This window comes from Podarcis bocagei (genome assembly GCF_964188305.1).
Source record: "Podarcis bocagei genome assembly, chromosome: 1".
NCBI lineage: Eukaryota > Metazoa > Chordata > Lepidosauria > Squamata > Lacertidae > Podarcis > Podarcis bocagei.
This window is the reverse complement of record NC_138125.1, coordinates 123,552,488-123,674,383: the sequence shown is the minus strand read 5'-3', so window position 1 is coordinate 123,674,383 and position 121,896 is coordinate 123,552,488. Positions and strand designations below refer to the sequence as shown.

Here is a 121,896-nt window from a genome sequence, read left to right as displayed (position 1 = left end):
TACGCCACTGGGCGCCCCTGAGAGCCTGGCGCCCGGGTGCCCTGCACCCCTAGCGCCTATGGGTAAGACAGCCCTGCTAAATACATGAAGCGGCATTTGCTCCCTTTCTGCCCCCACTATTCTCCCTCTGCTCCATCCCGCTCCTCAGTTGAAATGTAGATTGTAAAATTCCTTCTTGCCTAATTTGCCGTGCTCCTCTGTAAAATGCCATTGACCTGGATGGCACTGAAGAAATCAATGATCACTATGCTAAATTCGTCGTTGATGAAACCTCCGGAAAGAGATTTATCTAGCAAAACACATAAACGGCAACGCTAGAGTTTTATTACAATATTTTATTATGTGTCTCTGTAAGGAAAAGACCAACAACCATATAAAAGCTTACAAAGATGGTTAACCTCCAACACTATAAATGTGTTAATGTGACAAAAGAAGCTCACGATTTTGCATCTTTATTGACTTTTACAGAGGGAAGGAAGAAAAGCCCTCAGCAATGGCCTACCAATGATACGACTTTTGATGAGAGACATTTACAATTGTTGTCAAGCCTTGATGTTTTAATGCAAGCCAATAAACCTGGCTTGCAGATTTAGGAGTGGAAAAAAAATCACACAACTAGCACCATCACATTAATCTTTTTACACTTCCCTAATTTTAGTGGTCTTGACCAGCAATGACAGGAAAGTATAGGAGCACCCGGTAAAAAAAAAATAAAAAAAAAAAAATCACACAATGCAGTCCAGCAATAAAATTATATTAGTCTGTTGACACTAGGGGCATTCACTTCTTCAGATGGACTGTACTCTGTTCATCAATAATCAGTACAGAAACAAAACCACCTGACCAGATGTATTCATTGGTTCCAACATCTTTTGAGTTGGTTTTCTTGGTGTGAATCATCAAACTCATCCCAGTTTCTGTCCATGTTGAGGTAGTTGAAACGGGGAATTCTCTCTAGCTTTATGAACTGCATCTTATATTGGAGGGCAAACTTGGATGCTGGAATCCGTCAGTGCTTGATTGGTGGGCAAGCATTCAATTATAATTACAGTTTTGCTGTACTGAGTGTTGAGGTTGTAATGTAGCACCATGGAGATACTGTTGGAAGGTTTTTTTCCCCAATTTTGGTGAAAGAAACAGCAGAAGGGATTTTGTTGCATGTCGTGTAAAGAGCAAAATAAGAAAATGGTATTTTTTATCTCAATTTATCTCTTTCCTCCCTCTCTCCAGAATTTTTTTGCAAATAAATAACTGGGATACAGTTGATTTGACTCTTAATAGCTGACAAGGTTAAGACAAGAAGAGCAAAGATGGGAGTGTGAATTTGTTTGTTGGGGTTCGGAACGAGCATGATTCTCGGGTTTATAAGAAGCAAACCGGGCCAATGTCCACACCAAATTCTTGATTGGGAGCGCCGATGTCGAAGGGTGCAATATCTATCACCGGCAACCGCATTGTCTTGCGTGTTCTGTACTCAAAGACGGTTCGACCCCATTCATCAGTGTGTTTCTGTGAAATACAAAGCAGAAAGTGCTTTTAAAAAGGTTTGATTAGCGACACTTTGGATTAATATCTATCAGGCTCTTCCATGGTGAAGGAGGAAGTATGAATGACCCATCGTGATTCTCCTCCCCAGACTTCTGAGTCATATGTGAGGGAGAAAATGCATATTATTATTATTATTAGCAGTAGTATTAATCAGCAGCAAGTAGAATTCAGAGCATACTGCCTTTGATAAAGGAAGTAGCACGCAACCATCCTGACTTGCAGCCATTGATAGCCTTGCTATTCCCATTGATAGCCTTATTCATCAGTCCAATCTGAGCTGGGAGTAGCTCACTGGTCACTGGTCATCCAGTGAAGAGGATGAGATGTCTGTACGTAACTATATGTGTGGAAGCTTGAATCAAAGTTTCCACCACCCTGCTAGCAAGCATTGCCCCAAAGTTTTACTTTCCTGTTCCACTTCTCACTCTTGTGATCGGCCCCTCTATAGTCAGCTAGGGAAAATGCTAAAGTTCTTCTGCACTATAAAATCCAATCGAAAGATATAACTACAAACTTAAGGCTCTTTAAAATGCACAAGATTAGGAGTGAGAATAGGAGGTTTGCAAAACTGAAATTTCATAATGGAACAATGAACCGAATCTCAATTTTGTTTTGCAATGTTTACTTACAGTACAGCCATCTTCCAGGACAGTGTATGTGAACTTGCTGTTTCCTTCTGCCTTGATTTCGCTGTCGGTAGAACTCATCATCTTCAGGGCTCTCTTCACATTGCCGCTGGCCTCGTCCATGTAAGCTATACTGTTTTTGCAGTGATAGGTGATATTCTGAGACGCTCGGCTAGAAAGAATTCTGAGGAAGGCCAGCTGAACATCTGCAACTTCTTCTGGAAGATCTGGGTCTCCGTAGCTGAACTGTGGGGTAAACACAAAAGGCTTGTTTGTTGTAGACGGTTGTAGACGGCGTAGGCAGTCCGTGCACCAAAACCAAAGCCATGCTGGGCTCTTGCCGTGAAGTTGGAAGAGCTTTCCCCAGTTTTTAAAGACCACCACCCCATCACCACCATTGGAAACAATGGAGAGGAAATAAAAATGAAGAAAAGATACCAGCTCCAGAGCTGGCAAAGGTTGTTTCCTGATTATTATTTTTTTTTGGGGGGGGTCTTTCCAATCAATGCCTTCCCCCAGTACATCCCCCTTTTAAATTCAAGCGTATAAATTTGGAAATATATATAGATATCCATGCATGTAACATTATATTTTTAAATATTTTTAAAAATCAGCATTAGCAATGCAAGAAACATCTGATAAAAATGGCAAGAGCCATGAAAGTTGCTATGGTAGTTGGGAGAGAAGACAATTATGTTTTTCATTCAATTAGAAATGGATCCAGAGTTGCTTCTTTCTTGAGAAGCAATTTAATTACACTCTCAAGTCAAGGTTTGCTTGACCAAATATTAATAATATTAATAATATTAATAATATTAATAATATTAATAATATTAATAATATTAATGATAACAACAACAAAAATTTATACCCTGTCCATCTGGCTGGGTTTCCCCAGCCACTCTGGGTGGCTCCCAACAGAATATTAAAAACACGATAAAGCATCAAACATTAAAAACTTCCCTAAACAGGGTTGCCTTCAGAAGCCTTCTAAAAGTCAGATAGTTGTTTATCTCCTTGATATCTGATGGGAGGGTGTTCCACAGGGCAGAAGGCCCTCGGAGCTGGACATCAGTGTCCGGGCTGAACGATAGGGCTGGAGACGCATCGTTCTTCTTACCTGGAAGCCTCCATTCATAGACTCTCCAAACCAAATATGTTTCTTTTCGGGTCCTGGGCTTGTCCACCAGTTCTTCTTTGGAACACTCATAGGATTAGCACTGATGCACGTCTCTCCAGTTTCCATATTGCAGTATACTTTAATGGCGTCCAATTTGCAACCTTGGTTGGGATCGATCCAGTACTCCCCTAAAGTGACAAAGCAAAAGGCCATTCTTTAACCTGGGATTAGATTCTTCCTCACACTGGATGCCAAAGGCTTCTGCTGCCTTGTGGGGTTACTTTGGGAAGAATACAAACCTAAACGATAATATCACTCTACACTTGTATGCTCTTAACGTTTGCTGGGTCATATTTAGTACTGTTAATCTTTACACTTCCTTCAAAGTCTAATTCAACTGAATAACAGCTACACATTCCCCCGACACATTTCTTCATTATCAGGAACATCAAGCACTTTGGTAATAATAATAATAATAATAATAATAATAATAATAATAATAATAATACCCTGCCAATCTGACTGGGTTGCCCCAGCCACTCTGGGCAGCTTCCAGCATATACAGAAACAGAATAAAACATCAAACATTAAAGTTATAGGTTATAGTTATATAGTATAGTTATAGGATCCCAAGCCCTATTATTTCCACAATTTGCCTGCAATCCAGCCCTGAAACTATTCCAGACTTGGAGCTAATGTAGTTCATTGCCTCCTGTTGTGGCTAAGTGCAGGAATCAGCCACTAGTCGATCCCTCCTTCTCCCCTCTTCATGGAAATATATAATATGATTACATTGAGCATTACATGGTGCAGCATCATTTGCTGTCATTGATTAAGAAATGCATAGTGTACCAACGGAGCACCACATTTTATATTACCAGTCTTTACCAGAAAGAGAGGGAAACGAGATCTATGGGGCAGTTCTGTGTCCCTCGCGATGCCCGGTTCTTTTCTTGAGACTGCATATTTCTCACTGACTTCTCTATGACCTGGATCAGAACAGAAATGAACATACCACTCTTAAGTTCAGGATGGCAGAACTTCAGATCTCTGCAATTCCGAGCTGGGTTCTTCCGTGAGCCATCGGGGCTAACGATGTTTTCGATTTGGTTGTTGATTGACTTCAGCGAAGTTAAAATATCGCTCATGGCTATTTTGTCCTCATCTGGCTGGTCTCTGTAGTAGGATGGCCCTTTTTCAAGGTTCTCTGGGCCACCACCTCCGCAGCATGGACCAGGAGCTCCAGGTTGACCAGGAGGCCCTGGAGGACCACCATGACCCGCAGGACCCTAGAAAATAAAACAAGCCCCGCCCATAACTCAAAAATGCACATGTACATTAGTTCATCTGTACACTCAAAGAAAAGGACCAGTCAGTGTTACTGGCACTTTTAGTCTTATGCTGCAAGACACCAGGCTCAAAATCTCCACATAGGGTTGGACTAAATATTTATCCTTTGGTCAAGCTTATCTTTGATCTGGTCTTGTATGTGGCTATTTCAGTGGCGTGTGGTGAAATTTTAATAGTTGAACAGTTAGGGCCAGCTTGTGAAGGCGATTGGGGGGGGGGAGAGTGTTATACCTCCCTCCCTAAACCAGGCAGAAGCTTCCCAGGCTTTGGAAAGAAGGCACTAGGCTTTAATGCTTTAATACTCTTATTTACTGGGAACATTTAGGGGACTAGCTTAGTTCCCCTAGTCCACTAACCACATGACACTGGACTATTTAGATAGGAAAGGTTTCAGACTAGTCCTCTCCCCAGTGATATTTCAGTCCATAACTGTGCCTTGTTATATAATAATAATAATAATAATAATAATAATAATAATAATAATAATAATAATTTATACCCCGCCCATCTGGCTGGGTTTCTCCAGCCACTCTAGGCAGCTTCCAACAGAATATTAAAATACAATAACCTATTAAAAGCTTCCCTAAACAGGGCTGCCTTCAGATGTCTTCTAAAAGTCTGGTAGTTGGTTTTCTCTTTGACATCTGGTGAGAGGGCGTTCCACAGGGCGGGTGCCACCACCGAGAAGGCCCTCTGCATGGTTCCCTGTAACCTGGCTTCTCGCAGTGAGGGAACCGCCAGAAGGCCCTCAGCACTGGACCTAAGAGTCCGGGCAGAACGATGGAGGTGGAGATGCTCCTTCAGGTATACAGGACCGAGGCCGTTTAGGGCTTTAAAGGTCAGCACCAACACTTTGACTTGTGTTCGGAAATGTACTGTCACCCAATAGAAACAGCAGATATAATAATCATTATCTGTTTATTTTATTTTATTCTATTAATCCTTCTATTTTATCATCATACCTATGAAATACGCAAGAACCTTCTATCACTCAGCTTGAGCTTTGTGAGCAACAAATCTGAATAAATCTGAATAGTGAGGCCAGCTGGATAGACACCTTCACTTTCATTGTAACTGGCTGTGCATGTGGCCAGTTGTAGTGCGGAAGCTGTCTGTTTAGTGCCACCTACTTCCCACACTCAGGATTGGGTACCATAACTCTGGCTCAGGTACAGCTCTCATAAGGAAAAGCCATTTGCCTGAAATTCAGCATGGTCAGGCTAAACTCTGCAGCTTTTATTTTTGCCACTCTTTATTGAGAAGCTCTGTTCAGATCCCTTTGGGCACAAACTTGATCTCCCTTCTTGTCAAGTCTTGTGCTGGGCTCCCAGACGGTATGGAGACTAGCTTTCAAGACGATGCTTCTCACTTTTCATCATCTTAAAGAGTGCTGATTCCCTTACCGGAGCGCCAGATTCACCTCTGCTTCCACGAGGACCTGGAGGGCCAATGGGACCTGGGTAGCCACTTGTACCATCTTTTCCAGGTGGGCCATTTGGACCAGGGGGACCCTAAACAGAAGAGGAAGGAGGAGGAGGAGAAGGAGGAGGAGGAGGAGGAGGAGGAGGAGGAGGAGAAAGTTAGTTCTCTCTCAGCTGTCTAGCCATAATTTGAGAATGCATTCAGGTTGGACAGAATCAACAGGTTACTTACTCTTGCACCAGCAGGTCCTGGGCTTCCACTTGGACCTTGAGGACCCAATGCACCCTGTCAAAAAAATAATAATGATGTAGATCTAGTAAAATCCAGTTTTTACATTCTTTTCTTTACATTGGAACACCTGTATTGTTGCACTCACTACAAGATCTGGCAATCCATAGAAGATGAATATATATATATCTACAGCTATTCGGCATGCAAGTTAACTGGAACATCAAACTCCAAAGGTAGAACCTCTCTAGATATCAGATGCATGACATCAGGTATGGGACAAGTAAGGGTACAAACTGGGAGCTTAAATTGAAATCCCGATTGTTCATTTGCTGCAGCAAGGCATGCTTCCCCTGCTCATCCAGCTGAGATGGGTGGATTTATGCCTTGCTCCAGGAGGGGAAAGTAGTTTCCATGGGATAGAGCTTCTCCCTCACAGCACTTCTCTTCCAATCTCTGAAACCTAGGGATTCAAATAGCAGTGAAGGGTTGTTTGCAAAAGGGCTTTCCGGCAGCTCTGTGCTGCACTTTGACGTCCCGAAAATCAGGGCTTCAAAGTGCAGCATCACCTGACACCATCATGACCTCATGTGACTGACAGGTGGGTGGCCCTGCATAGCTGTCAAATGTGACCCACTGAGGTGGGGAGACAATAATCTAGCTTGACAGCCAGAAAAAAGATCCCCACCTCTGAGCTATTACACTGGCCGGGTCAAATATAAATAAAATGGTTCTCTATTTTCATTATTACAGTTTTGTATGGGACCATAAGCTATGTTAATGTGCATGGTTTAGAAGCTAAGTGTTCTCGGAATTAAATACAACTTGAATGCTTCCATTCTAGAATATAGGTGGTACCAGTCGCTTTAAAGGTAGGTAACTCAGGGATTATCTATTGATTTCAGCATTGGCTCCACTGATCAAATAATGTTAGCTGGACTTAAGTCCTATTGAAATCAATGACACAATTCCATGTTTTACGTGGATTTCAAGGAGGCTTAAGTACAACAAACTTCCTCTGGCTTAGAGCCATTGTGCATATGGGCTATCAGAAAACTGAAATGCCATTTTTTAATTTCTTTGCTGTTTTGAATGTGACCTACCCATAAATGAGTGGTCTATTAATGCCAGTAACAAAACAGTAAGGAGTTTCTCTCATGCATTGCTGCCAAGGATACTGGGATATCCCAAAAGGTTCAACTTTACTCCTACAAAAATGAAATAATTATATTCCCAAGTGATATTGCTAGGCATGTTTCCTCCACAAAACGCCTGCAAAATCACTCCTGGTTTCCTCTGCCAAAACATTAAATTGTACATCATTTGGTGGATAATCCAGGCACTGTAGGGATCACTTGTGATACTTTTCGTTCTTGTCAAAGTTACATATTGTGCTAAACACTGGGGTCGTGAAACAAATCCAGCATTTTCCCCCTCTTACGCAAGAAAGGCAGGAGAGTTCTGCAAACTTACACTTGGACCAGGGGGTCCGGGGTTACCAGGGAATCCTCGGTGGCCCTTCATCCCATTGCTGCCACGTTCACCGGCTTCACCTTTGTCACCACGTGCACCCGCAGGGCCCTTGTAGAAGCATATTGACAAAGAGTTTTCATAAGAGTATACTTGGGTTTAATGAGAACTAGTAATATAATAATAATAATTTATTATTTATACCCCGCCCATCTGGCTGGGTTTCCCCAGCCACTCTGGGCGGCTTCCAACAAAACACTAAAATACAATAACCTATTAAACATTAAAAGCCTCCCTAAACAGGGCTGCCTTCAGATGTCTTCTAAAAGTTTGGTAGTTATTTTTCTCTTTGACATCTGGTGGGTGGGCGTTCCACAGGGCGGGTGCCACTACCGAGAAGGCCCTCTGCCTGGTTCCCTGTAACTTGGCTTCTCGCAGTGAGGGAACCACCAGAAGGCCCTCAGCGCTGGACCTCAGTGTCCAGGCTGAATGATGGGGGTGGAAACACTCCTTCAGGTATACTGGACCAAGGCCGTTTGGGGCTTTAAAGGTCAGCAGCAACACTTTGAAATGTGCTCAGAAACGTATTGGGAGCCAGTGTAGGTTTTTCAAGACCGGTGTTATATGGTCTCAGCGGCCGCTCCCAGTCTCCAGTCTAGCTGCCTCATTCTGGATTAGTTGTAGTTTCCGGGTCACCTTCAAAGGTAGCCCCACATAGAGCGCATTGCAGTAGTCCAAGCGAGAGATAACTAGAGCATGCACCACTCTGGCGAGACAGTCTGCAGGCAGGTAGGGTCTCAGCCTGCGTACCAGGTGGAGCTGGTAGACAGCTGCCCTGGACACATACATGAAAAGTTCTGAAGCAGAGACTTACGGGAGCACCACGGGCACCAGCAGGGCCAGCAGGGCCGACTGGACCAGCAGGTCCCTGTAACAAACAACAACACAGGATTATGTCTATGCCGAGAATCGATTTTCTGGCTATAAACTGGATGTGTCACAAAACAGAGAAAACATTCACATCCCAAGCTCCCAAATATATTAGCAAACATAATGAACAAACATCACTTCCATTTTTAAAAAACAACACATGTATGCTCAGGGCTTTTTTCAGCCAGAACTAATTGGAACTCAGTGCTGGCACCTCTCAGGTGGGTGCCGTTGCCATTACAGTGGTACCTCGGGTTACAGACGCTTCAGGTTACAGACTCCGCTAACCCATAAATAGTACCTCGGGTTAAGAACTTTGCTTCAGGATGAGACCAGACATTGTGCAGTGGCGGCACAGCGGCAGCAGGAGACCCCATAAAGTAAAGTGGTGCTTTAGGTTAAGAACAGTTTCAGGTTAGGAACGGACCTCTGTACTTAACCCATACTTAACCTGAGGTACCACTGTATAAGAGAAAAAGGAGGGATTCATGGTGCATTCCGGCACCTCTTGTTCTAGAAAAATAACACTTTGTAGGCAGCACAGTTTTTCACAGTGCCCTCAGGTCATGTTGGTGTATGCCCCTGGATTTAACTTGGAGTGGCTTTTCATCGGAAAAAATGGCAGTAGGTCGTTGAAAAATCCAAATTCAAGTTGTTTCAGTGGAGGAAATTCTGTTCTAGAGCACTAGAGTATGACACATGGTCACATCCCACTGTTTTCAGCATTTCAAAGGAAATGACATTACAAATAACTAAATCATTTTGAAAATTCCTGTTTCGATAAGGCTTTTTTTTTTTGCAATTGCTAGTTAGTGGGATCGACTCGAAGCAATTCACCCAAAGAAAATCCACTAAACGGGCAAGGTGCCGTATTTTTCACTCTATAGGACGCACTTTTCCCCCTCCAAAAATGAAGGGGAAATGTGTGTGCATCCTATGGAACGAATGCAGGCTCCTTGGCTTCAGCGATAGCAACACGAAGCCTCCGAAACGCAGAGGGAGCGCTCCCTCCACGCTCCGGAGGCTTTGCGTTGCTTTCGCTGAAGCCTGGAGACCGAGAGGGGTCGGTGCACACCGACCCCTCTTGCTCTCCAGGCTTCAGGGATAGCTGCCTGAAGCCTTCCGAGCACAGCGGGAACTCGCGCTGCACTCCGAAGGCTTCAGGTTCCTTTCGCTGAAGCCGGGAGAGCAAGACTCTTCTGGCTTCAGCAGAGAGGGAGAGCTGCGCAGCGCCCCTTCAGTGAAGCAGGAGGAGAAATGGAAGGGGCTCCGTTTCTCCTGCTGCTTCGCTGAAGGGGCGCTGAGCAGAGAGGGGGGGAATTTTTTTCCTTGTTCTCCCCCTCTAAAACAAGGTGCGTCCTATGGTCGGGTGTGTCCTATAGAGCGAAAAATACGGTAAATCTCTTGGGAAAGTGCCTTCCTCGCTGTGGTATTGCTGATGGGTTCCCCGCTTCCTTGTGGTGTCAGACGGAGGTGGAAAAAGCCTAGCGTACTGTTAATACCCTGCTAGTTTACTATCACATAGATGCTAGTAAGGAAACATAGGAAGGCAGCACTTACTGGATGTCCTCTCTCGCCTGATTTCCCAGCTGGACCAGTATTACCTGGGGGACCCACATGACCTGGAGCCCCTGGCAAACCAGGAGATCCATTTTCACCACGATCACCCTGAGGAGACAACAAATGGCCAACGTGAGGAATTCATTTAATTTTCTAAATGACCATAAACACAGTCAAATGCTAGTACGGCGGTACCTTGGTTCCCGAATGGCTTAGTTGACAAACAAATCGGCTCCCGAACGCCGCAAACCTGGAAGTAAGTTTTCTGGTTTGCGAACGTTTTTCAGAAGCTGAACATCCGTTTTGGCTGTTGGCATTGTTCACACGCCTTGGTTTGTCAACATTTTGGAAGTCGAATGGATTGAGTTCAAGAACCAAGGTCCACTGTATTGATTAGGACTAGCAAGAGCACACATGACCACCTTGGTTAAGTTGCTTCTCACCTTTGGTCCTGAAGACCCATCACGACCTGGTAAACCATCTGATCCAGGGTTACCCTGAGAAATATGGGAGAAAGAAGGCTTTAAATATAAGTATAAACAGATTGAAGCAAAGGGAAAGACTGGATTTCTTAAGAGAAATCCTTTAACATTTCGGAAAGATTTAGCTCTGGAGTGATATTTCCACCAAGAGTTTAACTTTGAAATTATCGTGGTCATAATGGCATGTCAAAAGAGGCTGCTGCTGCTTTTCTGAGATTGCTCACTCATTAAGGGATTTCCCACACATCGCACATGAAGAGGAACGCAGTACCACATGCTGATATGCGTGCCCGAATAGGGAATCACACATTAAACTTCCATGCTACCTCTGACACAATGCTTTTCATTGAAACTGGTCTTATGTTCAGCTGTGAGTCTGAATTAAACCATAATCATGTGAAGAGAAACCAAGCACAAAGATGTGCAAATAAGCCTTTAATGTCTAGGCATAGACCAGTTTGGACAGGTTCCTTCTCTGGTCTGCTTGGAGTCTCTGCCCCCAGAAGGCTGGCTGTTGCAGCTGACTGGCCACAGGGGTGCAAAATAAGCAGTGCTACAGTCAAGCAACAGTCACTCAGGCACACCAGAGGAAGCTTGTCCAGCTCTCCCTCCAACCCATGTGACAGCAACAAATGGGTCTCCCAGGAAGTAAGGGCCTTTGTCTTGTACAGTACAGTGGTGCCTCGCAAGACGAAAAGAATCCGTTTTGTGATTCTCTTCGTCTAGCGGTTTTTTCGTCTTGCGAAGCAAGCCCATTGAAGGATTAGCGGATTAGCGCTATTAGCGCTATTAGCGCTATTAGTGGCTTTTAGCGGCTTATCTGCTGATCGGATCAGCTGATAAGCGGTTTAGCAGCTTAGAAAAAGGGGGGGAGGGAAAAAAACCAGCAGGAACTCGCAAGACATTGTCGTCTTGCGAAGCAAGCCCATAGGAAATTTGTTTTGCGAAGCACCTCCAAAATGGAAAACTCTTTCGTCTAGCGAGTTTTCCGTCTTGCGAGGCATTCGTTTTGCGGGGCACCACTGTAATCAAATTCAAAGAAATCAAGCAATGTGCATGCATGGGTGCAAACCGGTATCCAGCTTCCCACAGAAGGAAGACCAAGTCTTTCCTAGTCTCTGTACTAGGATGTACAACAGGATGTTTGAATGAGGCTAATTTGTCTCATTTTAGGTGGGCAAAATTTCTACATGCAGTGTGTGTTTATCCCTAGGATAGAACTAAGATGAAATTATTTCCATACGTCTCTGCCTGGTTCTCCGGGTGCTCCATTGAGGCCCATTGGACCTGGTGGACCTTGAGGTCCTCGTTCTCCTGGGCTACCATTGGATCCTGGTTTGCCATCTTCACCCTGCAATGGAAAAACAGATGGATTAATGACATACGGACATTTTTTAAAAACCCTGCTAAATGTGAGCTGTTGTAGGCATGAAGAAGTTAAGGCCATAGAGAGCTGTTCCTAGACTCAGCTGGGTCAAACCTCTTCTCGAGGGAGAAAGTGAAGCTGCTTCTTTTCCTATTCCTCACTCTCTCTTCTCACTATGTAATCCACCAAGACAGACGGGTCTGAACTTGCATGTTTGGAACTATATGCTGTATTAGACACCCAAGAGTAATCTACCTGTGGTTCTCCTTGCTGCTGCGAGGAACAATGCATGAATCAGACTTTAGGAGTTAGTAAGTAAAGCTTTTAAATTTACTTGAGTGTGTGGTCCGTTCATTGCTAGAGGGGTAGAGAGGTGGCAAGAGCTTTAAAGCAATGGGGTATGCAAAAGGGCTCAATAACATTTCTGCCCATCATAAGCAAACTCCAAAACTACTGGGGGAGGGGGGGAACCTCTCATTTCCTTGATACCGGCTAATTATACCAGCTTGCACCCATATTGAAAGCTGCTGGCTAGTCAAAAGCTGCCCCCATGGGGCTGACCCAGCCACTTCCTGCCTCCAGCAGTATTGCATTGCATCTGTCAGTAAATAATTAAGCTTGTTCTTCCTTGGACTCTATTCAGTGAAGGCAAGTGATTACTACCATCTCTCCCACCACACTGACCATCATTGACATAATGTCACCATATAGTACCACAAAACTGCAGATACTGACACAAAAATGGAATTCTATGTTTTATAACTCTGGAGGAAATCACCAATCACTGGGGACTTGTCCACAAAACAGCTTCCTCACACATTTCTTTATGAAGCTCACACACACACACACACACACATCACTTCAAGACCTAATTTCTAAAAACACAAAACGTTTGTTCTGTTAAATAATTTGGAGAATTAAAAGTAGTGGAATAATGCCTTACCTTTCCGCCAGGTGCGCCATTGGCACCAGATGGACCTCTCGGGCCGGGCAACCCTACAGAACCACGTTGCCCAGGTATGCCACCCAATCCTGAAGGACCTGGAAAACCCTATGAAGAGAAATACAGAAACAAATTTGTTTATGGGATTTATTTACTGATTGTATTTATCGCCTTGGACAATAAACATTTTCCCCAGACCAACAAATACAGATGCAGAAAATGGCTTTTGAAGCTTACTGAGATATGTGTAGCTGGGGGGATGGGGGAGAAGGTTTCTATTGCAGAACATGCTCAGCTGAGCAGAGATGGTACAGATGAAAATGCACTCCATGCCTTGCAGAGCATAATGGAGACCATCTTCCCTGACACTCACGAGGTCTCCCTCTCCTCATTAAGATTAGGCTTGAAAGAAGCGGTATGTTGTAGCCAACAGAACAGTGTGGTGTGTGCTTGGTTGCAGTGTTTGTGTGGTGCCATAACAGCTTCTCCAGTGAGCAAATGGACCCATGGGCCCCTGTCACGATTATGGGCCTCCATATTTCTTAGAAATAGTGTTCTGATAAAACTTTCGCTAAGGCTTTTAGAGCCAGATAATGAATAATCCAATCTTAGGTCCCCAGATGTTGTTGGACTGCAAGCCCCACAATCCTGTGCCATTTATCCAGATGGCTGGGCCTGATCAACAACATTGAGGAACCCAAAAATTGAGGAAGGCTGACTTAAAGTCTTGCCTCCCACCAATTATGTTTAAAGGGGGGGGGGGATACTTTTTACATTCTGAGTTGCTCCATTTCTAAGAAACAGAGGAATGGTTGAGGCATAATGCAGAACCATAGTTTGGCGCTATGTGAATGACCCTGGCAGAAACATCGAGCTTGAAGTATTCTCCTGTCCATGAGCCTGGGAAATCCTTCCCCCATTTCCTGGTTTGAGGCCAACCATAGTTTACCATTTAATGTGAACTGGCAAACTATGATTTGAGCTTGCCCTGAAAACTAGGATCAAAAACCATTATCCAATCCTGTGATATAGATAAAACAATGTGTATGTTTAGCTAAAGGGACCCCGGACCATTAGGTCCAGTCGTGACCGACTCTGGGGTTGCGGCGCTCATCTCGCTTTATTGGCCGAGGGAGTTGGCGTACAGCTTCTGGGTCATGTGGCCAGCATGACTAAGCCGCTTCTGGCAAACCAGAGCAGCGCACGGAAACGTTGTTTACCTTCCCGCCGGAGCGGTACCTATTTATCTACTTGCACTTTGATGTGCTTTCGAACTGCTACGTTGGCAGGAATGTGTATGTTTACTCCTTACCATTTGAAGAGTGTTAACAAAAACTTAAGTAAATGAAATTTTTTTGTAGCGATGTTAAATCTCCATGCAGCTAGCCTTTTAAGCCTTGCTTCCAGACTGGAGGAGACAGCAGCCAATAGCCAGCCAGACAGCAAGGCACTGCCCTCCAGGTGGGGCCACTGATTGGCCTGTTTGAAGACGGTGTCATGGGCAGGAAGACCGCCCCTGAACTCCTGCTGGCCATGGGGAATTCCCCTTCAATGGCCTGTGCCTAAGCCATCAGAGGAAGGAGGCCAAGAGTAAGGGGATGCAACTGTCCCCCACCCCCGGGAGAGTGATGAGCACCCATTTTGACATGCAGGCAAGGTAATGCATTGATTAAGAAGAAGAGCTGCTATGACTAGCTGTAAAGATTGGTCCTAATTTATTACACACCCACAACAGATCAGTGTAATCACTGCATTTGTAATTTTTGCGTATCAGAAGTAAGACGTCACAGGAAAACAGTAATCTTTCACCGAATATTTTTAACTCTATTTTATAAACGCCCAAATAATGTACTTACTGGTTCTCCTTTTACACCTGCCGGACCTTTTTCACCTGGTGGGCCAGGCTCACCTTTGGGACCAGCAGCTCCTGGGCCACCAGCAGGACCAGTAGAACCAGCTGGGCCCGGAGGCCCATCCTTGCCTGGGGGACCCGCATTGCCAGGAAGTCCTGGGTTACCCTAGGAGTCAATATTTGAAAGTGATGCTTGACATACAGTATTTGAGTCAACACTCGTAGAATACCAAAATAATGGAGAATTTATGTTATGTGTCCAAAGAGATAGACCTCCTTGATTTAGACTTGCCACCCTTCAATATGGATTGAATTGAGCTCTAAGAACACTTTCAAAAAAAATGTCTTTATTCCTTGTCCTAAGTCTTGCTTGGATCCAGTTGCAGGAATTGTTCTTCGCAGCTAGGCTTTAGTTCAAGCCAAGTTGCAAAAGGACATTTTGCTATATAGAAGAAGAAGAAGAAGAAGAGGAGGAGGAGTTTGGATTTGATATCCCGCTTTATCACTACCCGAAGGAGTCTCAAAGAGGCTAATATTCTCCTTTCCCTTCCTCCCCCACAGCAAACACTCTGTGAGGTAAGTGGGGCTGAGAGACTTCAAAGAAATGTAACTAGCCCAAGGTCACCCAGCCGCTTCATGTGGAGGAGCAGAGACGCGAACCCGGTTCCCCAGATTACGAGTCTACCGCTCTTAACCACTACACCACATTGGCGACAGCATGATCTCAAACCAGGTGGCATAGGAGCAATGGCCTGGAGAAAGATTGCAGGGTGGCACAGATGCCGCCATGGCCTCCCAATTCCATCGCTGAGATTTTTGACCTCTCATAGAGGCCAACAGGTTCTTGTGAAGGGGGTGGAGTGGCAGGCCGTTTAACAGGGCAGGGCAGCCCACCATTCACCTCTTTCACACATCGTGGGCCAGTTTTGCAGCCCTCCATCCCTTGGTTTAGAGTCTTCCACTGAGGCATTGAGTGGCTGCTGGTTTTCAGAGCCAGAAGGAATTTGACTCATAACCACAACTGGCCTTTGGTTGAGAAGATTCGCTTTTCACTTAGTGGATTACATGGGGTTGTTGGGCCTGATACATAGACATATGTCACAATTAGTGTGGAAATGGCATTGGGTAGGATTTAAGTACAAGGAGTCACAAAGAGGCACATCAGCTGCTGGCCTGAGTGTGACCCTGGATTCCACCCAGAGGTTTCTTCCTTACAGCTCTGATGTAGGTGAATCTGGAAGAACCTAAGCAGGCAATATTGGAGGTTCTGTAGTTTGGGGCAGGTTGGTGTTTCTCCATCAGGAAGATAGTTTTATAATTTATTAAAACAAAAACCAGTAGATTAAGACTTCACAAGCAATATGTGCTCAACCTATGGGCAAGTAAATTCATGTCCATGGAGCTGGGCACTCATCCCTGGCCACTTGAGAACTCAAAGGCAACTGGAGACATTAGTAGCATGGAAAGGATTAGGAAATGGTAGGTATTCTTACACTGTTGCCTGGAGGGCCAGGTAAGCCACGAGTACCAGGAAAGCCAGCCTGACCCTGAAAAATATAAGTGATGCTCAAGTTAACAGGTCATAAAACACTAGTATCTTCAAATACCGAAAAGCAGAATTCAAGGGACTGAAATATCCTTAAGTACATAATTAAATCGCCTACTTTGATGACTATGTTGGAAGTTACTACATGAGAGTGAAAAATAACCGCATTTTTTACATGGCAACTGAGATTTATATGGCGAATGTGCCTGTCAGAAACAGGTCTGGAATACAAGATTATTGTGGCAAGCTAAAGACTCCTAGAGGTATTGCAGCAGAACCTTTCTGGACTTCATCAGATGCAGGAAGCATTGTCCTCTGTTGGCAGATATATATTAAGAGACCAATGCTAGAGAATCTTTGTGCAATATGTAGCCATGTTGTGAAAAGATATGAATGCATTTCCATTTTATCTCCACGTAAGAACAGGAGGTCAACATTTTACAATGGATGGGCTGGTCTAACTAAATAATAATCATTTTTATTATTTGTACCCCGTCCATCTGACTGGTTACCTCAGCCACTCTGGGTAGCTTCCATCATATAACAAAACATAATACAACATTACATATTAAAAAGCTTTCCTATGTAGGGCTGCCTTCAGATGTCTTCTAAAGCTTATATAGTTACTCATCTCCTTGACATCTGATGGGAAGGTGTGCCACTACCAAAAAGGCCCTCTGCCTGGTTTCCTGTAGCTTCACTTTTCACAGCAAGGGAACTGCCAGAAGGCCCTCGGAGTATGTCAAAGCATGCATCAAAATATGGTACTTTTGTCAATTAGAGCTTTCAGGCCAGGTGAACCAAAGCATGTCGCACCTAAACTACTTTCTTATTTATCTATGTCAGGGGAATCCAGCATGCTTCTCTTAGATCACAGCATACTTGAGCAAGTGCCACTACTTGCATCTGACTGGGACTGGAACATGCATCAGCATTGCTTACTGACAGAGGAGAGACTGAAAAAACAATACTCACTACTGGCCCTGGCGACCCTCGCTCTCCTTTTCCTCCTGGGGGACCAGCTGGACCCTAGACAGGATATGAGAACGATACATCATAATGCCAGAAGGAAAATGCAGACCAGCAATACATTGACTTCAGAAACATTAGATTAGGATATCTATGCTTACGGGTGCTCCAGGGCCTCCGGACGGACCTGCAGCGCCTGGGGCTCCGGGTTCACCACGCTCACCAGAAGGGCCTTTCTCTCCTTTTCCACCAGGTTCTCCATTTTGTCCCTATAGAAAAGTAAGACATGCATGTTAAACATCAACATTATTATCAGTAGGAGACACAGGATTTCTTTTTCCCCAGCCAGAACTGGCCGGAACTCAGTTACAGCACTTCTCAGGTGGGCACCATTGCCATTAAAAGAGAACAAGGGAGTTCCAGCACCTCTTTTTCTAGAAAAATAGCACCAATGAGATATAATAATGACTGATTACGAGGTGAATAATGAGACCTAACAGGAGCTATTGAGTCCTGCTCCCCTGCTTTTTTGCGGGGGCTGCAAATCCTGTCATGGATGATTCTGGTAGAAAGCCTCTCTGAGCTTGGCTTTGGCTGGGGAGGGAGGGCTATAAATACAATTTTATTATTATTATTATTAAAGAGTGCTTTGGGAAAGCTGGAATCCAAATTTAATCACCTGTCAAGCTCAATGTTTGTTTCACTGTAGATGCAATTAAAGATGCTTATCGCAAAGTAGTGTGCACAGAGCTAATGTCTTATTCATTTCCCTGACAACTTCCCTCAAAGACTGGGCTTTTCAAAAGACCACGATTCCTCCTTGGTTCTGCTCTCCAGCTCCAGCATTTATTGCTTATAAAAGATGTTACAGGCAATCTCAGTGCAGGGCGAAGGGTAGAATCGCCTCAAGAAGCAACTGGTTGCAGCAGGGCCTTCTGCTGTGAGCAGAGGAGCACTCAAATTCTGTTTGGCACAAGCACCTTACTATGGGGGTTATTGCTGTTTACATGTCATTGAGGTTTTTTCATTGCTAAATCGCTATATTGTAAAAAGCAGCCGCCAGGTGTACTTGATGCAGAAGGAGAAGCAAGCACATCTGGATTACTATTAGACAAGTGGATGTGCACCAAAAGCTTGCTGTGCTTCCTTCCTCCTAATAGTAGAGCTCCTGTTCAGGGTCCTAGGCAGCTATTTTCTCAGTTGTTCAGAGTTTTAGCCAGTCTTTTCTGGTTGGTCTTTTCCAACAATTATCCTAGATTCTGTGGTTGCTGGGCATGCTCAGGCCTTATGGCTAGGCGTTTCTGTTTTTGGTTTCTAAAACATTTATTGTACTTCTACAAATATCAAAGTTTCACAGAGAACCCTGAAACCTCTCTCTTCTTTCTGTGGCTTGGTTTTCAAAGAGCCTAGTTCTCGAATGTTTTGGCTCCCAAACATTCAAAAACCGGAAGTGACTGTTCGGGTTTTCGAATGTTCTTCTGGAAGCTGAACATCCAATGGGGCTTCCACAGCTTCTGATTGGCTGCAGGAGCTTCCTGCAGCCAATCAGAAACTGCGATTTGGAAGTTGAACGCTTTGGAAATTGAACGGACTTCCGGTACCGATTCCGTTCGAATTCCAAGGTACAACTGTAGTTCTATTCGCACTCACTGCCTGAATTTACTAGAAGGTTCAATATTTCTAGGAAGCTGTTGCCTTCCTCTTGCTATGCACAGGTGAGAGTGAAAAAGGGGTAATAATTATCTTCTGATGTACTTAAAATCTATGGAAAAAGACTAGGAAAATACAAAAAGTATCTATCTATCTATCTATCTATCTATCTATCTATCTATCTATCTATCTATCTATGCATCTTTGTACTTACAGGAGCTCCAGGGAAGCCAGCGGGGCCTGGGGGTCCTTGCTCTCCTCGATCACCCTGAAAATGCCAACGAGTAATACAATTAAATCACCTCAGAAGTTTGCAAAGTACCACCTCTAATGTTGTTCCTATTTCAGCTGCTCTGGTTTGCGGATATTCTGCATTTGCAAGATCCCCCTATTCTCCCCTCTCAAGACGTCAAACTATTTACAACATCGAATAAAGTGTGCAAAAGTTTTGAACCCTTTCACAGCTGGTTATGTTTTGTTAGCTTGGCAACTTCTTATGGGAATGACTTGATCAAGGATAGGTAAAAGTAAAGGGACCTCTGACAGTTAAGTCCATTCGTGAATGACTCTGGGGTTGCGGCGCTCATCTCGCTTTACAGGCCGACGGAGCCGGCGTTTGTCCGTTTCTGCAGACAGTTTTTCAGAGTTGTGCAGCCAGCATGACTAAGCCGCTTCTGGTGAAGCCAGAGCAGCGCACAGAAATGCCGTTTACCTTCCCGCCAGAGCGGTACCTTTTTATCTACTTGCACTGTGTGCTTTTGAACTGCTAGGGTGGCAGGAGCTGGGACAGAGCAACGGGCGCTCATCCTGTCATAGGGTCTCGAACCGCCAACCTTCCGATCGGCAAGTCCAAGTGGCACAGTGGCATTTAAACCACAACGCCACCCGTGTGGCTATAAAGGATAGCAAGCGTCTAAACCCAGACTTTGCTTGAATGCCCTATACATTGACTCATTCCCCACCTGCTGTGTTCAGTTCCTTTCTTATTTCTTTATCTGTTTTGTATACCAATGCAAGAAAGCCATGCATTCCTCCCCTCCCCTTGTGAGATTTTCATGTTTCTCAAGAGTCCAAATGTGCTCTGTGTGGCAGGAAAGTTAAATAAACCCACAAATGGACATTCTAATAATGAACTATTATTTATCAAGCAGCTAGGAAATGATCAATAATATTTTAAATAGGACAATAAGGTTAATTTCCCTCATAGGAAAGAATCAATAATATGCATGTATGTCACCTTGGGTTCCATGATGGAAGAAAGGTGGGATATGAATGCAAGAAAAAAAAATAAAAAAAATAAACGTTGATTATATTCTTGTACGTATCTACATGGCCAGACTGCTTTGCTAAAGATGCTTATTTTGTCGATAATCAGTGCTGTGTGCTAGGCATCAATTTTAGTTACACGATTTTATGCCACCAGCAGAGTTAAATGTTTAAAATGGATCACTAGAGATCTTATAATAGATTATTATAAGAAAAATGAATAGGGTAATGTTGAAATCATGGCTCCTTAAATTTGCGTAAATGTAAAATGTCAGCGGGGGAAGGGAAAGGAGAGGGAAATATGTGTACAGGTTCCTATTGGTTGGTAGTGAAATTTGTGAGATTATGCATATAATTTAGTACAGAAGAGGGATTGATTTACTTTCATGTATAGTTTTAAAATACATGCCAAAAAGAAATGATATTCTGGCACCTTCTATTATATATTGATCCCTAAGCAAGCAAACCAACACTGAGAAATACTATATGTGAAGTCAATGGGTTGTACAGAGCTACATTTCTTCCTTGGAAAATACTTTAGGAGCAGTAGGAAACAAAAATTGGCTTAAATTATGATTGAAAATAAAGGATCTCTTACGGGACCACCACGGGGACCTGTTGGACCATGAGGCCCAGCTGTTCCAGGCTCTCCCTGAAAGAAAAGAATATATATTTTTTTTCAGAATTGGATTCTTCAAAATGTGCACAGTTGACATTTACATATGAATAATAATCGCCATTTTGGAATGAGACCTATACCTTGTCTCCTGGTTGGCCTGCTGGACCGGGGGGTCCAATGGAACCGACAGGACCCTGAAGGATGAAATATATATATATATATTCAGCAGTGTAATATTAATAAAAAACTGTGAACACAACTTTCAACAAAGTCTGGAAAGCAAAAGTGTTCTGAATATTCTTTCCCCAGACTTCTGGTTTCCTGCGGAGGTAATGGCGGTGTGGAATTGATCGCTCCGCAAAAAAGCGGTCAACTCGGAGGCTTGCAGGGGTTATAGGTGATCTATAGGGTAAATCTGGGTTGTTGTTGTTTTATACTTTCATGCTATAAGAATTAGTGATGGTGCTGAAATTCCAAACTGAGTAAGGGATTGGAACTGAATCTTCCACTTTGGAAATACCAAGCTGAAGTTAAACCTCTGCGTCTCAAAATAGGCTCAACCACTACCAGTAGTCAAAGCTGATCCCCACCACTAAAACACACACACACACACACACACACACACACACACACACACACGTGTTAAGTTGGGGAGAAATGGCTAGGAGGGTTCGAAACAGTCAAACATCTATCAACGCTGAGGAACATGGGCTATATAGAAGTTTGCATTGCCTCCCAGCTCAGGAGCATCCACTGTTACATGGGAGCATAGAATGTGTGGGTTTACAATCCCTCCCAGCTTTATCCACTGAGCAGAGAAATATTGGAAAACTGCACTCCCTGTGCAGTAAACGCTCCTGAGCATACACATGACTGTCTATTTCCAATGTGACCTGTGCCATTGCTACCAACCCTCCCTGCTGGCCTCTGCTGCTGGTTCTTGCCCTCTGGACTTACCTGACAAGGGGAAGTTTGGGAAACTGGTAGGGAAGGTTAGCAAGGAGCTCCCCAGACTCATATAATGAGCTGGAAGAGAACTATTGGAAATCCACCCTCCCGCCCATAAAGGGATGTTGTAGCCAAGTTATCTAAAAATGAACCCATGGGAGGTTTTACTCACTCGGACACCATCTTTTCCAGGTAAGCCATCTCCACCTCTGCTACCAGGCTCTCCCTGTCAAATAAAGCTTATATGGTTACCAGAACAGGAAAAGGGGAGAAAGAGGCATCACTGCTATTTCTTAACATTGCTAAATCACCAGGAGTCTGTTTGCTGCGATCAGTGTTGTAGATATAATGACTCTCCCAACAGAGTCAATCTACTTAGTGTCTGGAAAAGGGTCATTCCCTCCTCGCCAATCTGTAATTTATGTTCATATGCCTATTGTTACCAGTGGCACAGAACTGGTACACAGCGTGCTGTGAGAAAATACTGGTTTTCACAAAGTATATAAAGTATACAAGCAAGGATTAGGAAGTATTAGAAAGTTATGAATTAGGACGCTGAGTCAATCATGGAACTCAAGTGCAAATCTGATCAATAAGTTCAGGGTTAAAGAGTCAAACTGAACCAATCCCACTAATATAAACATATTATGGTGATTAATAGCCCATTCTTAATCCTTTTTGTTTCAATTAGAGTCCTACTGGCTCCAATGGAAGCTAACTCCATGTAAGTATACTTAGGGTAGGGGTGAGAGAGGTATGCTACCTGAAGATTTGACCCCAATATTTTTATATATCATTTTGTGTCCAAAAAGTGGGGATCTCAGGAAAGATAAGTACCTGCAGCTTTTAGTGGCCTCATCTGGCAAGGCAGTTTTTCAAGGAACCTATGATCAGGTCAGTAGTAAAGCTAGCCAGATGATCATTATGATGATCATCATGCGTTGTTGTTGTAAGTACAGAAGTGCATACCTTGTCCCCTTTAGGTCCAGGGCTTCCATTGGGTCCTCTATCTCCAGGCATTCCTTGTAAACCTTGTAGTCCGGGACCTCCAGGAGGACCTGGAGGACCACCTGGGCCCTAGTGGAATGTTTTAAGAAGCTATTACATGACAACAAAAGAGGAAGACCGGAAATATTTTGTAAGGTGTGCACAAAACTAAATAAACTTGTACATACCTTTGCACCTTCTGGTCCAGGAGGGCCAGCTCCACCTCTACTTCCTGGTGGACCCTGAGGTCCTTGTGCACCTCGTTCTCCTGGGATGCCATTTTCACCCTAATATGAATTAAAACATTTTGCTTTGCATGATCTCCAAGGGCCACAGCATGTATTTGTTTGGTTCCCAGCCCCCCTGTTCCATACTTAAACACAAACACACACAAAAAACATGGAGCAGTTGTTACAAAATGTACCTTGGTTCCTGGGAGTCCTGGAACTCCATTTTCACCTCTTGGACCCTGTTATGAACCAAATGCAGATAGATTACTTACATGTTTCATGAAATACATATTCATTAATGCTTAACATTTATAGGTCATGTCATGGCCATAGTTCTCAGACAATGGATTGCTCACACTTCAGTTGCTAAAGGTACTGTGAACAGTACAAGTAATAAACTAGACATCATTCGAAAGCTTACAATGCATCTAATTATCTCTTATTTTGGTTTGAAGTAAACTATACATTATTTGCATCCAGAAACTGAACCAGTACTAACTTTCTTTAAGGTTTTAAAAAGATAATTCAATTCTAATTTATCAAAACCCTTTTTGACCTGTAGGAAAATGCTAACAACTCACACTCTTTTCTGTCCTCGTGTTTAGTCCTTATATAATAGTTTTTTATGCCCTACAGTTTGTATGAAATCCTAGCATATCAGGAGAATATAGATTTTTATTTAAGTAAGAAGCAAATATTGATGGAAACATTTTGTAGACATTGCTTTAAAAATATAGCTTTAAAAAAATCATATTCATACTAAATATGAATTTATTTGACAACAGTCATGATTATGTGATATGTTTTCTATAAATATGAACCTTGTATTCCACTATGGAATATATTTTATGCTACTCATTCTTTTTAAAGTTTTTTATTATTATTATGGTTTATTTTTCTATGTTGTAGGGTTTTTTTTAAAAAAAAACATTTGGCTCATGAGTCACATCACTTCATGGCAGTAATTACTTGGTATGTATTACCTCATTAATTGTTCAATTAAATTAAAGCTATACTAGAAACTAATCCCCACCCCGCCACTGCCCCTGGAAAATGGCTCTATGTCAACATACAGTTAGGACTCGGATTCATTATAGCAACCTTGGAATTTTCCTTGTGTCCCAGGTTTGCTAGGGCTGATATTTCAGCAGTGATATATGCCACCATTTCCAGATATCATTTAGATGCTGCTGTGATAGTATGTGGGAAAGCCTGCATGTTTTTCGCCACACCACCCAGCACTGTGTATCTGTGCATCCATTTCTCCCCCATTTTATTTCTGGAGGTGAAGATTGAGGGGAAAGAGGAGGGAAAAGAGAAGACGAAAGGACAACTTACAGCTTCTCCAGGCTTTCCATTCTCTCCGGGTCCGCCGGGAGGACCAGGTAGTCCCTAGGAGAGGCAAAAGAACTCGTTACACATATATAGGTCTGCTTTTCCAGCACATAAACAGCCCAATGGTGTTGCATGACTTTATAAATAAAAATTCAGAAAGAGTAGAAAGTAGCTTCCTCCACTTAGTGATTTCCATCTGAATATAGGCATGATATTGTGTCAAACTACTGACCCATCTTTTCAGTTATTGTCTACTTTGATTGGCACCGGCCTATTTTCCCCACCTGCCTGGCATTCTTTAACTAGAGATGTCAGGGAATAAGCCTAGATCCTTAAGCATGCCAAATGGCTCCTCCATCTCTGAGTCAATACTATCTCTCTTCCATGATAGAGCACAAACGTGCAGTTCAAGAGTAACCCTAACAAAGGGTATGTTTGCAGCCTGTCACCAATAATTGTTCATATAGCCAAATGTGAGGCTAACCTGGAGGGTCTATGTCAAGGAAAACATCTGTAGGAATATTGAAGGAAACCTACAAATAGGGTTAGATAAATTCCTTGGGAGGTATTCATGGATCTTTTACAACTCCTTTTAGATGACCAGTAGCTAAATTTGATAACCTGATGGTGTCTTTGCAGTTGGGAAAGGCATAAAAATAAAGAGTAGGGAAATCTATGGTACCTTGCTTTTTTCTGGCTGAAATTAGCTCAGAGTTACATTGCTCAAATCCCACTGATTCTGATGGGATGGGATAAGCAAGCTGAGTTCAGGACTGCAGACTTGAACATCAAAACATAATTAAATGATTCGTGTCATAAATGCATTTCCACATTTTCGCCCTAACTTGCTTTTTAAAGAATCTGGTTTGGGGGAAAATATATACTCAAGAATGAATAACAGCCGAATATCAAAATACCTGGAATCCAGGTGGTCCTGTTGCTCCTGGCTCCCCTCTTTCCCCAGAAGGACCCTGGAAAAAACAGAGGGGGGAAGTAGTCATAATAGTTTGCCAACACACTCTACTCATCATTGGCACATCTGTACTGTTTTGTTCCTGGATATGTTGAGATAAAGAAACAATAAGAGGGCAACACTAATCAAGAAGAAGAAGAGGAGGAGGAGGAGGAGGAGGAGTTTGGGTTTGGTATCCTGCTTTATCACTATCCTAAGGAGTCTCAAAGTGGCTAACATTCTCCTTTCCCTTCTCCCCCCACAACAAACACTCTGTGAGGTGAGTGAGGCTGAGAGACTTCAGAGAACTGTGACTGGCCCAAGGTCACCCAGCGGCTGCATGTGGAGGAGCGGGGAAGCAAACCCGGTTCCCCAGATTACGAATCTACCGCTCTTAACCACTACACCACGCTGGCGTAGTAGTAGTAGTAGTAGTAGTAGAAGAAGAAGAAGAAGAAGGCGGCAAAAGTACTGAATTCCTGAATTCCTGATGAATGATTCCCTGTTCTGCTCCCCTCAATCTCATTTCCAATGCTATCGGAACAAACATACTCATTTCCCCTAAATATCGAAAAATAATTTGCATGTTTATCAGATGAAATTTGTGCCCCACTGCCCGATGTCAAGTGAAGTCCCGGACAGAATTGCAGATAGGATGGGTGATAAATTTACTTTGTCTTTTTATAACCAATAGTTACAATTTTAGCAGATATGATATAATTGGGATGCTGCAACAGTAATAGCAGGTTAGAGTAGACGACCTTTGAGGTCCCTTCCAACTCTGAGTCTATGAAATTGTTGTCATGTTTCTCACTGAAGCTTACTTACAGAAGGTCCTGGAGGGCCTTGCGCTCCTGCTTCACCATCCTTTCCCGGTTGTCCCTGTTAAATAATAAGAAGTGGTGTTAGTTATGGTCAGCATAATGCCATAAAGATATAATGTGGAATTACTAGCAGATTGATTAATTCTACTCACCAGTCCGCCTGGAGGTCCAGGTGAACCTCTCTCTCCATTTTTACCTGGTGAACCCTAAGAAATACAAAACATATGGCAGAGTTGAAATGTATCTCTGAAATCTTTTTTTGTTTTTAATAGTGGAAAGTTTCAATGGCTGTGCACTGAAAGCAATAAAAGTTCAGTATACTACATTCTATTTATTATCAAAGTAATGTGATAGAACCATAATTAATGGCCAGTCACAGACATTCAGGGGTGCCATACTCAAAGTAGAAACAGACTGGACTTTTTTCCAGCTGGAACTCACTGGAACTCAGTTCCAGCACCTCTCAGGTGGGTGCCATTGCCATTCTAAGAGAACAACAGAGACATTCATGGTGAGTTCCGGCACCTCTTTTTTTGTAGGAGAAAAAGCACTGGAAACAGATATTCTGTTGTCTGAGTCACAGCACCATGAGTTTATAGAAGCTGTAAGTATAAGTAAGTGTGGCCTCTTAAGTATATATTCTTCAGATTATACTAACCTCGCTACCTTTGGGACCAGGAAAACCCATCACACCAGGTTGACCTCGTGGACCTGCTGGTCCTGGGGGACCACTTCGCCCTGATTCTCCCGGGGACCCCTGATGAAAACAAATGCAAATTAAATGTATAGGGACATGTAAAGAAACAACAGAGAAATATGAAAACCCCAAGGGATCATCTTGCTGTTGTGAATTAAACAAAGACAGTTCTAGCTTATCCTGTCATTTTAAACATTCTTGAACGATTTAAAACACACACACAAACAAAAACAAGAGAACCCTAAGACACTGAAAGTATACGTTCATCTAATAATATTTGGTGTCCCCATGAATGTTAGCAAAGTAGGGTTGACAGTGCCATTTAGTAAAACCCAGAGTAAAAGCTTTGCTAATATAACTTCAGAGCAAACCAATGTACTCAGTAAATTTAAATAAGCTGCTATGTTTATTTTATTACAGGTGTGAAAGTCAAGGATGGTAACAGGAGTGGCATAAAGTTATTTACTTACAGAAGGACCTGGTTTTCCATCCTGTCCTGGGCTTCCTGGGCTTCCTGTTAAACCCTGCGCAAGGAAATGAAAATAGTATTTGTGTAAAAGAGACCTTTCGTAAGAGGACATTTTAGGGTTCCATTTTATTTTTCCCACTGTTACAGCATTAGCCTTGAAGACAAGCTTTATTAAGTGGTAGGGCATGTCATTTTAGGGCATGAAACTTAATTTTTGCTAATCTCTCCAGTGAAGGGTCTTAAAAATTGTTTTTGGGTGTGAAAAATTCAAATCTGCTATTATTTTGTGGCTGGACAACTATTAGCTTGGTAAGTCTACTTTTGGTGCAATAGCACACAAAATGCTTTCAGAAAACAAATAATAATTTAAATTTTCCCTTCTGCAAATGTCAGGTGATGCTAAATAAATTAATTAAAAATATAACTGCAAGTGCTTGGCAAATATTTTCAATGATTTACACACATTTTGCTTGCTTAGCAAAACTAAATTACATTACTTTAACCAAACTTCCTTTTGAATTCCCAAGTCATGTTACAACTTTTTTATCACCTCTCATTTTTGGAATTCGAAAGTTGACAAATTCAAGATGTCCTAGTGGTGCAGTCAAGAAACAAGTCCACCATTTCTTCTCTATAATGAAGCACAGCTCTTTACAAGCATTGACCACTAAGTGCATAGGTGTAAATGGATTCTCAAGGACTTGGACACTGGTAGGGAATTATCTAGAAATCTAGAAAGTTGGTATCTGGATATTAGCAGAATAAAGTATTGGCATATGAGCTCTTTGTTACTATAGCTAGTCATCTCAGCCATCACTAATATGGAATATATATAATATTGTGTGTGTTTGTGTATGTAAAGAACCCCTAGACAGATAAGTCCAGTCAAAGGTGACTATGGGGTTGCGGCGCTCATTTCGCTGTCAGGCTGAGGGAGCTGGCGTTTGTCCACAGACAGCTTTCCGGGTCATGTGGCCAGGATGACTAAACCACTTCCGGAGCAACGGGACATTGTGATGGAAATCAGAGCGCATGGAAACGCCATTTACCTTCCTGCTGCAGCGGTACCTATTTATCTACTTGAGCTGGTACGCTTTCGAACTGTTAGGTTGGCAGAAGCTGGAAGAGAGCAACGGGAGCTCACCCTGTCACAGAGATTCGAACCACCAACCTTCTGATCGGCAAGCCCAAAAGGCTCGGTTATTTATAGCGCAGCGCCACCCGCATCCATATCTATATCTATATCATCTATCATCTGTCTATCATCTATCTATCTATCTATCTATCTATCTATCTATCTATCTATCTTTCTATCTATCTATCCCACCCAGAAGGTATTTTAACTTACTCTCATTCCTGGAAGACCTGGGCTACCATCACGTCCTGGTTCACCCTGAACGCCTCTTTGTCCTGCAGGACCAGGAGAACCTCGTTCACCGGGGCCGCCCTTAAATGGCATTGAAACAAATTCCAATATAGGATTAGTAACAGATTGTGGAAATATAAAGTTGTATTGTAATTTGAGGAAAAACAATAAGCAAAGTAGAAAGTGAACAGTTTAGCAGGAAGAGAAGAGTATACCTTTTCACCTGGAAGTCCATTACTGCCAGGAGGGCCGCGAAAACCTGGGGCACCCTGAAGGAAAAACCAACAGAAATGTTCATGTTGTGGGTCACTTAATAGCAGAGGAAAAGGATGCGCTGAAGTATGCTACATCCCAACCAAGCAGAGAGTCAAATGCATTTTCAGTCTTTTATTTGTACTGAGATGTCCACATAACAATATATATATATATATATATATATGAGATGATATATGAGATTTAGTCAAAAGAATAACTGTAGGCGACATTTCACATTGGATGAAAAGTTTATCTGTTGCTGCTCTAGAATTCATGTACACTGGACCTGATCCAGCTAATGAAAGGACAAGGTCATTGTACCGAGGAGCTTACAATTTAATGCTACCGATGAGGGAAAGTGCTATAGTTGGGGACCACGCTGCAAATCCACACTGTTTCTCAATATATATATATATATATTCAAGAATATGTATATTCAACAATCTCGTTGGCTTTTTTCTAGTGAAAAAAGCTCTTACTCCATTTCATTCTCTTGAATTTACCGTCTTCTGAATAGTCCCTTAAGTTGGGCCAGGCTAATGTTTTGCTGCTTCAGTAGGATTTAGGTTGCAATCCTATCCATACTTAGCTGGAAGTAAGTCCACTGAACTCAGCTGAACTGAATTCTGAGCAGACATGAGTCTGGTTGCACTGTTGGTCACACGAGTTATTTCAAAGGTGTGTTTCCCTTTGTCTAAAACCTGATCTGCTAAGTACTTACGCGTTCTCCTGGACTTCCAGGTATGCCATTTGTGCCAGGTTGACCAGGACCCCCTGCCTTGCCTTCTTCTCCTGGAGGACCAGCAGCGCCGGGAGTACCATTTTCACCCTTATAATGGAATACAATAAAATATTATTAACTGGTAAAGCTGGAGGAGTCCCAAAGATAAAATCTCACTACAGCAATGTACCGATATCTTTTGAAACCAATTTTCCATAAGCAGGAATTACATTCCCCCCCCCCCATCCAAACCTACTAGGTACTGGGTCGACAAATACTCACTCGTTCACCTCTTGGTCCCGGTTCTCCTTTTCCGCCATTCTTACCAGGTTCACCCTAAAGAGAACACACAACCCTTAAAATTTAACCGAAAGACTTATTAAACAGCAATTGTTCCAGCAGGTGAAGCACCTCACATTATAAAAAGGTAAAGGTAAAGGACCCCTGGATGGATACGCCCAGTCAAAGGAGACTATGCGGTGCGACGCTCATCTCGCTTTCAGGCCAAGGGAGCCGGAGTTTGTCTGCAGACAGCTTTCCGGGTCATGTGGCCAGCATGACTAAACAGCTTCTGGCACAACGGAACACTGTGACGGAAACCAGAGTGCATGCAAACACCATTTACCTTCCTGCCACAGTGGTACCTATTTGCAGTATCTACTTGCACCGGTGTGCTTTCAAACTGCTAGGTTGGCAGGAGCTGGGACAGAGCAACGGGAGCTCACCCTGTCATGGGGATTTAAACCGACAACCACAGTGCCACCCACATCCCTATACCTCACATTATACTTCCGATAGAATGTGAGGTTTCACTGACTGAGACCAAATGAACCACACACGCTAGGAGAAAAATTGTGCTGTTCTGAGATTTAGGATCACGTTGTATGCATTCGGCAAAGTGGATTCTGCAGCACTAAAGCTTTTGCCATGACACTCTTTGTCATTTTGCTGCAACAGGGTAGCTGCCCCTGTGGTAAAGATTAACGGTTGTTTCAGACATGCGCATTCACCGCTTGACTTGCTTGTTTGAATGAGCCATCAAAGATCAAACACTACAATGACAGCTTTCATAAAATCTCACAGTGGCTTAGACTTAATCATACATAGAGTAGACCCATTGAAATCAATGGGGCAAGTTAGTCACAGCTAACTTAAGTCTCATTAATTTCAATGAAGCTTCTCTAAGCATGATTATGCCTTGATCAAACATGGCTTTTCAATGCACTTGGGTTACACCCTTAGCGTTAAGTAGGCAAGCGAAAAGCAATCAAGTAAAATCTGCTGCTGAATATTCATCTTGAGCACAAAGTATTGTCAGCAAATATGACCCATTGTCTGCCATGATCTCTCAAGAATTCTTGCTGTTTAGGATGCAAGGCACATGGAATTATTCCTAAGCATGACTGAACCCATCCTAAAGTTACACCTTTTTATTTGTCATGGCACTATATCTAGTAAAATATTTTCTTATCATTAATATTTTTGGCTTCTAGTGCCATCCCCATTTGTATTATATTGCCAAGGCGTGGAGAGTCCTCCCCTCCTGTTGGTAACTTCACAGATAAGAATTAATGAGCAGTTGATAATTTATAGTCTTTTTTTATTCAGTCATCTGGTTGCAAGCAAAAATCCACATCTCTCCACTAGGAGAGCAGCTGGCTACTCTAAATCCTTCCCCTTCCATCCCCCCAAGATCCTGAGAACCAGCAGTAAGTTCCTCCTCTCTGCATTCTTTGTTCTCTAATACAGACAGACCTCCTAGTTCTTGGGGAGGGGGGGTCTCTCACACTCGAATGACGTCTCTGCTGGCTATTCCATCCCTTCTGTTTCTCTTTCCATTATCTCATAGCTAGGTAACTCCTGCCAAAGCTGCTCAGTGTCTGTGTCTCTCCCTGCTTCTGAAACCACTGGAGACAAGTGGGGACAAATCTTCCCCCTCCAGGTCCTCTTCAGGGAAGAGCTGCTCTGCCTGAGAATGCCTTCCCTAACCCTCTGATTCAGGTTATTCCCAGGCATATATCAATAATAACAGCAAGTTAAAGTTAGATTAGCGTAAACCAGAGCCAGGGCCTTTTCACCACTGGCTCCGGCCTGGTGGAACGCTCTGTCTCATGAGACCAGGGCCCTGTGGGATCTGATTTCTTTCTGCAGGGCCTGTAAGACAGAGTTGTTCCACCTGGCCTTTGGCTTAGAATCAATTTGATTCCCTTCCCCCCTTTCTTTTTCCCTTTCTCTTTCTGTGATGAGGCTGCATTTTAATGTCTTAATTCTTTTAATGTATTTTAATCTTGTTTTTAAGTTGTATTTCAATCAACTTGTTTTTATTATTGGTTGTTAGCCGCCCTGAGCCCAGTCTTGGCTGGGGAGGGTGGGATATAAATAAAAATTATTATTATTATTATTATTATTATTATTATTATTATTATTATTATTATATTAAGATGTAATAGTTTTCAGGAGGAAACATGGAAAGTTGGAAGCTCAAAAGATAATCCTCCCCAATTAGGTTCAAGTCATATCCTTGTGCCTATAAGTACTGTATAGATTGCAGGTGTTGTTCTCCAACATCTGTAGGGTTGCAGATGTTGTTTTCCTGAATCCAGTTTTCATGTAAACTTGACAAAGATGAGCTGGCGACTTACAGCTGGACCTCTTTGTCCAGGGATTCCATTGGTACCCGGGGGGCCAGGAGGACCACGGCCTCCGCTCAGTCCAGGAGCACCAGCCATGCCAGCAGGACCCTGTGTGGAAAGAAAATGTGCTCAAATTCACAAATTCCCATGTGATATTGAATAAAATGGCAGCTTAGACCATAGGCACAGCCAATGTGGTATGACAGCAGGATTACTTACTGGGGGACCTTTTGCACCAGGACTTCCATCTCTACCTCCAGGACCCTAGAGAGAATAGGTAATAATGTTTAGAAATGAGTGCATGGGAAAAGCTGCAGAAAGTAGATATAAAATTTACTGCTTGCTATGCTCTAAAAGAAAATTATATGAAAATGTCGTATAGCTGGTACTTAGCAACTAACAGATTATCTAAAATGTATAAGAAGGTTCCTAATAATAACTGAAAGTGTAAACAGGTAGATGGTTTTTTTTACATATATTTGCAGTGGATTTGCAAGAAAGCGAGGGCATTTTGGGAAATGATGCATGTTGAGATAAAAAGATGCTTAAAATGAGTCTATTGAAAAAGCCCGAAGTGTTTCTGTTAGGGATTATAGGGGCAGAAATCCCACCGAAAATGTGAAAATTTGTTCATGTATGTAACAACAGCAGCTAGGATTCTATATCTGCAGAAATGGAAGGAAGAAGAAGTTCCAACTGAAGAAGAATGGATAAGTAAGATAATGGACTATGCAGAACTGGCAAAATTAACAGCAAAATCAAGAGATTCTAACGATGAGTGTTTTATGGAAGAATGGACGCCTTTTTTGGACTATTTAAAGAAATTTTATAGTATGACGAACTCGTGAGTAGGATTTCAGCTATGAGTAACAGAAGTAATTAGATTATAATATTGTGGTTATAACTTGATAGACAGCAGTCACGAAATTAAAAGACGCCTGCTTCTTGGGAGAAAAGCAATGACAAACCTAGACAGCATCTTAAAAAGTAGAGACATCACCTTGCCAACAAAGGTCCGTATAGTAAAAGCTATGGTTTTCCCAGTAGTGATGTATGGAAGTGAGAGCTGGACCATAAAGAAGGCTGATCACCGAAGAATTGATGCTTTTGAATTATGGCGCTGGAGGAGACTCTTGAGAGTCCCATGGACTGCAAGAAGATCAAACCTATCCATTCTGAAGGAAATCAGCCCTGAGTGCTCACTGGAAGGACAGATCGTGAAGCTGAGGCTCCAATACTTTGGCCACCTCATGAGAAGAGAAGACTCCCTGGAAAAGACCCTGATGTTGGGAAAGATGGAGGGCACAAGGAGAAGGGGACGACAGAGGATGAGATGGTTGGATGGTGTTCTTGAAGCTACCAGCATGAGTTTGATCAAACTGCGGGAGGCAGTGGAGGACAGAAGTGCCTGGCGTGCTCTGGTCCATGGGGTCACGAAGAGTCGGACATGACTAAACAACAACAACTTGATAGATAGAAGATAGGGTGAAGCAGACAACAACTCCATGGAAAAGGAGGTTGGAAGCTGACAAAAATAAGAGAAAAGACAAAACTGTGTTTTTATTGTATAAGTTAAAAATGTTGAAATTTAATAAAATAGAATTGAAAAAATAGAATAAGTAATAATGTTGACATTCGTGGAAGCTGTGGAACAGATTTTACTAGGTGAGTAAAACAATGTATGGGTTTATAAAGGACATATGATACTTACAGCAGGACCAGGACCACCAGGCTGACCTTGAGGACCAGGTTCTCCTCTTGCTCCAGGAGACCCACTAGAGCCAGGGGGGCCAACAGGGCCAGTTTCACCCTGAATTGAAGAGAGCGAGCAATCGGTTTTAACAAACAAAACTCAGTAGCCTGATAATTTCATTCTACTTTGCCAAACCCTTTTTAGGCATTACAAATATAGGCCACCACAAAACGTCCATATATAAAATTTTAAAATAGATACAGTTATAAACAGCCATGTAAAATATGTAATAATGAGGATTTTCATTGGAGTTTCTTCTGATGCTTTCATTGAGTGGAAGATCACATCACACGAGGGATACAATTTTACATGTCACCTGGGAAGACAGGCAAACTAATGCCAGTGTACTGGAAGATGCAAAGATCACCAGTGTGGAAGAAATGATTCTTCAACATCAACTTCGTTGGACTGGTCATGTTGTGTGGATGCCTGATGATCGTCTTCCAAAGCAACTACCGTGGTACCTCGGGTTAAGAACTTAATTCGTTCTGGAGGTCTGTTCTTAACCTTAAACTGTTCTTAACCTAAAGCACCACTTTAGCTAATGGGGCCTCCTGCTGCCGCCGCGCCACCACTGCATGATTTCTGTTCTCATCCTGAAGCAAAGTTCTTAACCCGAGGTACTATTTCTGGGTTAGTGGAGTCTGTAACCTGAAGCGTATGTAACCTGAGGTACCACTGTAGTCTATTCTGAACTTAAAAATGGAAAGTACAATGCTGCTGGTCAACAAAAGAGGTTTAAAGACTGTCTCAAGGCTAATCTAAAAAAAAGTAATATAAACATTGACAACTGGGAAACACTGGCCTGCGAGCACTCCAGTTGGAGAACAGCCTTTACCAAAGGTGTCATGGGCTTTTGAAGACACTCGAACTCAGGACGCAAGGGATAAACGTGCTAAGAGGAAGACATGCTTGGAAAATCCACACCGTGATCAACTCCCGCCCGGAAACCAATGTCCCCACTGTGGAAGGACGTGTGCACCCAGAATTGGCCTCCACTGTCACTTACGGTCTCACTGTTAAAACTGTGTTTATGGAAGACAATCTTACTCAGCTACGAGTGATAGCCAAAGAAGAAGAAGAATTCTTCTTCAGCACAAAGTAATGTCAGCAAATATGTTTGCCATGATCTCTCAATAATTGTTGCTATTTAGAATGTGAAGGAAAGGGCGCATGGAATTGTTTTTTTGAAAAAGTTAGTGGAAACATCAACACCAAACACATTCATTTTTTTGCCATTCTGACTCTCCCCACAAAGGGATACTGAAAACCATAATTGATGAGGCACTGAAAATCCTCTTGCAGATATCTACACAGTGCCTTGTTACGTTTGCATCGATAGAGAAGATTTTAAATCTGGAACTTGGACATTCAAATCCACAAGTGTTTCAATTAAAATCACACTGCATTATTTTTTTGGGGGGGGGGGATAACCACTTCACATGCTATTGGTAAAGGGTAAAGGGACCACTGACCATTAGGTCCAGTCATGGATGACTCTGGGGTTGTGGCGCTCATCTCACTTTATTGGCCGAGGCAGCCGGCGTACAGCTTCCGGGTCATGTGGCCAGCATGACTAAGCCGCTTCTGGCGAACCAGAGCAGCGCATGGAAACACTGTTTACCTTCCCACCAGAGCAGTACCTTTTTATGCTAGGTTGGCAGGAGCAGGGACCGATAACGGGAGCATCGTGGGGATTTGAACCGCTGACCTTCTAATCGGCAAGCCCTAGGCTCTGTGGTTTAACCCACAGCGCCACCCGTACCCCACATGTTATTAATAGATAAGAAACACTTCGTTAGTGAAAAACCCAGACCCAAGAGCTACTTTTGATAAAACTTCCTAACTTCATCTATTTGTGGATTTCAGCAAAATGTCCTTAGGATCGCAGATGAGACATATATGAGACATTTATTTAAAGGCAAACATATAGGATAGAAAGGGATAGGATAGGATAGATACCTTAAAACCTGGAGAACCTGGAAATCCTGAAGGTCCAGGGGGGCCTGGGGGACCCTTAAGAAAACAGCAACAACAACATTATTATTGGAAGAAAACATGATATAGGTCATTATTTTTTAAAAGTATTAGTTGTGTTACATCATATTCTTATGAGAATAGATGAAAACAATCAAGAAGAAGAGGAAGAAGAGTCTGGACTTGATATCCCGCTTTATCACTACCCGAAGGAGTCTCAAAGGGGCTAACATTCTCCTTTCCCTTCCTCCCCCACAACAAACACTCTGTGAGGTGAGTGGGGCTGAGAGACTTCAGAGAAGTGTGACTGGCCCAAGGTCACCCAACAGCTGCATGTGGAGGAGCGGGGAATCAAACCTGGTTCACCAGATTACGAGTCTACCGCTCTTAACCACTACACCATGCTGGCTCAAGAGACTACGTGGCCCACATATGAACAAAATCTTTCCCTTTCTGAATGTGTGACTTTGGAAGGTTACCTTCACCATCATGAGCTGCTACCCTGTGCTTGAAGTGACACATCAAGCACAGAGCTTGAGCTCAGGTATCCAGCCTAGGGTCTCTCACAAAACCATAAGCTGCATTTGATTACCGCAAACCACAGAGGGCCTTCTCTGTGGTCACACCTAGGTTGTGGGACTCCCCACCAAGAGAGGTTCATTTTGTTCATCTCTGATGGACTTCCATCATCTTGTTCACACAAATTTTTGGCTTCTTAAACTGGTCTTTTTTAACAACAACAACAAATCCCTAGATTTTATATCTATCTCCTATGGCTTGTTCCTTACACATTTTTAAAAAATGTGGTCGACATGTTGATGTTGTGTGATTTTAAAGTAAACTTGACTATTATTTTTTTTACTGAAAAAGCAGGATATGGATATCACAACAATAGGTCTCAGGAAGCTTGTGTTATGATCATGTAAATGGTTATACACTGGTCTTTGCAGTATGCCAGATATACCGTATTTTTTGCTCTATAAGACTCACTTTTTTCCCTCCTAAAAAGTAAGGGGAAATGTGTGTGCGTCTTATGGAGCGAATGCAGGCTGCACAGTTATCCCAGAAGCCAGAACAGCAAGAGGGATTGCTGCTTTCACTGCGTAGCGATCCCTCTTGCTATACTGGCTTCTGAGATTCAAAATATTTTTTTTCTTGTTTTCCTCCTCCAAAAACTAGGTGCATCTTGTGGTCTGGTGCGTCTTATAGAGCAAAAAATGCGGTAAGTTACTTGGATTTCATAATGCTGAATATGGACAGATTTTAGCACACATTAGTCTCTTGGCTAAGTCCTGCTGCATTTTGATGGAATGGAGACTTAGAGCTCATCCAAACTTGCACCTGTCCCATGCCTAGAAAGCATGAGTCTGAGCAGTTTTCCACTTGCCCCACTGCTTTCCCCTGGGAAACCAGCTCTTTAGGAATAAATCAGAGCAAAGTTAGTCTGGAGAAAATGTGATTGATGTTTGCTCTGATTCAGCAGTAAACATTGGGCTTCCCCGGGGAAAGTGGTGCGGCAAGGGCAAATTGGATGAGTCTTTAGCGCAGCTGCTCTCATGTGGTGAGACTTTCACTTCAGCCACAGACTTTGATTCCCAATCACAGGGAAGACTCTTGTTAAAAGCAAGATGGCGTAAACCCATTTAAATTTCACTCTGTTCAGTGGACTGAGACACGCCTAACATTGTCTGGGTTTCCTCAGCACTTATGGAAACTGTGGTTTTAGATTTTGTTCGATAATCAATAACCTGAGAAGAATTTCAATCTAAATGCTATTCACAGAGACGCGACTAGATAGATTTATTTATTTTTGTTGGATCTCTATCCGACCCTTCTGTCACTACTTCTGGAGAGTGCACAGGGGGTGAGCTCTTCCTCTTTTTTAGATTTTGAGATGGAACTTAGCAAGTGTTTGAATAAAACAAGAGACTACCAGGGTGTGGGATGAACGTATAGAAGCAGAAGATACCAGTGTGGATAACAAAATGGCCAGGCATTGTTTTACTGATGCAGGTTGCCTGGCACTACTGGTTCTCTGCAACAAATGTAATATCTGAAGTACAATTCATCTGAAGTTTTACTTTGGCCGTTGCCTTCATTGAGGGAAGCCAGAAGTGCTTTATGTCACGCTTGCAATTCAGCAGCACTTAATATAATATATGGGCTAGATGTAAAGGTAAAGGGACCCCTGACCATTAGGTCCAGTCATGGCCGACTCTGGGGTTGCGGCTCTCATCTCGCTTTATTGGCTGAGGGAGCCAACGTACAGCTTCCGGGACATGTGGCCAGCATGACTAAGCCGCTTCTGGCGAACCAGAGCAGCGCACGGAAATGCCGTTTACCTTCCCACCAGAGTGGTACCTATTTATCTACTTGCACTGGCGTGCTTTCGAACTGCTAGGTTGGCAGGAGCAGGACCCGAGCAACGGGAGCTCACCCCGTCTGTAGTTTAACCCACAGCGCCAACTGCGTCCCGGGCTGTACTCTGAGTTATAAACAGGTCAGCTTTTGAATACATGCAGAGTGGCTGATAGCTACACAATGCACAGTTACTTACGGGTTGACCAGCTGCTCCAGGGGAGCCATCATTACCACGACCGCCCTGCAAATGGAATTAAATACATTAGGAACAAACAAAATCTGACACGGAACAATATCAATATGTTTCCCTCTTTTAAACAAACATTTGTTTCTAAGGAAAGAAAGAAAACTCCATGTGTAAATTCCTCTCATTGCAAACACTGAACTTGCTCCTCACCAGAAACTTTGGAGCTTCAGGAATTTTATGTGCACATTGGAGCTCTGGGTGATGAATCTGGAACTGATGGGTTTGGGAAACAAGGGGACCAAATCTTCAAGAAAGGCAGTTTTAAAAATGCCTTTTAAATAATGGCTGCCAAGCCCACAAAGTAAACAAACTATAGCATGTGTTAATCCTGGTATAAAGTAATGTGACCCCTGACCATTAGGTCCAGTTGTGGACAACTCTGGGGTTGTGGTGCTCGTCTCGCTTTATTGGCCGAGGGAGCCGGCGTACAGCATGGCCAGCATGACTAAGCCGCTTCTGGCGAACCAGAGCAGCACATGGAAATGCCGTTTACCTTCCTGCCGGAGCGGTACCTATTTATCTATTTGCACTTTGATGTGCTTTCGAACTGCTAAGTGGGCAGGAGCAGGGACCGAGCAACAGGAGTCACCCCATTGCGGGGATTCGAACCGCCAACCTTCTGATCGGCAAGCCCTAGGCTCAGTGGTTTAACCCACAGCGCCACCCGCGTCCCTCAATCCTGGTATAGGGGGAGAATAATTTGATTCTTACTACGGGCACTTGGGATATACTTAGAAAATAAAAACACAGAATTTGGGGGCATCAGTGCCAAAGGAGCGGAGGATATATAAATAGTTCACCATTCTTGACAGTCAGTAGCCAGGCCTCCAACAAGGCATGGAGGATGCAATCCTATCTAGGATTGCTGCTATAATGATAATGATAATGATAATGATAATGATAATGATGATGATAATTATAATAATAATAATACTACTACTACTACTACTACTACTACTAATAATAATAATAATAATACATGTTGTTTTTCATACACCTATTGATTTTAAAATGTCACCAATAAGCATATTAACAACAACAACAATCACTGACAAATCTCTGCACAGAACATGTAGAGATTCACTGTATATTCAGAGGCTTGTCTGCACACCCTCCCCAGTTTAGCCCCCAATCCCAATATTTTTCTTGAGCTTCTGCAATCCTTGGGGTTTCTTCTCAGCCTGCTGAAACCTCCCTGTTCTGCGTGGATGGTACTTTTGTAACATACGGACCCTTTCTCCAAACACACTCATGCTATACTTTGTCGTCTCCTTTTGTACACAAGAAAACCAGAGGCAACATGAGAAAATTCTGGGTCTGCATGCTATCTTCCAGGATTCTTGAGACCTACTGTAGATGCCTTGCCTGAAGGACTAAAAATAGCAATCAATGTGAAGTTTTGGTTCAGTAACTTACAGCACTTCCTGGAGCTCCCGGTCTTCCTCTCTCACCAGGCTGACCTCTTGGACCCTAATGAATATATATGAAATTCAGTGAAGGAATGGAAATCAAACACAGTTTGTTTAAAATTATTCATCACTGACTGGATAGCTGGAAAACCTTTATGAGAGAAACACCACCAATGACTCTTTAAGATTTTGGCCTCATAGTAAGACTATTTTGATCATGTATATTGGGATTCACTGCCTATAGGAGCTGGGGTGGCTTGGAGGAGGCAGTGTCTATTTAGGAGGACACCATCTCCACACTCCAATACTTCCACCATTTTATAAAATAAATAAAAGATAAGGGACCCCTGGACGGTTAAGTCTAGTCAAAGGCAACTATGGGGTTGCGGCACTCATCTTGCTTTGAGGCCAATGGAGACGGTGCTTGTCCACAGACAGCTTTCCGGGTCATGTGGCCCGCATGACTAAACTGCTTCTGGCACAATGGGACACCGTGATGGAAACCAGAGCGCACGGAAACGCCGTTTAGCTTCCTGCCGCAGTGGTACCTATTTATCTATTTATTCTGGTGTGCTTTCAAACTGATAGGTTGGCAGAAGCTGGGACAGAGCAAAGGGAGCTCACCCTGTCATACGGATTCAAACCGCCGACCTTCTGATCATCAGGCCCAAGAGGCTCAGGGGTTTAGACCACAGTGCCACCCGCATCATTTTATAGACAGTACCTACCAACTCTATGTATACTTAGCTGCTAAGGGATAGTTGAGTTTGTGTAGTAGGAAGCCCTTTTTTGGACAACAGAAATGGATAACAGCATGGAATTTCTTCTCAAAAGGGAACAGATGCACAATCGACTAGCTGGTGGCAACATATATTAAAGGTAAAGGGACCCCTGACCATTAGGTCCAGGCGTGACCGACTCTGGGGTTGCGGCGCTCATCTCGCTTTATTGGCCGAGGGAGCCAGCGTACAGCTTCCGGGCCATGTAGCCAGCATGACTAAGCTGCTTCTGGTGAATCAGAGCAGCGCGCGGAAACGCTGTTTACCTTCCCGCTGGAGCGGTACCTATTTATCTACTTGCACTTTGATGTGCTTTCGAACTGCTAGGTTGGCAGGAGCAGGGACCAAGCAACAGGAGCTCACCCCATTGCGGGGGTTCGAACTGTGACCTTCTGATCAGCAAGTCCTAGGCTCTGTGGTTTAACCCACAGTGCCACCCTCGTCCCGGTAACATATATTACTGGTTGTTAAACAGCTCCACAGCTCATTTCTGCAGGCTATTCAAAAGGTAAGTGCTTACCTTTGAAACCCTATATAGCTTGAGATGGGAATGATACTTGAAGGAACACCCTGTGTCCATTATAGCCTGTCATAAACTGATATCACAATCACCAGAGGTGCTCTATTTGATACCCCCACCTTTTGAAGTGAGGCAGGTGACTTTCTCAGCTGTGGAATTCCATTTACAGAATCTTTCCCCATTTACGGCATCTACTATGCTATCTTTTTGAGCCAGAGGAAAACAAAACTGTTTTAATTTTCCAGGTTTTTAACTGTTCCTATGTGATTATTTTATATCTATTACACTTGTTTTATTTACATTTTTAATAATAATAAAGGTCATCTTAATGTTTTGCCTTGGTTTTCCTGTGTGTGCTGCCCTGGAAGTATTTATAGCAAAGGGAACAAGGCTTATAAATTTAATCCAATAGCTGAATGTTCTATCAAGTATTCATTTTGAGACTTCCTACTCAATTGTTTTGAAATAAACAAATTACCATTGGTCCGGGGGATCCATTTTCTCCAGGAAGACCATTCTCACCCTATTTAATAAAGAAAACACTGGATAAATATACAGCATATATTGTTTCACATTTTATCTGGTGTGTTTTGAAAACTGTTTCTTCTTCTTTTGTGAATCGTTAAATATTTTTCCCTGATCCAGCAAGGTCAATAAGTTCATGGAAGCAGGCTTTTATATGAGGATCACTTTTTGGATCAGACCCTCATATGTAAAATAAAAATAAAAATGCAATACATAGGTCAAATCTGCCTGCACTATCTTGGGCAGTGATCCTGGCTGGATTGGGCCATAGGGGAGAGCGATCATTTGCTTGGAAAGTCAGATCAACATTACCAAAGACAACTGGGTGAGCATGTAAAGTCTTTGTGTGTTGTAGAGTTCCTGCTGGGTTTTGCTGAACACAGGGATCTCTGGAATTAAAACCTCATGTGAAACGGTAAATATTTTCCTATTCTTCTTAAATTAATTGTGTGAAGGGGTTGCATAATTAAGCAAATACTATGGTGCAATAATACACAGGTTTACTCAGCCTCAGAATGAAGCAAGCGCCACTGATTTTGGCATGGCTTGCTTTTAGGTAGGGATGGTAGAACCTGTCAGTCTCAAGTTTTCTCTCAGTTTCTCATTTTTCCATTCTTAAGTTCAGTTCACATATTTTTGCATTGGTTTGAGAAATATATATGTAAAAAATGTCCTCGTGAAAATTTGTAGGCACATTTCTCACAATATACACATCATTTTAACTGTAGTTTTGCCTAATATACACATTTTAGGCAAGCAATTTCCCCCTCATGTAAGGCATTTTTGTATGTGATTTTTAGTAATAGAATGCATTAATTAATAGAATGCACACTTTCCTGCAACATAGACATTTTGTATACCTTTTATGCCAGAGAAGTGCAAAATTCAGAGAGCTCCAAAGGACAGCCGTATATATTATGTCTTGTGAACCAAACTGAATTTGTCACCCATCCCTACTACCAGGTAAGAGTATATAAAATTGCCGCCCTAAACTCTATTCAGGCATTCCTAATTCTATTCATGGAACTGGTGTGGGGCTGTGCATGCCACTCTCACCCAAACTTTGCATTTGGCAGAACCCACTTAAAGTCCCCCCCTGCGTTTGGGAAACCTTATTGTTCAAGCAGAGAAGGCTAGATGAATGTTTAGCTAAATGCACTTAAAAATCCCATATTTAGGGTCATCCACTCCTTCAACCAAACCAAGCATGCAGCCTCATAATACAGCTTAATGGCCCCTTCAGGCATACATTTAAAACAATCCCTAATTTGGTAGAAGCGGTTCTGTACAGTATTTAGAATAAACATATTTTACCTTCAGACCAGGAGCACCTGCATCACCTTTGGCACCATCTCTTCCATCAAATCCCTTTGGGAAAGGAAATAAATATATTAGCACATCTCTTTGGAAAATGCCATTCTCTCTCTCCCTGTCTCCCATTTTGATAAACAACAGAGTTTGCTCTGTTCATTTCCCCCTACACCAGTGCTTTTTTCCGGGGGGGGGGGGATGCAGGGGTACGCATATCCCTAAACATTTTTTGAATCTTTGTACTTTTGTCCATTTACTATATTCATTTTCCCCGATTTGAACTATAAAATGGTGAGTTTCTTGAGTCAAAATGAGAGTACTCCTAAACTTTTTTTGGGGGGGGGAAGAAAAGCACTGCCTACATCTGAGTAGAGACGCACAAATAGAAATCATTTACCTTAACTATGGTCAAAGAAACTTCAGGGAGGAGGGGGTTAAGAATTTCACAGAATTTATATTTATTTATTATTTATTCTACGGGGGGGGGGTGACGGACATTATTCAACAGCTTCTCAAGTGGAAGTAACAGCAGTTGTGTTGCCAGTCTGACCACCATTTTGGATTCTCCAATCATGGTAGAGAAACAGCGTTGTGGGAGGGAAATAGCAGCCGCCAAATTAAAATAATATAGAACAACAACAAAAGGAGGATCTTCAGGCGAAATTCTGAAAATCTCTTCTTAATGCCAGAGAAAAAGTAACCCCAGGAATGCAAACTCCAAGGAAATGGGCCTGCATAGCTCCAAAGCCAATTTATATAGAAAAAAAGAATTCTCCATTGAAATTGCCTGAACACAGCAGTGCTAATGAAAAATTGTACTCATCTGAGAATATTTCCTCTTTCCACTGACTCTGCCAGTGAATACTTGCTAACACAACTGGACCCCAAGCCAACAAAAGTTATTGCAGTTACCTTGTCCTAACTGGTTGAATTGGGGCCCTGATCTTTGGGGCTTCAGCTAGTTTAGCTTAGAAAAGTGTTTGAGTGAATAAACATCTCATTGGCTTGAGTAAGATTCTGCTATATACAAGAACTGGGAGAATTACCGCTTGTTGATATGCCTTCTAACATGCACTGGCTGAAGTTAAAATACTTACTCGGTGACCTTTCATTCCAGGCATGCCAGGCATGCCAGGGGGACCTTTGTGACCCTAAATGGAAATGAGAGGTAGTAGAAAAAGAATCCATGAAGGCACATGTAAAATGGAGATAATTTTATATAAATATTCACTGAAAGTTTTTATTGCATTCTCAGTTCAATGGCTCCCCGGTTGTTTCAGAACTACAATTCCCATCAGCCCCAGCAAGCAAAGGATGATGGGAGTTGTTATTTAGCAACATCCGGAGGGCCAAAATTTTCCCAAATGTGACTTAGGGTGATACAAAAATAAGTCATACTCAGAGTATATCCACCGATTTCACTGGGTTTGTTCTAAGCATGTCTTATTCTGGGCATCCCTCAGATTGAAACAAACAGACAAACGAAAGAAAGAAAGAAAGAAAGAAAGAAAGAAAGAAAGAAAGAAAGAAAGAAAGAAAGAAAGACAAAAGAACGAACAAACTAACGAATCTCTGAGCACATTATTATTTGAAGCAAGGGCTGATTGGAATATGACCTGATCCTCACCCTACTGCCATGCCACCCCTACTTACCTGCTGTATAACCATAAAGTAATGGCCTGATTTCACCCAACACATGTGGCCTCATGTGCCTCATTCCCACAGCTTCCAAGAGCCACATTTCTACAACTGCTACACATCATGATACTGTGGAAATACTCTCCAAATTGGGAAGTGGTTTTTTTCCCCTCCCCCCATTGGGACAATCCTGCAATGCATGGCTTCCAGCAGGGAGTTCAAACAACCCCACAAAGCACTGAATTAATGTGTGGGGCAGTTTCAGGGTGGTATGGACTTAGTCTTGTCACTGCTGGCAGGCATTGTGGTTACGTACCCTGCTACCTGCATATCTGGCCAGGGTTTGGATGTACCTGATGTGCCTAGTTACATGTACATGGGAAGAGCTCCTCCATGCAAGGGAGATCCTGAGCAGCTCTAGGTGTTTGGGTGACAGGATGCTGTCAGGAACTCCCAGCTGGTTTCCCGGGAAAATATAAAGACAAAGGAAGGTTCCTTACTGTCCCTTTTTAGTCAATATTTACAGAGAGAGGCTATAGAACCCAGTCTCTTAGATAATGGCGCTGTCCCGAGTGAATCTCCACCCCCCGTCTCTCCTACTTCCTCATTCGTCATCATCATCACCTCCTCTATGGGTGCCCTCTGTCTTTGAGCTCTTTGCTCTCCTACTTTTAAGGCTCACCAGGTACTGGGAGATGAGGGGTCTAGAATGCATTCTAAAGACACTGTGTCATCCAGCTGCCGTTCTGGTCCTGCCTCCTCCTCTCCCATTATTTCCCAACTTTTCCTCTCATCTGCCTCTGAGCTGTGACCTCCTGCAACCCCCTGTTGTAAATCTAAACTGTCCTCAGCCATATTCAGATTGGACCACATTTCCAGAACCACCCATATTTATACTCAAAACCAAGAAAATATTTTTTTCCCCTTCCTTACAGGAGTACCAGGTAATCCACGTTCGCCGGTTCTGCCAGGTCTTCCAGATTCTCCCTAAAGAGAGATAATAATAATAATAATAATAATAATAATAATAATAATAATGCATTGTCTTGCTATAGTGTCTCAGTAAATTCTTAAGAGTTCAAAAGAAGGCTCAGACCTACAACAGGAAAATCAGTTTTGTGAATGGCATTCCTTTATGAGAAGAACAATAATGTTTTGTTGACTTTAATTGACCTATTCTCACAATTCATTGTGCAAATAATGAGCAACCTGTGCAGGTCTTCCAGTGTATACTAAGGTGTGTATATGATGGAAGGGTGGCCCGATACAACCCTCTGGCTTTGAGCTCAACAAGCAGGCCTGGCCCACCTATGAGGCATGGTGAGGCAATTGCCTCAGGGTGGCCAGCACTAGACAGCTGGGAGGGGTGGTAGATTCGGCTTCTGTGGAGCACAAAGCCTGCCATTTGCTGCTCTTGTCAGCTGCCACTACTTCCTCTACTGCATGCCCATCTACCCCGTGTGCCCCCCACCCCCGCAACCCACATGGCAAAATGTGCTCGACTGTCCCTGTCAACAAGAGGAACCAGGAACTTAGGCTAGCGGATGGCAAATCAGCATTCATGGCGTCTGAAGTCTCTTTCATCGATCTTTGAGCAAAACAGGAAATGGGGGGACACCTTGTGTCAAGAGAAGTACTTTTCTACCTGTACAATCCACCTTTGGATTCAAACCAACGGTGTAGAAGAAAATGACTCTCCTTAGATAGCCTTATGTAATATTATAAGCTTAATGTTAACTATGAACTTAACTTACATCTTTTCCGGCAGGGCCAGGTGGACCCATATTTCCAGGTGGACCAGCAGGACCCTGAAAAACAGAAACAATATATGGTGGTCTACAGAAATGATAGCCAGTGGAAATCAGATTATGTAGGTTCTGAGAGAAAGAGAACTCAGCAGGTGATGTCGGAGTCCAAACTGATTTCCCCTACTTTTCTGCAACTGTTTACAACCTTCCATGAAGTGGAATAGTAAGATGGAGTCTGTAGTCACTATGGCTATTGAGAAACTGGTGCCCAAAATATGGCGGCTGTGAATCTATCCACAATGGATTTGTAGGGTGATGTCAATTATATGGCACTTGTTGTTTGTTAATTTCATGGCTGAATATTTCTTGTTATTGTCCCTCCCACCACATGGTGAAATCTAGGATTTCAGAAGTCTTGCAAAACATTATGCAGGACATTGTTTTATTAATCTATATTCTCAGGCTTTGGCTGGAGAAATTCACTTTCGTGAGACCAATTAGCATGAACATGATTCTCAGAGAATGTTGCCTGGTCATGGTTTTGTAGTTCAGTTTATCTGAAAAAAATTAACTCATGTGACAATTTGTCCCTTTAATGCTTTTTAAAGTAAATGCTCTAAAAAGTAAAAATAAATAAATATTGTATTGATTTTTTTGAACGACCTGATATTATCTTTAAAAATATGTTCCCCAAAAGTGTATATGTCCCTGAGCACAGCTGGAGCTTTCAAAGTAAGTTCTCCTTGTATAAGAGCAAGAACGAAGGCAGTTCCCAGCCCGCTCACAGGTGCTTGTAATATCAGCGGTATTATCAGTTGGTAACCACCTTCAATTTTAACCTGAAGATTGCTACTTGTCCAGTTTTAATTTTAATTTATTTGAATTAATTGTGGGATGTATCTTAATTTATTGATCGCTTGTTTTATGCATTATCTTACTTGTATGATGTTAGCTACTCTGAGCCCGGCTTTGGCCGGGGAGGGCAGGATATTAATAATAATAATAATAATAATAATAATAATAATAATAATAAACATTTATTTGGCACTTTTGCCTCAGCAGATTAAGGGTGCAATCCTATTACCTCTGCAAGGGCATTCCAGGGACCATAAGAATACTGAATTCATCTTTCCAGCATCTGAGACAAAATTCTTAGCATTGGAGAGTGACATCAAAGCCTCCTTTTCTGCTGCCCTGGCAGAGCTCTGATGTCCATATGGCCCCTCAAAAAGCGGGGGTCATGTCAGAGGCATTCTAGGCTTGTCCATGCGAGAGGCTTGGATCTGAAGGATCCAAAGCTGTCACGCTCCCCTGACACTTCCACAAACCAGGAACAAACTTAGTCACACTGTTGACTAAATCTCTTCCTCCATTTTCTCTCCTATGGTTTCCAATGGGTAGCGAAACATTTTTGAGAAAGAAAAATGCTCAAAGCCTCCAAAAATGGATAGAAGCTACTTTGGGGGGGGGCCCGCTTCTGGCACCCGCCGAGTCCCACGGCCGCAGGCTTCTCCCACCTGCGGTTTTTTTACGGGTCCCCGCTGCGCCGTAGCGGTAAGACCCCAGGTTCTGCGGAGCTTCTCCTCCTGCTCAGAAGGAGACCACCATTGCTGTTGGCGCCGCCTCCGGAAGTCTCCAAAAATGGATAGAAGCATTCCAGATGCTCCTCTGCCCTCACTTTCACCTTCTAATCAGAGTGTAGGATAAGGCGGTATTCTCCCCAATACTTTATGATTGCACCAGTCCAAGAGACAAGGTTCTTTTCAAATGTGCCTGCGAGCCTCAGGTAAGTGTTTCCACAATTTACCAAAATTAAATTGTGAGACCAATTAATTAACAGTGTACACTGATACTTACCGGAGCACCAGCTTGCCCAGGTTCACCAGGGGGGCCTTGGTATCCGTGGGGTCCCTATTAGGCGAGACAAATTGCACACCTCAGGAATCATGGATTGAGTCGGCTCATTAAATGTTGCAATCACAAATTCCAAATTTCTGAGACATCAGGAGGGAGTCATCGACAATGAATTCCTTCAACACCTTCAGAGAGATTCCATCAAAGAGCATGCAATAATTTGTGCTATCTGCATATTTTAAAATTTTTTAAATGGCTCCGTTTGGACACAACGCTAAAACCATAGTTTAATTCTGCAAGAGTGAGCCTCAGTTTTCTCTCCACTCTCCCCTTTTGGTATGCAACAGAAGAGATAATAACAATCCACTTTTGCTAATAGACTAACCAGAGTTCCTTGTCATGCTCAAACTTGGAGAATTCTGGTTAATTTGAAAAAATGATGGATTGATCCTAGCTTGTTTAAACGAACCAGAATCCTTGGAGATTGGATGAAATAGGGAACTCATTTGTGGAACTGGGTGCTTCCAATCTTCCTCTCTGGAGCTGGGGATGGATCAGGGAGAGGAGAGCAGGCCAACTTGAGACTCCTTTATATAGCACTGAAGTATGGTTTAGCTCAGCACCCGCACTGCAGGGCCCCCACGCAACTTCTGAGATCTTGCAAGGCCTCGGACAGCATCTCAGAAGCCTTGGAGATGCTTTCTGAGACCTCCAAACCCAACTTCCGGTACCACCAGAAGTCAGGTTCTGAGGCCAGGGGCCGTGCATGATGTCATAATGTCACATCATAATGTGACATTGTGACATCATGCATACTGGGCACCCATAACTTAGCTTCATGTCTGAAAGGGCTCCATGTGAAAACAACTAGCTGGATATCTCTTTTGGCATTTCCCTCAGAAATTTCCAGAGGTTGAAATGTCACAATTGACCCCACACCGAAATAGTGACAGTCTGGAAGCATGCTAAATCAAAATGGTAATCGTCTAGGTAATGGTTGGTTTGGCCCTTATTCATGAAACGTGATCCTATTTCTCAGTGAGAAAAGATATTAGATTAGAGAAGCATTACTTGTACTTACAGGTGGACCGGGCTGACCAACAGGACCAGGGAGGCCAGGTGAGCCAGGAGCTCCAGGTGCTCCCTGCAAACAACATTGTAAAAACAATACCATCAGACACAGTGAATTTAGAATATACCCATGAGACAGAGTGTAGAGACCAAATGCGAGCTGAAACAAAAGGGCTCGTCAGTATTATTGGAAAAGATGGAGCAAAAGGCAGAGTGTGCTTTAACTAGGCAATTTTGAACCCATCTCAATTCACATCTATTCCATTGGCAGCAGAATTGAAGCTTTGGTGAGAAACAGCTGCACTGAGAGTAAGGGAAAATGTAGCATAATCATACAGTGAGCCCTTTGCCTATGATGAAAAACAATCTCACTGCTAGTGGTTTTGAATTGCAAGCGCTAGTACTAAAATTATAGTCAAATTCTTATGTAGTATTTGATGACTTTCTTGTTGGTTTATTCTGCGCGTTCTCTATCTATCCATCTCCACACGCCAAGCATAAGAAGTTAAGTTAGCTGATACGGAGTCGCACAATCGATCCATTTCAGTCTTGTGTACAGTACATAGACCGCCAGTGTTTTCCAAGGCTTTAGACAGGGATCTCTCTCTCAGCCCTACCTAGAGATACCAGGAATTAAACGTGGGATCTTCTTCATGCAAGGCAAATGCTCTACCACTGATCTGCAACCTTTTCCCACATATCTACAACACACATACACACGTCACACACATAAAAGGCTCAAAGCTTTGATGGAAAATGAACAAATTTGTATAGTGGATGCTTGATAATTAGGCAAAAAGCCACATTTTGTCATCCATATCCAGTTATGCTTTTATTTGTCGGCTTAAAAGGTCTTCTAAGCTTTTGTAATTTCTGTGGGAAAGGACAACGCTCTCCCCACACGCTGAGTCCATAAATCAAAGCACACATAATATATTCCCGACCACTGGAAATATATCCTGTGACTTACAGCACAGATAAAATATATTTCACAAAGCAGGGAATAATTATTCTTTTTGCCACTTAATTATAGCCCGCTCTGATAGCAACACTGGAATTGTATTGCAATAACTGCAACTTAGATGACATGCTCCATGTGACAAGAAGTGAATGACATGAATGGCAAAGTAATATATTCCATAATGCAGCTAATGTATCCAAGGATTTGCACCAGTTAATATATTTGGCAGCCGAATGCTTCACTTATAAGGCATTCTTACTCAATACTGCTGATTTGTATGCTGTAAATATTAATTTACAAATAGGCATGGGATAAGTAAACAAAGTTGTGAAGGAAAGTGCAGTCTGATGCACAAGTCAATTATTCCATTGCAATCATTGCATATCAAGACCTGAATCTGTACCAAGATTGTTTTGAGGAACTTAGCCGAGATCTTTAAAGCTAAATCTAAAATTGCCTGATTTATTCAATGGTGGTTATCTAGTCTTATATATATTGTATGTGTTTGGATTATCAATGTATTTGGATGACTTTGTATGAGTTTACTGTTTTCACTTATGCCAATAAAGGCTAGTTGCAAGTTACAAGTTACAGGCTAAATCTGAAAGTATTCTCAAGCTGGCACAGATACAGATTTATGTAGATGTGCTTGCTTTGCGTCTACCAAAATAACAGGGAATTCCCCCATTGTTGATGATTTCAGTTTGGATATCTCTTTGCATAGAGCCTCATGACACTTGATCATCATATGGCCAATCACCTGTGTGCATCCTTTCTTATTGGCTGGCACTGTTTGCCCATCATGAAAAGGCTCCATTGTAGCTGGCATGTAAGATTATCTTGTGATTGCTGTGCCAGACACAGTCATACCAAGTTCTTCCAGATGTAGGTGATCCAATGGAGAAACAAGCTCTCTTTAGGTAAAGGGCCTAGGACTGGCTGTGCATCAATGTTCCAAGAGTTGCAAAAAAACAAGAACAAATAAATGCTGCACACAAAACGAAGTTTGGCACCGTCTAGTGATCTGTGTCTAATGACGCTCTAGCCATACCCACGTGATAAAAGTCAAACAGAAAGCTCACAAGCAATGTAGCAACCAAGAACATTAAATGGTCAGGTATTTCTTTCCCCCCTCTGGTTCAGCGCATCTCAGATGTGGAAGCCAAGCAGCAGAATGCAAATGGCACAAACTGTGAGAGAAATATGGTAAACAACTGGAAATGGATGAATGGGTTAGAGGATGGATGGATGGATGGATGGATGGATGGATGGATGGATTAATGAACAAACAAACTGAAAGGGAAAAAAACAACCTGTGAGGAACAGAAGGTGAATGAATATAGTGATTAATGAGCATATTAATAAATGGATAAAGTAGGAAAGATGTAGGAAATGACCAGGATTCTTATCTCCTTTGTAGACCACTTGTGCAGACAGCTTTCTTAATAATCCAGTGCATGGAATACAGCCCTTGTAACAGAATATACAGAATACGAACCTGATTGCAACAGGGCCAGTCCTGCCATGTAGTGTTGTGAAACCACATGCTTCAGGTGGCATCATGAATGGTGCTGGTGGTAGATGAAGGCAGCATGCAAGCTGGACCTGATATTTTTGTGGGGAGCACCATTTGGGATCTGGTTCATGCAGGAAAATATCTTGGGCTGGCCCTGCATTCCTAGATTTGCAATGTTCTTCTAAATGTGTGCTCCATTCAAGAAAATAAGGAACGGACAATTGTAGGTGGCTATTGCCTATTCCAGGGGAAATGAGCTGCTTGCATAATTTACATAGAAAGTGGGAGCTACAGGAATGCCTCTTTCATGGCACAGTTTTGATTTGATTACATCAAAATAATTCTTGGACACCCCCCCCCCACAAAAAAGAAAGCATATATACAATGCTGAATAAGTATTTAAAAATCCTTATGGACTGATCTGGGCAGCTATAGATAAGGGGAAAAGGCAATAAAAGTCTGCTTATGCAAAAAGAGCTATAAACAATGCTTTGATCCATTATCAGTTGAAATTTGCATTGTGGAAATAGAGAATGAGACACAATGAATGGTCTGAAATGTTGTTACTAATGGGGAAAATGACAAAAATGACTGGAAGGGAGAAATTTGTGGAGCAGGTAATGGGGAAAAACTTAAATGAAAGTAGGGAAATATAGGAATAAAAGAAAAGGGAAAAAAGGAAGAAGCTGAACATGGGAGCAAGGAATCAAAGGGGAGAGGAATGAAGAAGAAATAATGGTAAGGTAGAGATGTCAAGGAAAAGTCTGAAAAGGTTGATCAAAATATTTTAAAGAATTGCTCAAATCCAGATCCAGAGTAATGTGACCTGCTTTAAAACTTCTTATGTTCCTAAGCAGTAATAGTATATGTTCAATACAATCTGTACAAGGAGGGAAAACCAGTAATTTCAATAAAAAGATGAGAGACAGTGTTATTGTCTTACAAGTTGGCCGTATCCTCCTCCACCAGACTTGGTATAATCGCCTTCATACTGAGGAGAAAAGTTCTGTAATTAAAAAAAGAAATCGAAAAAGATGTAGCCATTACACATAAAACAGGAGGACAGCATACACAATTGCAATGACAAAACCAGCACATGTAAGCATGTAATGAGGAGCTGACAGCTGTCCACAGATCCACTGGCAATACTGTATATTTGAAACGGAGAGGTGTCCCACTCAAAGTCCATAGGACACAACTTCATGATTGGTCAGTCAAGATAGGGTTATAATTTCCTTTAGCGTGGATAATGCTATTGCTTTCAGTTACACTGGCAGGGTTGACCAAAATGTAGCTTGGGAGCAAACGAATCTGTCTAATGAACTGCTAAAGGTCAGCCTTCCAGGAGGCTGAAGATAAAGCTCTTGTCCACTTTCACAACCCTTTTCTCTGAGCAGTGTTGTCGTCGCCATCATTCTCAGTATTGCACCTTAAGCTGGGAAAGAGGCAGTTTGGGAGAACGAACGGGTAAAGAAAGAACATTGTAAGGGCCTCACATGGATCTATGAGTCCATGGAACACATGTTGCTTTATCAGAGAGAAAGGAGATGTATGCAAACCATAGCCCAAAGCTTGCGTGGGTGATACTGCGAGCTGTAGCTGTAGCAAGGAGAACTGACAGAAGGGGCAGGCAGGAAAAGGAAAAACCACTGTGATCAGCTGTAGAAGGTCAAGAAAGTGAAAAGTATCCACACCAAGAAGCCAAACCAAGGCTGCACAAACAAATACAAATTTGCATGAACAAACAAACGTACAACCGAAAAACATAACAGCACAGGGATGGACAGCTTACTCATGCAGTTCCTTCTAGGGCCAATACACAACAGCAGGCATGGGGAGGTTTTCCCGGAGCTCTGACTCCTAGTTGGAGGCACCATACAAGTTTCTGGAAGGAGGTCTACTGAACAGTTCAGCAGCGAGCATTCAATGTAGCAAGGATCAGGGCTTGCTAGAGGGGGGACTTGCATACACTTGTGGATTTGTGGACTCTGTTTTAATACTTCATAACACTTCATAATAACCATGCAAAGTTATAGGCTCATTTAATGGACTGAATAGCTCAGTTGGTAAGAGTGTGGTGTTGATAATGACCGCTCCCCGCTTAAAACGGGGGGCACCCTTTGCGTGGATGCGCGCAGCCCCTAGATCTGGAGCGGCTCCATCAGCATAGGCTTGGCTTGCCTTCCCTCAGGTGGGATACCTGGAGGTCTCCGCCTACTCCAGTCAGTTGTCCAATCCCACCTGGGGGAAGCGTTGCCAAGGAGACCAGGCCAGGTAGGGGGAGGGATTACCTGCCCACACAATAGAGGGAGGATCTTACCTGGGAATCCTCACTTGGCTCCAGAGCTTCTCCCACCCCACCCACCCTCAGTTAATGTCTTATTTTGCAGGTTAACTTTTCTTCACAGGTTTTATAGGTTAACTTTTCTTCACAGGTATGCGGGCGCTGCTACGTTAAGGTCGCTGTTAAAGGGCCGGAAAGGAATTTCCCTGCATTGGCAGGTTTCGCCTTTCCCGTAGCAAAACATCACAACTTTGGCGGTATCAGGCCTTGGGCGGAATCCTTTAGTCCATCTTCCTCTTTGCGGCGGCGATACCAGGGTTCCCCGTTAAAGGGGTTTCTGAAGGGAGGCTTTGGCTGTACACCGAAAGGTCGTCATTGCTCTCCCCTGCGGCGGTGGCATAACGGGGGCGGCTATCTCTGCTTGAACATATGTTCTCCAGAGCCGGCCCATCCCCCCCCACACTGGATAACCCTGATGCTCCCTAGGTCCCCGGCTGGGGACTGGGGAGGGAGAACGCCCAATGCCTGAGCCAAGGTCTGCCCACATTTGAAATTTAATAAAGATGTGGCCAATTTAATCCCATAGCATGTTGTCTTGAGTCGTTATTCCACATGACGGGGGGGGGGGACTGCTCGGGATCTGGGGACTCCGCCTGTCCACGCAATGCCAAGGTTGCAGGTTTGATGCCCGTATGGGACAGCTGCATATTCCTGTATTGCAGGCGGTTGGACTCGATGATCCTCTGAGTCCCTTCCAACTCTACAATTCTATGATTCTAATTATTTGTATTGGAAGATATTCAGTGCATAGAATGAATGAGGTGGCTAGAGTCTGAAGGTCTGAAATGCAGGGCAGGGGGACAGGGGGACTGCTCCTCAGTCCTCTGTAAATGGGGTGCGTTTGCAGACATGTCCTTCTTTTAACTTAAGTTTCTCACTTTCCCCAACATTCCTGGAGAACGGCAGGTTTATCTGACCAATTCTTTAATGAAAGGTTTCTTTTTGGCATTGCGAGAAGCGCACCACGTGGTAGTAAAATTAGCTACAGCTGCCATGAAAGGAGACAGGGCTGTTACCATATACAAAAGTAAAATTTGTATTTTACTGGTTGGAAAGACACACGTTTTTTGAGTGCATTTTGCACATGTTGGACAGAAGGATTCCTTGGTTCTCAGCTGCGGTGGGACACAAAAATCAAATTGAACGGGCAGTATCAGGACCAGCCTTGTCATTAAGCAAATGCTAAAGGTGGGGAATGTAGAGACCTGCGAAACTCCTCCTTCTTGGCTATTCTTCTCTGTGTGAGGACAGAGCTGTGCTTCACAGCAAATCCTGGAGCTCCTGAATGAGCCCGTTATCTCAAGTGTGGTAAAGAACACAGCCCCCTCCCCAAAGCTGAAGTAAGATTTAACTGCCAGTCCAGAGTGCCGTCTTGTCCTTTACAAAGACCAAAGAAAGCTCAACTGAAAGTGCAAGGTGAGGCCTACAAAGCCATTCAACCCCAGTGTGTAACAGTTCTTTGATGGTGAAGTTAAATGAAGGGAGCCATTGACTCTGTTGGGCTAAGGCAGGCATAGGCAAACTCTGGCCCTCCAGATGTTTGGGACTACAACTCCCATCAACCCTAGCTAACAGGACCAGTGGTCAGGGATGATGGAAATTGTGGTCCCAAACATCTGGAGGGCCGGAGTTTGCCTATGCCTGGGCTAAGGGGTTGCCCCGTGTAAAGGTCTTAGCAGAAGAAAGTTACACAGGTTGGTTTTTAAAATCAGCTAAGCTGCCCAAGCAGCTGTAAGTACAACTGGTGGAGCTTTTTGACCAGAGGCAGATTGTCCCCAGTAGCTGAACAGAGCTGTGCGTGAATTTGGCTAGGAATTTGGGAAATTGGCCCAAGGTGCTTAAAGGCTGGTGGCAGCAACAGCAACTCTTGAGTCCTTAGAAACTGTCATCAAGAAACAAAATTATTGAGATGACAACAACAACAGTAGTAATAAAACTCTTAGTTATTAGTTCATCCTGTCTCCTGTAATGGTGCCAGTCTCATGACTAAGCCTATCATACATACCAAGCCACCATGAGGCTACAAAAATGTTCTGAGGGAAAGGGTAGCAGCAGAAAATAGTCAAATGGAGGAGCTCAGTGAGTTATTGTGGCAGGGACCCTGGAATATAAAAATTAAAGAAGCACAAATATCTAGAGTGGGGTTTATAAAGAGTGGGGGGCCAGGGAACTGTGGTGGCAACCTAGGGATCCATTTTCCCATCGGCTAAAAGAACTTTTTCGACAACATTTTATGACTTTCCAGAAACTTCCCATCTTCATTCAGAACCTTTGACAAAACGCTGTTCTATGGAGGAACAGAGCAATGTATCTCTCATGACTATATGGCGTGCACATAGTACTGTTTCACCTAAAACAAATTCAGAGCCAAAACATAAACAGAAAGGAGAGAGTGACTTACCGATCCTGTACCGAGACCGGGGCAATTTGGGCAGACTCCAGGTTGGCCAGGAGTGCCAGGTGTTCCTGGTTGGCCAGGTGGACCAGGTGAACCATTTATTCCAGGAGTACCAGGTGGACCCTGAACATGAATTGAAATAATAATAATTGAGGCATGCAACAAGTGCTCAAGACCTTTGTCATTCAAATAACTAGAACGGAATACTATAAAACAAAAACAGTGTGTGTTGCCCATGTGTTTCCCCTTTTTACATCAAGTAGGCATGGTGTGTTAATGACCCACACTTGTGTTAGCTTGGGCACCCACAATCCCTCTCACTATCAAGGAAATGTAATAAGCGAATAGAATGAGAACTTACCCAGCGGACGTTGCCACAAAACCCCACACATGCACCATATAAAAGAATATAAGTTTCAGCACCCCCTCCCCACTCTTCTTCCCTAACCTTATACTGTACACAACACTCTTGTCCAGGGCCGAATTTAGGTTTGATGAGGCCGTAAGCTACTGAAGGTAATGGGGCCCTTTATATGTCCAGCTGTCCTTTGTCAACAACAAATTGTCGCTGTATTTTGTGTTGAATATATGCTATATGGTAATTTATGGACCTACACAACACAAAACACTGTTGCTGTATGTAGGTTTTATTTTATCTTATATTTTGGAAATGTACAGTGTTATTTTTTTCTTTAATTTTTTTTTGGGGCCCTCAAGAGAGTGGGGTCCTAAGCGATAGCTTGTTTAGCTCATACGTAAATCCGGCACTGCTCATGTCTCATATCAAATGCAACTGATCTGTAGAAAAGACTTTACAACTTGAAAAAGAGACGATGCACATACATTTGTAAACCAAGAAAATCTTTAATAAAAAACATTTTTTTAAAAAAATCAAACTTAGGATTGTTCACACAAAAGCCACAATGGCCAATGTGTGAAAGGGCAGTGAGGGCATGTGCAAAGGTCTTGCCCTGCCTCCAGTCCTCCACCCACCCAGTCTGCACATTATACTTTATATGCATAGGCCCTTGGTGATGTTCCATGAAACAAGGTCACTAGGAGCAAGAATGGGAGTCTATGTCAACATTAGGGGCAGATCCCCCTGGCCCCCTGCCTGTTGCATGCAATGAGCTCTTGTGAACAACCATAAGGGGATACAAGTAAAAAGATAAAGGTAAAGGATCCCTGGATGGTTAAGGTAAAGGTAAAGGGACCCCTGACCATTAGATCCAGTCTTGACCAACTCTGGGGTTGCGGCGCTCATCTCGCTTTATTGGCCGAGGGAGCCGGCGTACAGCTTCCGGGTCATGTGGCCAGCATGACTAAGCCACTTCTGGCGAACCAGAGCAGTGCACGGAAACGCCGTTAACCTTCCCGCCGGAGCGGTACCTTTTTATCTACTTGTACTTTGATGTGCTTTTGAACTGCTAGGTTGGCAGGAGCAGGGACCGAGCAACGGGAGCTCACCCCGTCGCGGGGATTCGAACCGCCGACCTTCTGACTGGCAAGTCCTAGGCTTTGTGGTTTTACCCACAGCGCCACCCACGTCTCACTCCCTGGATGGTTAAGTCCAGTCAAATTTGACTATGGAGTGTGGCGCTCATCTCGCTTCAGGCTGAGGGAGTTGGCGTTTATCTGTAGACAGTTTTTCTGAGTCATGTGGCCAGCATGACTAAACCGCTTTTGGCACAATGGGACAGCATGATGGAAGCCAGGGTCCATATACCGTCCCGCCACACGGGTTCCCTCTTTATTTACTTGCGCTGGTGTGCTTTCCAACTGCTAGGTTGGCAGGAGCTGGGACAGAGCAACGGGAGTTCACCCCGTTGTGCGTATTTGAACTGCTGACCTTATGATCAGCAAGCCCAAGAGGCTCAGTGGTTTAGACCACAGTGCTACCTGCAAGTATGGGATATGGAAGCAGGGCAAGTTTTGCAATAAGAAGCAGTCAATTATATGTGTCCCCATCAGATGTCTGAAATGTTACAGCTTTCTCTTAGTGTGAAAAACTAGGACTTTGAACCCTAAGCTTATCTGCGGAGGAGACCAACATCCTAAGCGAGTGGCCTGAGTCTTTCATTCTTCCCTTGTGTTAGCATTATTGGGAACTGAGGCTTGCTTGCAGTGGTTTGGTTTTTTTAAAAAAAATGAGAAATAAGGACATGATTTTATAGTTATTGAACTTACAGGATCTCCCCTGGGGCCTTGAGGACCACCTGGAACGTTCATATCAGGGCCCTAGAGGAAGAAAAAGAAATCAAGGTGAGCAATAAATGTCAGTACAAACATAAAGAAAATAAGTGATCAGAAATTGACCAGAGTTTCAAACATGACTGGAATATACGTCCACATTGGCACTTTTCAAAAAGATTGTATCGTTTCCCCCCACCAAAATAAGTGAAAGACTGCATTTTTGCTTCGCTGGCATATCCCCAGGTGCAACTTTCCCTAACCGAGTCCCCTCCAAATGTTGTCCGACTACAACTTTCGCCATCCCTGGCAATTAACCATATTGATTGGGGCTGATGGGAGTTGGAGTCCAGCAACATAATACTGGGGGGGGGGGTTATTGTTTGTTACTATGGTGTGTATTTTTGTGCTTTTATATTGTCAACTGCCCTGTGATCCTCGGATGAAGAGCAGTACAGTGGTACCTCAGAAGTCAAATGGAATCCGTTCTGGAAGTCCATTCGACTTCCAAAACATCTGGAAACCAAGGCACGGCTTCTGATTGGCTGCAGGAAGCTCCTGCAGCCAATCAGAAGCCGTGGAAGCCATGTCGGATGTTCAGGTTCCAAAAAATGTTCACAAACCGGAACACTCATATCACTTCGGGTTTGCGGTGTTTGGGAGCCAAAACGTTTGACTCGCAAGGTGTTCGGGATCCAAGGTATAACTGTATAGAAATTTAATAAACTAACTAACTAACTAACTAACTAACTAACTAACTAACTAACTAACATCCAGAAGGCCACCCTGTTGAAAAGAAATGCATTCTTTTTATGAATGCAAAAAATCAGAACAGGGGCTGCTGAGCTAGCTACTAGAAGGAAACGATCAACCATTGCAGGCCATGAGATTGGCAGACAAGACACTGTTGATGGTTCTGCCTCTGCTGTCTGGCTGATATCGACCCATGACAGGGCCTTCTCAGTAGTGGCTCCCCATTTGTGGAATGCCCTCCCTGGTGAGGTGCATCTGTTTCCCTCATTATTAACTTTCAAGAAGTATGTCAAAGCTTTCATGTTCACCCAGGTGCTTGATAGCTGAAATATACCGTTCGTGTCAATCTGAACACTGTTAGCTGTGATGACTTTTTAAAGATGTTCCCAATGTTTTGGGTACTCTTAACATTCTAAATATTTTATTTTATTTTTAATTACATTGTTTTGTTGACTTCTTTGAAGCCCTGGGCTCCTTTGGGAGGAAGGGCACAACAGAAATTTAACAGACATAAAGAATAATGTTCTCTTTTCCTTTTCTTCTTTTTCCTGGTATCCCTCACCTTTTCCCTTCCCTCTTCCCTCAGTGCACAATGTCTCTGTTTGAACAGCTTGGCGTTTGGTGTTTTGAGGGCAATAAAATTCAGAGAAAAGGCTATTGTTAAGCTTTCCAAGTACAACCCCAATAAAATCCATGAAAATGAGCACTTCTTTCATATGGTCTAGATGAGATAAATTCTGGTATGTATTACAAACCATGTCACCCTGTTTATCAAAGGGAGCTGCTTAGTTTTCAAGGAAAGACAATAAATTGCCCAACTGTTTTCAAGCAATAAGAGGGGACACTCCACATTTTTAGTTATAAACTCATTTAGTTTTTGATTGAGAGTGATGGGATGTCATCATACAATTTAGCCTTTAGCTAAAGAGTGCTGATTATTTAGGCCTGTGTTCAGTAGAAATGCTTCTTTCTTTTGTTCTCTGAGAATGATACGGCCCGACATGATCTACACCCCTAGAACTAACTGCAGATCGCAAGACAGTTTTCCTTTGGAATTTACACTTTTCTACACTTAGTGATGCCGTTATTGGCTCCAAAAAATGCTTATAAACCTTGCTTAAAACAATACTTTTAAAAGATAAAGCATGCTTAGAAATGCATATTTTTGAAATAAAACAAGTTCAAAAATATGTACATATTTAAATGCTATTAATTTCAGATTAATGCAGAAATTAGAAATCCACAGCACTCTAGAAATGTTTATTTTCTTCCCATGAGATTTGTGTGGTTATTGCTGCATCATGGCATTGTGGGAAATTAAAAGATCCTAGCTGTGTAGCACTCACTGAATGTGCTAAACCGCTTGCTCCCATCAGGACAATTGAAGGAATAGCTCAGTCAGTAGAGCATGAACCCTCTTAATCTCAGGGTGGTGGGTTCAAGCCCAACATCGGGCAAAAAGATTTCTGCATTGCAAGGGGTTGTACTAGACAACTTTTGTGGTCCCTTCCAACTCTATAATTCTATGAAAACTTCTATGACAGGAGTGGGCCTCAAAGTTGGTCCCTCAAACTTCGAGCCAGTTCAGTGTGCAGTCATACAAACAGCATATGGGGAAGGTAGAGCCTAGTGATGAAACTACTATGGAAAGGTTAACATTCTTGTGGGTAATTTTAGGATGAAAAATAATAATTCAGGTAAGGGAATAGTAACAGAGGACTTTAATCCAGTCACTTTCAGTTCAGTGAGAGACAGGAGTTTAAATCTATGCCATCAACTTTCATTTAAAGAATATTCTATATATCGGTACTAGAGGTGGGAAATCTGTGGCCTAAGAGGTACATGTGGCCCTCTGCCTAATTTCATTTGGGTATTGGGAGCCCATTAGGGAAAGAAGAAGACCAGGAACAGGAAAAAAATGTGGAGGGGGAGTAGAATTGGATGGAACAATGGAAGCAAGGAAGAGGAAAAGTTCTATGCAAGCAATCAGTTTGTGTGGACCTTTCTGAGTTATGGAATCATAGAATTGTACAGTTGGAAAGGACCACAAAATTCACCTAGTGGGGCTTGAACCCTGAAATTAAGAGTCTCGTGCTCTACTGAGCCATCCCAGGGATACGAGTGAGCAGTCCCTTCCATGACAGCTACTGGGCAGAAGGGAAGAGAGAGAGAGAGAGAGAGAGAGAGAGAGAGAGAGAGAGAGAGAGAGAGAGAGAGAGAGAGAGAGAGGATTGTTGGAAAGAGTGGAGAAAGAGGTGGTATTGCTCACTTTAATCTCTGGTTTTACCTATCTCTGCCCTGAGGGGCCCTGACAGATAATTCCCTGAGAGAACATAGCCTTTGGCAAAGAAACATTTCATCACCTCGGCTATATTCAGTGGGGCTTATTCCTAAAGATACACACACTCTGTAAAAGGTTGTGTCTCTAAGCATTTGATTTTTATTTCATTAGTAGCACCAAATCCCTCAAGTATTCTTACAGTATTTGAGGGATAGGGGAGGAATGACACAAAGATCCCAACGGTTTATAAACAAAACTCATAATGCAGACTACTCCATTTTATGGAAGTTTCCATCTTGATTCCAGATTTGGGTTTTGAGCATTTTAGCTAGCGGAAATCAAGCGCTGAACATGAACTTTGTTCCAAGCATCTATACACCATGAGAAATTTCCAGCTGCAAATTTATAATTGGCAATGCAAATTGTGCAGAGAGTGGATGTTCTCTTGGGACAGAATTTAGTGTTCTTTGGATGCAAAGTTTTTGGCCTAAGTAGATAGTCCTGATACTTGCCAGGCTTTATTTGTATTCAAGTGAATAACAAGCCCTGCCCAGTTTTTATATGCTCAACAGTTTATAGCATCTCTCCGTTTCTAGTGAGAACAGATTTTGTTGGGAGATTGCTGAGAGACTTCCTTGTTGGTGTTTGGACTGGAACGTGTTGCAAAAACAATATTTCTCCGTATATCCTGGCAGTTCAAATTCTAACCCTTTTATCAGCCTAGGAAGTGCAGAGGTCCTGGTTTGTTGTGAAAAGGGAAGGAATCAGCGTTCCTGCACCTCCATGAAATAGTCCTTTTGAGAATGGGGAAATAGCTGTATTAAGATGATGCTCCTAATAAGTTGGCCCTCTTTGATGCTTGATCTCACAAAGTCTAAATCAATACTTGAAGGAAGGTTTTGAATATATCACACACGGCCATTTTGAGTATGCACTGATCAACAGCCATAGCAATAGTTAAGCCTAAGAAAATAGATTTGAGCCCAATATAACCCCTTTGAAGCCAGTGGTCAATAGTCAACAAAATAATAGCACGAAAACAAGAATTACCACAGTGCAATAGAACTTGCCCTCTTCTCCTCCCACCATGACATACTTAAATCTCTTCCATAGGGTTGTGGGAGGCTGGGAGAAGAGGGGAAGAACATTCCATTCTGCAAGCAGAAATCCTGCGCTCATGGAACATTTTCCTTAGTACTGTGTGGAATCCGACTCAATAGGATTAATAGTGCAAACCTATTCATGTCTTAAGGAAGTCCTGCTGAATTCAGTGGGACTTTACTCCCATGGAAGTGTGCCTAGGTTTGTAGCCTAAACCATTTTAAATTTAGGCACATCAAGCCTTAGCCGAGGCTGGATTCAGGGTGGTAGGTTTATACAAGGTCTTACAGGTGGCATCGTTGGCGAAGGGCACTTTGCGCAGCATTCTCCAAACGGAATCTCCGGATTCTCACAGTCTAAATCCATTTCTTCGTCGCAGACGATGTCATCACACAGAACAGCTCCCGAGTCACACACGCAGATTTGGCATGGTTCTGGTTTCCAAACATCCCTGTCAGCGTACACTTGGCCAAGGTGTGTACATGCTCCTACGACTGGGGAGAAAAACGTGGAGGAGAGAAATAAGAAACATTAGGTGCTGGGTGCACATCAGTAAAACACAAATGGAAGAAATAGCAAACAGCTTTGGCAGATCATTGCTATTTGATCATTGATAGGGTTTAAAATGGCAGTTGTGATTCCATGATCTAGCATTTGAAGAGCAGAGGTGGTCACTAGAGATCAACTATTTAATAGCAGGAGAGGAAACAACGTCAGATTTTGTGTTTTGTCTAGGGTCTTTTCCCACACAGAGAGAACGGTGAACAAAGAATTCTACACGACACGCTAAGAGACAAATGTGAAAGGTTTGATGACAAGCAACTAGGAAGGGTGACAGATGGACACCTACAATTCTTTTTTAAAAACTAGATTAAAAAAAACTAGATTCCATTGTGAACACATGTACAAATTGGGGGGGGGGGAGAACATTGCTGGACATAAAGTTCTACAGTACATAAAGTGAAATGTTTTTGATAATTTCTGCTTATAATAGCGTGAAATCGTAAGCTTGATGTCAGAACCAAAAAAAAAAGCACACCAAGAACTCAGGCCAGTGTAAGTTTCAATAGTGGGAGTGGTCCCTACCCGCAAATCAATTTCTGAGTTCTTGGTGTGCTTTTTTCTTGGTATATTTAATAACAAGAACTCCAACTTATTTAACATTGATGTCAGAACCAGGCACCCTTGAGCAGTCTCTAGTGTTGCTCCAGGGCATTGTGGGAAATAAAAATGGCAGCTCATAACTGCTGCCCAGTTCAACTCATGACTGGGGTTCAGGGCCACTGATTTAGAAGGGGCCGTACTCAAAGGCTACCTCAAAACAGAAGCTGGTCATGACTGCAGACTATGTTTCACTGTATGTATGTACCATAGTAGCATGGTAGTAGTGGCATGACAAGCAATCTTTTGAAATAAAAGATTATCAGTAGAATTTGCTGACATTTTTTCTAGTTTGTTCAATGTCAACAGCAATCTCTCTTGTTAATATCTCAAAGCAATGAGTCCCATTAGTTGTTTAGAGGGGGGAGGGAATCCCACTTCTCTAAATATGAGAATAATGCATAATAATAATAATAATAATAATAATAATAATAATAATAATAATACCCCACCCATCTGGCTGGGTTTCCCCAGCCACTCTGGGTGGCTTCCAACAGAAAATTAAAAACACTTATTTATGCATATTTTAAATCTTAGCTCAATTACATGAAAATACAATGCATAAATTGTTAATGCCAGCACAAAAAGATGTTCAGTTTGGTTATCATTTGCCCTGGTGGGAAATGATGTGTATCTTCACGTTACACATTTCAGAAGATTTAACTTTACAAACAAAACAGAAGACTCTGGTGAATGATACATAGTTACATACACATACTTCCCAACAACATTTCACTCATGAACATAAACACATTATCATATATTTAATTTTGCTACTGCAATCAGTTTATAGACATTGGCCTATAAAGCTCTATATAGCCTAGGACCCAAGTACAACCACTTTCCTTACCACCAACCAGCCTGTATCTTAAGATGTGGGCCAGTTCTACTCAAGGAGGAGGGATCTGTGTTGGCACAGAATCCCTCAGCAGTCCAGACTCCAATGTTGTTATTTACTCTCACAACATAGGAGTACAGTTCATTTAAAATAGTTCTCCTCCCTCAAGCATCTATGGCCTCTGCAGCTCCATCAATCTTTTTCATGTTATGTCTGATCAAACCATGTGTGCTCACTTCGTTGGTATTTCAACTTTGGTCAGACATGACACTCTGTGTTTGCCAGGTGGCTCGATCCATTGACCAGGTTGTGCATGTACAATAGGCTACTGCTATCCAACTTTTAAGGAACTTGCTCATATAGTATAAACTTGGGAATCAGAGGAATGAGGAAATAGTAGAACTCTTTATTTGTTTCCATTCACAAAATAGAATCTAGAATCCCAGAACCGTTTTATCAGTCACAGGATATCTGGGTAGCTATGGAGCTTCAGAAGGATTCCTAAGGATACTAAAGATTTGCTTCCCTGTCACCTATATTTACTGACACATGGTAAAGATTCTGTCATAATTATCTTTTAAGTGACAGTTTCAGGATAATGTTTTCCTCCAGGTAGCTGCTGCTGGGAAAACGTAGCAAGGATTAGATGGTTACTCTGCTGAACAGATGTTCCTGTATCAAAAATACAGAAGTGAGACCTGCAACAAATGTTGTAGATGGAGTGCTGCTGTTTGGGATTCCTGCCATTCCACTCCAGAATTCCATTTTTGCCCCTCAGCAGTCAGCATTCTGGGGCCAGTGAGCATGCTCAGTCTTCACTGAGCTGTTTTGGGGAACAGCAAAAATAGAGGGATACACACACACACACACACACACACAGATTGGTACCTCTAGTTACGAACTTAATTTGTTCCGGAGGTCCGTTCTTAACCTGAAACTGTTCTTAACTAGAGGTGTGCTTTCGCTAATGGGGCGTCCTGCTGCCGGCACATAATTTCCGTTCTCATTCTGGGGCAAAGTTCTCAACTCGATCTAACTCTTCCAGGTTACTGGAGTTTGTAACCTGAAGCTTTTGTAAGGTACCGCTGTATAAGGTAAAGGGACCCCTGACCGTTAGGTCCAGTCGTGGCCGACTCTGGGGTTGCAGCGCTCATCTCGCTTTATTGGCCGAGGGAGCCGGTGTACAGCTTCTGGGTCATGTGGCCAGCATGACTAAGCCGCTTCTGGCGAACCAGAGCAGCACAAGCAAATGCTGTTTACCTTCCCGCCGGAGCGGCACCTATTTATCTACTTGCACTTTGACATGCTTTCGAACTGCTAGGTTGGCAGGAGCAGGGACCGAGCAACGGGAGCTCACCCCGTTGCGGGGATTCGAACCGCCGCTCTTCTGATCGGCAAACCCTAGGCTCTGTGGTTTAACCCACAGCGCCACCCGCGCCCCTGTATACACACACGGAAATCTGGTAAAACATGAATTCGGGCTCATATGCATGTATGGATGAAGGTTCCAACATTATCATTCTTTTATTCTTATTTGTACTGTTATGACCTCAGCAATCATCTGCAAATCTGGAAAAACTTTGGCTATAGCCCTTGAATCCAAGCATTCCCCAGCGAATTTTCCCATGCATGACAGCAGTCGTAAAAGGCAGAAATGAAACAAGCCAAATGTGAATGTTCAGAAATAAAATGCATTGATTCCTGAAATAGGAGGGGGGAAAGGACTATCAAAGCTTGCTGAAGAGTTATATTCATTAAACAAAATCATTTCTTTAAGCCTGATGAATATAAAAAGATTACAGTGGTGCCCCGCAAGACGAATGCCTCGCAAGACGGAAAACTCGCTAGACGAAAGAGTTTTCCGTTTTGGAGGTGCTTCGCAAAACGAATCTCTTATGGGCTTGCTTCGCAAGACGAAAATGTCTTGCGAGTTCCTGCGGGTTTTTCCCCCTCCCCCCTTTTCTAAGCCGCTAAGCCGCTTATCAACTGATCCGATAAGCCGATAAGCCGCTAAAAGCCGCTAATAGTGCTAATCTGCTAATCCGTCAATGGGCTTGCTTCGCAAGACGAAAAAACAGCTAGACGAAGAGAATCACAGAACGGATTCTTTTCGTCTTGCGAGGCACTGTACTTGAACTCTATGCATTGTGTTTTGTTTATAATGTTAGTAGCATTAAACAAAAGGTTGTATATGCTTCCCGTTACAATGCATCTTGTGGCCTTTCAAACTAACCACACCGTTTTATGACAATCCCTGCAGGGAACAAGAGGCTTTCCTTCCTGTCAAAGTTCCCAGTACAGTTCAAGACTCAGTGTCACTCAGTAGACAGAACAATGGACAAGTTGGAGCTGGTAGGTCTCTGGAACAAATCTCAGCCCAACGTGAATTTAAGTGGACAAGTGCATGGATTGCATTTTGGCTTCCCTCCCTCCAGCTGTTGGCATGTGGGTGTTATGTACTGAGTTGAATAGGATCCAAAATGCAGCAGTCTGATTGGTCCTAGAACAATAGGATTCAGAATGCAGCAGTCTGATTGGTCCTAGAACAATGCAGCAGTCTGATTGGTCCGCAGGAGCCACCCAATCCAGCTCCAGATGGAAGTGAATCCACAACCTGATTGGCCTACAGGAGAATTCCGGAATTAGCCAATCACATGCAGCCCATTGTGTAAATAATGTATATAAAGCAGATATTGTGGGGGAACTTCCATTCCTCCTCACCACTATGAGCTGAATAAAGAGCATGAAATCCACTCTCGACTCCGAGTATATTTCAGTGGGGGAGGCAGCTTTTGTCAACTCCTCTTCCCCCATTCAGCCCCCAGTACCACCTCTCACACTGTTCTGGAAAGTTGGAGGGTGCCCCCCAGAACAATGTGGGAGGGGTACTGGGGCACTGATGGAGGAACGGTGGTGCAGAGGGAGCGGTCTGCCTGCGGCACCACTATTTCGGTAGGGTTCCATTGCGGTACCCCCCCCCGGACACGCGCTGTGGACCCCCACGGGCACCGGGCACCACGCCCCCACAGACAGCACACCACGCCTCTAGAGCACGTGCCACACCCCTGCGGGTGGTGTGTCACACCCTCGCGGGCAGCGTACCATGCCCCTGGGATGCGCACCACGCCCCCCAGGTGCACATCATGTCCCTGGGGGGTGACAGCCACGCCCCTGCCTGCTCTCCGCCCCCGGTAGCGGAGCATGCAGCTTGGCCACTGTACTGGGGTTGTAGTGACAGGAGAGACTCAGCAAAAGTTGCCACTCCCCTTGGTCACTCCACTGTATCAAAAGCTTTCTATGGACTAAGGAAGCCATTCCATCTATGGAAAGTGAAGCAATGAAACCCAATAATTCCATTTCGTTACCTCCATTTTCCCTAAGCAAACGGGAATGAAATGATGGTGGTGGTGAGAGAAGGACTGTTAGGAGAATGCATATGAACTATTTTAAGCCCGAGGCACACATAACTGGCGAAAAAATCCTATGGAACCCCAGATTTTGGGCCCCGCCCCCAAAGTGCCCCCAAGTTACTGCCAGATTAAAACTAATAAAAATGTCATTTTACTAAGGAGATTAAAGGAAATGCATTTTAATCCTATAGGCACTGATTGGGAGTAAATGACCCTGAAGACAATGGGTCTTAGAAGTAAATGGAGATGCGGAGAATTGCATTGTAAATTATTGGAATAGTGAGAGAAGGAGCATAAAATGGCTTTGCTGTCTCATTATGTCCCAAAGAACTATTATCTTCAGCAAAAAATAATGGGGAAACTATGGAACTACCTTGCCTGCAATAAATTGCTAGAATAAGAAGGCATCAGATTTAGAAAAGTGGCTGTTTCTGCCAACGGAAGCCATTAAAAAGAACACAATTTTAAATAAAAATGCTATTATTGAACAGGAAATTGTCTCTTCGACTCTTCGATGAATGGTCTAATCTAGGAACATTGTCATTCTCTTCATATACAGTAGATGGCACAATTGCCCTGACAGAAGTCAATGTTACCCAAACATCTGGTTATAATGACTTTCAGCCTTCTCTCTAACTTTCTGGATATTGCTAGATCAGTTAAGAACTAAACTGGAAGTGCCGCACTACAAATCTCTGTGGTTTTTGGCAGGATGAACGTATTAAATACATTTTTCCAGGAGAACCTTCCATCTGGGTTGATTTGCCAGTTCACAAAACCCCTGCTAGGTTAAGATGTAGCTCTCTGTGTCAGCTCACGATGACATAATGCCCTGCACATTGGCTATGAAGATTTCCTTTTTTTAAAAAAAATTAAAAAGTGAAAAACATTCCTCAAAACTGCCAGCGCTGGCGAAGAGTATGTAGACATAACGGGAAGTTGATACTACAGGTTGAAATGTCTGTTTCCAGACTTGGGGCTAAAAGAACAAATTCACTGATTGGGCAGACTTTTGGCGCAGTTGTAGTTGAGGCTATGAGGATTTTTTTATCGCTTCCAATTTACCCCGTAGCGGGGGTACCACCTGCCTTTACATTTAGGTGACAGCAAGCCTACTGGTAGCCATTGTGATGCCCTCACTATGTTGCTGAACTCCAGCGTTCATCATCAGCACCACTCAGTGTGGCCAATGAGCAGGGTTGATGGAAACTGGAGACCAAAAACTTCAGAAGAGTATCGTGTTGGCTACTCCTGCTCTAATAAATGACTACATGCCATGATCAAGAGGGAAGAGAGATTCTGTCAGGAGACAAGGCAACCTACCACCAGCGAAATTTCACAAATGTGGGATTGGGACCCTGCAAACTTTCCTGATCGCACAAGGACTTCCTTTTGCATTGTGGCCAGATTGCTAATCCAGAAAACATGGCGTGGGGGCAGTGATTTTTAACCTTGGGGCCTCAGATGTTGTTGGAGTAGCAACTCCCACCATCCCTGATCATTGGTTAATCTGTCTGGGGATGATGGGAGTTGTAGTCCAACAACATCTGGGAACCCAAGATTGAGGAACAGTTAGCCAATTGCTTATCCCTGTGAATTTCATGTCGCTCCCATGGTTATTATGATTCAGAACATAATGAGCGGATGGGGAAGGAGGGGAGGATGAATGCTGGTTGCAATCCAATATACTGGCCACGATCCAAAACAGAGTTTGCCATATTTAAATCTATTTATTCCAGTGCACTGTACACGGGGGTTTGGCCCTTAAGACTTTATAAAACACAAAAGCTTGTTTTCAACATACAATGCATCATTCGTTAGAGTTGTATACAAGTTTACTTTTTGAGTAATTATTGAGATGGCTTGCCAGAAATTGTTTATATAAATTACAAGTTGTTAGACATCTGGAAAACATTTCAGAGAAAGAGATTTTTTTTCCTTCCAGTATTGGAAAATTTATGTAGCAGATTAAAACTGCATTTTCCTAAACGTTCACATCTTAATATTGGCTATTGCTATCAATGTGTTTGCTTTCCTTGAGTTGAAGCAAGGAGAAATCAAAACCGAGGTAAACCTTCCTGCCCAACAAGAGAGTTTTGAAACAGTGCCAACATTTCCATGTATACCACTAAAGAAACAGAACGGGCTGATATAATGAGGAAGGGGCCAAAATGGTGATTGCTTTTTTCAAAAGCCATGTTTCATTTCACCATTTAGTGCAGGAAAAAAAAAATGTATCAGGCACCACAACATTTAGCAAGTTTGAGAAGGAAAAGGTATTGCTGTAACATAGCAGTTAAGCAAGGCCAATGGGAATTGGGCTATTGTGTCATTAAGGCTGTAATCCTAAACAAGCTTATCTGGGAATAAACCTCACAAAAGGAGGTATCTATAGGACTGCACTGTAAAAAAATGGTTGCATTTTCCCTTTCCTCCAAGAACCTTTGGATGGCATACTTGGGTTTGGTCCATTTCTTCCTTCCAATTCGGTGAAGTAGATTAGGTTGAGAGATGACTGGTCTAAGGTCATCAAAGGAGCTTCATGACTGAAATTTGATTCTGGGTCTCTTCAGTCTATTTTGCTAGCTCAGGCAAAGGATGAGATGGCATTCCTGCCCATTCCACTTACATAAGCTGACTTCAGTACTGATGATGGGGTAGCAACCTCCATACTGCACCTGAGGCAGCAGGACAGTTGGCAGTCATAGTCCAAGACAACTGGAGAAGATCAGGCCGGGGAGGGCTGTGCGAGAGTCTTTAGTATCGATCAAGGAGGAGAAACCTGATTGGTTTCCTGCCAGTTGATTCTCCATTCAAAATTGGGGGGACATGGGTTGTCTAAACCACTGAGCCTCTTGGGCTTGCCAATCAGAAGGTCAGTGGTTCAAATTAACTCAGTGGGGTGAGCTCCCGTTGCTCTGTACCAGCTTCTGCCAACCTAGCAGTTTGAAAGCACACCAGCACAAATAGATAAATAGGTACCACTGTGGCAGGAAGGTAAACAGAGTTTCTGTGCGCTCTGGTTTCCATCATGGTGTCCCGCTGTGCCAGAAGTGGTTTAGTCATGCTGTCCACATGACCTGGAAAGCTGTCTGTGGACAAATGCCGGCTTCCTTGGCCTGAAAGTGAGATAAGCGATGCACCCCATAGTTACCTTTGACTGGACTTAACTGTCCAGGGGTCCTTTACCTTTACCATTCAAAATTAGGCCCCTCCCTTCTGCTTTCAACCCTGCAGTGGAAATTATGTGGGTGCTGAGAAACCATCTGGAGTGGGGTGGGGTGATTTTGAAGAAAAGAGGTCCTACAGGGAAATGAGTAAGTATCTCCTCCTCTTCCTACCCACCAGTCTTATGCTCAAGACTGCCATGTCCGGCAGCTGCTTCTAGTTTAACTAGTCAGGGTTGATGGAAAATTACACAGAACTTTTCATATGCCGTGTGCGTCAATATAATGGGTTTCACTGCACCTATGGGAGAATGGCCAAAGGAATGGTGGTTTCTTTCTCTATTTCAGAGCAAAGGATAAAACACCTGATATTGCATTAGTCAGAACAATCACTGTTCCCTAGCTTGTAGTTAATGAGTGAGAACAAGTACTGTATATCAGTTCAAAAGAAAGCAGTGGGTACTGTGGCTAATGTCTTTCAGTGAAATCCTAAGTGCGGGGGGGGGGGGGGTATGTGAAAAGGCAGTTTTCTGCTACAGCTAAAGCCCTGGCTCGTACATCCTGGCCAGGTGGCAGATGTGGCTTCTTGACTTATTTGGGAATAGGTTTCCAGATAAACATTGACTTCCTTCCTCTCCCCTCCCCTGCACATATATTCTCTTTATTTATCTTCCCTTTACCTCTCCAGGATCCTTGGCCTTCTTCCTGTCCTGTCCCAGCTTAGACTGCCCCACCTCAGGGCCAGTGGCGTAGCGTGGGGGGTGCAGGGGGGGCCGGCCGCACCGGGCGCAACATATGGGGGTTAGGGTTAGGGGGCGCAAATCCATGGGTTAGGAGGCGCAAATCCACGGGTTAGGGGGCACAAATTACTTGCCTTGCCCCGGGTGCTGACAACCCACGCTACGCCACTGCTCAGGGCCTACTTTGGGCTACTGTTGGTAAAGGAACCACCAACAGTAGCTCTACACCCAGGGAGCTATTTACAGGCATTGTGGCAGACATGCCCACTGCCGATGAAGCAGTCCTGCACCGGGGTGCCAAGCTGCTGCCAGCGACTCCCATGGCCGGTTGCCCAAGAATGTACAAAGACAAGGAAATGTTTCTTACCATCCACTTTTTATTCAGTATTTACAGAGAGAGGCTATAGAACCCAGTCTCTTAGATAATGGCGCTGTCCCGAGTGAATTTCCACCACCCCCCGTCTCTCCTACTTCCTCATTCGTCATCATCATACCTCCTCTATGGGTGCCCTCTGTCTTTGCTCTCCTACTTTTAAGGCTTGCTGGGTTCTGGGAGATGGGGGGGGGGCTTGGAATGCTTTTAAAGACACCGTGTCTGTCAGCTGTCAACCCCCCCCCCGGTGCATCCTTCTCTCCCATTATTTCCCAACTTTCCCCCTCATCAGCCTCTGAGCTGTGACCTTCCTCAACTCCCTGTTGTAATTCTAAACTCTCTTACTCTTCCTCCTCCCAGTCCCAGGCACCGTCACTCCTTCTGAACTGCCACCAGCCAGTGGATCTTCAGGTTAGGATTGTTCTGTTATGTGGGGTTGGAGGGCCAGTGATGGAGATCTCCCTGGAGGTCAGCATGGATGTTTCTTGTGCTAATTGTTGTCAGTTGAGTTTGTTTTCCTAACCTATTGGGCACAGCTTAGCTTGCTTACTTGGGTCACCTATAGACATTTGAGGCTATTTGTGTCTTCCTCTTTGTTTAGGGTGAAGGGAGGAGATAATGAAACGCTCACACCCACAGACACCATGTGTACCCTGAAAAGGATTTGTGCTGCCTCTGCCATTAATAGGCAGGTTATGTGTATAATACATACATGCATATTCTAGGATGCACATGTGGTCATGTGTGTGAGTCAATGAATGAATGGAGAAGGGTGACGTTTGCATGACGTGTGAAGAGGCAGATGGAGATTTGCATGCATGTGAAGGGGCGATGGGCACAGAAATGGGATTTACAAACAGCAACACAAAACCTGTCCATGAATTTGGGTAGATTCCCACCTGCACCTTGAAAGACATTTGATGGGGAGAATCGGAACAATATCCCTTTTCATTTACCCAGCACAAATGAAGGCGATCAAAATCTATTTTTCCTTGGAGTGGGGTGCCAAAGAATCTGGTGCCTGTTATTATGGCAATGTTTACAAGAAAAGTTAAGATGTTCATTCCATACCAAGAATCGTAATACAAGCAAAGCATAGTCTCAAAATGAACTCATTGGATCCCTGAGCCAAACTGCAGAGTGTTTTCAGTTTGGGGCAATTAGATAAGTGCTGAGTGCGGGCGAGTGGAAAAAATGTGCTCATAAGACTTATAATTAGATGTGAATATAACACAAGAGCATGCATGAAAGGAGTCTTTTTGTCCTTCTGCGGATTATTCTAGTCTGTATACTCATGTGGGGTGTTTCCCCCTTGCAAAGACATAGGCAGAAGAATATTTTAACAAAGCTAGAATGTGGAGAGAATTCTGCAGGCTTTTCTGCCTGATCCAGCCATAGCTTAGGGCGAGGTCTTGGATATGACCTCACTAAAATCACTAGAATCCCTAATTTCTTCCCCATTATAACAGCTCCCTCATTCGCCCAAGTGGAGAACAAAAAGAGACATGCCCAAGGCAGTGTCATACCCATCAAATGCCCTGGAAAAAACGGGGGGGAAACCACACAGGGCATCCTATTTTTTCTTGCAAGAGGACAGTGGCCTCTCGTGTGATCTCAGGCTGTACTTTTGGGAGGCATGGTGCCACAAAATGCACGTTTTGGAACACTGTGTCTGAAAAAAATCCTGTTTGGGGGCAGACTCGAGATCTCGCATGGGTCCTGTGCAGGGCCGGATTTAGGTTTGATGAGACCCTAAGCTACTGAAGGTAATGGGGCCCTTTATATGTCCAGCTGTCCTTTGTCAACAACAAATTGTCGCTGTTTTTGTGTGTTTTGAATACAGTGGTACCTCGGGTTAAGTACTTAATTCGTTCTGGAGGCCCGTTCTTAACCTGAAACTGTTCTTAACCGGAAACACCACTTTAGCTAATGGGGCCTCCTGCTGCTGCCACGCCACCGGAGCACGATTTCTGTTCTCATCCTGAAGCAAAGTTCTTAACCTGAAGCACTATTTTTGAGTTAGCGGAGTCTGTAACCTGAAGCATATGTAACCTGAAGCGTATGTAACCCGAGGTACCACTGGATATGCTATATGGTAATTTATGGCCCTAGTAGGTATCTAAAGCCATTTGCACATAACAAAATATGTATTTTATCAAAGTAATTGTTGAACTGAAATACAATTAAGAAGAAGTATATTAATAGTGAAATACAATTAAGAAGAAGTATATTCTGGGGCCCCCCGCAAGAGAGTGGGGCCCTAAGCTATAGCTTGTTTAGCTTATACATAAATCCAGCACTGGTCCTGTGACTTGCACAGTAGTGCAGACCTGAAAGATGGTGCCATAGATTTGGGCCGCGTTGTGTTGGAAGGTATGGAGTGTGTGCTCAGCTTTTCCCCACAGCTGAAGTGACTAGGTGAGCTAACTTGCATTAGAGCCACAAATACAACGTAGGGGTCACCTGGGGCTCTGTGTGGGGAAATGCCCTTTGCAGAACCAGTAGTACCGGGGCGCTACAGAACAGTAATAACAAGATGCACCACCCAAGCTGCTCCCATTGAACCAATGTTAACTGGGAGACTATACTACAAGCTTTTAAGTTCCTTTCCAGAGCAGCCTTGGCGAAACTGGTGCCCTCCTGATATTTTGGACTACACCACCCATCTGCCTCAGTCAACATGGCTGCACTGGTTAGGGATGATGGGCTTTGTAGCCCAAAGCATCAAAGGGCACCAGGTTGGAAACTGCTGCTGCAAAGAGTTGAAATTAGAATCATAGAATCATAGAATCATAGAGTTGGAAGAGACCACAAGGGCCATCGAGTCCAACCCCCTGCCAAGCAGGAAACACCATCAGAGCACTCCTGACATATGGTTGTCAAGCCTCTGCTTAAAGACCTCCAAAGTAGGAGACTCCACCACACTCCTTGGCAGCAAATTCCACTGTCGAACAGCTCTTACTGTCAGGAAGTTCTTCCTAATGTTTAGGTGGAATCTTCTTTCTTGTAGTTTGGATCCATTGCTCCGTGTCCGCTTCTCTGGAGCAGCAGAAAACAACCTTTCTCCCTCCTCTATGTGACATCCTTTTATATATTTGAACATGGCTATCATATCACCCCTTAACCTCCTCTTCTCCAGGCTAAACATGCCCAGCTCCCTTAGCCGTTCCTCATAAGGCATCGTTTCCAGGCCTTTGACCATTTTGGTTGCCCTCCTCTGGACACGTTCCAGTTTGTCAGTGTCCTTCTTGAACTGTGGTGCCCAGAACTGGACACAGTACTCCAGGTGAGGTCTGACCAGAGCAGAATACAGTGGCACTATTACTTCCCTTGATCTAGATGCTATACTCCTATTGATGCAGCCCAGAATTGCATTGGCTTTTTTAGCTGCCGCGTCACACTGTTGGCTCATGTCAAGTTTGTGGTCAACCAAGACTCCTAGATCCTTTTCACATGTACTGCTCTCAAGCCAGGTGTCACCCATCTTGTATTTGTGCCTCTCATTTTTTAGAGAACTATTGTTGGCCATGGTGTTGCTGCCTGTTTTTTTCCTGGTCACTATAGCATCTGAGCAAACAGGTCTCAAAGGCTTTTGCATAGCTAACCAGAATAGGGAGCTGAAAGAAACAGATCATAATTGAACTCTCTTTAAAACAACCACTTGCTTGCAGCTGAAAAATACCGTGTCTACAGTAGAGCTGGGATTCCTACTCTGATGTAAGAAATATTTTTGTTTGCAGCAAATAATTTCATCGGTGAGCCTGCTGGAGCAACTGCAGAGATTTCCCAATAATCTTGCAATGGTCATTTGTAGTGATTTCTAACTCATTTTGCCCTAGAGATAATTATGGAATCTGTTTATGTCATGCATAATTTTCTTTTCCATACCCCTTCCTCCTCTTTCAATAAATGGTGCATCAATGGGAAAAATCCATTTTATAACCTGTATTTATGATGCAGCAGGAATGCCTCACAGCCGTCAGTTGCTATGATTAGGTAATCCTTATGTAAGAAAAACAAACCCTATATACATAATTATTGACTTGCAGTGCTGTGTCTCTTAATTGTTCCATTGCACCAGAACACTATGTGTATGAATATCTATATGGAGTGGGATGGAAAAAAAAAAAAAGGATTGCAAGCAAACACATCCCAAATCCCAACACCTACACATGAGTTTTGGACTCATGCCCCAAAACATTTTCTCACTACTCCCTACACCACTCCTCCGGGGCTTATATGCCAAGAAGAGTAAAAAATACAATGTTCTCTTTTTGTACAGATGCACACAATCATGTGTAACGCCTCTGGTATCATTTGAGGGAACAGTCAGCACTTAAATTCATCCAGATGTTTTTGAGAATTCTCCCTCCCTCGCTCCCCTGATGGATTATTGCTTTAGTTTATAATAAATAGCATAATTAGTGAAGTAAAAAATCACAAATGGTGGCATGATAATGATTATTACCATATTATGCATTTAATCTACTGTATACTGAATTTTAAACTGTGTATTTGGCAGTTTAAATAGCCTGATTGAGGAGCAGATGCAACACCAAGCAAGAACTTATATCAACTAGTTTTGCTAGGGCGGGGCAGGGAGTTTAGGGTGGCAGCCAAAAGTCTTCTCCAACCCACCTTTGAGACTGTTGGTTCACTCTGGCCACATTGCACTGTTCTTATGCCCTTCTTTGGCCTCTGGATTGGCACACACCAATCTCCCTCTAGTTGCTGACTCCTGTCTTAGGATACTTCTCTGCCATCACAGCATCATGAAACACAATATTATGCCTATACTGAAGATGTAAATATGTAAATGTTTGGGACCACTTCCATTCTTTAGTGGCAAAGAAATTTCCAAAACTTCAACAAAGGTCCCTATTGGAGGATACGGGGCAAAGTGAAAGTAATGTATCATTTAATCAGATTTATCATTTGTCTCTTCAGTTGGTTCACTTGATCATCAGCTGCTTCATTTTGGATCAACACATACTAGCTGGGTTGCTTTCTTTCACTGGCTGTATTAGTAGATCCATCAACTAAAACTAGCTTTTTTAAAATAACAAAATGCTATCTGAAGAAGTGTACTTGCGCATGAAAGCTCATACCAATAACAAACTTAGTTGGTCTCTAAGGTGCTACTGGAAGGATTTTTTCCCCTTTTGTTTCAACTACTGCAGACCAACACGGTTACCTACCTGTAGCTAGCTTTTTTAAATTAATGGATATGAGCAATTTTGATTGGTGGGATTGCAAATTGAAGACATGCTATTTTTCTTTCTTTCTCACGCTCATGGTGCACCACTGCAATGAGAAATGAGAAGAAAATGTGCAAAATGACATTTCCTTGGGCAAGAAATGTTAGATTGTATTAAATTGTACATAATTTTCTCTTTGCCCAATGTCCTCAGACCTTGGTTGATGTCTTTGAAACCGGCCAATTTATTGAAACAGAACTGACTGATTCATAATAACAAGAAGTGACAACTACAAATATAATGCCCAAATACCAAGAGAATCACTGCATCCTGCTATGTTTACATGACATCAGGATATGGACTTAATCCAGGCATCCCCAACCTGTGGCCCTCCAGATGTTTTGGCCTACAACTCCCATGATCCCTAGCTAACAGGACCAGTGGTCAGGGATGATGGGAATTGTAGTCCAAAACATCTGGAGAGCTGAAGGTTGGGGATGCCTGACTTAATCCATGAGCTTGTTTCTTCACCAATGCCCATAGCTAGCTGGATGGTGATTCATGGCCACCAGAATTTATCCCATTTTGCCTGTATTGATACCCAATTAAGAAGTTTCTAAAACTTTATTTTGCTAGGAATTTGGGACATAAGCATTGTTTTTACTGCTGCCTGTTTTACCATGTTGTTATCTTGACTCTATAGTATGTTTTGTTGTTATTTTACATGAAGCTTTTCTTCCTACATGCATTGTCTCTGATCCCCAAGCTGCAAAAGTTGACATGACTGCCCATACAAGAAAAGCTCGCGTTGTACAGCGCGCAGGTTGAAATTCAGATACATGTGTTCAACAAGGCTCCTTTGCCATGCGCCTCAGCACTTGATTTATGATTTAGACTGAACATGAGTGACATCAATTTTCTACTAGGTTGCTCACAAAATTATGTTCCCCCTCTCCATCTCTCATCTCCTGAATTCCCCAGTTCCAGGCCAGTGAAGGCAAATTAAGCAATTAGCACTTACAAAAAGTTGGACAGGGATGGATTTCATGCTGCTGGTGACACTATAAGAAATGCATTGTTTCTTTTGTGTGAAAGGAAGATGAGCATAAGGAGGAGCTCCTACTCATCATCAACACCAATGAAGAGGCCCTTAGACTTCTCTCAGGTATACTTGCATCAGCAGATGGGAGTACCTTCTCTTCCATTCCATGGTGATTTGCATTCTGGCTGAAGACCAGAAATAGGTTGAGGATAGACAGAAGATACTTGGTGATTTAGTGAGGTAAGCAAGGAACAGACCAATGGCAGGCTTGCTAAGCAGGCTGTGGGAAAGGTTGTGTGTGTGTGTGTGTGTGTGTGTGTGTGTGTGTGAGAGAGAGAGAGAGATCGAGAGATCAGGCCTAACAAGCTACATGGCCTTGTAATGAGATGCCCAGCATAATGTAAGCAGCATCAATGTGATGAGGACCCATGCTGCAGAGGCATTTATGTGACTAAGACCCCATGGGCTGAGTTGATCATGTGGTACTTTGTGGGGAGTCTTAGGAAATGGGTCAACACATCAGAAGGTTCAGTGACTCTTATGGGACCACTGGCTTTCAAAAGCAGTAGCTGCCCAATATGAGGAAATTCAACAACTATAAAAAGATGAATCAGCCAACAAAAATCAATGGCTATTCCTCAGAGTGAGAAACAGCTGAGTCTACCATTCTCCCTAGCACTGCTTTAGCACCTCAAGTAAAATTCATGTACTAATGGGATGTTGCAAATGCATCAGCCCTGTTCAGGCACGGTGCCTCCAGGCAGGGCTATGTTTCCTGACTCCACCCCAACATTTGCATATTGAGTAGGAGGGGCAGAAGAGGAATGTGCTTCTCAGCTGAACACACTGAGACTCCTCCACACAATGAGGAGCATCAATCATGCAGTGTGAAGGATTGTGCATGTGTTTCAGCAGGACACAAGAAGATTAACCCTCAAGATCTTCCTGGTCAACTACAAAAGTCTGAGCCTATAGCCAGTAGGAATGGGGACCTTCAGGTTAGATTGTGTAGTTCTGCTCCCACCACCATATACTTCCAGTGAACTTCTAAACAGGGCAAGTAGGTTAGATGCTATTCATGTTGTATCCCAGGAATCTACTGAATAAAAACACAGCCTGGTTTTTTTTTTTTAATTGGCATCTTAAATGGGCTCTAATCCAGAGATGTCTTGCATTTAACAAATGCATTGCAACAAATTCAAACACCACTGATTTTGGTGGGACTGAAGAGTGATTAACTTCCTCTAAAACCAATGGCTTTGGAGAAAGCCATTGAAGAATGAAAGTACCTCTTTCAGTTCTCACAGCTCTTTGCAGGAAGTTATTGTTGGTATCATAAAGATGTATGTGGAAAGGATGGCTGTGTTGAAGCAGGTTCTACTCTGACCTACATACAACTTTTTCTGTGTTTAAACTATGGCCAAAAGTCTGGGTTGATGGGAGGTACAGCTCAGCAACATTTGGAGGAGAATTGGTTAACTATTCCACATTTTGGGGTAGTCTAGGGACCTCTCTATGTGATCAGAAGCTCGCTGGTATGTGAGTTCGCCCACTTCAAATGTTGCAACAATCATGTAGGTCAGATGCTGAGCATGCTGCCATGAAGCCATTTCCCTCCACATGCTTGTGAGATGCACAAAAGGGCAGTCTCCAATTTGGGGAGACTCGAGAATCCGAAACAGCAATCATTTTCTTTGACTGGGACCTTTCCGGAATAAATGGTTTGTACACTGCAACTGAAGACACCATTCTTAAATTAATTTACCCGTAATTAAGTCCTGATGGAATCAAGTAAACATTCTCATGCATGTATGAATTTAGAAATTACAACACGACGATCATGTTTGGCTTCTTGCATCAAGAAGATTATAACATGTGCTTCCAATCGCTGAACATCATTGTTAATTTGCCCAAAAACTGTCTCAGAGTAATTGGTCTGTTCCCACAGTGAAGTCTAGTTAAAGCAGTCACAATTTCGGTTAAGGAAACTCTCTGGGGTGGGGTCGCAGGGAGAAGCATGTGAGCTTCTCCCCCTTACAGTTTTCAGAGTTGGAGGGTAGCATTTTGAAGCAAGGAGCCTCCTTCACTTGTGAAGGGTACCAGCATGTTTTAGTATTATGGGAAAATGTGGAATCTAAAATGTGGTGGGTGGGGGAGCTGAATGAGTAAAGTAGGACCCTGATTTCGGGTCATCTGCCAAGGAAAATGTGATTGGGGTGGTGGTGGCTCATCTCCATGGCTCACCTCAGATATTTCTTTAACACAGGTAACAAATGCCTGAAGATGGCTAGAATGCTGATTTATTTCCACATTTGTACCATCTTGCCATTCTGGACCACGGTCATTATATCTTTGGGATAGCTATTTTGGAAAGGTTGCCATCAGTCTCTACATTAGATTAGAGTAACGGCTTGTCATTAGTCACCTTTGTGTGATAGAGATAAGCAACAAAGAAGTTGCCAGTAACCTATCACATAGAAGCAGCCTTGTAGACAATGAGAAAAACTACAGCACAGCCAGAGAAAAAAAAGAACCGAGGCACTTTTGATTTAAATGAGGCTTTACTGTACCCTGCCCTGAAATCATTGACAAATGTGATTTATAAATGTCTTCAGTCAGTCAATGAATTGCTGTTTGGTATAGCAATCCATTAGCCAAAAGGAATGAATAAATGCAGGCAGAGATATGCCCCCAAAGTTGAAACATACAAGTAAAAATGGGAGTGCTTAATCAAGATTTTCCCAAAGGTATGATCTCTTTATTTGTTTTTGCATTCTACAAAAGGCCTTATATGTAACCACACCAGTGTTATGGATTACCTTGAAGAAAGCCTAGTCAAATGCCTTTCTTATGGACTACTTAGGAGTGATCAGGAATAATTAAAAAGGCAACACGTATTTTGGAATTCCGCATGGCAAGGTCTTCAAAAGAATGTGCATTAGCTCAAAATGTCCTTCCACCAGTGTCCCCACCCACCGGCTGATCTCCCAAACTCTGTGTGTTCCATGCAAAGTTCTGAAGATGAAAGCCTGCGTTCAGTATAATGCAGTTAGGCTCGTCCCCCAAACCAGGAACTCTATAGAGCAGAGGTTTTCAACCTTTTTGAGTCCACGGCTCCCTTGATCAACTACATTTTTTTATGCAACAACCCTGTGGGCTCAGGAGCCCAGTTGTATCACCCCTTGCCTGTGGAGCTGCCAGCCTCTCACCCTTTTTTGAACACCCACCCTTGTGGAGTGTTCCCTCAACCTCCTCTCCTTTGGGAGTCCTCCAGGCAGCTGCAGCTGCTGCCCCTGGTCTCTGAACTGCCCCACCCCTGCCCCAAAGAGGAGCTTGTAGCCAGGGCTGCTGCAATAAACAGCTGTGCAAGCCTTTGGGAGGCAGAGATGCAAGAGGGCATCAGAGGAAGGAGGGAACGAAAGAGGGAGAGGCCAGTGTTGCCCATGGCATCCCTGACCATCATTCAAGTCACCCCAGGGTGCCATGGCACACTGGTTGAAAACCACAGCTGTAGAGGGCTGGCCCAAGGCATTCTGCTGCCTTCGGCAGTAATATGTACCACAAAGTACATGACCTCTCCCCCGCCATGCCCTGGCATTGCATGTACAAAAGTCAAGTGGACCTGGAATCTTGCTTGAACCCTGGCAACACAGGAAAGCATCCTGCCCCACATGTGAGAACAGCAGACACCTAGTTTTGATCTCCAACAGAGAGGAATGGTTAGGGAACTCAGAAAGAAACAGCTAGGGGGTGAGGACTGTCACTCCCCTCCCAACATTTGCTGCCTGAGGCAATTTCCTCATTCTGCCCAGTACAAGACTAGCCCTGGCCCTGTGCAACTAGATTTCCCGATCAAAGGGAGGATTCTGTCTATGTTCAGATGCAGGCAGTTAAAATCTCCTTGCAGACCTTCACACTCACTGTGTGAAGGTTGGGGGATAGCCTCTGGCTGGTGACAACTGGAAACAGGATGTTCTGGATTAGATGACTTTCGTCTGGTCCAGCAGACAGGCTCTGGTTTTTATGTTCTTAACCTGTGATGCATATTTCTCCTTTTTGAGGACCTGGAAACCCAACTATACTCAAGTCAAAATATGAGCTGCTTCAAGTTTGCCAAATGGGTTTCCCGTTCAGCATGAGAAAGCATGGGAAAAAATCTCAAAAGTAGGGGAAATGATCTTCTCCTGCCAAGACGAAGAGCTACATCTTCTATGCAGTGAGCTTTTAAAGGACTTCTATGGAGATACCTTACTTTCCTCCAGAGATGTCAAGGTTTTATATTTTGCAGTACATTTATATTTCAGATAGGAAAGAAATGCATTCCTGGTCAGTCTCAAACTGCAGCAATATTTCATCCATGGCAGAAGACTAATTCTGAGCTAATTTATAAGTGGCTTGGATGATTCCAAGGTTTATAAGTCAGTGGAGAATTTAGCTCAGGTAATTCATTTTGATGTACATTAAAGCGATTCAGCTCGCTATCTAAAATAAATGACTACAAAATAAAATGAAATTACATGGAAGTTTTTTGTTATCGGGCACATCAACTAAAACATAACTCTTCATGTACATTACATTATGCACTTTCTGCTGAAATATCTTTATGCATCTGTCCTGCTCTTCTAAGCTAAACATGCATGGGATTGGGAGATAGTTTTTTTTTTATCCCAGACTGATACTTTAAAAATAAATAATGTATCAAACTGCTATAGTGGTACCTTAATATTTTTAAGATTGAGATAGTCTTAAACTATGTTGCAACCTGAACCTTTATCCTGGTTTTTTTCTTTCTCTTTTGAAGAACCACCAAATGGAGGCCATTTGAAAGGCTTCTGAGACAAAACTTATTCTACATTGATGCAGCTATGTCAGGGATAGGGAACAAGTTGCTTTGGGCCAGTCTTTGCCCACCAGGGTGCCCAAATTGGCTCATGAGGTCATTTCACTCAAATCGTAGCCACCTGTTTATCAGCTGACAAAAAATGAATGACAGAATCTGATGTGTGGAGTTCAATTCTGCTGGATTTCCCAGTGGTGAGCATGCCATCTCATCTCCCTAAGCCCACAGGCCATCTTTGACAGGTGGCGAGATTGCTCAGCTATCAGACACTTAGTAAAGGTAAAGGGCAAAGGGACCCCTGACCATTAGGTCCAGTCGTAACCAACTCTGGGGTTGTGGCGCTCATCTCGCTTTATTGGCTGAGGGAGCCAGCGTACAGCTTCCGGGTCATGAGTACCCCCAAATTCTTCATCAGACTAGATCAGGGTTTCCCAAACTTGGGCCTCCAGCTGTTTTTGGAGTACAACTCCCACCATCCCTAGCTAGCAGGAGCAGTAGTCAGGGATAATGGGAACTGTAGTGCAAAAACAGCTGGAGGACCAAGTTTGGGAAACACTGGACCAGATGGTTGAAAATGCAAAGGGGGGGGGATGGGAAGAAAGAAGAAAGTCATCCATGGTAAAATGGAGCATGGGAGGATGTAGCAGATATTCAAATGAGGCCCTTTCAAGTGCTTTGAGGCCTGCTGGGAAGGAGAAAACAAATAATGACTGGTTCAGTCCCCCCAACTATCTGTAACTACAACCAACTGCTATGCAGCTCAGCTTCCATCCTTAGGAATTATGAAAAACTAGGCACTCTTTATATAAACAGGGATGCAAATTAATTTGGGATTGCTTGCTTTCTCTTGATCGCCACTTGCCATGGGAACCTGTGTGTTTCACCCAAGAATGGAGACTGGACTGATTAGCAGCTCAGAAACTCTCTTGTTCTGTGGCATAGCTGTGTCGTTCAGTGGTACAAAGATTTATACGCACAAAGGACTGCATGCATTGGAATTCCCTCATCTGTAATAGGCACCTAGTTTGGAGTGAAGACTGTATTGATGACAGAACTGGAATGCAAATGAGGCTGCCTACAACTCATTCTGTGAACTGTGAACCCATGAGAAATAGGAAAAGAAGTTCATAGGGAACGAGCGTTCTCACAACAAAGACCCATCTCCCATCTTCACCACATTTAAAAAGCAGTGAGAACCACTTTGAACAGTCATGGCTTCCCCCAATGAATTCTGGAAGGATTAAGGGTACTGGTAGCTGTTAGGAGGCCTTTATTCTCCTCACAGAGCTATAATTCCCAGACTAGTTTGACTCCTCTTCCCAAGGAACTCTGGGAATTGTAGCTCTCTACAATAAAAACAGATACATTTCTATACAGTGGTACCTCGGGTTAAGTACTTAATTCGTTCCAGAGGTCCGTTCTTAACCTGAAACTGTTCTTAACCTGAAGCACAACTTTAGCTAATGGGGCCTCCTGCTGCCGCCGTGCCGCCATAGCACAATTTCTGTTCTCATCCTGAAGCAAAGTTCTTAACCTGAGGTAATATTTCTGGGTTAGCAGAGTCTGTAACCTGAAGCATCTGTAACCTGAAGTGTATGTAACCCGAGGTACCACTGTACTAGTCTTTCCTCTTGCATGGCATTGCTTGGTAGTTCTGGTGTTTGTTCAACCTATGGTATTTTTAAGTGATCGTTCCTTTGGGTCTTGATCACTAGGAAAATCGTCATCATCATCTTGTTCTACTGACTCCCATTATTGGCAACACAGTTATGACTTGGTAAGGAAACAGGTTACATGGGTAGGGTTGCCATACATCAGGATTTCCCCGGACATATACAATATACACCAGTCAGCAGCAGTGTCCGGGCAGAAATCAGACAAATTTCTGGGAAAATCCAGACATATGGCAGCCCATGTCGGCAGCGTCGTTTTTACTGTATTTCCACAAAAATAGCTCAACACTGTTTGAAATATGGCAGCCCTATGTTTCAGTTGCATTGTGATGGGAGATAGGAGGAAGATACCGTATTTTTTGCTCTATAAGACTCACTTTTTCCCTCCTAAAAAGTAAGGGGAAATGTGTGTGTGCATCTTATGGAGTGAATGCAGGCTGCACAGCTATCCCAGAAGCCAGAACAGCAAGTGGGATTGCTGCTTTCACTGCGCAGCGATCCCTCTTGCTGTTCTGGCTTCTGAGATTCAGAATTTTTTTTTTCTTGTTTTCCTCCTCCAAAAACTAGGTGCGTCTTATGGTCTGGTGCGTCTTATAGAGCGAAAAATACGGTGATTTGTACTCAGCCTTCTGATTCGGAAACTACTCAAATGTTCAAAGGTGGGGGGGGGGTTCCAGCCCTCCAAGAACCAAGCTGCTTAAAAGGATGTGCTTGAGGCCGTGTATTTGAATTTCCATCAAAGCCTCTCTCCATTCAGAATGCTAGATTAGTTTGGTGGCTTGCAGCTTGCGCAGGCCTGTGCCGTCAACCCTCTGGGCACAAACCATTTTGTACAACGGTTGCTAGCAAAATAAACATTAAGTTGTAGTACCTGAAGAATACCTTATCAAAGGGGTGTAACAATTCAGCTGAATGATAAGAGGTAAGTTTTGGAACATGATTCCTTGCTCTGCCCACCTCCCCCAAGCTGACAGGCATTCATGTATATATTTTATGTAACTAAGCAGAGAAGAAGCAGGCATGTCTAAAGGACACTGTATTTTCTTTCTTATTCACTTACATTTTTTTAAAAAGATACTTTAAAAAATAATGCAGTGCTCATTCAACATGAAATCTTGGAAAATGGAAGTGGTTTGTTAGCTAATAGGAAAGGAATCTCTTTTGCTGTGTTTCATGAAACACAGCCAAGAAAACCCAGTGGTTGAAGCACTCCCAAACTAAATCTACAAAATGACTGTTATTTGAAGGGTTATATCATGTTTTCCATTGTCATCTTGACATGAAACAGTTTCCAAACTTTGGAAATCGGACCCAGCTGACTGGTGTTAGGAGTATAAAATAAAAAAGAGTACATGTAGCTTTTCATGCAACAGGGAGAACTATGACTGGCAAAGAATTGCCCCTGTTGTATGTCTTTGTTATCTAGGGGCTTTGATGGAGGAGGCATAACATTAAAAGATGAATGTGCACATATCTACAATGATTTGGAATTATTGTGGAACCACTATTCTTAAGAAAAAATGGATATGTTACTTTCAGCAGTAGATTTGAACCAGGAGATAGGGAAGTAGATTTCATGATGCCATGCCCTCAATCACTGAGAAGTGCAGCATATGCAAGGTCACCAAAAAGTGTAGTTTAGGGAAATTTAGTAAAAAAGAAAAGTTGATCCAGTTCATAGACTAGCTGAAATGTTGTGATTGATACTTGTGTCAATAGCTAGACTGCAATAGAAAAGACTGTTCACCTGGTACAAGAGACTACTTTGAATCAAAGCCACCACTCTGCAAGGAACCTTTGGCTGGTTGATCACAATTTGAATATAAAGCTGGAGCCCAAGGATGAAACATCACATGAGTTATGCAACAATTGGTGACACTTACTTTGCCATATTGTATAGGCAAATGTATTTAGGATCACTGTGAAATAAAACAATATGGTGGGGAGAGAGGTGTGTGTGTGTGCTGAAACTTCATTTTGCAAGAGGAGACAGAGGAGACATGATAGCCATCTTCAGATATCTTAAGGGCTGTCATAGAAGATGGAGCAAGCTTGGTTTCTCCTGCTCTGGAGGCTAGGGCCTGAATCAATGGACACAAGTTGCAAGAAAGGAGATTCCAACTAAACTTCAGGAAGAACTTTCAGACAGTAAGAGCTGATTGACAGTGAAACAGATTCCCACAAGAGGTGGTGCACTCTTCTTCCCTGGAAGTTTTAAAGTAGAGGTTGGATGACTGTCTGTCATTGCATTGCAGGGATTGGGCTAGGTAAGGGATGTAAAACTCCCAAGAGACTGCAATCTACTCCCATTATATAAACACTGGCAGTGATCTACCCATTGGATTGACCAAAGTTGTTGAGCTTTTTTGGGGGAAGGAGGAAGACCCAAAGCTGTTTTTCATTCTTCTTGCTGGATTTATGTTATTTTTAAAATTTGATTATAGTTCTTTAATTTCTATGCTGCTTAATATATTAAAATATCTCTAAGTGGTGTGCAATAAAGAAGCAACAACAGGCAACTGCATATTACAAAAATACACAGTTACATATAAAAATGTTACATTAATACAAAGTTACAATATATATATACATATAAACCAATAGAAATACATTTTCCTTCTGGTACACTCCACTCTTAGCCTCTGGGTTCTCACCCAGGGTCCAAACATGTTCTACTACTGATATTTTTGTGCCCCTAAGCATAACATAGAACTAGACATTACCATCTTGCTCCATGTCTCTTTCCTCCACTGTAACATCTAATACAACACAGTTTCTTCGCCCCACCTCATATCTTTGGTTGCTGTTAAAACTAGACATCACTAGGAAGAGAGTAAGACTGGCGCTCCATGTGGAGGTCATTCATTTCAGACCAAATAATAAACTAAACTTAACTAAATGGGGAGTTCGAGATTCATTAATTTCAAAATGAACACTATGAAATAGAAATGGCAAATGAATGGAATAGCATCAAATATTCTTCTCCACCCCTAGCAACACATTTGTGTCTGTTGTAACGTCCAGTTCTGCCCATAAAACACAACTGTAAAATCTTTATTGTATCCTTAATCCATCATCTGGGCAAAATGCACTGGCTTAAGAAAGAGGAGGATGAAAAATGGAAGAGGGTGTTCTCATTAAATTAAGGCTCAAGCTTGTTGAAGAAATGTTCTGAGCAGGCCACATAATTTATTGCTTTGGCTCTTGGATCCATAGATTCAAAGACTAATTAAAAGCTGTTAGCAACATTTTGAGGAAGAGAAGCCAAATTCATCACGTCTTTAGACCTCAGCAATGTGCAAAAATTAGAAAATCAACCACCACATGCCACTCAACAGCATATCCTTTTACAGGAATAGTTGTGAAACCAGAATGCTTGGATTTTCCCCATTGAATTTCCTTTATTTTAAAATTTGTGTGCACTCCACTACACTGATCAGATTATGGACTTAAATTCTTTCAGAATTGCTTAGGCAAAAGAGTTAGTCTAATACTTCTTGGAACTGGACCAGATCCATGGAGAAGGTTGTGTGTGAGCTCACTGGATGACCTTGGGCCAGTCACTCTCTCTCAACTTAATCCACTTCACAAGGTTGTTGCAAGGATAACACAGGGTAGGGAGAACCATGTACACCATCTTGAACTCATTGGAGGAAAACACGGTATGGAAACGTAATAAATCTATAAAAATAATGATTGGTCATATTTAGGGAGACCTACGTCCAAAGTCTTGTTCAGAGTACCCCTTCCCATCACCTACCCTGTAGGGCTTCTGTTTGATTATAATAAGATAACCTGAGGCCTTTGGAGCAGATAATTAAAAAATGTCAAAAAAATTGTGATAAATAAATGCAAACAGTGGGGCAGTTTCATGGTTTATAGACTGAGTAGACCTCTTGAATGCACTGAAGTTTCAGAGTGAATGGGCCGAGGACCACAGAGCCTTAAAAGGCCTTGTTGGAGCCATTTTGTTTGCAGCTGTCCTTGCTCTGCTCAGTGTCACTGGGTGAAAAATTGGCCACAGAATGTATGGGTTGTTCACATTGCTTTATAGCCTGAACAAACATGCCAACTTGGACACCCTGAGAAATAAACTGCTGTTAAATTAAATTTCACAGGGATAGGGAGGTTTTTAAGCATATGCTAGCAGCTTGAACAGTAATGCAAGTTTAAGCCTGGGTTGCATCTCCTTGGAGCTTAACATGTCATCTTGATTGGCGGCCCAGGACTCACTTTTAATTGTTGGCCTTACATATTATATCCCCCTTCCTAAATCTGTTCTCATTCTCTTGAACATGTCAACATAGAACTAGCTTGTGACCCAGCTGCAGGTCATGGCACAAGAAATTAAGACCAATGACTTAGATCATGGTAGAAATCAAGAATACAACAGCCTGAGATCCTCAATAAACCAAGCAACTGTATTAGCAGAGAAAGTGTCTATATTTCAGAAGACCAGGGCACAGCCAACTTTCTATTTTAACACCTTGTCACTTTGAATGAGCATTTGACTTCCCAGTGGTCACCAAAACATGGGGGGGGGGGAGAATCAGCAAAAGGCTCTCCAATATATATAACTGATAGCATGTCTAACATGAATGCCAGAATTAGACTAGACGACATCTTTTGGAAAGAAAGAAACGAGCCCTCCATCTGAATTCTTGCTCTCCACCTTCTGTTTTAACCACCAAAGTCTAAGATTAAGCTGGAAAGTTGGAAAGGGAGAGGGGTTCTGCTTATAGCATCAAGATCTATCGAGCACCTTATGGCATTGATTCAACATTGTTAAAAATAAGTAAAATAATATCTGCGCCAGTGAAAAAGAAACTTCAGCGCTACCCTGTTGCAATAAAGCAATGGATTCTTTCCCCAACTTCTTAAGGAAAATGTTTGATGAATCTTGGGCTCGAGTCAAAAAGCACATATGGAAAGTCATGCAAGGGAAGGGTAATTATCTAATTTTCATCAAACCATAGGCCTCCTCAAACTTATGAAGCTGGCCTAATTTCCAAGAACACCTACTCACCTAAAGGATGTGGATTCCCTGGAACTTAATTTAGATTTGGACTTTTCTAAATCACAGGAAGCCACAGACCATTTTCTGTACTGAAGGTTACATTGTGCAACACTCTGAATCCCCTCAAGGCCCTCGCTTTCAAGAATGCTCTCATTTCAAATGTGGCAATCAGCATTGCTCAAGCCAGCTATGTGCAGCTGTGCGCTCTTACTCAGGAGCCTTTACAGCAGGGAGTCTCAAGCATGTCTTGCTCATCCATCTCCCAGTAATTCACATCCCCACACAAAATGCAAGAAAGAAATGAGTTGTCCATGATTAGGCCTTGGGTGGAGATGAAGTGGGCTTGGTTGAGCGGAGATGGGAAAGGTTGCGCTTCCCACATTAGGGAATGAAAACAGAAGGCAAATAGCATTCTGGGCATAGAGCCGTCTACAAGCTGTGCCCTCCACACACCCCACAGTGAACTAATGACAGCTTTTCATGCTTAGCCTTGGGAAACAAAGATTCCAAATCAAGTGCAGATTGAAAGCTGGCAGCTTTCGTTCCCATCCCTGGTTTCAAGCAACACATGGAAAGGCTTGCCTTTCTGAACAACTAACTCAATAATTGAGAAAATAGGTTGCTTACGCTTAGCCCAATCCATATTCATACAAGTGTTTTAAGACTCGCACATGCCTCTCTATGCTTTACCCAGCCAAGCAAGGAAGGACACATTTCAGCCAGGCAAAAACACTCAAAGTGGGTGCGAAGTTGCATTGGTGAGGGATGTTACCTGGGGAGAGGGATGAGTGGCTGAGGAGGATGTGTAGCCTAGGGTTAGTCCCGAGGGCCAGGTAGAGTGGTCTGAATGGTCACATTTGGCCCCCATACCTAAGGTTCCCCACCCCTAATTGAAACCACACAGAAGTCTTTTACAAATGACACTACAGTGGTACCTCAGGATAAGAACTTAATTTGTTCTGTTCTTAACCTGAAACTGTTCTTAACCTGAGGTACCACTTTAGCTAAAGGGGCCTCCCGCTGCCGCCGCACCGCCACCACGTGATTTCTGTTCTCATCCTGAAGCAAAGTTCTTAACCCGAGGTACTATTTCTGGGTTAGCAGAGCCTGTAACCTGAAGCGTCTGTAACCCGAGGTACCACTGTACACACATGTATTATGAGAAGCAGAACCAGTTACTGATTACAAAAGGTAATGCATGAAGTAGTCTTAAGCCAATGGCTCTCAGATGTATCCAATGAATGTGGTCCATCCATGCTACTTGCCTGTATCATGGGGAAAGTTTTGTGTTTGGCCTATTTCTCAGTTGCACCATTTAAAGCTTAAATGCCAGCAACTGTAATCAATGTCAGGGGTTTGGGCAGGTCATCAAACACTTGTATTGTAACTGACAAACCAGAAAACCACATGGGGTTGTACCTAGCACAGTGTGAGTGGAGTTCTGCTTGTGCAATGAGATGTCTTTTTTCCTCCTCCTCCCCCCTCCACATTTCTTCTGGAGGGTCCCTCAAACCCCCAGAGCTGCTTTTGAGAGCACGTGGTAAGCTGGAAGGGATGCAGAGAGGTATAGAAAATTCCATTGTATGTACAGGTGTCTGTTGCACAAGTTGGATAGAGTCCATTATATTCTTATTTCAGATGACATAATCCTGATTGCAGGTGACATAAGACTCTATCCAAGTTTTTGCTTCAGGAATGGAAATCTAAAGCTGATTGATACATTAACTCCGTTGCATGTGGCTGGTGCTTCCCCATGGATAGATCCCAACCCAATAGGATAATCAGATGGGATGGATAGGTTGTGTGGAACGTTATCCATCCACTGCCACCAACACCCAGGAAGGTGTGGTGCTGGTGGGTTCCCACCTGACATGACAATGCTACATGATTATCCAACTTAAACATTACTGCTGTGCTGTGGGATTAAGCCATAAGGAAGGGGCAACCGCAACATAGAGGTATCACATAAATCAGATCCCAGAGGAGCCTGATGTAAGGGATGGGGGAGGGAATGATGGTCACAAAGTTTTTTGTTCTGTTTCAAAAGCAACTTTAACTGATTGCTCCCCAGTGAACATACTTGTATCATACATCTGAATGTTGGCAAAACCCCAAATGGGGTCATATCTTTTCAGAAAACGTGCCGACAAGAACCAAGCACGACTCAATTTGCCCCTAATGTCTTGAATGCCTTGAAATGGAAAGGTATCGTCAAGAAAGCAGAGCTATTAGATGTAAGCAATTCTTAATCACATAACTTGTTCTTGAAGCACCCATAAGGAGGCTTCAAACATGAAGGGGCAAGGCTGCCACTAATCCCCAAGCCTATCTAGCATGGCTGCAGTCCAGTTATTAAATGTTGCATCTTTTCATTTGCAATTTAGCTAAAGCTTTGCAGTTATTGATAGTGTTGAGATTACTCCAAGGGCAACCTCCCCTCCCCCCCCAAAGAAAACACCTTTACTTATCACTTTCTGAATGTGCTATTGGATGAAAAGTCTTTTTGGTCTATTTAACCAATATAGCAAATGTTCATCATTTATATGGAACTAGGTACGAGGCTCATGTGGTACAGTGGGCAATACTAATTGGAGCATGGGACGATTAAGTATTCTTTTGGAGGAGAATTAGCAACCACTAGATGGCCCTTCATTATAGGTGCTGATGCTTTGGTTAGTTAGAGTTGGAGCGGTGGCAGGGGTGAGGGAGAAGACTTGACTCAAACAAATGTTCATGCAAACCAGAAAACTTCATCTTGGTGGACCACAAATTAAACAAGACTTGCAAGGAAGAAAGAGCCCTGGTGAAAGAACCATCATTCAAATACTATTGTCAGATATTCCCCAATAGCCAGAACGAAGACCAAAGATGCCTTTGCAGTCTGAGTCTAAGATGACCTATATCAGCATAGAATAAAGGATAGGGTATCTCAGTGGCCCGATGTAGATGTAGCAAAGTGGGCAACTGGTGGTGATGTGACTGTCACCATAGGAAGGTAGGCTAGAATCATGGTGCAAGTCTATTTCATTTCCCCTCTTTAGTTATTATGGAAAAGAAGAAGCACATTGTGCAGGGCTACATCTGATCATTCTCAGTTCTGTATATCCTCAGCAGTTTCCTTAATGTCTTGCCAGAGCTTGTCAGTTGGCAAGATATGCTAAGAAAAGCAGTGCACTGACTTAAATTTGATATAGACCAAATGGAAATTCTTCCTGACACATCCAGAGCACTTTATAATGTGATTAGAAACTCTCTTTTTCAACCTTGTAAACACTAACACCCACCAACCATATACTGCTGCTTCATTGCCTACATTGCCTCTCTAAATAGGTTTCGAACACCCTTTGATTTGCCGTTGTCCATTATGGGGAGCAAGGAAAAAATGGGAGGAAGAGTGAGGAAAGATGAGATTGCTTCTAGAACAGAAGCCTAGAAACTTGCATTGTATGGAAAGATACATTGCTAAGAACGTACTTTACCTGATATTGCATTTGAGTTATTCCATGCCAACAAAAACCCAGTCTCATGAGGGTAATTTTATCTCTTTGTCCTTGCCTTTTAAATCTAACCTGGCACTGAAATAATGAAACACCCATGACAAGACAATCTGCAAAAATGTCATTTTGGTCTGCACCTTTGAATCCTTTGCTACATCTGCCCAGAATGTGTACTCCCAACTAGAACCAAACACCATGTCAGAATCCACAGTCATAACCATAAGGGCACAAATATCTATTTGAAATAGGCAATGGAATATGGAAAGCAACCAAAATGCAGAGAAGTTTCCTTCATGCAATTGCACTGAAAAACAACATGCTTCTTTGGTGGAAATGGTTAATTTTTCCTTCTTGCAGTTTGAAAGATGGATGATTGATGGTTAACCAAGGAAGGGATGGTGTTGGATACTCATATTTAATATTCACTAAGATGTGAGATGAACATCCGACACCATCCACACTGCAAATAGTTGCTTGAAAGACAAAGCATACAGGGGGAAACCACAAAATCAGTAGACATGTATGAATGATCAATATTGGGGAGCGTGGTGGGGATAGCTATCTGAGGGTGCAAGCCTTTGCATGTCTGCTCAGAAGTAAGTGCCATCAAGTTAAATGGGGTTTAATCCCAAGTAAGTGGGAAGAGAATTGCAGCCAGACTGTGTCCTTTAGGTGAAGATTGAAATCTGAGCATTTGTTTGCTGAATGTGTTGCTATTACATGCATCTCAGATAAATCATAAGATCTGAAGTAACGTGTTTCAGCAACGCAGTTTTTGCTAGGTAATGAAGATTATTATTGGTGGTTCCTTTTCTTATGGTCTCTAGAGTGCCTGACTTGTACAGAGCTTGCATTATGTCAGGAAACGTGATGCCTGTTTTGGACATGGATTTCAGAATGTTCCAAGAAACCTTTTCCTATAATTGCAGCTATGGATTGTGTGAGTGGGTTTGGTGGTGATGAAAAGTTTGTGACCGGTTTCATCGACCCAGTTCTGTGCACAAATAAATAAAATGTTGCTCAGTTTCTGGTACACCTCATAGCACACCTAAAAGCTCAAAATGTATCCACACTGATTAAAAAGATCTAAAAAGAAAACAGGCCACAAAGTATCTGTACTACAAAAGGTATAGGGCATCTAGTACCAATTCATTTTCAAGTGATCTTTTCTTTGCATGCACCAAGTGCAACCCAATCCTAGGTATAATTACTTAGATGTAAGTCTCCCTGTGCATAATCTTAAAGGAGTTTGCTAGCAGATCATGTAGAAGCTTGAAGCAGCCTCTGGTGAATAATGGTACAATATTAGAGCAGTATGTTCCATCTTTCTGCTTATGTCTAAGAAGTAACACACCCACACACCACACACAGCTGGAAAATCTTTCCCCAAAGCTGGAACAACCATTCTGGTTTGCAAAAGTGTTTCCTTTGACATTAAAGTCTTCTCTTAAAAGGTACATGTTCCTGTATACCAAAGCAATACTTTACTATATAAAAAAACCAGTCATGTTGCAAAGAGCTGAAGATACAGCCTCGTTAAATATGTCAAAATGACTTCCAGACTTTGCTGAACTAGTATTCACAGATCTTACTCCAACAGCTAAAAGAAAGGAAGATTAAAAAGTTTCCAGAACTTGTCAAGCAAAGCAAAGGATGCAAAGAACTTAAGCTAAGAAAACGGTGCACAAGAATGCGTAAGCTCAGATAAAGTTTGTTTTATTTAGGCTAGTACTGCATGCTACAGAATAAAGCAGAGCAGAGCAGGACCCTCTTTGATAGCTCCAACCGGCGACAGGAAAATGGGTTTGCTCAGTGCTGATTTTACGGCAAGAGGAGAAACAAAGTGTTGAAAAACAGAGCGGTTAAAATCCATGAAAAATCTTAAGTGGGAATTACTCACCATCTTGTTGTGCCAAAATAACTGAGGGTTGCAACACAGCAAGGAAAAGCAAAACGGCTCCCTGCACACAGCTCATCATGTCTAAAAAATATTAGACATGAGACTCTATGTGCAAAAGAGAGAAGGAAAAAAAGTGGGGGGAAAGAAAAAATCAAAAGAGCACCATCAATTGTTTCCTGCCCTTTCAGCCACCGGGCCCTTCACACAACTCAGCCACAGACATTCCTTTGCTCTGGCCTTAAATAGGAAAATCTTTGGCTTCCTTTACTTCCCAGCCCCTTTCTGAAATATGAGAGGAGGTCCCATCCCCTTAGCATTAAATGAAATGATTAATATTTCTTTTGGCCTTGCAGAAGGAACAGCCAACTGAAGCAGCTACATAACACATCTGGAGAGTTTGTGCTTGTCAGCGGCTGCTCTGTGTGTATGGAATACAGAACATGCACATATATGTTATATTATATGATTTTGGGCTTTGGTGTGTGAGCTGATTTTCTTTATGTGTGGCATGCAAGTGCAACAGAGAAGACTGGATTTCATTTTTTCTTAGCAGTTGATTTTTTTTTGTTCTAGATGATGATGGTGATTCTAAATCAGAAAGACCATGATGAGGATTGAGTTTACCTGAAAGGTTAGAAATTTCTCTCATGCACACACAAAAATGGAGAGAACCCAGAAAATCATGTGAGACCACGCAATTCTTTCTGTGAGAGACCAGCGTTGAAGCCACAGCTTTTAAAATGTGAACCAGACCTTCCAGAAAAGGTACAATTACTGGCTATAGGGAATGTGAGCTCAGCTTTGGGCTCCATGCATGCCATACATTTGAAGCACAATTGATGCACATGACTCCCCCCCTAAGGATCTTGGGAATTGCAGTTTGTTAAGAGTACTGGGAATTGTAGATCGAGGGGGGTAAATTGCAGTTCCCAGAATTCTTTAGGGGAAGCAATGTGCTTTAAATGTATGGTGTGTAGTCATCCTGAATCTCTCCTAGCCAGGGTAGTGACTAATCCCTTGTGATTAGTTTTTGGAATACGAGGAGAAATGTGGCAGTGAACTTTTGACCACTGCATCCTTGGCCTGCTGAAGCAGTTTATGGCTGCTGAGGAACTATTATTTCTTCCGTGTCTCCCAAGAATGGAATCCAGGGCAGCTTGTGACCTGATCTACACAAGGAGGCGGAGAAGTGCTAGAGTCTTGGTGTGGTAGCACGGATGGTAGAACCTCAGACTACAGGTGGGGGAGTAATTTGTTGTTTTTTAAGTGCTCAAAAACCCATACAAGTAGAACACTAAGATGGCATGGAGGAAGCCAGGTTAGAACTTTCCCCTCTCCCTTGCCAGGTTGTTCGACTTGAGGTAGGTTTCGTCTGTATGTTGCAACACGGGGGAGCATTTTTTAAAAATGGCGCACCTCAGCAGAACCCTCTCAAGTGGTACAGTCCAAATATCAGGACTCTACCACCCTCTTCTGCTGCATGTGACAACCATGAAGAAAGGGAGAGGTCCTGGAGAGGTTCGTTCAACAGGTGTTCTGCGATGTGATGTGTGGAGGTCAAATATGATTCAGTCCAAGCCCTCAGACACTGGTTTTCTTCAGGGAATCTGTTACTTCTATAGAGCAAGTTGCTCATCGACCACCAAACTGCCCACTGGGTAGGATTGACAGGTGCTTCAGAGAACTATCCCCCTACGCCACCCCAGTCTGGACCATCAGTCACCAGCTGCCCTCTGGGAAGGATCTAGATGACCTTCTATATATTGTTATTGCTAATTGTGTGTGTGTGTGTGTGTGTGTGTGTGTGTGTTTTACAAAGTATTTAATGTGAATTGTAGGCTGCCTTTGAAGGATTTGTACCCTGAAAGGTGGGCTATGAACAACTAAAAATAAATAAAGAAAATCCCACCCATTTAAATCAATGCGTTTTCTTCCCTTTTGTTCCACTTTTAATGATAGTTTGCTTTCCCTTTTGACTCCTTAGCATCATTTGTGTTGAAATAACAGTACAACGTTGCTCTCCGTAGGTAATCAACATACAATGAATGGTTTGTATTTAATATATGACCCCGGGGCGAGCATTTTTGTGGGGGTCATGATCATCCCACACAGTTTTGTGTTTTCACTTAATGCACGAACCCTCGACCTGCTAAGGTCAGTTGGGGTCCTGCAGATAGAGAAAATAATTAAATTCCTAAAATGTTTGGATATGACTGATGTGGAATTGTTTTCACTAATGTTCATGAGAAGCATGTAAAAGGTTGTATTGAGGCTGTTCCTGAGATTATAAAAAACTTAAGAGCAGATAGATAAAATATATTTTTTCCATGGCAATGGCAATGAGCCTCTTCTTTATATGATCACACAGTATATTGACTTTTTTTAAAAATAGAAAATATATATCCCCACTTTTCCCATTTCCTGTCATCAAGTAGCACATGCAGAAAGGATGTTTATTGAATGGTGCTATTGACTGAATTCTGTTATAATACTTGTCTGTTTCTTATCTAATGGTAAGAAATTTGCATGGCTATGAGAGTGTTATAGAATCTAATGTCAAAAATTCAGTTTATGTAGAGAAGCAAGTTGCTAGCCCTCAGAAAAATCTGAAAATGAGCAAATGTATGAAGGAAATGGGGTGATGTATAAAACTGGTCCAATGTTTTTGTCTCTTTTGCAAAGTACCCTTGGGAAAAATTACTTTGTTGTGAAGAAGGGGAAAGGGCAAATATGCCAATTATCAGTTTTCTCAGTGACTCATTTTTCCAATCTAAAATTCAATTTTCTACGTTTCTGCAGCAATTTTCTTTTCTAAAAAACTTCTTATTGAATTTCTTCAGAATTCTAGGGCAATTTTCTCCCCCAAAGCATGTTTTTATATGCTGCTTTGACAAATATACATATTTTTGCAAGCAGATTCTCATGACTTAATTAATTTTTGTATATTACTTTCACTAATATATGCAGTTATATGCACGCTTTACCCTGGTATATGCATCTTTGTTCACTTCGCTTGACTGCAGAACTACACTGCAAAATTCAGAAATGTCAATGGTTGTTTCTGTTCATATGCTGTTTTGAAAATCACAAATATTGTAAGTTCACCTTCAAATGACAACTAAATTGAATTTTTCTCCCATCCCCAGGAATGAGAGGAAATGAGTGCTTATCACTTACCCTACTAGGTAAAATCACCCCCATGAGAACTGTGTACACATTGTAAACCTGGGTTCAGATCACTGGTGGTGATTGTTGGCAGGACATTTCTGGGTAAATTTAGCTTGCACCCATCCTTTTTGTGCTATGCAAAGCATTCACCCAAAGTTAAAATGCATCTAGAGTTTGTTTATGTTGTTTATAACTCACAATTTCATAAAAGTATATCAAAGTTGGATACAACATACAAAATTGTAGTAAAATCCATAAAGACATCCATAAAATCCTCATGAGAAACATCAATGAAGCATCAGTAAATACTGGTTGGTTAAAAAGAGGCATCTGATATTGTGAAGGCCTATCTGAACCGCACAGTTTCCAGAAGATGTCTAAAAGAAGCCAAGTGTCAGGGATGGGGCAGAGGAGGAATGGTGGAGAACGCCTCCCCATCCGGACCCTTCCAGGGAGGAGGAAGGGGAAGACAGCATAGATTTACAGGAGGGAGGTCACAGCTCAGAGGCAGATGAGGAGGAAAGCTGGAAAATCATGGGAGAGCCAGAGCAACAGCTGGCTGACACAGTGTCTTTAGAAAGCCTTCCAGATCCACCATCTCCCAGAACCCAGTGAGAGCAAAGAGCTGCAAGACAGAGGGCACCCATAGAGGAGGTGATGATGATGATGATGAATGAGGAAGTGGGAGAGACGGGGGGTAGAGATTCATTTGGGACAACACCATTATCCAAGAGGCTGGGTTCTATAAGCCTATCTCTGTAAAGTTTGAAATAAAAGCAGACGGTAGGAAACTTTTCCTTGTCTTTATACTTTCCTGGACAACCAGCTGGGAGCCGCTGACAGCATCCTGACACCAAGGAAGATAGCTCAGTTGCTAAAGCATGGGACTCTTAATCTGAGGGTCGTGGGCTTGAGCCCCATGTTGAACAAATTTTTTTCCTGCTTCCCAGGAGGTAGGACCAGATGACCCTTGTGGTACCATCCAGCACTACAATGCCATGACTCTATCATTCTACTGACCCTCTGACTGATAGGGAGTTAACATAAGAATGTAGGGCTAACCTGCTGGATGAATGTCCCAGGACATTCTATACAAGATCTCAAAGTAGCTGTTTTACTACAAAGGAATTTCAGAAATAGACTGGAAAGAGAAGCTGCTGAATTGCAACTCATTACCAAACTTAAAACCATGGAGAGACCTGGTCTGAACAAAGACATTGGATTCTTATCTCATTATACATGACTTAGCCATTTTTCACCTTCTCACCCCTTGCCTTTTCCTGTAAGACCTATTACAGTCGTTAAGAGTCGTCAACAGGCTCATCTCAGCTATCTGCCAATCTCCCATTCCCACCACCCTTCTGAGTAATACCCCTCCCCACCTTCTCTCTATATAGAAGGATCTGGCAACTTCTGTTTCAGTGTATCTGAAGAAGTGTGCATGCACACGAATGCTCATACCAAGAACTAACTTAGTTGGTCTTTAAGGTGCTACTGGAAGGAATTTTTTTATTTTGACTATGGCAGACCAACACGGCTACCTATCTGTAACTGCTGGATGAAGACATTGGTCCATCAAGTACAGCATCCTGTTCTCACAGTGGTCTACCAGATGCCTGTGTGGAGCCAGCAAGCAGAAGATAAGAGCACTCTCGCTTCCCATGGTTTCCAGCAACTGGTACTGGGAAGCTTTGCTGCCTCCAACTGTGGAGGTACAGCTTAGTAGTCATTGATAGCCCTCGTCTCCATGACTTTGTCTAATCCTTTTTAAAGCCATCTAAGTTGGTGGCCATCACTCCATCTGAGGGGAGTTCCATAGTTTGATTAGGAGCTGTGTGAATAAGTATTTTCTCATATCTGTCCTAGATCTCCTATATGGTTGAGCTTTCCACACTAAAGGCTCAGTCCCCAGTGAAGGCCAACCAAACCTCAGGGGTATGGGGAACCACCAGAAGTGGCCCACCAGAAGATCTGTTATCAAGATGGAGCATAAGGGATCAGATAGTCCTTAATGTCCATATATTGTTGACACAGGGGTGGTCAAAGAGATGAGCATACCTGCTTGAATTTTTGCACGCAGATTTGAGGCTCACATTACCTGCCAACAGCAGATTTTCCCTACTGTGATTTTGCTTACATCCTTAAATTGTTATGTTCCCTGTTACTCTCTTCCCCAAGAGGGGAAAAAACCATTACCTTGTGCGGAAGGAACAACACAGCAAGTACTGTAGCAGAGAGTTCCTTTCAAGCTGAGATACAGTGGTACCTCGTGTTACATATGCTTCAGGTTATAGACTCCGCTAACCCAGAAATAGTACCTTGGGTTAAGAACTTTGCTTCAGGATGAGAACAGAAATCGTGTGGCAGCAGCAGGAGGCCCTATTAGCTAAAGTGGTGCTTCAGGTTAAGAACAGTTTCAGGTTAAGAATGGAACTCCGGAACGAATTAAGTATGTAACCAGAGGTACCACTGTATTCCCTTTGGGATTTCTCCTTCCCAGTAATGATGCTAGCACATGTTTTTCTGCCAGATGTTTGTTGGGGTTGACCGCCGACCTGTTATCCCAGTGGAAAGCAACTAGAGCAGTGGTTCTCAAGCTGTGGGTCCCCAGATGTTGTTGGACTACAGCTCCCATCATCCCTGAGCTCTGGCCTTGCTAGCTAGGGGTGATGGGAGTTGTAGTTCAACAACATCTGGGGACCCACAGGTTGAGATAGGCTGAACTAGAGTGTCCAGATGTAGTAGAGGAGAGGGTTCCTGCACCTTTAATAGTGGTGTGCATGAGGGGATTCCAGCAGGAGTGCATCACAAGCTAAAATTGCTGAAATTCTATGCAACTACTAAAGGTGCAGGAGCTCCATTGTCCAGACACCTAAAAACTGACAGTGTTGACACAATTTACAACCACAAGAACAAGTGGTGGGTGGAACTGGGCCCTTCAAAAGAAGCAGTCTAAGAACCTGTTTCTGTTGTAACCAGACCCAGGAATAAAGAGATGAGAAACACAAAATGAGGGCTTATCCACACTTACCTTTTGTCCCATTCATTCTAAGCACAGATGTGTGCTTTAAAGCACCGGGTCTGAGCACTTTTTTGTGCTGAATGGGAATCCACAGAAACCCCGAATTGCCATTTGTTCCAAATCAGCATTAAAGAGTGGGATTTCGTGGGGATAGTGCTGGGTGGAGGAGCACACAGACACGGCTGACCTGTGCCTAGAAACGTGCCCCAAAAGGAAGTCTGGATGAGCCTTGAGTTGAGCAAGGGCCACATTTTGTTGATAAAAGTTGCTGCGGAAATGGGAAGCGCAGGAAGCTTTTCTCAAATCTGCACCTTGGGTGAGCCAAATTCTGCCCACTCAAAAGGTACTGCAAGGCAAAGCTTGGGCCCCTCCTTCCAGAGTGTAAGGAGGTCTTCTTCCCACACACTCTCTTGGGGTCCCACAGGGGTGCCAACTTGAATAAAATATTTGCAGGGGACCCAGTAAGCCTTGCCCTGCACAACTGATCACAAGATGTGGCACATACACACAATTTGAATGGCAATGCAACTTTGGGAGGCCCTGGCCCCCTCAAATATTTTCTTGGGATGCCTGAAAGGACCTCGGCCCCCAGGAGTTGGCCTTATTTCAATGCTTGCCTTATGAACATTCCATAGCCAGGCTGAGGGCATCACATCCAAGCAGCTATGTATCTTGCCTTCTCCTGACTAACCACACGTATTGTTTGTCTGGTATGCTAGCCTAACAGTAGGCCAGTTACTTGTCAGCCACCAGTGGTGTAGCGGTTAGAAGGTTGGACCTTCTGGGAGACCAAAGTTCAAATCTCCACTCAGCCATGAAGCTCACTTGGTGACCTTGGTCCAGCCAGTCACTCTCAGTCTAACTTACCTCACAGCAGTGTTATTAGAGTAAAATGAGGAGGAGGAAAATCACGTATGCCACCTTGAGCTCCTTGGAGGGAAAGTGGGCTAGAAATGTAAGAACAACAACACTTTTCAAAGGAGAAGGGATCAATGAGGCTAACTTTACACATGGCCAAAGTGTAACATGTGGCTCTCCCTGAGAGGGGGCAGTTACAGAGTCCTGACAATGATTCTATGGCATCCTGGCAGCTCATAGAGACTTGTAGGCAGATTTGAACTCAGTCATTTCTATACCACGACTGGGGTTCAGGACCCATTTGCAATCTTGTTACTCCTCTTATTTTAAGGTTGACCATCAAGCACAAATGGCCAACCATAAAGGCGTGTTTCAGTTAACATGTCATCTCACCGGGCAGGTCTAGCAAATGAATGCTTTGGGGAAATGGCCAAGAATCCATCAGCTCCTCTTTCAACACTTCTCTAAATTTTTTGCTCCATTTATAAACATGTACGTGATTTTTTTTTTACAGGCAAGATATAACGTGTAAGGGCTGGATCTTCCCAACCTTCTTCTGGTCAAGAAACGAAAGCCTGTGCTGCATGGGCCAGGGGGAGGGCATGGGCCAGATGGGGTTGCAGCATGTCGGCCCACGATTCTCATCTCCCATAAAAAGCTTGGAGCGGTGCCTGTACCAATGAGGCAACAAGGGCAATGGGGATCTGCTCTGGTTTATGGGGGTCCCTCGATGCACAAGTGGAAAAGGCTTGCACCCCTTCCTTTAAGATCCCCTGCATGTAAGCTCCACGTTTCTAAATCTGAGGTGGGGGCTGGAGGGTGTGAGAGAAAGAAAGCTGTTGATGATATGGAATGCAATTATTCATCTGAATCACGTTGAGGACAGTGTGGTGTGTCCAGCACAGCTGTAATGGCTCTTAAAACACAGCCAAAATTATGACTATAAACGGATGAACCAGAGAGGACCAACGATCGGTTATCTACAAAGAGAGACAGAGAGCGAGAGAGAGAGAGACAGAGTTGGATGTGCATTTGGTTAGCATACATAGTCCTGACCCTTGAGAGTTGGATATGCCGGTAGGGCGGAGCCCTGTTTGTTTGCAGCTACGATATTAGCCAGTGATGAATCAGATAATTTGGAACACTAGTTCCAAGCTGCTGTTGTAAAGAATGCACATCTTTCAAACTGAATGTGTGGCCTTGTAATTTTTCTTCTTCTTCTGGAAGTGACCCATGTGGACATTGTAAGGAAGGGATGTGCCAATGGCTCTATAAAAACCTAAAGTCTTTCAGGACCAAAAGAAAAGTCTTGAATATTCCATCAAAGTTTGTTTGTTTGTTTGTTTGGTTGGTTTTTTAAAGAACAATTTGTGGTATTTTGACAGAGTTGCATCTAATTGCATCCCATCACTGACCGAAAACTCTTTGATCTAAGAAAAAGGCTTCCTTGAGCAGAAAGCAGGGAAGGTTAGTTCCACTGATTATCTACCTACTGGATCAGGCCAGCAGCCCATCTGGTCCAGTATCCTGTTCTCCCAGTGGCCACCCAGTTGCTTGTGGGAAATCTGTAAGCAGGGCCCTTGCACAAGAGCACTATCTCCTCCTGTGGTTTTCAGCAAAATGGGGAGAGGCAATTTGGCTCAGCACCACATGCAAAGTATTGCTCCCTTGATTCCTTGATAGGAACCTTCACTGAACATCACAGTGCTGATGAAGAGTTTGGAGTCTGGACTTGATATCCCGCTTTATCACTACCCGAAGGAGTCTCAAAGCGGCTAACAATCTCCTTCCCCTTCCTTCCCCACAACAAACACTCTGTGAGGTGAGTGAGGCTGAGAGACTTCAGAGAAGTGTGACTAGCCCAAGGTCACCCAGCAGCTGCATGTGGAGGAGCGGGGAATCAAACCTGGTTCACCAGATTACGAGTCCACTGCTCTTAACCACTACACCACGCTGGCTCTCGATGAGGCTACAATGCAGCGGATATGAGACAAGCAGGTCCCTAAGCTTGTAAGCTACCATGACGGTTTGGGGATACCACCAGGGTCTTTGGTTCAAGACCCTGGCTTTCCTACAGGACTCAAATGGTGGATGTAGGTCCAAGGTTAGAGTGTTTAGGAAAGCAGTTAGATGGTTGCATTGTGCTTTACCCAAATTTGGATTTTTTTCGGTGACATTGCTGAGAAGGCTTTGTAGTTTCACTGTAAGAATTCCACATGCTGTTGACTGATCAAAGAGATTCTGGTAGTTTTACATGAAAAACAGATGTGCTAAGACCACACATGATGAATTGGTTGTTGGGCGGTACCATTTCAGAATGTAGGTGGGTGGGAACCAAATGCCTGAGTGGTCCTCCCCATAAGATTACCCCCCTCCCCCATATAGAACAATTTGCATGTCAGGGAGAAGGTCAAGCTAGAAACCTTCTTCCTGATGTGCTCGTTTTATATGGGCTGAGCAAATTTTATGTGTGGCTCTGGGCAGCATTCAGACATTTAACGTCCTCACCTGCAGCCCCCCCAAAGTACAGTATGTCTACAGATACAACACACAGGGGGCTGTATCTGGTGGTAGTCCTGCTTAAAGTAGACCCATTGACATTAATAGGCATGGCTCACTCCATTCATTTCAGTTTGTCTACTCTGTGTAGGACTTAGTTGGCTACAACCCCATGCTTTGACTTTTGTCCTTTAGTCACCACAAGAGAGATCCCGGGCAGCAAACAAATATCCATAAGGCTGCTTCATTTCCTACACATCCCACAATCAAATTTCCATTTCAAACCACTTTAAAGCTCTTGCGAACTGTGTGAGGGAGACTTTTTTTAGACTGTGCCCTTCAGGAAATGTATCTGGGAGAAAATCCCACTGTAAATACATTTGAGACTAGCATATTATTAATTTTTGTATTATTTTTTTAAAAAAGTAATGTTACAGAATAAACTCAAATGCTGATGGATTTGCAGGCAGATCCCCCCCCCCATAAAACATGGGGAAATGGCTGCAATTCCATGTTGGTGGCTATCGGTAGGGTGATGGTGTTTGTTTGTGTGTGTACATGCACATAGCAGAGAAATTAGGTAAAAACTCATTGATTCAGCATAACGACATTTCAGATGTTGCTTGTTTCATAGATCAGAATGTTGCCCTATAGTGGGAAGGGGGAATTTCCCTGGAGGGTGGGGAAGCCTATCAGGCATAAAAGGATTCAGAGATAGAAAGACCTGCCCTCCCACTTCCTTATAGGATCATTCATTACAGGGATTTAGCCTGCTCCCTATTCCCTTAAAAATGTTCAGTTGATCTATAACTAGCTAACCCACATGGAATCTGTCCCAACCACTTTTAAATTTAGTGGGAATGATGCTGTTGACTTTATTCAACTTTTTAATGGTAGCAACAGACTAAAACAACGCAGACACCACTTGTTTATAGAAAAATAATAATGCCACAAGATTTAGCTTAGGCCGCTAGAAGCGAAACATGAGATCAGAGATGGTTTCATTCATTCAGGCTAGATAGGGCATTGCATTATGAACTGGCCACATCAAAACAACATGTGCTGAGTCATGCTAGCCACCAGGGAAAGGATAAGAGCAGTAGAGTCATCCTCCATCCCATATGAGACTAGTCTGGGCCCTGTAAAATAGGCTGCAGTGGATGCCCAGTATAGTCCATCTTCCAGCGATGAGCAGGTGATAGCCCTCTGCATGGGAAACTTTGCATGCCTATTCGAATTTGTCCCAAGAACAGTGGGAGAACAGTGTCTATTTGAATGCAAACATTTTAGGGAAAGGGGAGCCAAAAGGAGCTGGCCTCTCAGCAATGCCAATGAAGTAGGCCCTGCTTCTACTTCTTCCTCCATGGCAGCCTGATGGTGGAACTGGTCTCTCATCAGAGCCGATGGAGTGGTCCCTTTTCCCTTTCTCTTCATTAGCTGCAAGCTTATGGAAGGACCGCTGCCAGGTGATGGAGGACAGATAAGCTTTATGGAATAAATGGATTGGCTCTGAAACCAGCATCTCTCCTCTGATGCAGCCAGATGACTGTTGAGGGAGAAAAAGAGTCAAATGCAGCTGATCATTCAACTGAACCAGTAGAGCAACCCCTGTTTTCCATCTCTCCCTCTGCTGAAGCCTGATGGAATATGTGGAAATAATAAATACGAGGTTTTCCTGCTTCATTTGTCATTGCCAGTAGGAAATGCTTATCTGACTATTGCATCTCCATGCTGGGACATCCTTTCACTTTAGAGAGGTTGAAAAGTGTGCATCCCTGTGAGCGTGCTGAAAATATTCCTTGCCCTTTTGGCCTGTTAAAAGAGCCCAGTGAAGATGGGGATAATGAGGACTGGGGTGGGCTGTTGGTGGAGGAGAGAATATCTGTTCCCTTGATTCCTATGAAATGGGTAGGATTCACCTTATGTCAGGCTTCAGGAAATCTGATCCCTCCCACAGTGGCAGCCAAGAAGCAGATAACACGAAGAGCTCTTACCAAGATCCTTTATTCAATATTCAAAGAGAGAGGTTTGAAAAGTGCCTCTCCATTCCAGAAATGGCGTTGCTCTGAGTAAAGTCACACCCCCTCCGTCTCTCCTATTGTACATCATCCCTGAGCCAGCTGATCTGTGCTTTCTGCCTCTGAGCTTTCTGTTCTGCTACTCTCAATGCATGCCGGGTCCTAGGAGAAGGGGGGGGGGTCAGGTATGCTTTCTAATGATAACGTGTCAGCCAGCTGCTTGGGCTCTGCTGTTCCCCCCTTCTTTTCCATTATCTCCCAGCTTTTCCCCTCTTCTGTCTCTGAGTCATGACCTTCTGCAAACCACTGTTGTAAATCTATATTGCCCTCCTCTTCTCGGAAAGATTCAGGAGAAGGAGGAGGTTGTCAGGAATGAGCCAGCTCCCAGTGAAGGTTTGCAGCCAACTAAAGGAAGCAGCCAGGAACAGAGAGGATTAACTGACATGCAGGATGCACATTGGCTAGTGCCAATTCCCCCCCCCCCTTGGAATGCTGGTTGATAAGGGAATGACTGAGAGTGGGTGGGAACCCAGCCAAAGAAGCTCTCAGCAAATTCAGACAGGCGCGAACAGAGAAGGAAGTAGTCTCGGGAGACTACGGGAGGAGATTGGAGCTGATCCAATCCCTCATAAGAGTCGACTAAGGGGAGGGCTTTAGACCAGAAACTAAGCAAGTGACGCAAAGTGCAAAAGTTCAATATCTTCTGTAAAAACAGGAAGAGCTCTTCAGAAGGGTCATCTTGATTGATGATGGTGGCGCCTGTGTTAGAGCCATCCAGAGCTATCTATTTGTTTAGACAATAAATCACCCTTTTTAGTTAAGTACCCTTACTGTGTGATCAAGCCAGGGACTGGACACCTGACAGAGGGAGGGGTGGTCTCCACCATTCCTCCTCCGATGTCCAGTCCCTGACACCTTATGAGGCCCATAAGCAGAAGCCCTGCAGAAGGACTTCCACTTGTTCAATGACACTCGCCCTCCATCCTCTCCTGGTACACCTCCTGCATCCCTGAAATTGCATCAGAGTGATAGTGTGTCATGAGAAACTCCAGAACAGTGCATGGAGGGAGTGGGGATCATTTCGTCTGGCAAACACTTGCACAGATGAGACTTTGTCATAGGGCAATGTTGAATTCCACTCAATATAACTTGCATTTTATGGGCGCTTCCAGACAACCTATTTACTGAGCATTCATTCAGACTGGTTTGCACAAAGGTTGTGGGGACAACCTGTTTCCTGAGCCTTCATTCTGATTTGATTGTGGGAAGGTTGGATGACTTCACATCAAGCAGTTGCTATTGTATGCTTTCCCGTGCATTTCCCCTTTGTTTTCCTTACCACAAAAGTTGGATTTTAAAAATGGTGACAGGGTTTTCCCCCCTGAACATTAATTGCACAACCTGGATCTGCAGCTATGTGATTGAATGTACACCTCTCTCTAGATATAAAGCAATAGATGGGAATGTTAGTACATAATTAATTCTGATCCAACCTTTCTTTGGAGGTATACATTTATAGTAAACTGAAGATATAATCCCTAATGCATTAAGTCAGTGTTTCTTTTTTGACCGGATGAGATGCTCCAATTGCGTTAGAACCCAGGCAGTTCCCAGACCACTAAAGAAGAAAGAGGGTCTGGCAGTATTGGGGCTCCACTTCAGACTGTGCCTAGCACATCCACATTTTACATTTGTTGTTTAGTCGTTTTGTTGTGTCCGTCTCTTCGTGACCCCATGGACCAGAGCACGCCAGGCACTCCTGTCTTCCACTGCCTCCCGCAGTTTGGTCAAACTCACGTTGGTAGCTTCGAGAACACTGTCCAAACATCTCGTCCTCTGTTGTCCCCTTCTCCTTGTGCCCTCCATCTTTCCCAGCATCAGGGTCTTTTCCAGGGAGTCTTCTCTTCTCATAAGGTGGCCAAAGTACTGGAGCCTCAGCTTCACGATCTGCCCTTCCAGTGAGCACTCAGGGCTGATTTCCTTAAGAATGGATAGGTTTGATCTTCTTGCAGTCCATGGGACTCTCAAGAGCCTCCTCCAGCACCATAATTCAAAAGCATCAATTCTTCGGCGATCAGCCTTCTTTATGGTCTAGCTCTCACTTCCATACATCACTACTGGGAAGACCATAGGTTTAACTATACGGACCTTTGTTGGCAAGGTGGTGTCTCTGCTTTTTAAGATGCTGTCTAGGTTTGTCATCACTTTTCTCCCAAGAAGCAGGCATCTTTTAATTTCATGACTGCTGTCAGCATCTACAGTGATCATGGAGCCCAAGAAAGTGAAATTTCTCACTGCCTCCATTTCTTCCCCTTCTATTTGCCAGGAGGTGATGGGCCCAGTGGCCATGATCTTTGTTTTTTTTTATGTTGAGCTTCAGACCATATTTTGCGCTCTTCTCTTTCACCCTTATTAACAGGTTCTTTAATTTCTCCTCGCTTTCTACCATTTTACATGGCTAAATGCAAATCTGTAACTTGCTAATCTCAGATGTTATTTTCAAAAATAATACGCAAGGAGGATGTACAAGTCCTTGGTTGGAGTTCAACAAAGAAGAATAGCAATATTGCATAATTACCCAGTGATGGAAGCTAACCTGGGTTGAGCTGAGGTTGGATATCAGTTTTATGTAAAATATGGGAGTTCGTTAATTTTGTAAAAAATAAAAATAAAAAATTCAAGTTTTGTATACACTTTTAGTTTTTAAAAGGCAGCCATTTACCCAAAGTAAGTTCATCATTGTTTTACTGTCTTCACTTACACTGACTCTGAAAGAGATGAATTTGCCCATTTGGCTTCCCCTCTCTATTGTAATTTATCTTAAGCATACATGCTTAGACTTTGGATTTGCAGAGAGAGGTGTTGGCACAGGGAACAATGAATAAATAAATGAAAAACATAGATAAAAACCTGCTCCTTGATCTCAGGAATGCAAAATCTTCGGAGGTGTCCAAATGAATAGGGAATAAATATCTTTCCAACATATATATGGTAGATGAGATGTTAGAGTTCTGGAATGTCTATCCCCATGCAAACTCAATTGCATACAGCTTGTTATCTTTTCCTTCTGGCCTTTCCCATGGTCATAACTTCAGAAAAGCTAGGGGTTACTCATGGAAAGCATTCATCACAATAACCGTCAACTTTGCAGCTGAGCCCAAAGCCATAACAAAAAGAAAAAAGTTCAAAAAAAGCATGGAAGCGCTTCTTGCTGCAACCATGATAGCCTCGTTGTTGGGTTTCTCTTCTTTGCTATGTTCGCTTCCTACAAAAATTCTAGAAATATGCTTTTGCTAGTGTATGTTGCCATGTGAAAGAAAGACTCTGGGGGCTGGTTGACAATAAGCTGGTGACAGCTTAGAATGTAAAAAATGGTCGTGTGTCTCCCAGAGCCTTTTGGAAGTCAGGGTGATTTGTGTCCTGTTGTGAGAAAGAAGCAGGAAATTAATGATTCTTGAGTAGATGCTGAGTTTTCACATTGCTTTTTTCCTGATCCCATCCAGAGCTGAAAGTGGAAATTTGGGAACCCTAGGTAAAATAATATTGTCCATAGTGCCTGACTTTGGTTGAATTGTCCAGTTTCTCAGAAGTGTCTTCTCACTCTCTCCTGCGTCTAATGATACCAGACATGCATTATTTTGCTGCTAAGACCGATAAAACCACATTCCCCCAGGAAACCAGTAAATGTCTGAGCCAGCCCCATAAAAAACTCTTGCTTGAGATTCTACCTCTTATCCACCACAGTCTGCCAAACTCTGCCAAAGTTCTGCTCCTGACTGACTCAGCTGATCTCCTCCTGGGCGACTCTCCTTGCCCTTGGCTAGCAAGTTTGTATTAGGTAACCCTCTTACTGGTAAGACACTATGTGAAAGAAGTCCTGGTACGATTGTGTGTACAATCACATCACGTGCTTCTTTGTGGTGTTTTGCCCATTTATTAATTTTAAATATTTGTCCCAGGCCTTTTCATCGCTCATAAGGCAGCTGATGGAACTTCAAACAACAACAAAAGCCATTAGCAACGGAAATGAAATACAGCAGCGGTATCAAATTGTGTTAATTGCAGAGCAGAGTCTTCAGGTCCTTTGAAAAGGTCAATAAGGAGACAGTAGAATGCTGGGAGAAGGGAAGGGCATTCCAATGTGGTACCACCACTGAGAAGGCTCTGTTCTTCAGTGCCACCCACCTGGCTTCAGAAGATGAGGACAAACTAAGCAGGGCCTCTGAAGAAGATTTTAAAGGTTGTTGTTGTTTAGTCATGTCCGATTCTTCGTGACCCCATGGACCAGAGCACGCCAGGCACTCCCGTCTTCCACTGCCTCCCGCCAGAGTTTTGTTTAAAGTGTAATTGTAAACCTGTCACCAAAATTCTTATTTAAAGATGATCATGGAAGAATTCTCGCAATTGAAATCCAAACACAAGGGGAAAAGATTTTGATATTAGGAGTTTATGCGCCAAATGATGGAAAATCAGAATTTTATAAGAAGCTGCATGAGACAATGATGGACTATCTGGACTATTCTAATATTATCGTGATGGGAGATATGAATGGGGTGGTGTCTACAAATATGGACAAATCCCAAAATCAAAATTTAACAACAGACGGCAGACTCCCTAAAACCTTTTTTGAAATGACAGACAATATGGACTTGATTGACATTTGGAGGACAAGGAACCCCTTGGGTAAAGAAGGAACCTTCTTTTCTGAGGCCCACTTGTCATGGACACGAATCGACCAAATTTGGATATCTAGAGGACTGGCCCCGAAAACGAGAAAAGTGGAAATCTGCCCAAAAACCTGCTCCGACCATAATGCCTTAAAAATGGAATTGAGACTTTTCCCAACTGGATCCTTCAGATGGAGAATGAATGACACCTTGCTAAGAGATCAAGAGATCGTTAAGAAGGCCCAAAAAACGCTAAAGGACTACTTTGAAATAAATTTGAATACTACGGTGGAGAAAAGAATAATCTGGGATGCAAGCAAAGCTGTAATGAGAGGGTTTCTGATACAACAGAATACAATAAAGAGAAAATTTTGGAATGGAAAAAAGGAAAAAATTCTAGAGAAAATAAGTGAAGGAGAGAAAAAGCTGAGAACTAATCCGAAGTCAAAAGAGGTGCTAAGAGAGATCAAATTCCATCAAGCACAATATTCGAAATTGATTAATCAAGAGATTGAGTGGAAAATCAAACAAATGAAGCAGAGATCGTTTGAATCAGCAAATAAATGTGGAAAGTTGTTAGCTTGGCAATTGAAAAAAAGACAAAAGCTAAACACGGTTACAAACTTGGAGATTCAAGGAAAAATAGTTCAGAAACCAGAAGAGATAAGAAAATGCTTCCACAGATATTTCAAAGAACTTTATGCACAGGGGCCTCAGAAAGAATCGGAAATAGACCAATTCTTGAGGACAAATGGATTATCCAAAATAAGTCAAGATAAAAGATCAATGCTCAACAGTAAAATAACTCAACAGGAAATTGAAGGTGCCATCCAAAATATGCAACTTGGCAAATCTCCAGGCCCAGATGGTCTCACCTCCAAATATTATAAGACTCTGAAGGATTGTTTGACACAACCGTTGTTGGAGGTTTGCAACCAGATTATGGAGGGGAGAAGGGCACCGGAAACGTGGAAAGAAGCATTCATCACATTGATTCCTAAGTCAGAGAAGGAAAAGACTCAGCTTAAGAACTACCGTCCCATCTCACTCCTGAATGTGGATTACAAATTATTTGCAGACATTTTAGCAAGTAGACTTAAAAACGTATTAAATGAAGTAATTCACAAGGACCAAGCAGGCTTTCTCCCTGGTAGACACATGTCTGATAATACCAGGAACATTATTGATATATTGGAGCTGTTGCAAATTAGAAACACAAGGGCTGCTTTAATCTTTATTGATGCGGAGAAAGCATTTGACAACATTTCTTGGATGTTTATGAAGAAAAACTTGAAGGGGATGGGAGTGGGACGGGGGTTTGAAAATGGACTAGAAGCAATTTATTCAGAGCAAAAAGCCAAGTTGATAGTGAACAATGTGGTGTCGGATGAACTTCTAATTGAAAAAGGGACACGACAGGGGTGCCCTTTATCCCCTCTGCTATTTATTTCTGTTCTGGAGGTATTGCTGAATATGATTAGGGAGGACCAGCTGGTGCAAGGTATAGAGGTCGGAGCGAAACAATACAAACTGAAAGCCTTTGCAGATGACCTAGTCTTGACAGTACAGGAGCCAGTATCTAGCACAAAAAGAGTTTTGGAACTTATTTTGGAGTTTGGTCGGGTGGCGGGATTTAAGTTAAACAAACAAAAAACTAAGGTTTTGGTTAAAAATCTGACACCTACAGAGATAGAGGGGTATCAGAAAGAGACAGAGTTAAGTGTGGTTAAAAAAGTGAAATACCTGGGGGTATACTTGTCCACTAAAAATTTAAACCTTTTTAAAGATAACTATGAAAAATGTTGGTTGGAAATTAAAAAAGACTTGGATATTTGGTCAAGATTGAAACTTACCTTGTCAGGCCGAATCGCAGCTATAAAGATGTGTGTTTTGCCTAAAATGCTATTCTTATTTCAGACCCTTCAGGTCGTGGACAGAATGGAATGTTTTGGAAAATGGCAGAAGGATATTTCTAAGTTCGTCTGGCAGGGCAAAAAGCCCCGAATAAAATTTAAAATACTAACCGACTCAAAAGAAAGAGGGGGGTTTGCCCTGCCGGACCTAAGGTTGTACTATGAAGCTGCAGCCTTCTGCTGGTTGAAGGATTGGTTCCTGTTGGAAAACACCGATGTCCTAGATCTGGAAGGGTTTGATAATGTGTATGGTTGGCATGCATACTTGTGGTATGACAAGGCGAAGGTTCATAAATTGTTCAAAAACCATATTGTCAGAAAATCAATTTTTGCCGTCTGGATGAAGTATAAGGACTTATTAGAAAGCAAGACCCCGAGGTGGTTATCACCTGTGGAAGCCAAGATTTCTAAAAAAAAGCCCAATATGGAGGCCTACTGGCCAAAATATTGGGAACTGATTGAAAGAGTTGGAGATAACTGGAAGCTCCAAAGCCAGGACAAATTAAAAGGTAAGGTGCGAGATTGGTTACATTATGCTCAAATTCAAGAGGTATTCAAAATGGACAAAAAAGTGGGTTTCCAAGTGGAGAAATCGAAACTGGAGACGGAGTTACTAGAACCAAAGACTAAGGTACTTTCGAGGATGTATGACTTGCTGCTTAAATGGAACACACAGGATGAGACAGTTAAATCTGCTATGATAAAATGGGCACAGGATGTAGGACACAACATTATGTCTGAGGACTGGGAAAGGTTATGGAACACCGGTATGAAATTCACGGCATGTAGTGCCTTGAAAGAGAACATTATGAAAATGGTATACCGGTGGTACATGACCCCAGTCAAGTTGGCTAAAATATACCATCTTTCTGATAATAAGTGTTGGAAATGTAAGGAGGCAGAAGGGACATTCTTTCACCTCTGGTGGACCTGCCCGAAAGTAAAGGCCTTTTGGGAAATGATACATAATGAGCTGAAAAAGGTATTCAGATATACCTTTTCTAAGAAACCAGAGGCCTTTCTTCTGGGCATGGTGGACCGGAAGGTGCCAAAGAAGGATAGAACCTTGTTTATGTATGCAACCACAGCAGCTAGGATTCTTATCGCAAAGTTCTGGAAGACACCAGATTTACCCACACTGGAGGACTGGCAGACGCAGCTGATGGACTACATGGAGTTGGCAGAAATGACTGGCAGAATTCGAGATCTGAGCGAAGAAACAATGGAGGAGGACTGGAAAAAATTTAAGGACTATTTGCAAAAACATTATAAGTTGTTTGAATGTTAAGATTGCGCACGATTAAGATACGTTATGCTTCTGCGATTTATTTTAAGTAAATGATAAAGTAAGTATTGATGGAAAAAAAAATGAGACAAATTAGAAACAAAATATTATGTTTATTAAGAGTGTCAAAACTAAATTACAAATTTTTGAAATTGGTAACATAATAAATACAAAGGTATAATAAGTTGAGAAATAAGATAATAAATTGCTGAATTGGTTAGAATGATGAATGCAATGCTGAGAGGATGTGAGGAGGTCCAAAAAGATGTCGAAAAATTTTATAATGATTTTTTCTTTTTTCTCTGTTTTTCTTCATATATATAGAAAATGTTTCTTGCATATTGCTGTTTAAACAAATGTGTTCACCTATGGAAAGAAACGCAATAAATTTTTTTTATAAAAAAAAATAAAAAAAATAAAGTGTAATTGTAAAAAGTTTAAGAAGCCTGCTATATACAGTCTACTTGACTGTTCACCTACATGCACGATGTATGTGCTGCTACAGCTACCCAACTGCAAGGTGTCATCTAAGCAGCTGTCGTAGATGTGCTTAGAAGTAGATGTGTCCCTGCTATCAGCCTAACTTCTGATGTTCTCCAGAAGCCATCCCAAACTTTTTTGTCAGGGATAACTTGAAAAAATAGACATTGCACATACCAAGAAATCTTTCATAAAAAATATGTTAAAAACAACAACAACAAAGACACCCATAAGGAGTAAATGGTGGAGAATGAAAACCCATAACAGATGGTTCAGGTTCTATGGCACCAGAGTCTCTCCCACTACTAGCTACTGTAGGAGCAACTACAGTCAAGGTTTAGTTCTTGGGTTGCATCCAATGGTGACTGCACTGGCAGTAAACACTTCTGCTTGTGCAAATTGGGATACCCAATTGGGATACCAATTCAGAAGTGGATTGAAAGACCCTCTGGGAAATATGGAATGTGGCAGCATGGGTTGCAGAAGGTCAGAGGCTAAGAGGGCACAACTCGTTTGTTGATTTTTTTTAAAGCCCTACTTCCCCCTCTCATGAGATCCCACAAAATCTCCCAAGACAAAGATTCTCCTGTTGACCATTAAGATGATCCTTTCGCCATCTCAATTCATGGGAAATTCAAGGCTTGGAAGAGAATTATAAGAGTTCCTCAGATCATAAAACCACACAGTCCCCTGATACAAATGAAAGCAGAGCGCCCAATAGTACAAATAACTGCATAATAAGAACCAACTGACTCATGGCAGTGCACATCAGCTGTATGATCTCATAGGTCTGATCCATCTCCAGTTTCCCTATTTTTCCAAAACTGTGCCATCTGAAGATGAGTTTATTTGGACAATGACCTGCTTTAGTGGAACATAGAAATGATTTTCCAGGCTTACTCACAGTGTGAACATAGTAGCATTTGCTGCGCTAAGGAGTCGGCATTTTCTAAAGGTAGGTCAAACCAGCTAATTGTGTTGACTAGGACTGGAACATCATGTGAAATGCTTTCCCATGATACAGCTAAAATAACAGAGGAAAGCGTTCCTTCACCCTGGGACCGTGGCACAGAGTTTCAGCTTCCCCAATAACCCATTTCCCTCCTAGTCTCATAAACAGTTCAGATGACATTTCCAGAAAATGTCTAGTTTACATTGAGTCTGAAATGCTTTCCCCTTCTGTAGCTGTATTAGCAGTGATGTTTTCACTGTAGCATGTGCTCTAAAAGACCACAAATGAAGGACCACAAATTTCATATACAAATGAATTTTTTTAAAAAAAAATTTAAGGGGCATGGACAAAACGGGGGGTGGAGATTCAATGCCATTATCCAAAAGGCTGGGTTCTATAGCCTCTCTCTGTAATATAGAAATAAAAATGGACGGTAAGAAACTGTCTTTATACTTGTCTTTATACTTTCCTGGGCAACCAGTCGGGAGCCGCCGACAGAAGGGCCCTTAGTTGATAGGGCAAAGTAAGGTAAGCTATTATTTATTTCCCAGTCAGTATAAGCAGAAATTAGATCTCCTTGGCTTGTTTATCTACTTTTCCAACTCATCTGTGTAAATGGAGCCCAGGGCACCATAAAAATCTTCAGTGTTTCATTGTCTTAAAGCAGCGAGTTGTTGAGGAGTCAGTTTTTCAACAAAAACCATTTCAGTCATTTTGACAAAACCTGGCACCCTCATCAGGAGCTTACCGAAATGCCTCTTATTCAAAAACATCTGTCAGCTGCCATCAACCAGCTCCCTGCGGCTCTCCGGATTGGGCGAGTCTTCAAAGCAATTCAGAAGAATCATGCAATAACAGTATTGATCCATCCAAGCTAAAATGATGCTCCCAAAGCATTTCACACTTACACAATGACACCAAAAGCGCACACATGTTTTCTGTGCTTTCCATGCCTTACTTTCCAATATTATGTACACATACACCTCCTTATGTTGCTCATTTATAAATGTGTCTCTCACCTTTACACCCCACACTTCAAATGATCTTTTCTGGGTATAATACTCAAGATTAAAAGTCAACAACAATTATATATATATAATTTTTTTCTGCATTGTAAGACATCTGTATGTGCAAAAGAAGTCCTATATCCCTGCTCACTCCAGGCCATAACAGGATATGCCTAATCTAAGACTGGAACTACTGACCTTTAAAGTATTTTGCAGTTCATATCGCTTCCTGAAATCCAGTCTAGCCAGCTTATTCATAAGGATGGAGGTTCATTGCACTCCTTAAATCCAACACTGGAAAATTCCAACCCTTTCCCCTTGTCTTGTCCCATTGTTTAATAGACTTTTCTTGGACATGGCTGCCCTCTCTTCCAGACCCTTGGCCTGTTCTTATCTTGTCCTGATTCTGGTTTCATCCTGCTGCAAATGCAGTGCTTTTTTTTCTGGGGAGATGCAGTGGGACGCATCGCCCTAAACATTTTGTGAATCCAAGTTTGGCCTCATTGAGGGGCAGTATTTCAATATGAGTAGGAAAATGAGAATATGCCTAAACATTTTTATTTTATTTTTTTAGAAAAAAAGCACTGTGCAAATGCATTCATTTCTGACCATTGTCTTCTCACATAAGTTCAGCTTTTCCTTTGGATCTGCTGCCTGTTTTTGGACAGGCGTTCTAAGCTATGATATTGACCCCGTTTCTTCCTTGGGGCCTCTGTTTCATTGGCTTGATCATACCTACGCTGACTGGTCCAGCTCCTACACAAGCTTATCTTTCTTGGATCTGAATACAAGTGTGTTTCATGTGCGTTTTGGCTGCCCATCCATGCTGTTCCCATAACATCTCTGGCTTTGTTTAAAGACTTTTTATATTCAGTGAAAGCCTGGACATTGTCTTAAAACACAAATTTGAATCTTGTGTATAATATAGATGGCAAGATTAGACACTGTTATGCCGCCCCTCTCTGTTTGTTGACGGACTCCAATTTCCACTCAACAACATCTGGAAGGTACCATGTTGGCTTTTGTTTTTTAAAAAGGAAATACAGTGGTGCCCCGCAAGACGAATGCCTCGCAAGACGGAAAACTCGCTAGACGAAAGAGTTTTCTGTTTTGGAGGTGCTTCGCAAAACGAATCTCCTATGGGCTTGCTTCGCAAGACGAAAATGTCTTGCGAGTTCCTGCGGGGTTTTTTTCCTCCCCCCCTTTTTCTAAGCCGCTAAGCCGCTTATCAGCTGATCCGATAAGCTGATAAGCCACTAAAAGCCGCTAAAAGCCGCTAATAGCGCTAATAACGCTAATCCTCTAATCCAGCGCTAATCCTCTAATCCGCCAATGGGCTTGCTTCGCAAGACGAAAAAACCGCTAGAGGAAGAGAATCACGGAACGGATTCTTTTCGTCTTGCGAGGCACCACTGTAGCTCAAAAACAGTGCAATAAAACCAAACCAACATGTATAACACAGAAACATACAGAAGAATATGCAGACAACCCCCCAAAAAGAAAGAAAAATGAAAGAGAGACAAAGAGAGACGTCCAAAATGTGAATAACACAAGGCCTAGATATCACCATCAGGACTTACACGTCATTAAATGGGGGGCAGGGAAAGGTATGCATATGATGTGGTATATAATAATGAATAACGGTACACTTCTTTATGATATCATACCTCACCAAAAACCTCAGGTTGGCTACATTTTATATAAGGAATAGGAGGTCACACTGGAAGCATAACAAATATAGCTACAGCCTGACTGAAGCTGAGATTTTCTGATTATGTGTCCCCTTACTTTGAGCAACTACAACTAGTTTCATAGTTTTGGGATCCAGGAAGGGGCAGACTGTCCCTTTTTGCCACCTGAGGCAAAGTGGCAATGTGCCCCCACCCTGCCGCCCAACTGCTCCCTTGATTACTGGGGTGATGGTCTGGCAGCCACAGGATTCTGCCTCTTGAGGCAACTGCTTCAATCTGCCTTATGGGTGGGCCTGTAGGCTGAGTGCCCAGGAAGCTTTATATAAATCACATCACCTTTTGACTTTTGAACAGAAAATCTCCTTGAATTGCTGCAATGGCAACCTTCTTAAACTCACACATAGCTTGACCTCTTCTGCAATTCTTCTTCGCCCAGCCAAGCCACCATTCACGTGCTGTACATATGTGAACTTAGCTAATCTGTTTTGAAACTATAATTACTATTTGCCACTATTTTAGGGATGCTGCTAGGCAATGTCATCCCTTGGCTCTTAAAAAGCGGAACTCCAAACTAAACTGATGATTAGAAGAATTATGTATCTGTTCTTTTCCTTTTGGTCTTTCTAAGCAAATGTCAGGTCTTTGTAATATTCTCTCTCTCACACACAGTGCTGGATTTACGTATAAGCTGAACAAGCTATAGCTTAGGGCCCCACTCCCCCCCCCCCCGCAAATATACTTCTTCTTAATTGTATTTCAGTTCAACAATTACTTTGATAAAGTACATATTTGGCTATGTGCAAATGGCTTTAGATACCTATTAAAGGTAAAGGTACCCCTGCCCGAACGGGCCAGTCTTGACAGACTCTAGGGTTGTGCGCTCATCTCACTCTATAGGCCGTGGGCCAGCGCTGTCCGGAGACACTTCCGGGTCACGTGGCCAGCATGACAAAGCTGCATCTGGCGAGCCAGCGCAGCACACGGAACGCCGTTTACCTTCCCGCTGGTAAGCGGTACCTATTTATCTACTTGCACCCAGAGGTGCTTTCGAACTGCTAGGTTGGCAGGCGCTGGGACCGAGCAGCGGGAGCGCACCCCGCCGCGGGGATTCGAACCGCCGACCTTTCGATCGGCAAGCCCTAGGCGCTGAGGCTTTTACCCACAGCGCCACCCGCGTCCCATTAGATACCTATTAGGTCCATAAATTACCATATAGCATATATTCAACACAAAAAACAGCGGCAATTTGTTGTTGACAAAGGACAGCTGGACATATAAAGGGCCCCATTACCTTCAGTAGCTTAGGGCCTCATCAGACCTAAATCCAGCCCTACACACACACACACACACACACAGAGAGAGAGAGAAAGAGAGAGAGAGAGAGAGAGAGAGAGAGAGAGAGAGAGAAAGAGAGAGAGAGCTGCTGTTGCCAACCATCATATGATTATCATATGATCAACTGTGATGAATCATTGCTTCTCCCCCCGCCCCTTGTCCTGCAATCATTCAATAACCCAATAGGCTTATCACATGCTTGCTACAATAATTTAAACTGAACCACTCAAGTCTCGCTGGTGGTTCCATTGACCTTAGTTATAGCAGAGCAGGTGTCATGGGCATAAGCTTTAATTACATATTTTTGCAACCAGTCGGTTCAAGACAAAGTTTACTTTTAGCTCAGCTTCGCTGGAATGTTATGTTACTTTCTATGGGGTCTTGGATTTGTTTGTCATATGCTTCAGATCAAAGGCAACCTGGAAACTGCTTGAAATAAGAATGGACTCATCGGTCTGAAGGCTGAAGAGGAGGAAAGGTGCTTGAGGATTTAGTGTTGAACTTATTGCTGTTTGGATCAATACGAATGAGTGATATGGTGAATATTCCTTATTTCCTGTGGATGGCTTTCTGAATGAACAATGTACTTGGGGTGGGCAGGTGGGTTTAAGATGGAAGGGTGGACTCCTGCCCTTCCTGGATGCTAAAAGTTTATGAATCTTCAATTCACAAACAGAGATGCCTGTCCTCCCAGCTCCCACCTGATACAACTCCCATCTTTCTCAGCATCACACCTTGAGAAAAACCACCCTGTTCTGTCTCTCACACAGATCTCTTCTATCAGGAGAAGGGAGAGAGTCCTGAGGGACTTATAAAGAGGCATCAAGAACTGCACCTGTTGAATTTCTCCGCATTTTGAAACAGTTTAAAGATGGGTAGAGGGACGTGGGTTAAACCACAGAGCCTAGGACTTGCCGATCAGAAGGTCGGCGGTTCGAATCCCCGCGACGGGGTGAGCTCCCGTTGCTCAGTCCCTGCTCCTGCCAACCTAGCAGTTCGAAAGCACGTCAAAGTGCAAGTAGATAAATAGGTACCACTCCAGCG

At 42.9% G+C, this 121,896-nt stretch overlaps 1 protein-coding gene across 2 annotated transcripts; it reads right to left on the bottom strand.

Annotated features, from left to right (window-relative positions):
• Positions 1–320: 320 nt before the first annotated feature.
• On the bottom strand, positions 321–96,182 carry COL3A1 (collagen type III alpha 1 chain). Of its 2 annotated transcripts, XM_081194688.1 has the most exons (51): positions 95,958–96,182; positions 63,390–63,595; positions 58,964–59,014; positions 56,780–56,899; positions 52,978–53,040; positions 49,568–49,630; positions 48,490–48,543; positions 46,639–46,692; positions 45,818–45,871; positions 44,344–44,397; positions 43,250–43,303; positions 41,889–41,933; positions 40,119–40,172; positions 38,652–38,696; positions 36,080–36,133; positions 34,076–34,174; positions 32,584–32,628; positions 32,374–32,472; positions 30,014–30,067; positions 29,732–29,839; positions 28,971–29,024; positions 28,738–28,836; positions 27,391–27,444; positions 26,882–26,980; positions 26,376–26,429; positions 26,228–26,281; positions 25,365–25,418; positions 24,451–24,504; positions 23,307–23,351; positions 23,071–23,169; positions 22,865–22,972; positions 22,068–22,121; positions 21,088–21,141; positions 20,927–20,980; positions 19,277–19,330; positions 17,574–17,681; positions 17,419–17,472; positions 16,391–16,444; positions 14,902–15,063; positions 13,046–13,153; positions 11,980–12,087; positions 10,698–10,751; positions 10,255–10,362; positions 8,639–8,692; positions 7,768–7,875; positions 6,298–6,351; positions 6,048–6,155; positions 4,310–4,583; positions 3,295–3,482; positions 2,178–2,420; positions 321–1,509 (listed from the first exon to the last, which is right to left on the bottom strand). In XM_081194688.1, the coding sequence occupies exons 1-51, from the start codon at positions 96,034–96,036 to the stop codon at positions 1,363–1,365; spliced, it is 4,377 nt and encodes a 1,458-aa protein (XP_081050814.1). In that variant the 5' UTR covers positions 96,037–96,182; the 3' UTR covers positions 321–1,362. The 2 variants fall into 2 exon arrangements, with proteins under 2 accessions (XP_081050814.1, XP_081050815.1); XM_081194689.1 differs by lacking the exons at positions 49,568–49,630; positions 52,978–53,040; positions 56,780–56,899; ... (1 more) ...; positions 63,390–63,595; positions 95,958–96,182 and adding an exon at positions 48,872–49,197.
• Between the last annotated feature and the right edge of the window lie 25,714 nt (positions 96,183–121,896).

Excerpts from the sequence above, each read along its gene's own strand:
- COL3A1 (XM_081194688.1), bottom strand. The coding sequence starts at position 96,036 with ATGATGAGCTGTGTGCAGGGAGCCGTTTTGCTTTTCCTTGCTGTGTTG. Across the intron at positions 23,352-24,450 it reads ATGGAAAGCCTGGAGAAGCT|GGTCCAAGAGGTGAAAATGG; the intron begins GTAAGTTGTCCT and ends GGTTCATAACAG. Across the intron at positions 8,693-10,254 it reads CAGGCGAGAGAGGACATCCA|GGACCTGCTGGTCCAGTCGG; the intron begins GTAAGTGCTGCC and ends TGTTTGTTACAG.